Here is a 144179-nt window from a genome sequence, read left to right on the forward strand (position 1 = left end):
ACTACTAGCCCCGCCCAACTGCAGTGATTGGCAGTTTTCTAAGCTACTGTACTGCATACTAAGAAAACTGCCAATCAGGGTGCATGGGTGGAGCCAGAGGCATCTCATGAATAAACTGGACTCATCTCTTGCTGGGATCTGTAGAAACAAGCTGCAAGTTCTTAAAAACCCCATAACTAACATGACAGGTTCACTTTAAAGTAATCGTCAATTAGTGAATACAGTGATGTGATGCAAGCCTCGGACTGGGATGTAACTCCGCAACAAAACTGAATCAGTTTGTAAAATGTTAGCACTAAAAATGTGGCCCCCCAAGTTGAAGGTTAAGACAAAGCAGACTGTAAGGACAAGCTGTGTATCTGCGGTTTACACACAATACTTCCGTATAAAGACATTCACATAAGCAATATTCTCGTGTGAGTTTTGTGCAATGCCCACAAAACTTGCATGAATATAAAATCATTCATACTAGCGCTTTTTATCCTCACAGCAGCCCTGCGAAGAACAAAAATCACAGCGAGTTCTATCTTTGGGCACTCCCTTGGAACACCTTTCTCAATGGAACCTTAAAAGTCATGTGATGTGCGTGAGTTCAATGGGAAACACTTGCGATCCTTTCACGCGTGCAAGGATCGCAATTTCACAGAAGTGAGGCAATGCTTTTTTGAAGCTAACCCGCTTGGCATTGCCGTGTAAAACACACGTTGGCAAGCGAGAGATCAGGCTAAGTTTTTCGGCCTAATATCATGCTCACCCTCGTGAATGTAGCTTAAGGACTTCACACAGCGGAGGGCGATATCAGGCTGTGATTTACGGCCCGATATTGCACTTGCCAACATTTGAAAGCCCCGTGGATGTGAGTTGGTTTCATGTAAAATCACTATCACATCACTGATGAAGGAAATCCCTGCTACAGCATAGGGTCGCAGAGTTCTTCCATTGCTTTCAATGGGTGATCTCATAGAAAGATAAGATGTGTTGCATTGTTTCCCGCATTGCTAATGGTGCCACACCGGAAGAAATCACTAATGTGAATGGGTTTCATATTTGTGCATTTCGCCAGTGTGAAGGCAGCCTAATGGGGACAGAGCATGAAGTTACAGTCTCAGATGTCACTTAGTACTTGTATTTTACAAAATTGACAACACTTTTCTGAGTTACATGAAAAAGTGGGCAGACCTTGGAAAAAAAGCTTCATATGGTCAGTGTAATCCAAAGGAAGCAAATTCTGAGTGGCGCTGTGTCTGCGGAGGGCAGTACTACATCTGCAGGGATATTGTTACAGACTGTTGGCACTTTTAGGCCTCATGTCCACGGGCAAAAGAAGAATTAAAATCCGCAGCGGATTTTAACTCTTCTCCTGCCCGTGGATCCGCATCCCATAGGGATGCATTGACCACCCGCGGGTAGATAAATACCCGCGGATGGTCAATAAAAGTGATTTTTATTTATTTATTTTTAAATGGAGCATGAAAAAATCTGGACCATGCTCCATTTTCGTGCGGGTCTCCCGCGGGGAGGGCTCCCACAGGCTTCTATTGAAGCCTATGGAAGCCGTCCGGATCCGCGGGAGACAAAAATTGGAATCTACTCACCCGCTCCGGTTCTTCCCTTCGCCGCGGCTCCATCTTCTCTCCGTCGCTGCCGGATCTTTTTTTCTTCGGGCCGGCGCATGCCACCTTAGGCCTCATGTCCACGGGGAAAATCAGGCCCGCTCCGGATTCTCCATGGAGAATCCGTAGCGGGTCCCTCCTGCCCCGCGGACATGAGGCATAAAAATCAGAATAAACTCACCTCTCGCCCGCTCCGGATCTTGCCTTCGCCGCGGCGTCATCGTCTCTGCATCGCGGCCGAAGAAAAAAGATCCGGCCGCAACGGAGAGAAGATGGAGCCGCGGCGAAGGGAAGAACTGGAGTGGGTGAGTAAATTCCGATTTTTGTCTTCCATAGGCTTCAATAAAAGACTGCGGGAGCCGTCCCCGCGGGAGCCCCACACAAAAATGGAGCATGGTCCAGATTTTTTCATGCTCCATTTAAAAAAAAATCACTTATTGACCATCCGCGGGTATTTATCTACCCGCGGGTGGTCAATGCATCCCTATAGGGTGCGGATCCGCGGGCAGGAGAAGAGTTAAAATCCGATTTTAATTCTTCTTTTGCCCGTGGACATGAGGCCTTACTCTGTGGATCTGGAGCAGCGATATATTTAAATACATTTCGGCAGTGATTAGATGCCACACTATAGTAAATGAGATTTTAGGATATCGCACTTCTACAATGTGGCTAACAAACAGCTTGGATTTCAGAAAACAGCAGCATTAGAGTCACATCTAATCCGTGAGCCCAGAATTCTTGAAGTGTGATATAGCAATCAAAGTTTTAAGGAACATTTCCTAGAACTGCTGTGCCGCACTCTTAGGCCGGTTACAATCAGATTTTAACATATCCGTAGAACAGATGCGTACAGAGGACATTACAACTGATGGCAGCAGTATTTGATCTCTATTTGCCTCCATATTTACTGTCATTGGTTTTATTTTCTACTTGACAAATACTGATCCGTATCTGCTTGGTAGAAAATACCACCAATACGGAAGCAAAGACGGGGGAAAAAAGGCATGCTGCGTTTTGCGAAAACATATGAAATATAGTCATGTGACTAGGTACGTAGAGTTACATTCACTCGGTATTACGGTCTGCAAAACAGGGACCAAATAAGGAAGTAAAAAGCGCCAAATTCTGCAGCAAATCCGCAAGCAAGACATGACAGTTTGTGGTGGATTTTTATGCCACACGTGAATCCACTCAAGTATACAAAATCTGCAATTGGGTTCTAGAACAACAGAAAACCTGAGTCTAACACAATTCAGCGTTATAGTACTCTGGGTGGAGGAAAATTGCTCCAAGATGCTGGCTAATACTGAAGAGACTTTTCAAGCATCGATCAGAGTCCTTGGTCCAGCTTTTTAGCCATTTGGTGACTATTTACTATCAGTTAGCAGGGATGACAAGTAATACTTCCTAGCACTGAACACATATTGTAGGCAGCGAAGTTCTCAAACATGTAAGAGGGCACTTAGAAGAATACTGGAAAGAATAGCAGTCTTGCACCAGCGCTGCCATCATGTACTGCAGGCTACATCTACAGACAAATTGCGAAAGCTCTGCACCACCGGCATTGTCCTGTGCTACATAAGCCAGATGAATAGGTTATTGAAGTAAATCACAGTACAGAGCTGAGACTGGAGAACACCACTTTGCTTCGTCCATCTAAAATACACAATTTACTATATTTTATGGACTATAAGACACATCAGAGTTTAGACAACTCAAAATAAGTGGAAAAAAATATGCTAATAACTTCCCAGTTGGTATAAGGAAGTGGAAGGATTAACATCTCTAGCTCTGGTGGTCTGGGTTCAGGGTTAATAATTCATTCCCTGGCGATCCAATGTAAAATTCGGGATTCATACAGTACCTGGTTGTCTGGGTGATATTAAGGGGGGGTTAAAATATTATTCTTTGGTCTACTGTGAAATTGAGAGTTTATATCTACTGGTCTAGGTTATACTGGGGGGATTAATATATGGTTTCTTGCTGGTCTGGTGTAAATAGAGGGTTTATATCTGGCAGTTTACTTATCTTTGCAGCAATGTGATCTGTGGTGTCCTGTCAGAGTTGAATGCAAAGTAAACCATGTCGGTCAGGGAGAGAGAACTGTACGGTTCTGGACAGTAGACTGTAGCTCTGGCCGAGTCACTAACTTTTCTGCAAGGTTTTTCACTTCCTAAAAATGTGTTTTATAGTCCAAAAAATAGAGTGTGGGGCCAATATATAAAAACCTTGCTTGCACAGTCATAGAGGGAGTATGCCATGAAAAACATTTATCACCCTTACAAGCTCCCAGGGCCCCACTGCTGGGACCATCACTACAATGGCCATCCTGAGCCCACCCTTGTTTGAGAAGAGTGTTGGTCACACTGACGCCCTGCTGCTCCATTCAATGGGGGAGATTTACTAAAATAAATGAGACAGCATACTGGCTGAATTTTGTGTAAAAAAAAAAAAATGTACATGCAGAAAAGCAACACAAATACACAATTACCAGATCTCCCCCAATGGATATGGGACTGACAGATAGAGATAGCTGAGTACAATGCCTAGCTGTCAGTCCCATAGACCTTGAATGAAGTGCGCAGGCTTGTCCATTGCTCCACCAAACTCCTCTGGAGTATGTAGATAGGCGATAGAGGTTTTTAACGGAATAACCCCTGTAAAGGTAGTCATACATGTAACAATAATAGTCTTCAAGCAGAAAAGTTAATTATCATTGCAAGTATGCTTTTCAAGAGTTTTTTTTTTGTGAAAACAGGTCCCTCACGGCATGAAATAAAAAAAACTTAATGAGTACTCTGTCTTCATGACGGGGAGCACTCCCCCAACCCATCTCACCAGTGCCCATTACTTGACAGGGGTGAGAGGAAGTGGAGGATTGCTTTCCTCATCAACAGACCAGACTCATAATTATGAGCTCCCTGTAACCTTTGATAACTCTTAGTACCCTAATGGCACAATATTTCTTTTAACCCTTTACAATCCAGTGTCGGATCCCAGCCAACATTGAGATTTCCCTGCATAGCTCCAATGTCGGGTGAGGTCTGACACAGGTTTCTAACACATTGCAGGACAGAGCTACAACATGGGAGGCGGTCCTGCATTTGTATATATTACAATATGCAGAACAGCGCTCCAATGGACAGAACAGACTCCCACATTGGAGCTCTGTTCTGCATAGTGTTAGAAACATATGCTATACACATGGTATACAGCCATAGGACGCCTCTGTAATAGATAGAGAAGCAGAAATGAAGAGAGTCTTCTTATATAAATGAATGTTATAGCAATATACATATATTTACAGGATTATTACAAATGATCTCCCCGATGTGAAGCACTCATAACTCACGTTTAATTAAAAAAAAAAAATTAAAAATAACCGCTAATAAAATCATCACGGCGGGTAATTTTTATGCGTTTATGTTGAGTAATTCCAAGGAATCCAGAACACGCCTTCCCATAGGGAGTGCGAGTGGCAGGGAAATTGGATTGGGAAGGGATGAAAACAAGATAGCATAGCATAGTGACAGATCCAGTTTAAAAGGCTCTGTTCACTATCAAGAAAAGAAAAAAATGGACAGTGCAAAGATACCATATTGCCAATTATACAAATTATTTTCTATAGGGATTTTTGTTAATATTGTAGGAAAAAAATGTGTTTGTGTGTACGCTCATTTATGAATGAGTGTCACCACTGCAAGTAGAAGACTAGGACTATTATCCTGGGCATGGCCAGCTTTTCAGTGTATAATACAGTCTAAAGAAAAAAATAAGATGCACTTCACTCCTAACCTGCAATAAAACGCGTACAATTCTAAGAGTGCGGGCAAATGATCTATGAATTATATTACACTCATCAAGCAGAAATCTGTGGAATTAAGCAGCATTTCTAATAAGACAACCCTCCAATTGTTAGCCAATATAGTGTCATTGATGCAATGTTAATGGTTACACAGGGAGGGGCCTGAAGACTTTCCAAGTTATCCAGTTTTTGCTTTAGTTTACAGTGATAATCCTTTACTTCACATCCCGCAATTCCGTCACTCGTGACTTCACATGAAAGTATTGTTTGAACCTTAACATAGCATACCTGGTGAGAAAGAAAAAGAAAGGACTCAACAACGATAACAAGTAGCCTAGTAAAAGGACGAAAAAGCAGACAAACTGCAAAATGTTGCCGACAGGCCACATTAATTATACAGTTTACCCAGTTTCCCCGAAATAAGCCCTAGCAGTATCTACAATATACAGTCCTCTTTAAATGCAGCATAGTCTGAAGACAGTCTTGGAGAGGCATGTGCCACCAGCAGCTCCATTCCTCCCTACACTACAGAAATGGTACAATGTATCTTACTGTGAAATGGGGTACACTGGTCTCACATTCTCAGGATAGGTGGGGGTCCCAGTGGTTGGACCCCCACAATCTATCAGCTTTCACCATCCAGTGGAAGCATGAAAACTGCTAAAAGCATCCCATCGCCAGAATACCCCTCTAAGCCCCGATACAAGCAATGCTAGATATGGAAGAATCCATAGTAGCCCTGCGGAGCTTCACTAGGCCCAAGGCTACCAAATAGCACTTCACAATCCCGTCATGGGAAGCGGGATATGTAGGGGAGACAGAGGGAGCCCCTTCCCTTTGTCAGACCATTGAAATGCCATGGTCAGCGTTGACAGTGGCATCTGAAGGCTTAGCAGCCAGGGTTGCGGATAAAGGTACCTTTACACAGAACACCTATTGTTTAGGTAGTAGTTTGTACACTTCAGTGACTTTACTGAGGAGTCATTCATTTGCATTTACACCGAGCAACGACTGTTCATTATCGGTTTGCCAAGGTATCGTTCATAGAGGGCTGCTCCATACAAATTCACTTGCAAGTCATTAAAATACAAAACAACTGACTTTACACCAGACGATTTTTGATCAACCACGGACTATTTTCTGGTAAGCTAAAACTATACTAGTGACTTGTTAGCATGTTGGTGGCCATTTTTGCACTCAACTATTACTATTTTAATTTGTTCTTTCGAGCAATTATTTGGCCAGTGGTACCATTTATAAAAGGTACAACTTTTACTCGGATAGTGGCCGCTACAGCTGGATATCAAAAGACAGCCGACACCTGTTAATGTCTTGGCACCTGAGCCCCTCCATGCAAACCCTTAGCACATGTGATGTACATGTATGTTAAATGTTACCAAGGGGTTTAAAAAAAAAACAAAAAACTGACCTCTAAAGAGGTATTTCCATCTCAGCCAAAACATGACTGAAATGGTAATACAGTCCATATTCATAGCTGATGGTGGCCAGGAGTACGGAAATAGCTGAGCTGGCTGTTCTATGCAGTTTCCATACTACTAGTGGCCATGGTGGGATCAGGTGACCTCTGTTCTAAGACTCGTATCTATCAGATGTATCTTGTCTGATATAAAAGGTCATAAAACGTCCAACATGCAAATACCCCTGCAAAGGTACCGATTGTTCATTGGCATTCATTTTCCTGTCCTTATTCATGTAATAACTCATTTGGACACCAAAGAGAATTCTAACTTTATTTTATATTATAAAAAAGCTTGAAGAAATTTTGTAGAACTGCAAGATACTTACTGTGCAAAGTTAAAATCAATGTCTGAAAATCTGTACTGAATGAGAGCCCACAGACCCCAGAAGTAGTGCGATGCCTAAAGGAAAAACAGCGATTACAAAATGCTGATATTATATTCACAAACCTTAGAACAGCAAAGAAGCACTGGTAGAATGAAAAGTGTTAAAGTTTACCGAGATCACCATTCACTTCCGTCTCAGTACAAATAATGCATAAGATGACGAAATCATCCAGATAGGGGACTACATTCATGTCCTTCTTCCTAAGGTGAGCAATCACCTCTACTACCACTTTTGTAAATACTCTGATAGATATGCCAGAAGATAAACAAAGTGAAAGCGTAAAACTTAAATCTTTCAAAATTATCAGAAGTATTTGAGAATTGCCATTAGGAGTCGATAGGAATATAACAGGTCTCTTTAAGCATAATGGTGCACATACCCGTAACAGAATTGGTATAAAATAGGACAAGCTGATTATTCTATGTCAACTCCTCAAAGGGGACTGGAACAATCGCACCCATTGATAATAAGCTATTTATACCGTCCTCCAATTTCAGTTGAAGGAAGGAGGATTGTTATGGAGTAATATAGACCTATTGACGGGGTGGAAGTAAAAGGCCAACAATTGCCATCCTGTAACCTCAGGAAAACTGTATGTAAAGGGTTATTGGTTACCTGCCTCCAAGATTCCTGGAATGGGGATGGTCTTCCCCTAACTGGGTCTACATTACTGAACAAGAACTGGCTGCCTCAAATTAAGAAGAAGGTTCCTACCCCTTCCTCTTGGGATAGGACCATCTACTAGTTTTACCTTAGTTCTTAGGATCCCTAAACTAGAATCTAGGCTTCTGAAAAAAGACAGAATTTTTCTAGGTTGTTTCCTCAGGAAACACCTTCTTCCTATCAGCTGCCTTCTCTAATATTTTGTGGAGTTCCAGGCCGAACAGATACTCCCCTCGAAAGAGAATAGAACAATGTTTACTTTTAGAAGTGGTACCCCAAGTCAAGGATTTCAGCAAATATGCTCAATCTTGCTGAATTACCCTACATCGCATTCAAAGCCCCAAATTTCAGTCTTGCAGATGGATCTGCTAGAAACCCAATAACCATCCTGGCTAAGAGACCCACTTAGGTTTGCTGGTAGTCCATGTCCGCTTCTCTGTGGTCCATAGCAGTCACAGGTGCGCTGTATCAGCAGTCACCACCGCTGAGCTGGGTGCACTAAGGGCTGCAAAGTTGGCACCTGTCCTTAAATGAAGTTTGAAAATGGCCACAGTTGCTGGGCATTTCCTTTATTGTCCCTTCATTTTATAATATTTTTTGAGGTTGTCCTGGTCTATTTTTGGATATTACCCATCTTTGACAATTAGAATGCTTATATAACCCGGAAGATTCCTAGGGCAACCTTACAATATAAGGTTATTATAATGATTTTGTGCTTTATTTGCTTTTCCAAACTCGCAGTAGTCTTCAAAAACAGCAGTAAGCGTTAGCAGTGGTTTCCTAGCTGTGCTACATGATTTAGAGCTATATTTCTCCCCAAGTCGCCCATTTCTTCTGAACCAGAGGAAATATTCCCTTTTATTACTAGACTAGATATCCCACCCTAAAACTCACCAGTACGAATTGATTGACTTGGATAAGCAGATGGTCCACCTCCTTGTCTTGTGGCTCTCCCTCTTCTCCTTTCAGCCTTCTACAGGCACACAAGTAATGCCACAACCACTCCAGCTGAGTCTCTCTGTCAGGTAACAATCGATAGTCTGGCTCGCTCACTCCTAGAAATGCAGGCAGAAGTTCAAACTATTATCAGTTTTAAATTTATAAGTGTTACTGACTTAACATTATAACCAAATATTACACAGTTTCAAAAAGATTGGCATTTTTTGGACAAGATGACCAATTTTTAAGCTTACAGTCAGGAATACTGGCACCATGTGGTTGGTAAATGTTACCGTTGAAATGTTTGAGCTTTGATTGGGAAATGGACAATAAAATTAAGACCAAATGCTTATAGGGGTTCTCTCGGAATCACTATGCGCAGGGGTGGCGGGCGAGCATGTGTGGCACTGCTCCATTCATCTTCAAGGGGGCTTCATCACTATATTCAGTCATTCCTGGTAGTCCCATTGAAAATAAATGGATCAGCACCACACAGACTTTGCTGCGCCTTAATTGAAGCTCCTCCGCACTGGAGGGGGCAGTGAGGAGGATTGGGGCAAAGGACCCCCCATTCTGGGGATGTCAGTAGTGAAACCCCTTCCCTGATCAGGCTCATGATAGAACTAATGGTTAGGCTTGTTCAGCAGCGGTGTCACCCGCAGCGCAGTGAAGGACCACTCTTTGGACAGGTGAAGTTTTAAGAAAAAAGAGGAAGTCAAGGATTCTGGCTAATTTTTCAGTGTTTATCTGGAAATTCTTAGGGTATGTTCACAGGCAATAGAACTATCTGCATAAAATCCACACCAAAAAAGGTAACCTTTCACGGAGTGAAATCTGTTGCAAATATGCATCAAAAAGGATGTCAAAATCCATGTCATGTGGTACAGATTTGCAGCTGCTGAAGCAAATCCATTATATGTGACTATACCCCAATAGGATATCTGGGGTCCTACAGTAAATGTCTATCACGATCAGACAACAGTCTTAATGACGCACATGACAGCGGTGACCTACTCATCGAAAGGCTGGTGTTACAGAATCTGACAATCTTGGCAATGCCAAGAGATTTTTAAGATTCATACCTGCTCATTATTGTTTTTCCAAGGATTCTGGGAAATATGTTGGTGTTAACTTATGAGATCTCACCAGGAATGCATAGAAGGATCCAATAAAAAGTTTTGTACAAATATCAGTGGGAGGCCGGGCTTACATGAATGTCTTGTTACAGCATATACCGCGCACTGAATACGCAGTATCAATCTGCCATTGGTAGCCATGTTGCCATTCTTGTGAATTGAGCAAAAGATGTGCGCGCGCAAAAAAAAAAAAAAAAAGCATGTTCTATCTTGGCGTGTATTACCAACTTATACATGCCAAGATAGTGCAAGGCGATTGGCAGAGTGCAGCAAGTATGCAATGTCTCCCGCGAGCAGCGAATTACGGCCGTCTGAGCCTGGCCTTAGTGTAGTAATAAGTGGCACAATGAAGCATAACTTATATGAAAAAAAATAGATATTTCTATCACCTGCAAATTCGTTAAAATGATTAGCGATGTCATAGGCCTGGTAATTGTATCCAGCGTACTCATAGTCAATAAATCGGACATGACCTGTCAGAAGATAAAGGGAGAGCGTTACGAATATTGGTAAACTTGTTTTTTTGAAACCAATGTTTATGCCTTCAGTGCCTTACCTTCTTCCTCATTGTAGATGACATTCTTACATAGCAAGTCATTATGGCAAAGAACGATTGGCGATTCAAGGGAGGGCAAGTACTTTTGCAGCCAGATAAGTTCCCCTTCCAACACCTTCAGGCTGGGAATTCCTGCTAGCAATCTATGGATGATGAAATAAACACAAATAGATTTTGCATGTGTGTAGGGATCTTGGAATCCTAGGATGGTGAAAGGGAGCATCAAGATATATAAATAAAGACACCGCTAAAACATAACTTAATAAATAATAAAATAAAAAACAGGCCAAGATAACATAGGCCGCCTGCAGACGGGCGGGATTTCCGCCGCTGGAAGCTGCCATAGGATTTCGTTAACAAACGCAATCCTATGCAGATGGCTGCGATTTGGCCGCGCAAAATCTCGCACGGCAAACAAATCGTGGCATGTCCTACTTCTGTGCGGGGCTCGCAGAGCCCCGCAAAGAAACGTCACTCACCGGCCGCCGGCTCCGCTCTGCGCATGCGCCGCCACATGAAAGAGTCGGGGCCGCGGGAGAGGTGAGTGCCCGCGCTGCTCTCTGCAGATGCTCAGGTCGGGTCCCGCAGCGAGAATTCTCGCAGCCGGATCCGACCTGGCCGTCTGCAGGCGGCCATACAAGAAAAACAGATACACTAAACAAACACTAAAAAATGTTCCAGGCTACTAATAAAAACTATCGCAGACCATTTCTTGCTAAACCAAGGACCCACCGAAGGCCGCACTGATCAGACAAAAAAAGGGTCCAACAAATCATATAGGTTAATAGACTGTAATGAAGTGCAATGGAAAGGAAAAATTAGCAAATCCCCTACAGATGATAATACTATGGTCCATAAACCTCGTCAATTGAAGAACGTGAATATTGATGAAGGCGCTACCAATACCAAATTACCATCCTTGCTCTCAATACGACCACTAAAGACGGTAAATTCTTCACTCGTTCAGCTAAGAAGGATTGACTCTAAATAAAAACAAGTGTCTAGATAAACTCCAGTTATCTCAAGGAAGATGAACCATCTCTGATAATAAGTATCTAAATGACCTCCACCTTTTTGATATATTCCGATACTATCATTAAAGGGGTTGTCCCGCGGCAGCAAGTGGGTCTATACACTTCTGTATGGCCATATTAATGCACTTTGTAATGTACATTGTGCATTAATTATGAGCCATACAGAAGTTATAAAAAGTTTTTTACTTACCTGCTCCGTTGCTGGCGTCCTCGTTCCCATGGAGCCGACTAATTTTCGCCCTCCGATGGCCAAATTAGCCGCGCTTGCGCAGTCCGGGTCTTCTGCTCTCTTCAATGGAGCCGCTCGTGCAGAATGCCGGCTCCGTGTAGCTCCGCCCCGTCACGTGCCGATTCCAGCCAATCAGGAGGCTGGAATCGGCAATGGACCGCACAGAAGAGCTGCGGTCCACGGAGGGAGCAGACCCCGGCGGCCATCTTCAGCAGGTAAGTATGAAGACGCCGGACCGCCGGGATTCAGGTAAGCGCTGAGCGGTTTGTTTTTTTAACCCCTGCATCGGGGTTGTCTCGCGCCGAACGGGGGGGGTTAAAAAAAAAAAAAAACCCGTTTCGGCGCGGGACAACCCCTTTAAGATGATAACCTATCACAAATGACGAGTGTCAAAATAAACTCAAGTTCAACGTGTTTCACCAGTACTGGATCATCAGGAGCTAGGTAATGTAACACAGCCAATCGCTCCCTAAATTCTGACGGCCTAATAAACGGAGCAGCACCTTGATCACTAGACTAACTCCTAATCAAAAGAGAAGATGGAGCATACAGCCACAAAAATAAACTGTAACGGACAGCCCTGATGGTGGGCTGGTGGTGTGGGTAGGAACAGATTTGAATAAAAATACTCACGCAGAAAGATACCAACTGGATCTTCAGGCTTGACAGCTGCCACCCACATGATTTAGCCCTATAATGTCTGGATGATAATCATCCCGTGTAAAAGAGCCATAAAAAAAAGCTGCGCTACGAGTCTATGCCTGCGTAACGATATGCTGTGTAGAGGAGGTGGTCGTACTCATTCACTGGATTTATAAAAAAAAGAAAAACTATAGCCCGGACCATACAATCCGGGAAGTCGTAGTCCTCATGCACTCGGCACATCAGGATCAGGCTGCGGAATCCAGCCCTGACTGTGGTTGGTGACTCTGCATATCTGTCATTCTCCGGCTTCTTTGTACCGCGGATGGTCTGTGTGGCTCACCGTCATACAGATTTTTTCTTTAAAACTCTGGCTTTTCCCACGTCATTGCCTAGCGATGACACAGAATCCGTGACCTTGGATGCAGATCGAACAGCTTCCATTGACTTCAATGAAAATCATCTGCGCAAAAATGGAGCATGTTGCGATTTTTCATCTGCAAGCGGAAACCATAATCCACTCATGTGCATGAAGAATCACTTTTCCATAGCATGTTCATTCATATTAGCCCATGTGCATGAGGCCTTAGACTGGTATTCCTTACACCAGTCTTAAACTAAAATACCATATATACTCGAGTATAAGCCTAGTTTTTCAGCACATTTTTTAATGCTGAAAAAGCCCCCCTCGGCCTATACTCGAGTGAGGTTAAAAAAAACCAAAAAAATGCAATACTTACCTCACAGCCGGCGTCTGTGTCCCCAGCGTGATGGTCTCCCCAGGGGAAGAATTCTGCCCGCTGTCAGGACCCTGCCTAGCTTTCAAATCCACCGCCATCAGCGCTGTGTTAGGTAAAGCGCTGTGATTGGATCGAGCACCAGCCAATCACAGCCAGCGCTCGATGATTCACAGCTATTCAGTGGATAACATCACTGAATGGCTGTGATTGGTTTATAGACGCTGGCTGTGATTGACTGGCGCTCGATCCAATCACAGGGCTTACTTACACAGCGCTGACGGCAGGGGAATTCAAAGCCGAGCACGAAGATGACAGCTGGAAGAAGTCTAAAGCAGCTTACTGCACCGCCGGGGAGATCATCGTGCCGGGGACACAGAAGCCGGCTGGGAGATGAGTATTGCATTTTTTCTTTACCTAGTAATATACTCGAGTATAGCTAGGCTTATACTCTAGTCTGTTTTGTACCAGTTTTTTGTGGTAAAACTTATTGACTCGGCTTATACTCAGGTCGGCTAATAATCGAGTATATACGGTACATTTGATTAAGATTTGCCAAACGTATTAAGCCACTAGCATGTCTTAAATTGGCGCATCTTTGATTGCCAGTGCTTGAGAAATTAAAATCTGTGCCGACCAAGAGTAGTCCTACATATATGCTATAGTTTACGCTAGTTTCTGGCATAGAATATGGTAAATCTGTCGGCCTGTGGTAAGCTTCGCCCTTTAAGTAAACAGCCCACTCTTCTCACCACTATTGAAAATTGATGACCGGAGAGTAAAACAGAAAAAAGTTACAAATTATTGACCATAATTAGCGATTTTTCAACTCCAGAATTTTGCTGCAAATGCAATAATAAATTTCCCCCTATTTTCCACCTTTTAGGTTTCTTCACAATACGATTACCGCTGATTTGCAGCATACAGCTCATAGCGTGGCTTAGCACACTTGTATTATCTAACATGTCCCTAGCAATCTCTAACACTCATTAGAATAATCTGGATAAAGACAATACAGTTTCTCAGGTAACCAATAAACCTGGCGAATAATCTGCCTGAATATTCTGTAACCATTGCTTTCAGGGCTAGAATTAAGAAATGTATTCAGCGCTCGCTCTATAGTCCTTACAAAATGCCACAGGACATTGGGCAAACATAATGCATCATTATCACCAGTATATACTAATACAGTATATACAAACTCATGCGGGATTAAATAAGGTTTTCCCACAACAGCCAGTTAATCCTCTATCTATAGGCTAATGGATGACTATGAAGGTGTAATTGCTGGGACCAGCACCGAATCCAGGGCCCAGAGCGTTCAGTAGTAAATGCAGTTACAGATGCGTTCTGCTGCTCCCTTCATTTTAATCGATGTGCCAAAGACAGACGAACACCTAAACTTTGAATTAATGACGTGATGAGCATGCAGGTTGACCATTTTAGGACCAAAAATTCATCAATTATTTTTGTTTTTTCTACCTGCTTTTCAAGAGCCATAACATTTTAATTTTTCCATTGAAATAACCAAATGAGGGCTTGTCTTTTGCAGCATTTTTTTTTATAAAATGGTGCCATTTAATGTATGTAAAAACTTTTAGAAATGTTTAAGTCAGGAAAAAAAAATGCAACTTTGGTGAGTTTAGTGTTCACTGTACAGTAAAAGTGACATATTAACTTTGTTCTATGTGTCAGTACGATTACAAGGATACCAAATTTATATATATATATTTTTTTAATGTTTTTCTATTTTAAAAAAGTTTAATTTGTTAAGCAAAAATTGTTTCCCAGTGCCATATTCTGAGATCCATACCTTGGAATTGAAGGGAAACTGATCAGATTTGCTGATGACACAAAGCTAGGAGGGATAGATAATAACTGGAGAAGAGAGAGAAGATTCAAAAAGATCTAGAAAAACTTCAACAGTGGAAGGTGACTAGCAGAATGGTATTTAACAAGGAGAAATGCAAGGCTCTACATCAGCAAGAAAAATGAAAAAAGCACATACAGAATGGGAGGAATTGAGCTAAGCAGCAGCACATGTGAAACAGACTTGGGTATACTAACAGATCACAGACGAACATGAGTCAACAGTGTGATGCAGCAGCAAAAAAGGCAAACACAATCAATTCTGGGAAGTATTAAGAGAAGCATAGAGTCTAGATCACGTGAGGACATTATCCCCCTCTACTCTTCCTTGGTCAGGCCTCATCTGTATTACTGTGTCCAGTTCTGGGCAACCCAATTTAAAAAAAAAACAAAAAAAACACATGGATGAACTGGAGCAAGTTCAGAGAAGAGTTAGCAGGACGGTGAGAGGTCTGCAAATGTCCTATGAGGAATGTTTAAAGGATCTGGGAACGTTTAACTTGCAAAAAAGAAGGCTGAAAAGAGACTTAATAGCTGTCTACAAATATCTGTAGGGCTGTCACAGTGCAGAGGGATCAGCTCTATTCTCATTTGCACAAGGAAAGACTAGAAGCAATGGGATGAAACTGAAAGGGAGGAGGCACAGATTAGATCTTAGAAAAAAAAAAAAAAACTTTGTTGAGGGTGATCAATGAGTGGAACAGGTCGACACAGGAGGTGGCGAGTTCTCCATCAATGGGAGTCTTCAAACAAAGGCTGGACAGACATCCGTCTGGGATGATTCAGTAAATCGTGCACTAAGCAGGGGGTTGGACCAGATGACCCTGGAGGTCCCTTCCAACGCTATCATTCTATGATTCTTTAAACTTTATTTTTCTGTTGACTGGGCTGTGTTAGGGCTTTTTGTGGCACAAGCTGTAGTTACTATTATTCACATTTTGGGGTGCATATATCTTTTTTGATCATTTTGATCACATTTTATGAGAAAGGGGAGAAAGAAGTGCTTCAGCACTTTTTTCTCCCCTGTCTCCCTGCCACATACAGGACCTCTGGCACATCCAAGAAAACCTTTGGAATTGTGTCACCCCCAGGCATCCTGTTGTGTTCAATCCAGCCGAACTGACGAAGGGGCTCGTCCCCGAAACGAGTTTGCAATTGCTGATTTTTATTTTGTGAAATAATAAAAAAAGAAGTGCGTTCACTATCGCATATTGGACCTTAAAGGGGTTGTCTCGCGAAATCAAGTGGGGTTATACACTTCTGTATGGCCATATTAATGCACTTTGTAATATACATTGTGCATTAAATATGAGCCATACAGAAGTTATTCACTTACCTGCTCCGTTGCTAGCGTCCCCGTCGCCATGGTTCCGTCTAATTTCGGTGTCTTCTTGCTTTTTTAGACGCGCTTGCGCTGTGCGGTCTTCTCCCTTCGGCTCTGCTCGGCAGCATCAGCGTTTTGGCTCCACCCCCTTGTACGCGTCGTCGCGTAGCTCCGCCCCATGACGTGTGCCGGTTCCAGCCTCCTGATTGGACCTTGGACTTTGATATGAACTTGGACTTTACAGTTACAAGCCAGCAAGGAAGAAAAAGACAAATGGACTAAAAAGGGACGGCATATGGTGAACAGTCAACAGCACTTGCCCACCACGGTCCCTGTGCCCCATGATGGCCCAGCTGACGCACGGAAAGACGCACCTCTCAAAGCAGTAATGATGTTGACGCTTGAACGAGCACGGGTGTCTCCTTGGTTTTCTGTAGCTGCTGCATCATTTGTCCAATTTTGCATGATCTTTGCCGTAAGCAACAGGGCAGAAGTAAATTTGCCACATCACACTTGCCTAGACCACTCTACCCATTTCAGGGATTGCAAATTTGGCTACACTCAGCTCCTACTTGTTGGGAAGCATGAATATGTGCTTGTTGTTGTTGATGTTTTTCAGGTTGGAGACCTACTCTGTTACCAAAGTAAATAAGCAGGTAACCGCACAGAAGCTCATGAATGAGGTAATCCGCAGATATGGGGTACCGGAAGTGATTGAGTCAAACAAAGGTACACACTTCACAGGTGAAATAATGCAACACATCATGTCTATTTGGGTATATTTCAGGCTTTTCACACACCCTACCGTCCGCAGAGTAGGGGGAAAGTAGATACAAAAGGCAATGAAGAAAATGGGCAAATTTTGAATTGAGTGTCTTCCATTAGTTCTTTTTCTCCGGAGGGTACATGCCACAGTGGCCGAGTTTGGGGAATGATTTTCTTGTTAATTTTGTCATAGGCCTCTCCAAGGAATTGTTAATAATGCATTCTGTAGTCTCTGCTTTTCTCCCAGGTCCTACAGATGAGTGTCACAATCTGAAACCAGGTGACAGGGTCTATGTGAAAAAGTTTGAGCAAGAAACCCAGTTTAAAAGTCCTTACCAGATGTTGCTCACCACCCACCCCAACTGCAGTCAAGCTCGAAGGAAAGCCCACTTGGATCCACACTTCGCACTGAAAGAACTCATGATCCTGCATATCCTTTACATGCTATAATGTGGTACAATTCCTCTAGCACACACCTTTGACTACTGTACACTAGCCCCCTGTTTCAGAACAAATTAATACAATCAAATGTGCAATATGAAGACTACACTGAGGGTGAGAATCCAACACCGCATCGTGCTAAGAGAGAAGTTGAGACTCCAGGTGGTAACTTTGACCCACATGTATACATAGATGCAATAGGAGTGCCAAGGGGGGTGCCAGATTAATTTAATTCTAGAAATCAGGTTAAAGCAGGTTTTGAGTCCTTATTTGCTATTGTCACTGTTAATAATAATGTAGATTGTATGAATTATATCTATTACAATCAGCAGAGGTTTGTAAACTACACCAAGGATGCTTTGCAAGGGTTAGCTGACCAGTTAGGGCCCACTGCATCCATGGCCCTAGAGTGGCCCTGGATATGATTTTAGCAGAAAGAGGTGGGGTATGTAATTTCCTGTATGTGTATTATCCCTTTGATCAAAAAGAGTATGAGTAAGGGACTGGATAATGTGACCAACGTTTCCCTTGTTTGAAAAAAAAAAAAAAAAAAAAGATGGAGACAGTTCCGATAGTGCCAACCACGTACGTTACCAGAAGAATGGAGAAATGGACTAGTACTGCGCCGCCCCGGTCTCATAAGATGGACTGTCAGTGGACTTCCCATTTGCCTAGGGAAAGTGCAGAAGACCTTAGGTTCCGGCGAGGGCACACCCTGCGGGGTGTTAACTCGTACAGATAGAGGGTATGGATGCCCGGAAATAAGCCCAGGGAATCCATGGCCTCCTTCTGAGGTGAGGTAGGGATCCCCCTTTAGGAGTAGGGACTTACGGGCAGTGGAGAAACCCTGACGCAAGGGAGAGACGACCGAGGAAGAGTGCAAGGTCTGATGCTTGATCTCCATATTAAGTTTTTTTGGGGGGTTTGTGAAGGTATATATATATATTGCCATATGTTTTTTATGCTTTATACCTATATGCAAGTTCTATTCAATTCCAAATGAGAAAAAACTTAATCTGTCGCCTTACATCAGATATTCCAAAGGCCTTGCAAGGCGAAGACAAAATGTATTTTAAACACAGCAAAGAAGAATCGGACGAAGGACGCGTACTTGGCTGTTTTCCCGGAGGCGCCGTAGCAAGATAACGACTGTTTTCACTGTCTCAGGCCGGAAATCCGGACTTCCCATATATGGTTATGAGCCCATCACCCATTCCTGGTGATGAGACAAAGGGTATAAGATCTCATGTAATCTGTAATAAAGGGCGAAGCGCAGTCATGTCCCGTGTGAGAAACTATACCAGACCTCTGTGTGGTGTCTCTTCTTACCGCCGGCAGCGGGGCGGGCCTGATTGGTGCTGTACTTAGAATTTTACCCTGACATCCCTATATTTCAAAACTGTCAAAGAGACCCTCACTCTACATCTAGTTCATTATTTTACCTCCATTACTGCTGGAAACCCTTTCCAAAAAGAAGCACTAACAACACATATAACATTAATCCCCAAAGAGAGAAAAGATGCTACTCTATGCAGTAGTTATAAAAACCCATATCTTTAATTAACCCTTTGCAATCCAATTTTGGATTTAGGGTTTCCTAGGGGGCTCTCTTTGTGCCATTATACAATGGCGCCATCTGCTGGCTAGAGGCAGTACTGCTGTATGGGACATGCTGGAGAGGCCCTCGACAACAGAGCGGCCAGTAATATACAGTAAGAATACCCTGCCGGACATCTTCCGACATCAGAGCTGTACAGCCTTCAATCAGAATGTCTTCAGACGTCAGGCAGTGGATTGGAAAGGGTTAATAATGATGTTAAAATATACGCAAAAATCTTAGCTAACAGAATAAAAGTGATCCTGCCTGGTCTGGTCAACTGAGCAGGCGGGCTTTATCCCGAATAGAGAAGCCAAGAATTATACCTCAACACCACTTAACTTGATACATTTAGCCCATCATGATAAGTCTCCATTAACCCTTCTTAATACGGATGCAGAAAAAGCCTTTGATAGAGTTGATTGGTTCAAAAATTTGGTTTCCCAGAATCCTTCATAGACAAGATTATGGCCTTGTATTCACTTCCTTGGCTAGAATCAAAATTAATTCGGATCTCTCCCCAACAGTCCACATTAACAATGGAACTAGACAGGACTGCCCCCCTGTGCCCCTTATTGTTTGTTCTAACTATGGAGACCTTTTTGGAAAAAGTCTGACAAAATAACAAAATCACGGGTATGAAGTGTGGCTCCAGGGAAAACAAATCGGCCTCCTACGCAGACAATATGGTGTTTTTCGTTACAGACCCCAAATCGCAATCCCTCACATTCTACAGGAGTTTAAGAACTTTGGCCAGATCTCCAACTTCAAATTAAATCTCTAAAAATCAGAATTATTAAATATCAACATGAAGCAAGACCCATGGACAGAAATCTTAAAAATCTCGCCATTCAAAAACTCGAGTAAACAAATGACCTATCTAGGGGCAAGAATAACGGATCTTTACAATTTAAACTTTGTGCTCTCTTGGAGCTCTCTGCCGATTTCCTGGTTTGACAGGAAGAACCTAATTAACCCCTTCCCGCTCCTGGACGTACCTGGTACGTCATGGTAGCGGGATACTTCCCACAACATGACGTACCTGGTACGTCAGGTCATTAAAGTGTCGCCGCGGTGACAATCGCGGCGACAAAGCAGTGATGTCTGCTGACATAGTCAGCAGACAAGTGCTGCGTCCGGGCTGGGGACCAATCAGAGCGGTCCCTCCCCCACGATCGCTGTGATTGGTCAGGGAAAAACTCCCTGACCAATCACAGCGCAGCAGCGGACTTCGCGCTGTTTACAGTAGGGGCTCCATGTGCAAGCACCGCAGTGTGTTTCCGGTGCCTGTAGATAGAGCACCTACTGTCATATCTCTGTGAAAAAACGAGCGATTAGTGTGTAGATTAGGCGTGGAGTGGAGTGGAGTGGAGTGGAGTGGAGTGGAGTGGAGAGGAGAGGAGAGGAGAGGAGAGGAGAGGAGAGGAGAGGAGAGGAGAGGAGAGGAGAGGAGAGGAGAGGAGAGGAGAGGAGAGGAGAGGAGAGGAGAGGAGAGGAGAGGAGAGGAGTGGAGAGGAGTGGAGAGGAGTGGAGAGGAGTGGAGAGGAGTGGAGAGGAGTGGAGAGGAGTGGAGAGGAGTGGAGAGGAGTGGAGAGGAGTGGAGAGGAGTGGAGAGGAGTGGAGAGGAGTGGAGAGGAGTGGAGAGGAGTGGAGAGGAGTGGAGAGGAGTGGAGAGGAGTGGAGAGGAGTGGAGAGGAGTGGAGAGGAGTGGAGAGGAGTGGAGAGGAGTGGAGAGGAGTGGAGAGGAGTGGAGAGGAGTGGAGAGGAGTGGAGAGGAGTGGAGAGGAGTGGAGAGGAGTGGAGAGGAGTGGAGAGGAGTGGAGAGGAGTGGAGAGGAGTGGAGAGGAGTGGAGAGGAGTGGAGAGGAGTGGAGAGGAGTGGAGAGGAGTGGAGAGGAGTGGAGAGGAGTGGAGAGGAGTGGAGAGGAGTGGAGAGGAGTGGAGAGGAGTGGAGAGGAGTTAGTGATCAGTGGAGTGGAGAGGAGTTAGTGATCAGTGGAGTGGAGAGGAGTTAGTGATCAGTGGAGTGGAGAGGAGTTAGTGATCAGTGGAGTGGAGAGGAGTTAGTGATCAGTGGAGTGGAGAGGAGTTAGTGATCAGTGGAGTGGAGAGGAGTTAGTGATCAGTGGAGTGGAGAGGAGTTAGTGATCAGTGGAGTGGAGAGGAGTTAGTGATCAGTGGAGAGGAGTTAGTGATCAGTGGAGTGGAGAGGAGTTAGTGATCAGTGGAGTGGAGAGGAGTTAGTGATCAGTGGAGTGGAGAGGAGTTAGTGATCAGTGGAGTGGAGAGGAGTTAGTGATCAGTGGAGTGGAGAGGAGTTAGTGATCAGTGGAGTGGAGAGGAGTTAGTGATCAGTGGAGTGGAGAGGAGTTAGTGATCAGTGGAGTGGAGAGGAGTTAGTGATCAGTGGAGTGGAGAGGAGTTAGTGATCAGTGGAGTGGAGAGGAGTTAGTGATCAGTGGAGTGGAGAGGAGTTAGTGATCAGTGGAGTGGAGAGGAGTTAGTGATCAGTGGAGTGGAGAGGAGTTAGTGATCAGTGTGGTGTAGTGGAGTGAGTGTTAGTGATCAGTGTGGTGTAGTGTAGTGAGTGTAGTGAGTGATTGATCAGGCAGTGTAGTGAGTGTAGTGAGTGATTGATCAGGCAGTGTAGTGAGTGTAGTGAGTGATTGATCAGGCAGTGTAGTGTAGCAGAGTGGAGTGAGTGATCAGAAGTGCAGTGTAGTGTAGTGAGTGAGGGATCTGTAGTGTGTGATCAGAAGTGTAGTGAGTGAGCTGTAGCGTGCGATCAGCAGTGTAGTGTAGCGCAGCGTGTAGTCAGTGTATCCCTTGGTGTAAAAAAAAGAAAAAAAAAGTTCCTGTTGTTCCCATTTCGTTACCTGTCCCGTCACCCGTTATTAGTTAGTGTAGCGTTTAGTTAGTCCGTCTAGTGTGTAGCGTGTCGTTAGTCCGTGTACTGTCAGTGTATTCGTCTGTGTAAAAAAAAAAAAAAAAAAAAGTTCCTGTTGTTCCCATTTCGTTACCTGTCCCGTCACCCGTCATTAGTTAGTGTAGCGTGTCGTTAGTCCGTCTAGTGTGTAGTGTGTCGTTAGTCCGTGTTGTGTCAGTGTATTCGTCTGTGTAAAAAAAAAAACAAAAAGAAAAAAAAAAAACCCACTTACGTGAATACACCACATAAGTTTCCGCGTTCTTTCCGACCCTCGTCCCGTGGTCACCCCATCCCGCAGTGTCCCATCTAATAAAACTTTTTCCCCGTGTGCCCCATTTTATATAAATATGGCCCGCAGGAGGTACACTTCAGAGGAACTGTATGCAATCATTGCATCAGACTCGGACTCAGGTAGTGGTGATGACGACCCCACTTTTTTGGCATTCTCCGACTCCTCATCCTCATCCTCATCCTGCGAGTCTGAGCTCCCTGCACCCCCGAGAAGGCGTCCAAGGACCGCCACTGACCCCAATGCATCAGATGCTCACTGGAGTACCCCGGAAGATTACAGACCCCAGATCCCTGATTTTATTGGGAACCCAGGGATTCAATTTGATCCGGAAGGGCTCAGAGGGAAGGACTTCTTCAAGTTTTTTTTTTCTGAAGAGTTCATTGCCCATATTGTTACCCAGACGAATTTGTACGCCCAGAATTTTATAGAAGAAAATCCCACCTCCAGCTATGCCAGACCCGATAAGTGGACCCCTGTGGATGCACCAGAGATAAAAAAATTTTGGGGGCTTATACTAACCATGGGGCTAATAAAGAAGCCAACAATCAGGGCGTACTGGTCTACCGATATTTTGTACCACACCCCAATGTTCCGCATGGCGATGTCGAGGACGCGCTTTGAGTGTATTTTAAAATTTCTGCACTACAATGACAACCAGCTGTGCCCCCCCAGCGATCACCCCAATTACGATCGGTTGTATAAGATCAGGCCCGTAATAGACCATTTTAACGCCAAGTTTGCCCAGGCGTATGCCCCACAGATAAACATTGCAGTAGACGAGTCCCTGGTACACTTCAAGGGGAGGCTAAAATTCCGCCAGTACCTGCCCAGTAAGCGGGCACGGTATGGTGTGAAGTTGTACAAGCTGTGCGAAAGTACATCAGGGTACACCCACAAGTTCCGTATTTACGAGGGGAAGGACACTAAAATTGAGCCCCCAGAATGCCCCCCCGTGCTGGGAGTAACAGGGAAAATAGTGTGGGAACTGGTGCACCCACTATTAGACCAGGGTTACCATCTGTACCTGGATAACTTTTATACCAGTGTCCCCCTGTTTCAGTGCCTCGCTTCCAGAGGAACAGTGGCATGTGGCACTGTTCGGAAAAATCAAAAAAGCCTCCCTAAGACGCTGCTTGGGCAACTGCTCAGAAGGGGTGAGAGCCGGGCCCAATGCAGCGACAATGTATTGTGCGTTAAATATAAGGACAAGAGGGATGTCCTTATGTTGACGACAATACACGGCCACAGCAGTACCCCCTGCCCAGTACGAGGTACCAGTGCAGAGACCCCCAAACCAGACTGCGTCCTCGACTATAATAAGTACATGGGAGGAGTCGATCTATCAGACCAGGTACTGGAGCCCTATAGAGCCATGCGGAAAACACGGGTGTGGTACAAAAAACTGGCCGTGCACCTCGTACAGATGGCACTGTATAATGCCTACGTGCTGTTCCGAGGTGCAGGCCACAGGGGGACATTCCTTGAATTTCAAGAGGAAGTTATCAAGGACCTAATATTTGGGGACCAGGAGGTGGGGGAGAGGCCCAGTACTTCTGGAAGCGAGGCCACAAGAATTGTACCAGGGCAGCATTTTCTCAGTGAAATTCCCTCCACTGCGACGAAGGGAAGGACCCAAAAGAGGTGCAGAGTGTGCTACAAACAGGGGATAAGAAAAGACACCATATACCAGTGTGAAACGTGCCCCACACAACCCGGCCTCTGTATAAATGAGTGTTTTAAGATCTACCACACGTCCCTGAAATTTTAATTTTTTTATTGCCCTGACGTTTTACCCTGATGTACTTCGCACAGCTTGTACATAAAGCCACATGCCAAGTCCTTCCCTTCTGAGCCCTGCGCCCTAAAAACAGTTTAGATTCACATATGGGGCATTTCCCTGTTGGGTAACATCATGGGTTACGTTTTCTCCTTCTGCCCCTGGTAAAAAATAAAAATCTGGGCCTAAACTGAGCATTATTGGAAAAATGTGAATTTTTCGTTCTCAACTCAAATTGTTAAAAAAAATTCCTCAAATACCTGTGGGTTCAAACCGCTCACTACACCCCTTAAAAAATTCCCTGAGGGGTGTAGTTTCCAAAATGGGGTCAGTTGTTGGGGGTTTCAAATGCACTGGTACCTCAGGGGCACTGCAAACACTACACGGTGTCTGAAAATTATTCCAGCAAAATCTGCATTCAAAAAGCCAAGAAGCGCTCCTATCCTTCCGAGTCCTGCCATGTGCCCATACAACAGGCTACGTCCACATATGGGGCATTTCCGTGTTCGAGAGCAACTGGGTAACGCATCATGGGGTACGTTTTTCCTTCTGCCACTGGTGAAAAATGAAAATCTGGGCCTAAAGCTAAACATTATGTGAAAAATTGGATTTTTTCGTATTGAACTCAAATTGTTAAAAAAAATTCCTCAAACATCTGTGGGTTCAAACCGCTCACTACACCCCTTAATAAATTCCCTGAGGGGTGTAGTTTCCAAAATGGGGTCAGTTGTTGGGGGTTTCAAATGTACTGCTACCTCAGGGGCACTGCAAACACTACATGGGGTCTGAAAATTATTCCTGCCAAATCTGCATTCAAAAAGACAAGAAGCGCTCCTTTCCTTCTGAGACCTACCATGTGCCCATACAACAGGCTACGTCCACATATGGGGCATTTCTAAAAACTGCGGAATCTGGGTAATACATTCCAAGTTTTGTTTCTTTGCTAACTCCTACTGTTTTATATATAAAAAAAAAGGTTTTATATTGAAAATCAGTAGAAAAAAGGAACTGTTCTAATTTTTGATGCACTTTCCTTTAATTCCTGTAAAACATCTAAAGGGTTAATAAACTTTCTAAATGCCATTTTGAATACTTTGAAGGGTGCTGATTTTAAAATGGGGCAATTCATGGGGGATTCTGATATACAGGCTCGGCAAAACTATGTCTGAACTGCATTGGTCCTTAAAAAAATTTAGATTTTGAAATTTGCTAGTAAATGTGAAAAATTACTGCTAAATTTATATACTTTGTGGAGTCTGCAAAAAGTAAAATAACACTTAAAAAATGATTGCTGTGTAAAGTAGGCCTATGGGAAATGTTAATTAATAACTGTGTTGTGGTGTTTGACTTTCTATCTTACAAAGAAAACAATTCAAAGTTTGAAAATTGTGAATTTTTCCAAATTTTCAGTAAATTTGGATTTTTTTTCCTAATAAAGACAAAATTTATTGATGAAATTTTTACACTAACAAAGTACAATATGTCACGAAAAAACAATCTCAGAATCACCTTGATAAGTAAAAGCATTCAAAAGTTATTAGCACAGAAAGTGACAGATGTCAGATTTGAAAAATAAGGCTTGGTCCTTAAAGGAGATGTCCCGCGCCGAAACGGGTTTTTTTTTGTTTAAACCCCCCCCCCGTTCGGCGCGAGACAACCCCGATGCAGGGGTTAAAAAAACCACCCGCACAGCGCTTACCTGAATCCCGGCGGTCCGGCGTCTTCATACTCACCTGCTGAAGATGGCCGCCGGGATCCTCTGTCTTCATGGACCGCAGGGCTTCTGTGCGGTCCATTGCCGATTCCAGCCTCCTGATTGGCTGGAATCGGCACGTGACGGGGCGGAGCTACACGGAGCCCCATTCAGAAAGGAAGAAGACCCGGACTGCGCAAGCGCGGCTAATTTGGCCATCGGAGGGCGAAAATTAGTCGGCACCATGGAGACGAGGACGCCAGCAACGGAGCAGGTAAGTATAAAACTTTTTATAACTTCTGTATGGCTCATAATTAATGCACGATGTACATTACAAAGTGCATTATTATGGCCATACAGAAGTGTATAGACCCACTTGCTGCCTCGGGACATCTCCTTTAAGCTCAAAATAGGCCATGTCATTAAGGGGTTAATAATAGTCTGCCTGCCAAAAATACTATATGTACTGCAAACCCTTGGAATAGAGGTCGCGCGGATCTTCTTTGCGAAACTAAAACACCTTGTAGTAAAGTTTATCAGGCAGGGAAAAGGACATAGGAATAAATATGCAACGCTTATTAAAAAAAAAAAAAGGTGTGGTGGCATAAGGCTCCCAGATTTTGAACTGTATTGGATTGCGTCACACCTGAGCCGTATGGCAGACCTTACCTGCCAAACAAGTCCTAAGCTTTGGGTGGAGAACCCAATCTCTAAAATGTATAGGGCTCTGACAGAACGAACAACCCCCCTCCTTTTTCTCCCGATGGGAATCTGAAATAAACACCCCCTTTACCACAGATGAGATAAAGGATTTCCTATGTAGGTCACATTAGTCCTTCTCCACTAGGTTCCAAGAATTAAAATTACAAAATCGTCTCCAGGTGGTATAAAACCCCAGCTCTACTCAACAAAATAGACCCAGACTATTCTCCTCTATGCTGGAGATGCTCAGGTAGCATTGGTTCGTACACCCATATTTGGTTTTCATGCCCGTTCTAAGGCTGGGTTCCCACAGGTCGGAATCCCGCCTTCGAGCCCAAAAAACGCGAGATTTCTGCCGGGAAAGCGCCGTTTCAAAACCCACGACACTTAGCCATGGGTTCTAGAGCAGCTCGGACACATGCTTTTCCCTTGCAGCCAACGCTCCCATAGAGAAAAGCGCGGCCACAACGGAAAAAACAAAATTGACATGCTGCAGCTGGGGAATCCGCTCCGCAGCGCCGGCTTTGCTGCGACGGATTGGCCGTCCTCAATATCGTATAGAGAAAGTCTTTTCGACTAATCTCGTCCACATGGCTGGCTAATCCGGAGATTACCGGCCACAGGCGGATTTGCCACTGTGAAATTCTGGAAGAGATGCAAAGGATACTTAGTCTTATTTTCAAAACTAACATCACTCTTAGGCTGGATTCACATGAATGTATATCGGCTCGGTTTTCACGCCGAGCTGATATACGTCGTCCTCATCTGCATGCGCAGACGACCTGTGCGGCGCGAGCACGCCGGAGCGGCCCCATTCAACGGGACAGAAGAGCAGACTGTGCAAGCGCGTCTAATCGAGGCAGAAGAAGGCTTCGGTCGGCGCGATGGAGACGGGGACGCCAACACCGGGGGAGTAAGTATATAACTTCTGTATGGCCAATATTTAATGCATGATGTATATTACAAAGTGCATTTATATGGCCATACAGAAGTGTTTAACTTCACTTGCTTTTGCGGGACAACCCCTTTAAGGCTACCTTCACACAAGCGAGCGCAATGTCAGGCCGAGAAATCTGGCTTGTTTCACACGTAGCTGAGAATGGACAAGTGTTTCCCATTGATTTCAATGGGAAACATCCCATAGCACTCGCTTACACATCACATAATGTGCAATGTGTTTGACTGACCCATTGAAAACAATAGGCGATGTGTTCTGAGGGGCGTGAAAAAAAAAATTGGACAGCATCGCTGTGAGGGAAAACATCGCTCATGTGTATGACTCCATTCATAAGAATGGAGTTCATATTCGCGAGAGTTTTGTGAATCTCGCAACAAACAAAACTTGCATGAGATTCAAGCTCAGGTGAATGTAACCTAACAGTTTGAGAGGGGCGCATTATTGGGATGTGAGAAGCTGGATAGTCGCAGCGACGAATTGTCCCCCCATCTGGGCCTTTCTGACCAGACTGTTAGGAGGTGTTGGGACCAGTGACTGTATGAGGGCACACAAGGTGACCGGGCTCAGGACGCCCCGACAGACCACCAGGAGAGAGGAGCGTCTGACTGTCCGACAAGCAGCTCCAACTGTTTCATTGGTGCTTATCTAAAAGAAATTTGGTGCCCATTAAGTGTTTTGCCTTTGACATCCACCGTTTACCTTAGTTTGCAGTGGTGTCCTAATCAACAAAATTGAACTGCTACGGAGTGGAACTGCGTTGTTCTAGGGGCTAGAGACTCAACCCTGCCTTTGCTGTGGAGCGGCACACTGCTGGTGTGATGGTCTGGGGGTTCATCACATGACAGTCGGCCACCCTAGCAGTGGTACGAGGGAAAATGACAGCTCAGCGATATGTTGACATCCTACCGCCACACGGATTCCAAGAGGCATTTACCAACAGGATAATGCTCGACTGCAGACACAAGGGGGTCACAGGAATTTCCCCACAACATAGTCACACTTCTGTGGCCTGTCCAGTCACCAGATATATCACCAATAGAAGAGAAATGGGGCTATCAGGGATGCCAGTTTCGACAGCCTAGAAATTTGCACGATCTAGAGACCGAGTTACGGTAAATAGGGACCGACACGCGGTAGAGTGCCATACAGAACGGATATGTCTTTATGCCCACCCATATGACATCTTGCATCCAAGCTAAAGACGGCACAACAGGGTACTAGAGCCTCCATGTCCGCCCGTATAAGATATTGTATCCAAGCTAGAGGCGGTACAACAGGATACTAGAGCCTCCATGCCTGCCCGTATCACATCTTGTATCTAAGCTAGGAGAGGTACAACAGGGTACTGGAGCCTCCATGCCCGCTCATATCACATATTGTATCCAACCTAGAGGCGGTACAACAGGGTCCTAGAGCCTCCCAGTTCTCCACAATAAATGGTCCTTTTGCTCTGATACTGTAATCACTTACTTATATCAACATTACAAATCAGAAAAAGTTTCATTCTATTCGAACAACTCCTAGGTGCTGGATATTTTTTTTACTATGAGTGTACATAATGAAGTTCATCTCCGCTCAATAGTACACACTGCTGCGACAGAATTTTTTGTACTCTACTCGAGGATCATTCTACTATAAACTATTACTTTCATCTGTGCGGTACGCAGTCATACCTGTCCTGGATTTCCTCTTCGGTATGCAGGATAGATAGGTACTTGTTCAGCTTCTGCCACAGAACGGCCTTTGGAAGGCAGCCATTATGAGCTGGGATACAGTGATATTTGGCCATCTCATGTGCAATCAAGCTGTCAAAGCAAGAGAATCCAACCTTAGATGATAGGTAGTTTGACATCATTACTGCATACTTTGCTTGGATTGCTATAATAATGGTAATACATATACATTTATGATATACCGGTATGTATGGATATTCCTACATGTAAGGGCAGTTCACACCATTTAAAAATCTGTTAGATCCACACTGGGTCTTTCTTACCTGGATCTGATACTTAACCCGTGGCAGAAATCAGAGGCTGCACCTTGGAGTTCTACCATGGTTTTGCACGCACATGGAAACCACACCAAGGATCAGCATGTCAATGCTTTTCTTCTGTGACACAGGATTTCAAAATCAACGAGATTTTGCCTAATTCAGACGTGGGATTTCTGCACGGAATATTGTGCAAAAAACTTAAAATTAAATTATTAGAGTTCAAATACTCTAGTGTACTATACAGTATGAAAGTCCCCATTATACTTTAAAGGGGTTGTCTCACGCCGAAACGGGTTTTTTTTTTATTCAATAGGCCCCCCGTTCGGCGCGAGACAAACCCGATGCATGTGTTAAAAAAAAAAAACGGGTAGTACTTACCCGAATCCCCACGCTGCGGCGACTTCTTCCTTCTTCTTACTTACCTTAGTAAGATGGCCGCCGGGATCTTCACTGTAAGGTCCATTGCCGATTCCAGCCTCCTGATTGGCTGGAATCGGCACACGTGACGGGGCAGAGCTACAAGGAGCAGCTCTCCGGCATGAGCGGCCCCATTCAGAAGGCAGAAGACCGCACAGCGCAAGCGCGTCTAAAATCGCCAGAAGAGGCGATTTTAGACAGATCCATGGAGACGAGGATGCCAGCAACGGAACAGGTAAGTGAATAACCTCTGTATGGCCCATAATTAATGCACAATGTATATTACAAAGTGCATTAATATGGCCATACAGAAGTGCATAACCCCACATGCTTTCATGAGACAACCCCTTTAATTAGTAATCGTCAACCAATACAATCTGCAGCCTGTTGTGCTATTAGTCCATGCATAAAACATAAGTCTGCCCTGGGGCGAGCATAGAGAACTTGTTTTCCCGTCACACCCTCACTGTGGAAGTATCGCAGGACAGACAGCTTCCATTGACTGCAACGGAAGCCGTTCGTGCATTTTCCCTCACAGAATAAGAACATGCTGCGATTCTTCCCCGCGAGCGATTTCTGCTCGATTTCTGATTCTCCCCCTCGAGCGATTTCTGCTGTCGATTTCCGCTCATGGGCAGGGGAGAATCATTTAAAACAGAATGTCTATGGACGGACATTGCTGTGGAATTCAAGGCAGGTGTCTGGCCATGATTTCCGCATCGATAATTCATCGATGGGCATTAGTCCTAATGCCGTTAAATGTGGCTCTGTAAAGATGGCCGCCCCCATAGTCATGTACAGACAACAGAATAAGTGAATAATTCAAATCCTAAAATTAAAACCAGACTGAGAACCATTTTCCACTTTTCTCACGTGTTTTTATTACTAGGAATCTTTGGGGGGTGATCTAGTTTCTTTAAGACAGTACTCAGTAGTACACAGAAACCTCTGTACAGTTATAAAGGTTTTTAATCTTTTTCTACATGCACTAAGTATTATATGTGAAAGGTTTGTTATACTTTTCTTATCTAATTTTGATGATGCCTTTATGAACGCTTTTTTTGGCGCTCTCGCAGTCCTACCCTTAGGATAGCTCATCAATATCAGATTCCGAGGGACCTACTCTTGACATTCTCACAGAACACCTGTTTAAGAGGGCCACAATGCTCGAGAGCCATGGCTTTTACATTACATACCAGGCACAGCGCTGTACATTATACAGTGGCTGTCTTTGGTATAGCAGCTCAGTCCTATTCACTTGAATGAGACTGGGCTACAGAATGGCCAAGTCACCAATGGGCGTGACGTCACAGGCCAATGAAGAGGCTGCAGCAATCGCCTGAGCGTTGCAGCTATTCAAACAGTTATCGGCCAGCTAACCCCTACATCTCCAGGTCAGTCTGTGTACTTTGCTGCAGTGATAACATGCTGTACATCAACCAGACCACTGCAGCCAGTCACTGGCCTCAGCAATAATTGCATTTACAGCATGGGTCGTTGAGTCCAGTGACTTGCTGCAGCGGTCATGTGAGTATACAGCATGTCCTCACCGTGCCAAAGTACACAAAGACGAGCTGTGACCATCAGAGTGTTGGCACTGAAGAGGTGAGAGATTTAACAGATGAGTAATCATCACATTAGTAATTTTTATTTTTTTAATTCAGACAACCTTTATTACCAATCTACCAAACATGCTGATAAACTACGATGGAGCCTTTAATCAGCTATCCCATCCCTTTCTCAACTCTGAGCTCATAGCTTTTGATTTTATAGATCATGAACTGTTGCTTGCTGACAGTGAATGGAACAAAGAAAATGGGCTCTGAACATGCTCAACTTACTAAACTTGACTATAATGCACTTGTGTATCAGAAAAACTAACCGCCATAACCAAATTCAATGGGAGCTGTGCCTGCGGTACCAAACTTGGCCACTGCAAGTGCTTCCACCACTGTCAACAATGACAACGGGCGCAGTGCAGAGTGGCGAACCTCCATCGATGAACTATTGCCGACCTATCCTGAGGTGACGTGATCAATAGTAAAAGTCCTGGACAACCCCTTTGAAATACAGCTGTCTGTGTATGGATTCTGGCCTGGTTTTCAATTCCCAATCACTGTTCTAAACACCTGTATAAAGGATCGGACATTGATTTGCAGGAATGCTGCCATCCAATAGGTGGCACTGCAGAGGTATTGTTCCATCTTCCTTATTTGAATATATTATCCAGGAGGAGCATACATGGCCTTATAAGTCTCCTAACTCACCTTCTAGGTGCTCTCCTTAGGCCTCATGTCCACGGGATAATTAATATTTAAAATCCGCAGCGTTTTTCCCGCACGCGGATCCGTGCCCCATAGGGATGCATTGGACACCCGCAGGTAAATACCTGCGGATGTCATTTTTCCCTTCAGGCGTGGATTTGCGTGCGGGAAAAAAAAACGCGATATGCTCTATTTTCGTGCGGGTCTCCCGCGGGGACAGCTCCTGCAGGCTTCTATTGAAGCCTATGGAAGCCGTCCAGATCCGTGGAACACCCGTACCTGAATTAAAACTTGCCTGTCTGGGCGCTGTTGATCTTCCCTCCGTCGCGGCCGGATCTTCTTTATTCGGTCCGGTGCATGCACATCTGCCGGGCCGAAGAAAGAAGATCCGTCCGCGACGGAGGGAAGATCCTCAGCTTCTGAACAGGTGAGTTTAATCTTATTTTCGGCCTCATGTCCCCGGGAAAGGAGGGACCCGCATGGAGAATCCGCGGCGGGCCCAATTTTCCCCGTGGACATGAGGCCTTAAGGAGTGACGATACCCCTTCTGATATTCCTATGTGAAACACTGAATGATCAGTGATTAAACTCCCCGCTAAGTGCACGAGCCGGCTATGAATTTTTATGCTGGCTGAAGCTGGAAGAACAAGAACTTCGTGATTCTGGTTGAACTGAATGATAATCTGGCAAATATACTTCACCTTTCTGCAACATATTTACAACAGTCCATAGCTTAAGTTTTGCTTTTAGTCCATCTCTGTGCACAAGGTGGTTTATGTAAGGGAATCAGTTTTCAAAAATAAAGTTATTAAAGAAGCAATCTCATTACAAAACACTTATCTCTACAAAGTCTTGCTGTAATAGCTAGGCATAGCTTGGTTAAACATGAACGGTTACCGTAATATATGAGGTTGGCGCACATGCTCCGGTCCCAGTGCCAAGCCACGTATGAACTCGTAGCAAAGTCCATTTTGAAAAGTACAATACAGCTCTGGGGCACAGCCGTGCGTTCGCAGCAACTGGAAACTGGTCACCTCATCTTCACGATCCACAAACAGCTCAGTCCTTTTGCCATAGATGCGCACCAGTACGGCATCCTTCATACATGAATCCACATAGCAGGCGAGCAGCTTGTTTGTGATGCCATCAGTGAACAACTGCGAACATATAAGAAATGGAAAACACCAGTCATAAAGCAGCGTTAAAAAAAAATTTTATATAAAATTAATTAATTAATTAAAACTTCTGCATCTATAACTGCGCTCCGTATCCTACATCAATTACTTCATGCGGTGTAAGAAAAAGAAAAAAAAAAGCTCTTGCGCCATGGAAAAGGTCAGTACTGAGGCGGTTTGTTGAGCGGTCTAATTATGTGGGACTGTGATTGCCTCATTAATACTCCATTAGCAGCTGTAACCAATGCAGGTACTGCAATACGTATTCATACTTCTAATCTCACTATTTGTATAGCGGATGTGGAGCAGATTTTTTTCAGCATAATCCACACAGAGGGCCAGAACAAAACTATAAGCCATGTACATGGAGCGATGATCGCTCTAACAACAGTTCGAGTGACAGCTTTGAGCTATTAATTTTGCTATTAAGTAGCTACCTAATAGCATGCAATTGAAGCCTTTAGCCGAATGCAGTTAATCGCCAGAGATCCCTTATCTGCTTTCAGCTCCTTTGTTCTCCGTCGGGAAACAATGTTATCAGCACTACCCGCAGAGAACTCAGCGTGCGGTTCTGAGAAGACCTTTATCAGAGCTTGCCGGCTCTGATTGGCTGAGATAGTCAGTGAAGGGCTGTGATTGGGCATCAAGCCAGCGCCGAGAACCAATCACAGCAATCTATTGCTGGAGGGGGGGGGGGGGGGGTTCTCAAACCTGGCCTACGGCAATAGATTTGTCAGTGCTGGGGAAGCCCGCGGCAGAGGTCAGCGGCCGCGACCTGGATGAGTATTGCTTTTTTTTTTCTTCTTCTATCTAGTGTAGCTAGGACTGATTTTTGGCTTCTATTGCAAGCCCTCCCCCCGAAAATCGGTGTACGGTTAACGCTGCCAAAAACGCAGCACCAACTTTTTCCGCGTTTTCAGCAGTGCTGAAACCCCTGCCCATTCATTTCAATGGGTGACGCAGGGCTGAAAACGCCCCAAAATAGAACATGCAATGCTGTCACAGCACAGTGTTGAAGACGCTGCGTTTTCAGCCCTGTGTGAGCAGCCCCATTGAAATGAATGGGAGTGTTGTACAGCGTTCAGTGCAGTGCTGAAAACGAAGCGCTAAACGCTGTACAAAAACGCCTGTGTGAGGGAGGCCTTAGGGTCCATTTAGAAAAGCCGATTTCTCATTTGGGCAAGTGGAGGTCAGTATTTGCTCGTGCAGCCTGTTTATACCAGCAGACACATCGTTGGCTCGTTCAAATCAGAAATCGCTCATTCATTCACATTTGCTGTATAAGTGACTAAGAGGGACTGAATGAGCGCTGTTTATACGGAACGATACGTGAACGAGCCGACAATGGTTTTTATGCCTGCATAAAATGAATCGCGAACGAAAAACGAACGATTTATTGTTCGATCATTGGCTGTGCTTAGACTAAACGATTATCGTTCAATTTCGCTCGTTTGCGCGATAATCATTTTCAAGGGCCTTCAAAACATTTGTTCTAATCCACCTAACTCTCCCTGGTTAAAGTGGCTGATACCAGAGACACCTGCTGACACGCAAAGACGGATGAATCTACCAGCGCTTGTTAGTTTCGTATCATTCTATGATATGTGAATACTAGCACTCCCCACCATATCATCATCTGATTGGCTGTGTTAGTTCCACCCCTCCACTTATATTCAGTTGGGGACAGGATGCTCCAAACAGGTCAGCCAAGGCACAGCTGCCTTTGAACCACGTGTGTTCTTATGATTGGGGACACGGTGTACAGGAATTCTGGAGAAACACCAAAATAGAAAAAAATAAAAAAGATTAAATAAACCTTTGTACTCGCTTTATTGTAGTACAGCCACTACGGTGTCAGCAGAGGGTTGAAAGGTCTAATATTATATGACATAATAAACCTACAAGCTGTGTAGTTGCTACACAGGTTACTTGTTTAGTAGACAGCCAGCAGACGAGTACGGCAAGTAGTCCAATCAAAGGACTATAGAAGGTTATCCCGCCCCCTTTATGCTGCCCTCTCTGGGTTTTATGGCTGTCACTGGGCACCAGAAACAACATGTAACTATTTTGCAGATTAGTTTATTTGGTGATACGACGTTTAGTTGGTGTTTTATGCTTTATTAGTTATGTACAATAGAATCACTTCCAAATCATTTATTTTGTGTCACCCCATGTATAACTTTTTTTCAGTTTTTCCCAGAGGATTTCATTGGTGACATTTTGAATAACTTTTTATCCCATTTTTCAAGGGATGAACAAAAAGCAACATGATAGTTTTAAAGTCCGGGTTACAACAGATGTTGCAATACTGATTCCATAGACTTCTGCAGAGGGTAACCAGATACAGTGGCTTTTTTTGGGATAACCACCAGGCGCATTAGCAAGTGGTTTAGTAAATAGAGGCGGAGCATGCCAGAGATCTCTTCCGGCTGCCCGCCTCCATTCGCTGTGAACAGGCAGCTGTTTAAGGGCGGCTTCACACGAGCGTATACGCAGAAATGCTCGCAGTGCAATGTATTTGCGTATGAATGAGGTTGGGTGAGGCGCATATTCAGGCGTGTCTGCGCATAGTACTGTGCTTTACAAGCGCAGAGGGCCAGTTCACATGCGCGTACAACACCTTTTCCATTGATTAAAAGGCTATTAGCCTAATGAGGACCAGATGTGTTCTTTTGTTTGCAGATTTGCGCAGTGTTTTAGGCATTCCTTTGCATAGACTTCTGTGTTTTGCGCAGCAAAGGCCCCCGTAGAGATAAAGCAGTTCCTACTTTTTTCAGCGCAATAGTTGTTCTGTGAAAAGCCATTCTTTGTAGACAGTCACTATAAGGCCGGATACCATGGGACGAAATCCCGTGGGATGTCCGCAGCGGAAAGGCAGCTTCAAAACCAGCGCGAACCTGGCTTGTCCACCTGTATTTTGCTGCAGGAATCTCTCCCCATGGAGAGGAGAGAGCCCACAGCGGAAATGGCGATACAATTGACATGCCGCGGATTTGAATTCCATGCCGCATGTCAGTTTCCATGTGGCTTGCCGGCAGCGGATTGTCCACAGCGTGTGGACGGAATTTTTGCAAATCTTATCCACTCTGCTGCTTAGGCTTTAGAAAGTCCGCACGGAAATTCTGCCCCATGTGAACCCAGCAGAACAGCAGGGACACCCAAATGACCGGATGCATTCCCATATACATACATATGCTGCTCTAAGTGGACTGTGCAGCCAGTTATGAGCGACAAGCTGGAGTAGGCATTATATAGTATAATATATGCCAGTTTGCTGTATACAATGCTATATATGGTGGCCCTAACAACTTTTTTAAATTTTTTAAGAGAGTTGTGAGCCACATGCCAAAAAAAAAAAAACGCAACTTTTCTACACTGGAAAACTAATGTACAGGCATAGCAGATATGCCCCACAGTTATTTTCTTCATACCAGATGTGACAGTCATGCAGACAGGGGTTCTCAAATGGGATAGAGGGACCCAAGGACGAGTTTTGTGACATCACATGGGGCCTCCATCCTTATTTAAAGTCAAAGGGTTTTTTTTAATAATCAAGTCAATTTCCCAGTCCCTTTGCGCATGTTGTAACGCCTACGGAGAGGGTAGTCAGTCCTACATGGGTACTAACCACCCATCGGAGAACAGGTGGGCCTAATCCTTATGCTGCCTTTACGATATGTAGACTCGAATACAAATGTGAACAAGATCTTATATGAAGAAGTGACTGAAGGTTATTGCAGAAGGTCTGCAGACCCTTTCCCAGCTTTTCCAGTTCAGTAAACAGCTGGCATTGAAAAATGTGATACTAATATACTGAAATTGTATACTGCAGTTTATATTTAACTTCTAAGTAGGTAATAACAAACTTACCTTTTTGTGTCAACTAACTAACATGCATCAAGAATCAAAAGTTCTGGCATAGGTTACACATCCCTAAGGGGGGAGGGAGGGTCTCACACAAATGGATTCTGCTGACTTTCTACGGTAGGGCCTCTTGTCCGTGGGCAGATTTGCATTGTGAAATCCAAAACGGGATTCGCCTCTGGATTTCGCAGCAAATCCAGCCCTTTACATGCTATGGAAAAATGTGATTACCTGTCCATGAGCGGAAAACGATTGCAATTTTTTCCGCTTACGGGAAAGAAATCACAGCATGCTGCGATTTGTCGCAGGCTATGCACGGCCGACTTCCATTGAAGATGTGCCGTCATCATTGCGGAATGGCCACAGGAGCCGCGTCATCGCTATAGCGACAGCACGGCATCCTCTCAACTGCGCATGTGGTGGCCGACACATTTGCAGCAGAGGAGGCCACATCATCGCCATAGCGCCGACACGGTGTCCCCTGTACTGCGCGTGTGCGGACCAGCATATTGGCAGCACAGAAGGAGACGTAGAAGACACCACAGACAGGTAAGCAGGCCTGCACCGGGTGGAACTCCGCTGCGGGAATCCTCCATGTGGGGTCCGACCCGCCTGTGTGCAGGCAGCCACGCAGGGGTCACCGGTTGAGCACCGGGCCGAACTCTGTTGCGGGAATCCCGCATGCGGGGTCCAACCTGCCCATGCACATGAGCCCTAAAATGCGGGCATTGAAAGCCAAGTAATTTAGATTTTTCCTTCACACTCACAGATACGAACTGCATATTCTGCGAGCGGAAGAAAAATCGCAGCACGCTCTATTCTGCCGCGGACGGCCTTCATTGAAGTCAATGAAGGCGTCTGAACCATAGCCCATACGCAATTAGCATTCTGTTTTTAATTACCTTTCCTTGCTCAGTTGCAGGCAGCGTTTACACGGAGCGATTATCGTTCAGCTTCGCACTAGACTGTATGAAGAAACTGAAGAGAATCGCTTCACGTAAAACGGCCCCGACATGGCACTTCCCGTTCACCGCTGAACAAGTGATGTAACATATACAGTAAATTCTAAAACAAATGTGTGATAAATAACGTGTGCGCTATATTCAGCGAATCGCGCTACACTATCAAAAGCTGTAAATGAGAGAAAAATGGTTCACGAACATGTAGCAGTCCAACAATACTGTTCTGCTACCTGTCAGAATCTGCAGAGAGGGCGCATTTATACATGTGGCCTGCGGCCAATGACAGGAAAACCGTGGAATTGGCGAAAAATTGGCGGATTTGAACATTTCTAAATTTAAAAAACACCCCAGTGCTGCAGAGGGTCACCAGCAACTCTACACTACAAGCCTGTATGCAGATAATGTATTGTAAAACGCAGTATTTTTTGGAGGTTGGGGAGAGAAAACTTCAAATCTGCCAACAGGTTTTTTCTACCACCATTAATCCTGCAGCACAGCCGTTGGGTAATTTTTTCCAGTATGTTTACCACCATACCAAAATTATCATTATTTTAAAGTTATTCCTTAATAAAAAAAAACGCACCTTATTTGTGGGGCTTGTTTTTTTGTGTGATGAGCGAGCTATAGTTTTTATTGCTACCATTTTGGGGTACATGTGGCTTTTTGATCACACTATTTAGATTTTGTATTTAAGTTTTTGCTGTACGGAAGAAATAGGGCATTCCAGTTAATGTACAGGTCGTTAGGGACACGATGATACCAAATATGTGGGATTTGTTTTTTTTAAATTATAAAAAGAGGGAAAGTGCAGAAAAGAGTTTTCTTTTAAACACTTTATTTTAGTTTACATTTTTTTGTGTCCCTGTAGGGGATTTGAACCGTAAAAGCTCTGATAATGCACTGCAGTAGTTCATTATCACTTAGGCCCCCTGTCCACGGGCGTTGCGGGACTCCCCAGCTGCAAGTGACTGTAGTGACAGCTCGGGGCTCTCCCTGCGACTCGCCGGCTGCCGGTGACAGCTCGGGGCTCTCCCTGCGACTCGCCGGCTGCCGGTGACAGCTCGGGGCTCTCCCTGCGACTCGCCGGCTGCCGGCGACAGCTCGGGGCTCTCCCTGCGACTCGCCGGCGACAGCTCGGGGCTCTCCCTGCAACTCGCCGGCTGCCGGTGACAGCAGTGACCGCTCAGTGCTCTCCCTGCGACTCGCCGGCTGCCGGTGACAGCAGTGAAAGCTCGGGGCTCTCCCTGCGACTCGCCGGCTGCCGGTGACAGCAGTGACAGCTCGGGGCTCTCCCTGCGACTCGCCGGCTGCCGGTGACAGCAGTGACCGCTCAGTGCTCTCCCTGCGACTCGCCGGCTGCCGGTGACAGCAGTGACAGCTCAGTGCTCTCCCTGCGACTCGCCGGCTGCCGGTGACAGCAGTGACAGCTCAGTGCTCTCCCTGCGACTCGCCGGCTGCCGGTGACAGCAGTGACAGCTCAGTGCTCTCCCTGCGACTCGCCGGCTGCCGGTGACAGCAGTGACAGCTCAGTGCTCTCCCTGCGACTCGCCGGCTGCCGGTGACAGCAGTGACAGCTCAGTGCTCTCCCTGCGACTCGCCGGCTGCCGGTGACAGCAGTGACAGCTCAGTGCTCTCCCTGCGACTCGCCGGCTGCCGGTGACAGCAGTGACAGCTCAGTGCTCTCCCTGCCACTCGCCGGCTGCCGGTGACAGCAGTGACAGCTCAGTGCTCTCCCTGCCACTCGCCGGCTGCCGGTGACAGCAGTGACAGCTCAGTGCTCTCCCTGCCACTCGCCGGCTGCCGGTGACAGCAGTGACAGCTCAGTGCTCTCCCTGCAACTCGCCGGCTGCCGGTGACAGCAGTGACAGCTCAGTGCTCTCCCTGCAACTCGCCGGCTGCCGGTGACAGCAGTGACAGTTCTGCTCTCTCTGGTTGCCAAGTGACAGTAGTGACAGCTCAGTGCTTCCCAGCTGCCGGTGACAGTAGTGGCAGCTCAGTGCTTTCCGGCTGCCGGTGACAGTAGTGGCAGCTCGGGGCTCTCCCTGCGACTCGCCGGCTGCCGGTGACAGCAGTGACAGCTCGGGGCTCTCCCTGCGACTCGCCAGCTGCCGGTGACAGCAGTGACAGCTCGGGGCTCTCCCTGCGACTCGCCGGCTGCCGGTGACAGCAGTGACAGCTCGGGGCTCTCCCTGCGACTCGCCGGCTGCCGGTGACAGCAGTGACAGCTCAGTGCTCTCCCTGCGACTCGCCGGCTGCCGGTGACAGCAGTGACAGCTCAGTGCTCTCCCTGCGACTCGCCGGCTGCCGGTGACAGCAGTGACAGCTCAGTGCTCTCCCTGCGACTCGCCGGCTGCCGGTGACAGCAGTGACAGCTCAGTGCTCTCCCTGCGACTCGCCGGCTGCCGGTGACAGCAGTGACAGCTCAGTGCTCTCCCTGCGACTCGCCGGCTGCCGGTGACAGCAGTGACAGCTCAGTGCTCTCCCTGCCACTCGCCGGCTGCCGGTGACAGCAGTGACAGCTCAGTGCTCTCCCTGCCACTCGCCGGCTGCCGGTGACAGCAGTGACAGCTCAGTGCTCTCCCTGCCACTCGCCGGCTGCCGGTGACAGCAGTGACAGCTCAGTGCTCTCCCTGCCACTCGCCGGCTGCCGGTGACAGCAGTGACAGCTCAGTGCTCTCCCTGCCACTCGCCGGCTGCCGGTGACAGCAGTGACAGCTCAGTGCTCTCCCTGCAACTCGTCGGCTGCCGGTGACAGCAGTGACAGCTCAGTGCTCTCCCTGCAACTCGCCGGCTGCCGGTGACAGCAGTGACAGCTCTGCTCTCTCTGGTTGCCAAGTGACAGTAGTGACAGCTCAGTGCTTCCCAGCTGCCGGTGACAGTAGTGGCAGCTCGGGGCTCTCCCTGCGACTCCCCGGCTGCCGGTGACAGTAGTGACAGCTCAGTGCACCCCCTGCACTCCCCAGCTGCCGGTGACAGCAGTGACAGCAGTGACAGCTCGGTGCTCTCTGGCTGCCAGTGACAGTAGTGACAGCTCAATGCACCCACTGAGACTCCCCGGCTGCCAGGGACAGTAGTGACAGCTCAGTGAACCCCCTGTGACTCCCCGGCTGCCGGTGACAGCAGTGACAGCTCGGTGCTCTCCCTGTGACTCCCCGGCTGCCGGTGACAGCAGTGACAGCTCGGTGCTCTCCCTGTGACTCCCTGGCTTGGACCCCCCCGTCCAGGACGGCTCTCCCCGGGTTACCTTGGTGTGCACGCCGCGAAGGTCCCAGGCAGGTCGGAGCTCTCGGATGAGGCGGAGGGCGCCGGGAATGACGTTCTGCTCATCCACAGTAATGCTGAGGGCGCGCACTGCGGGGCCGGCACTGTGCGGAGAGTGCGGGCGGGGGCGCCGCTGCTCCCCCATTCCCTGCCGGCTGCCGCGCTCCCTCCTCGTGTGGGATATACCCACTGGAGGGGGGCCGGCACTTGTCACCCAGTAGGGGGCGGCGGTGGGAGAGGAGGAGAGCAGGTGCCACCGCAAATAACAGAGAGCTCCCCCTGCCGGCAGCTATGTGCTCTGCAGCGTGCGGGACGAGAAGCGCGTCCAGCGTACACACCGGCTGATCAGCAGATACTGGAGAGCTGTTGCTGCTGGTGACGTCACCGACCACGTGCCCAGAGGTGGGCGGGGCTATAAAGTTGTCCTGGGATGGTCTGCGCTGCGGGGAGGTTGTTATGGAGCTCCGGGGCTTCTGGCAGCGGCTGCGGTACCGGCACCGGCACGTCAGGGGCTGCGTTTTTGGAGGAGAGAAACTGAAGTAAAACCGAAAAAAAAGATTCCCCCCATTGATTTTAAGTTCAAACGGATTTTATTTAGTCATTTTTTCAACTTGTGTAAACAGTTACATAAAAACCTTGTTCATATATCTTACTTTGCATAGAAAAGAAATGACTAGTTTTTCTTAACCAAATAATTGTATGAAGAGAAAGAACTTCAGAAATTAGAGCTTGAAAGTAAGAGATATAGATTAAGAAGGATAGGTAAAAAAGATCTCCCACGCGCCCGGTGGGTGCGCCCCCCCCCCGTCAACTTATACTTTATATTTTCCTGGAGCCGTAGTGTTTTATCTAGATATTTCCCCTCTCAGGAGCCATTCCTTAATTCGGTCGGAAGATCGGAATGCCACCCATGTCGCCCACGTCGCATAGAACCTCTGGCGCCTGTTGTTATCCTTGGCGATGGTTTCCTCTAGTTGTTTTATACTATCTAAGTTTTCCAGCCAGGTAATTCTATTTGGGATTGTTGTCGACTTCCATAGCCTAGGGATCACCTGCCTCAAGGCCATGATAAAAAATCTGAGTAGGCCCTTCTTTGCTCCTGATATGGAACCTGGGAATATTGATAGCAGGGCCATTTCCGGAGTGAAGGTGATCCCGGCATGGGTCAGGGCATTGTATAGCCTGTTAACATCTTCCCACAGTTTCTTGATCCCAGGGCACGACCACCATATGTGTAGGAAGTTCCCTTCGTCTACTGCGCATCTCCAGCATCTACTTGATAGCTGAGGATATATTCTGGCTAATTTGGATGGTGTTTTGTACCACTGGGAAAGCAACTTGTAGTTCATTTCCTGCATTTTACCCGAGATTGACATCTTATGTGTCAGAGTCATAGCTTTTGACCAATCTCCGTCTGGAACTGGTCTCCCCAGTTCCCTTTCCCACTGTGCCTTGAACCCTACTGCTTCGTCTTTTGTTTCCTCCGCTAGCAGTATGCGATATGAGAGGGAGATCTCTTTCATTGGTGGTACCTTCGCCACACACAACTCCTCAAACCTCGTCAATGGTTTGTTTAGTGTTGCCACTGTACCCAGAGATCGAACGTAACATTGAATCTGCAAGTACTGGAACCACGCTCCGGCTACCGGACCCCCGGATTCCAGAATGTCTTTTAATGTTTTGAGATGCCCATTTTCCATCACATCTCTGATGCATGGTGTGGTGACCCCTAGCCTAGCTACTAGCGATCCGTCATCTGTCGGAATTGGCAGCCCAGGGTTTCCTACAAGTGGGGTGAGTTGTCCCCCCCCCCCCCCCCCCCCATTGATTTTAATGGGGTTTCAAAACAAAAACGGAAAGGCTTCATGTGTGTTCATACTGGGGCGAGCACGATGTTTCTCAGACCGGTAGCGTGCCTGTAAAATAGTGATTTTGGAGGTGAGCACGATCCGCTTTTCCTTAAAGGGGTTGTCCCGCGGCAGCAAGTGGGTCTATACACTTCTGTATGGCCATAATAATGCACTTTGTAATGTACATTGTGCATTAATTATGAGCCATACAGAAGTTATCAGAAGTTTTATACTTACCTGCTCCATTGCTAGCGTCCTCGTCTCCATGGTGCCGACTAATTTTCAGCCTCTAATGGCCAAATTAGCCGCGCTTGCGCAGTTCGGGTCTTCTGCTGTCTTCAATGGGGCCGCTCGTGCAGAATGCCGCCTCCGTGTAGCTCCGCCCCGTCATGTGCCGATTCCAGCCAATCAGGAGGCTGGAATCGGCAATGGACCGCACAGAAGCCCTGCGGTCCACAGAGAGAGAGGATCCCGGCGGCCATCTTCAGCAGGTGAGTATGAAGACGCCGGGATTCGGGTAAGTACTACCCGGTTTGTTTTTTTAACCCCTGCATCGGGGTTGTCTCGCGCCGAACGGGGGGGGGGGGGGGGATTAAAAAAAAACAAAAAACCGTTTCGGCGCGGGACAACCCCTTTAAAGTGAAGTGATAAAGAAAATGATTCCAATAGTTTTCAAAGGTAAAAATGACATTGAATCACATGACATGCGAGCGCAATTTCCCCCCCCCCCCCCCCCCCTTTTTAAAGGTCCCATAGGAAATAATGAGCGGCTCCTTGCTAGGAATCGCCCAAAAATAGAGCATAAAAATGCATAAAAAGAGAAAAGATAGAAAATATATAGGTAGCCTGGCAACGCGTTTCCCAACGTGCCACGGTGCGTCACTCGGAGGTGCCAAATCACGAGACACGTCAAAAAGACTCAACTCATCAATCCGCTATAAAAGTAAGTCTCCTCTCTTATTATGCTATGCTTGAAAAATAGGTCCCCGAAATGCATTGCCAGGCTAACCATATATTTTCTATCTTTTGTTTATTTTTAAGTTTTTTTTTCTCTTTTTATGTATTTTTAGGCCCAATGTCCACGGGTGAATCCGATTTGATCTGCGCAAAAGATCCGAATTAAGCCGCCCATAGGGATACGTAGATGTCTGCAAATGAAATAATGTGTAATTGTTCTCAGTGAGAGAAACCAAGTAATCTGGTATATATTATACCTTTTAATGGCTAACAAAATTAATGATTAGAGATGAGCGAACGTACTCGTTTCGAGTACTTACGCACCCGAGTACCGCCATTTTCGAGTACTTCAGTACTCGGGTGAAAAGATCCGGGGGGCGGGGAGAGGCGTGGCGGTGCGGGGGGTAGCAGCGGGGAACAGGGGGGAGCCCTCTCTCTCTCCCTCTCCCCCCCACTCCCCACTGCTACCCCCCGTGCCGCCACGGCGCCCCCCGAATTTTTTCGCCCGAGTACGGAAGTACTCGGAAATCGCGGTATTCGGGCGAAAAAGGGGCGTGGCCGAGCACGTTCGCTCATCTCTATTAATGATGTTATAGCAAGCTTCTGGGGATATCGCTCCCTTCATCAGGCTATTGAATGAAACTAGTTAGGATGGCACATAATTATAACATACTGATGAAGAGGGGAGGGGGGACACCCCTCTTGATCTAAATAAATGTTCACACACATAAATTTGAGACTGTTTTGTGCTCAAAACCTAAAACAACAAACAAACAGAGCGGAGACATACATCGTAAATCAGTCCACTGAGCTCAGGACAGTGTTTATGATGTGTCTTATCTCTCCTTCAACCTGCACATGGAAGCAGATGCAGCACCACCTAGTGGATGGCAACATTATTATAAGTCAAGTTCTGAATTTTTATGAAGTTTTAAAGAAAATAATTCCCCCCCCCCCCCCCAAAGCCTTAAAAAAACAAAAAACATTGATTGGGAAGCGGACATCCCTCTTGACTTCCTTCAGACCTTTCATACTTTCCACTTATGCAAGAATCCCAGGCTGAGGTTCATTCCTGAGGGTATCCAACATGGCCATAAATTTGTACTCCCAAATTCTTCTATGATGCTGTGACTTGAAATTGCCCTTCAGTATAATAACTCCCATCTGCTCTATGCCGTGTCCCCGACCACAATGTGATGACCAAATCACCAAAGCCACCAAGACACCCAGAAATCAACTGCATAGGGGAGGAGCATCAACCCAAGGCGAACCACAGCTGCAATGTTTTAGGTGGTCTGTCCTAGTAATGCCATAGTGTGCAGTAATAGGGTCTCTGTGCACTAGAATGCAATGCTCTGCATAGACTGAGGGCTGTGAGATGCAGTGCCCTGCATGGACAGGGGCTCTGGGCGCACTGTGATGTAATGCTCTGCCTCAGCTGGGAGCTCTGGCTGTACTAGGATGCAATGGTCTGTATGGACTGGGATCCACTTTGCTGCTGAATGTTTCTCACTGCTGCTGTACAGATATGTTCTGATGGTGGAGTCTGACATGGATTTATCTGCGTGGCTTCTGCCTCTAAAAACTGGCAGAAATCTGCCGCTGAGCTGCAAACATCTTTCACAGCTACACAAATGTAGGGCTGTGGATCTGCATGCGGTCATCTGGAATGGGCGAATCCATGTGCATATTCAAAATTTTGAAAAAAATCTGCTCCTTGTAGACCACAGTGGATCCCCATGGAATGTAATGGGATGCGTTTTTGGACATGAAATAAGTACCTTATTTTGATAGATCAAATTTTACAGATGCGGCAATACAAAATATGCTTTTATTTATTTATTTTTTATTATTAATAAGGGAAAAGTGGTTGTTTTTTGAAAGCTTTCTTTTTCCAGTAATTGAAAAAACCTTTTTTTACTTATCTTTATAAACTTTCTTTTTGGTCCCCATAGGGGACTTGAACTTGCGATCATTTGATTGCTCATACAGTATAATGTAATATTACTGTATTACATTATACTTCATTTTGACAGACCGTCTGTGAAGACATGCCTTCATACGCATTTATTTATGGCAGCAATGGCAACCGAACAGCACCCTGTGATTGCTTCAATGATTGGCACACTTAAATCTTGCTGTCAGAATTGACAGCGCCATTTAGAGGGTGTGAACACTTGGGATCATTCGCTCACATCACAGGTACACTTCACTCAGCTTTCCAGGGCAACTTCACCCAGCTTTCCTGAAACACACAAGGTGTCTTTCAGTGTCTGGGTGCCTCTATCTGGCTTTCAGCCCATTTTCTACTCTGAATGTGACAGGAACCAACACCTTTATCCTACTTCCTGCTATACCTATGGGTGTTTTCCCCCATCTCAGGCACCAGAATGCCTGTCTACAGCCTCCTACAGGCCACATTGTGCACTGCATCTCCACAAGGGTTAACAGCTGCGTAGGTGTTAACTGTATTTTCCGTGGTATGTAGATAATTTTACATTTATCAGTGTGGAACCTCATTTGCCACTTTTCTGCCCAAACCCCCAACTTAGGGCTCATTCACACAAGCTTATTGTCACCAGGTATACCGCATACGTATTTCTCAATGCGTAATACATGGATGGGGGCAATAAAAGTCTATGGATTTTCCATTTACATCTGCGTTGGAGCTGCAAGGAGACACTCGTAGAAAATGTAGGAGAAATAAATGGCAGCATGGTCTATTTCTCCCAGTTTTATACGGAGCCCTCTTCAATACTGCTCCCTGTGGTACCTCACTAGTAACAGTGACCTCTCCAATACTGCTCCCTGTGGTACCTCACTAGTAACAGTGACCTCTCCAATACTGCTCCCTGTGGCACCCCACTAGTAACAGTGACTCAATCAGAGTATGTACCATTAATAACCACCCTCTGCTTTCTATCATTGAGCCAATTATTCACCCGCTTACACACATTCTTGCCCAGACCAAGTATTCTCATTTTATATACCAACCTTTTATGAGGCACAGTATCAAACACTTTGGAAAAGTCTAGACATACAAGATCCAGTGACTCTCCCCAGTCCACCTACCTCATCATAGAAGCTGATCAGGTTGGTTTGAAAGGTGTAATCTCTCATAAACCCATGCTGATGCAGAGTTATACAGCTATTTTCTTTGAGGACCTTCAGGATAGCATCTTTTAGAAACCCTTCAAACATTTCACCCACAATAGAAGTAAGACTTATTGGCCTGTAGTTTCAAGGTTCATTTTCGACCCTTTTTTGAATATTGGCACCACATTGGCTATGTGCCAATCCAGTGGAATAGACCTTAATATTATAGAGTCCCTAAATACAACAAATAAGGATCTGTGTATTACATTACTTATTTCCCTTAGAACCTGGGGGTGTATGCCTTCAAAACCCTGTGATTTATCTATTTTAATCTTTTTAAACCAGCTCTGCACTTCCTCCTGGGCTAGACTGGTGAGATTTAGTGGAGAGTTTACTTTATCACTCGATACTGTTGTATCTTGTCCCCACCAGAAGAATGGGTGGAGAAAAGGGTTGAGAGTCCTGAGCAGCAGGGTACGCCTAGGTGAAGGGTAGAGCAGAGGATTGACTGGCGCTCACACACCTCCCCACATGCGCCGGCCATTCCCCTTGGCCAGGTCACACATGTGTCAGCCGGAGTCTCCTGCTTTCAGCGTTTATGTACCCCCTAGAGACAAAGCAGCAGCCAGACACACACAGGGGAGCACACTCAACCTTCAGCTGCCGCAGCCCCCTGTGCCATGGCCTTGGCAGCAGACAGCTGTTGCCTCTCTCTTTTCAAGCCGGCGGGGACAAGCGCCAACACCGAGAGACCAGCAGACAGCTGTTGCCTTTGTCTCCTAGCTGACGGGGACAAGCGCCGCAACGGAGACACTGTGGGAAGCGGCGCTACAGCGGTGATAAAAGTGTCTGCGCCTGGGGGAACCATGGAGGGACAGACTGCGCTGACACATCTTTCCTCTCTCTCTGCCAGCCGCCAGGGACAGGGCAGGCAGGGAGGACTAACGTTTAGCCGAAAATTGTGTCGGGGGAGTGGCAAGGAGGAACACACTGTGGTCGGCTTGAAATTCACAGAGGTAACCAACAGTCAGCGCAACACGGGAGCAGGGAGGACAGTGACAGGCTGGCCGACTGAAACGGCCGCAGGAAGAAGGAGAGCCGACAAAACGTTGCAAAGTTAGTGGGGCACCACAGCGGGGGCCACGGACCGGGGAGGAGACTGCCAGCCTGGCCTTGGGGAGGGGGTGGGGGTGCTGATAGCATTGTTTTCCTGTGGAGAACAAAGGATCTGAGCGCTGATAATAGCCTCAGGCTATTAGCTGTGTTCAGTGAAGGCTTCATTTGCATACCTAATTGGTATTTAAGTAGCTGAGTAGCTATTTAAATACCAATTAATTTTTATTCAAAATGATCGCTGAAAGCTGTCACTCAAACTGTCTTTTGAGTGATCATCGGCCCATGTAAACCAGCCTTAACGTATCACTCTACATCTCATCTGACATTTCATTTACCTGAGTGAATACACTGGAGAAAAAACTATTTTAATAGATTTCCTTTCCAGGGGGCCAACACTTTGTGTATGAATCTTTTTACTGTTTATATAATTGAAGAACGGTTTAGGGTTAGTTTTACTCTCTTCTGCAATAAGTCTCTCTGTCTCTACATTTGCTGCTTTTTATCTGATTTTTACATAATTTATTTTCGTCCTTGTAGGTTTTTCACTTCCTTCTTGTTTTAGTAGTTTAAACGCTTTCTTTTTGCTGTTTGTTGCCCCCTTTACATCTTTATTGAGCCTAACCCTTTTATTCCTGTAAGGTACGAACCGCTCACAGTAAGTAATTAGGATGTTTTTAAACGTTTCCCATTTATTGTTTGTACTCCTATTTTTGAGGACATTATCCAAGTCAATAAGGTTAAGGGCATCACTAAGCTGATTGAACTCTGCCCAACTAAAGTTTAGTATTTTCGTAGCTCCCCTATAAAAATCTCTTTTGAAAGACAAATGGAAATGTATTATATTATGGTCACTATTTCCCAGATGCCCCCCAACCTGCAACCCCGTTATTCTGTCAGGTCTGTTGGTTATTATTAAGTCCAAAATGGCTACCCCCCCCCCCCCCCCATACCCTCCGGTCTACCACCAAGGCCGGAGGCTCTATCTCTTATTTCACGTATCTTTTTTATTTTTATCTTTGTGCGCTTTTTGTGTAGAGCTGACGACTAGAGTATCTCGGTTCTCTATGTTAAGCTGATAGCTCAAACAACTCTGCTCCAATAGACCTTGCATCAGTGAAGGGACAATCTCTTACTGAGAGCTCCCCATGTGTATTGCAAGGTTCAAGTATGTATGGAGGCTATTGTCAGCTCCTATTTCTGACAGGCTCCCATTGAGTACTTATACTCCTTGTGATTGGGATTTTTCCCTAAATACTGAGTATTTGCAAGATAGGCAGAGTTGCAGCTAGTCCAAATTGAACTACAGCTGATATGGACTCACTATGTAGTTCAGATGTTATCACACATTAGAGCGCCTTTATATTAGTGTATTATACAGTTGATGTGACCGCACATTGGTTCCTGATGAAGTGTCCTCATACACACAGAAACGCGTCGAACCAGAATTATTTGATATTTAAAACAGAACCACTTGATATTGGAACCATCTAAAAATTTACAAATCATCATAATTATAATCTTGATGATAACACCTTGAACCATCAACATTAATAAGTATAATTATTACACACTATATAAGCAAGAACAGGGAGATTCTTGCCAATCTTCTCTGCTACTTTGCACTTAATAGGCTATCATATTAGGAATTGATGACTTATTCTTTATATGTCGTTTGACATGATGGACTAATGTGTTAATTTAACACCCCTCAGTTGGTAGGGAAATGGATACTTCCCCTTTATAGATCCATCACTGTTAACTCCGAACCAACTATGCTGGTTCTTATGTAACCACAAATAACCATTTTGGAGCAAGCATTTTCATCATTCCTAATACAGAGTAAAGTGGCGAGAACTTTATTGTTATTTGTAGTGTGTTTCTGTCAGTCCATTATTTTAATGAGAATTAATAAATATTGGTTTTAGGTTGCCTGTAACTGTGAAGGGAAACCCGTAGTCGGGTCCGGTACAAGTTGGGTAAGGTAACTATGTTTAGTAATTGACAGAAAGTTGTTATCTTTATGAGATCCACAGGGTTCGGCATCCCATTTTATATCTGGATAGTTAAAGGGGTTGTCTCGCGAAATCAAGTGGGGTTATACACTTCTGTATGGCCATATTAATGCACTTTGTAATATACATCGTGCATTAAATATGAGCCATACAGAAGTTATTTACTTACCTGCTCCGTTGCTGGCGTCACCGTTGCCATGGTGCCATCTAACTTCGGTGTCTTCTTGCTTTTTTAGACGCGCTTGCGCAGATGGATCTTCTTCCTTCGGCTGGTCTCGGAAGCATCGGCGGTTTGGCTCCGCCCCCTTGTACGCGTCATCGCGTAGCTCCGCCCCATGACGTGTGCCGGTTCCAGCCTCCTGATTGGCTGGAATCGGCACGTGACGGGGGCGGAGCTACGCGATGACGTGTACAAGGGGGCGGAGCCAAACCGCCGATGCTTCCGAGACCAGCCGAAGGGAGAAGATCCATCTGCGCAAGCGCGTCTAAAAAAGCAAGAAGACACCGAAGTTAGACGGCACCATGGCAACGGGGACGCCAGCAACGGAGCAGGTAAGTAAATAACTTCTGTATGGCTCATATTTAATGCACAATGTATATTACAAAGTGCATTAATATGGCCATACAGAAGTGTATAACCCCACTTGATTTCGCGAGACAACCCCTTTAAAGTCTCCCATAATATTTACCTTATTGTGATTTGCTGCTTCATCTATTTGTTTCAACAATAGATTTTCAGTGGCTTCTGTTATATTTGGTGGTATGTAGAAAACCCCTCTGAGGATTTTATTATTGTTTTTCCTTCCGTGTATTTCCACCCATAGAGACTCCACATGTTCATCTCCCTCCCATATATCTTCCCATAATGTGTGTTTTAAACAGGATTTTACATAAAGACAAACCCCCTCTCCCTTTCTGGTTTTTACAATCTCTTCTGAACAGACTGTAACCCTGTAATTTCACCACCCAGTCACAGCTTTCATCCAACCAGGTCTCTGTTATTCCCACTAGGGTTTTGCCTACAGTTCTAAAGCCTGGTTTAGACACGACGATTATCGCTCAAAAGTTGTATTTTGAGCGATAATCGTTGTGTGCCTTTACAACGCAAGGTGGTCGCTCAAACGTTGAGCGATCACCTTGTGCTTTGAGCAGGGTATACAGAAGACAAGCAAGGCCGCTTGTCTTCTGTATCCAGCTGTTCTCTGCTCGGAGCGCCTGGCTGCTATACAGCCGAGCGCTCCAAGCGGGGTATACAGAACACAGCTGGACCACTGTGTTCTTCATACTCCGGCTGTTCATGGAGTGCTCAGCTGGTATACAGCTGTGCGCTCCGTGCCGGGTATGCGGAATACGGTTGAGCACTCCGAGCGGGGTATACAGAACACAGCTGGACCGCTGTGTTCTTCATACCCCAGCTGTTCATGGAGTGCTCAGCTGGTATACAGCTGTGCGCTCTGTGCCGGGTATGCGGAATACAGCTGAACACTCCGAGCGGGGTATACAGAACACAGCTGAACCACTGTGTTCTTCATACCCCGGCTGTTTCATAACTTAGTCCCAGGTCACTGTCTACACTGTCCTCTTCCTCCCCATCTCTCCGGTTGACTTTCCCCCAGTCCCTAGTTTAAACATTCCTCCAACCTTCTAGCCATCTTCTCCCCAAGCACAGCTGCACTGGTACTGGTGCATTTTGTCTCTACCGGAAGCTAGGGGTTGACCGGGCTTAGCTGGAGGAAATGCCCCGGTACTTCCCGCAACAGGGCGTAAACTTACGTCCTGGGAATAGCGCGAGATCATAAGCAATCTTGCGCTATCCGGCAGCGGGAGTCGGCTGTCAGTGATAGCTGGCCTCACGCTGCAATAGCGGGGGTGCATCGAAGATCGCGGCATGGCATGGTTTCACAGAGGGAGCGTGCTCCCTCTGTAACGTCATCGGGCTCCCGCGATGTAATCGCAGAGAGCCCGGCTGGTTGCCATGGTAACAGGACACCATCTACAGGCGTCCTGTATTACCATTGCCTATAATCAATGTAATAAGCAATAAGGCATTACAAGAGAGAAGTGCTGCAATGCCTTATCATAGCGATCATTAGTGGTATTGTGTAAGTCCCTTAGAGGGACACAAATGGTGTAAAAAACAAATAAAAATAATGTACAAAAAAGAAAAATGTAAAAAAAACCCCCCTTTTTAGGTGTTTTTTCTCATACTAGCATAAAAAAAGTAAAAGGAACATTAAAATCCCACATATTTGGTATCGTCGCGTCCGTAACGACATGTAAAAAAAGTTGCACATGCTTTTTATCCTGCACGGCAAAAAGCGTAAAAAAATCACACTAAAAAACTAAGGCAAAATGCTAACTTTTAGCATTTTTCCCTCCCAAAAAACACAATAAAAGTGATCAAGAAAGCCATATGTATCCCAAAATGGTACCAATAAAAACTAAAGCTTGTCTAGCAAAAAAATTAGCCCTCACAGAGCTTCGTACATAAAAAAATAAAAAGTTACAGGATTGAATGCAGCGATTTAGAAAAAAAAAGATTTCCAAAAAAAGGGTTTTTATTGCAAAAAAGTTGAAAAACCTAAAAAAAATACAAGGATTTTGGTATTGTTGTAATCTTACCGATCCACAGAAAAAATGTATTGTGTCATTTATGCTGCATAAGTAACGCTGTAAAAAAAAAAACACAAAAATCTATGGCAGAATTGATGCGTCTCCCCTCCCTGTTAGCATAAAAAAAAAAAAAAAGTTTTACAATATATTCTGTGTACCCAAAAATGGCACCATGAAAAACTACAGTTTGCCACGCAAAAAACAAGCCCTTATACTGCCGCGTCGACAAAAAGGAAAAAAGTTATGGCTTTTGAAAAATGGAGATGAAAATCCGCCAAAAATCGTTGCGGCCTTAAGCCCAAAATAGGCCATGTCCTTAAGGGGTTAATCTATGCAATACAATTTTGACAGTGCCACTAAAAAACATTTTTTTCCTTTTTTAACTCTACCTTTTCTTTTTATTTATTTGGTTGTGACAGGAGCCATGTAGATAGTTTGGATCTGAGAGTGGTTTAGTGCAACATCCCATGGTCCCCGCAGTAGTAGCAGTGAATCATGAACTGTACCATTAAAGGGGTTGTCCCGCGGCAGCAAGTGGGTCTATACACTTCTGTATGGCCATAATAATGCACTTTGTAATGTACATTGTGCATTAATTATGAGCCATACAGAAGTTATAAAAAGTTTTATACTTACCTGCTCCGTTGCTAGCGTCCTCGTTCCCATGGAGCCGACTAATTTTCGCCCTCCGATGGCCAAATTAGCCGCGCTTGCGCAGTCCGGGTCTTCTCCTGTTCTCTATGGGGCTCCGTGTAGCTCCGCCCCGTCACGTGCCGATTCCAGCCAATCAGGAGGCTGGAATCGGCAATGGACCGCACAGAAGAGCTGCGGTCCACGGAGGAAGAGGATCCCGGCGGCCATCTTCACCGGTAAGTATAGAAGTCACCGGAGCGCGGGGATTAAGGTAAGCGCTCCGGTAAGCTTTCTTTAGGTCCCTGCATCGGGGTTGTCTCGCGCCGAACGGGGGGGGGGGGGGTTGAAAAAAAAAAAACCCGTTTCGGCGCGGGACAACCCCTTTAAGGCCTCCTTCCCACGAACGGATTTCCGCCGCGTAATTTGCGGCGAAAATCCGCTGCGTTGCCCGCAGCTATTAGATTCTATTGAACCTAATAGCTCAGGGCACACGGTGCGGAATTCCGCACCGTGAAATCTCCCGTTCTCACCCGCGGCATGCTCTATTTGCCGCGGGTGTACGCGCAGACGGCTTCCATTGCAGTCAATGGAAGCCGTCCGTTAACGCTATCTCCCACTGTAACACAGCGGAAGATAGCGTGAAAACGCTTTCCCGCCTACCGCCGCCGCGTCATATGACGCGGCCGGCGCGTCACATGACATGGCCGGTTGCGTCATGTGACGCGGTAGGCGTGTCATGTGACGCGGCGGTGGTGGGCGGGGAAGCGTCATGCGGGAGCGAGGACACCGGATCCGCTGGTAAGTATGGGGTCTCTGGGGGGCGCCGTGACGGGCTTCGCCACGGAATATTCCGCGGCGGAGCCCGTCACGCTCGCGTGCAGCCGGCCTTAAACCCATATAGTGGGAGACATCAAGCAAGCGCTTAAGGGAAAATCCACACTTTAGCCGAAACATTGTTGCTGATTAATTTCAGTTCGTCTCTAGATAGAGAAAAAATGTTAACACTGTGTCCCCCTGCTCCTGTGTGCCATCGGGACATTTTGCTGTAAGTAGCGCCTACCTTCACTTGTGTGAACCTGCAATACTCTAAATAGTTTGTTGCTAGCACCTTGTGATATTGACTTATTTGGGAAGACCCCAGATAGCCATCCCATCGCGGTATTCCACCAACTGAACCTTGAGTTAAGGTTCCTTTACATGGGTCTACTATTGGGCGCAGAAGCACCCTACAGCCGTTCCAGCGACTATCGCTCCTGTGTTATTACAGAAGAGCGACAGTCATTCTGTGAACATAGGCAGAGCGGGCGGGGATTGTCCCTTCCATCCTGTCTCTCCACTTCAGGCCATTTTCCTGTACGTGCATTTCTACCCACGACCTGGGTTGCCAACCATCTGTAAATTCCAGGACAGTCCACAAAAATAGGGCACTTTCTTCCAGTGTCCGTGAAAAAAATTTTAGTTTGATTTTTTTTTAACTCGAAGGAGCTTGTACAGATTATAATGACAGTAATTGCTGCTAATGTGATGACATCAGTATTTGAAGAAATAGACTCCTATTGCTTTATAATTAAATTTGTAATTAAAATAAGGCTTTATATGAGGATTTTTTAAAGAAATACTGCTCTGAAAACATCTCTACATTTCCCCTATTATTGCATTTATGTCCCGATGCTCTGAACTTCAACAAGTTGCAATACAAGAACTGCTGCAAGGATATGTGAAAAAGAATGGCGGGATATGCAAAGTGTAGCTATTATGGTGTTGAATATATAATCAATACAATTCCATGTAGTAATGTGGGGAAATAAATAAATGTAAGCAAGAAACCACAAAGAATCATGATGGAACTCTGATTTGTGTTGCTTTTATTTTAGGCATTTAATGCACAAAAAGAAACTTTGTCAAACAGTTGTTGAAATTTGGTACAAAACATTTGATTGCTGCAAGTGAGAATAAGGACTTGTGGTCCGAAGACATTCGCAGGGGTCAATGGCATTACGATTTAACTGTGGGTAAGGTTTTGGCTGCACACTACCAGCCGCACCGTGTGGCCATTTATAACCTGCACACAGAATCCTGTACGCTAATTTTATCATTTTCAGACATCCAGTAATAAAATGCAGATGCACTGTGTCCAAGATGGATATTAAAGGGGTTCTGTCATTAGAAAACAAAAATTCTATACTTACCTTATCCTCCCCCGTCAGTCTTCTTACTACATCTACTCTTTGCCGATCTTCTCCTGGCTCTTGCAGTCCCCCCTGGGTCACCTCACCTCCAGCCGGCCGATTCTTCATCTTCAGGTGATGAAGGGTCCATTGCAGGCATTCTGTTTCCTGCAGGGCAGTGTATGCTACGCCATTAGTGACATATTGTTCATAGCCTAACAAGGAGTGCCAAGCTGTTGCAGAGACTGCGCATGCGCGCTGTCTCTTTGCAGTAGTATATGAACTCTCGCGCAGTCTTGGCAATTGATTGGCATTCCTTCCTAGGCAGTGAACGTTGCATCACTAGTGACGTAACCTATACAGACCTGCAGGAAGAAGAATGGATGCATCATAACAAGAAGAAGAGGATCTGGCCGGCTTGCGGTGAGGCGACCCAGGGGCCTGGAGAAGATCAGCGAGAAGAAGATGTGGTAAGAAGACGGCCTAGGGAGGAATTGTTAAGTATTGATTTTTATTTTTTTAAATGATAAAACCCCTTTAATTCTAAGGCCCTCTTACAATCATGAATACACATTTCATTGTTAAAACTTAGTTGTTATTGTAACGTTTTTCATTTTCTTCATGCAGTTGGGTTGTTAAAAAGTTGAGCTGTGAATGTAAGTAGTTTCTGTCAATTTATTTATTTTTTTCTTTGATATCACTAGCTGTGGATATCTGTATGTGCCTGCCCCACATATACAGTACGATGGGTACATTTAGGGCCCTTCTACATGGGACGACTTTCTGGGCGCAGATACCCAACAGGTCGTTCCAGCGATAATCATTTACACAAGAACGAGCATTGCTGTGTGATTGGAGGTGGAGCGGCCAGGGATCATTTTGCCGCTGCCTACATACACTGTAAACAGGCAGTCGTTTCTTAGATGAAGAACTGCCTGTTGACACAGGACGATCCATCATCTAGTTTTCTACATGCAGAAAATGAACGACGAACAAGAAGTGAATTAATTCTCGTTCGCTGTTTAGTTGGGGCAGCATTTGCACTGAACGATAAATCAGATTATCACTGGATGCAGGGATATGAACGATTTATCGGCCTGTGTAAAAGGGCCCTAATAGTGAACAGACTTTGTAGAAGCATTGTGTGTCCTGCTAGCTTCTTCTCTAGAACCCACCTGATCAGTGCAGACAAGGAAATAACAGAAGCTGGAATATCTTTTCACTGCTTTGTTCGTATGTTTGTGGATGGGAGAATGGTCTCTTAAGACTGAGAAACAATTGTATATGTTAAAAGCGGAATTTTTTGCAATGTGCAGAAAAAAGACCTTTCTTAATAGACATGTAAAGGTTTTGGAGTTATAATTAATGTTGTTTTGTCATATTCTTTTTACTATCTTTTACATTTTACTATCCCCTTTAGCTGTTCAGATAACGGTGAATGATTTTAAGGACTTGTGTACACAGCTGTGTTATGGCTGTTTTGTATGAGACCACATTAGAGGTATATGGGGCCTCTAATTCCATAAGGATCTGACAGAAAAGTAAAATGCAGCATGTTTGTATGACGGTATTCTAGCGAACAGTATCTTGGGATGTACAATGTCTAATGAAGCCTGTATGGTAGTGCATGGAGGCTGCTAGTCTCGGTACTAGAGATCTGTATAGACTCAGTGTACTCCGCTACAGGCTAAAAAGCTTTATGCTGCTAATGTTACAATGTAGAGGTTTGGCTGCTTTCACATCTTCGTTGGGGGTTCTTTTTTCTTGGTCTGCCAAAGAGCAGGAACTGGGAATCCCCTGGCAAAATAGATCTGTCTTATGACTGAACTCAGCAGCACCGAATGGACTCCATTGACCATAATGGTTTCATTTGGTTTCCGCTCAGCTGCCCAGTGTTTTACCGGATGAAAAAGTCCTGCATGCAGGACTTTGTCTTCCGGTATCTTGTGCCGGATCTGCGACGGAACCTCCGTATTGAGGTTCCAGCAAAAATATAAAGGCTGCCTTTGTCTTCTTGCTGTTTCCTTTGCTATAGATTGCCTAACTTGTAGCACTAAAAGGTGTTATTTCCATTAAACATGAGTTTCTGGGCACGTAGTTGTGTCATTCACTATTTACCTCTCCCTACACCTGGTCTCAGTGCCAAAATCTTTGAAGATGCCTTAGTATTCCTGATGTCCTTTTCTGCAAGAGGGAAGGTAGGGTCATTATTATAAAATGAGGGAGCAGTCATTATTCCTTCCACTCAGCTGCCAGACTGTAGGGGAAGTGTTAAAGAGCCACTTCGGTGAAAATGTTTTTTCATTCATTATGAAACTAGTCCCTCAGTATATAGTTAGTCCGCTAGTATTACCTTCTTTAGTTATTCCTTTCTATCTGAAAACTTCTTGGGTGCATCTCTTCAGTTGGATTATATGATCTCATTGTGACCGCCTTCCTGACTGTACACTTATGGTCTTTAGCTTATTGAGTAAAGTATAGAGGGTAATGATAATCACACTGTCTTCCTAGCAGGCATAGATGGTATTGGCTCTAGCTGGTCATTTAATGCCGTGCTGATGCATTGTATGATTGCTAATGCAATATAAATGAAGAAAAAGCTGAAAAAAATCAGACCAGTTTCATTGCCCTATATCGCGCTCTGCCATCTGTAGGAAGCCTGAGGATGGAAACTCCTATATGTATAGGCACCCTAATAAATATTTAAAAGTATCCATTTTGATAAAATATCACCAATTAAATTGGTGGGATTAGTAAGGTGAGTAAATTGGTGGGATTAGTAAGTAATTCGTGAGTTGCCATCAACACCATACAAGGACAACTCTTTGAAAGAATTTTGAGTGATAATTGTCCCGTGTAAATGGACTTTCAATGCTCTACAGACCTGTATAAAGGGTCAAGCATTGATTTGCAAGAATGTGGTCATCCAATAGGTGGCGCTGCTAAGGTATTGTTCCATCTTCCTTATTTGCAATGGCCCTTTACTCTCAGAGTCAATCCCTTCTCTAAAAACAAGCAATCTTTGGGAGTCCGGATGTTATTGTCAGGGAACTGCTTTCTGACTATAAATGTGCCCTGCAGTCTGAGACTCATGTAAAGCAAATCTGTATACATTCTACTAATATATTCAAGTATTGTAGTACAATGTGGTAATGTAGCCCTTAGAACATGTACATCCCTATAGGGAATAGTCTGTAGTCTAGTGTATGGGTCTTGTTGTTGAATAGTTTGAGCTTCCTGTGGCTGCACTATTATGTACATCCTGATAATACCCTTTTCACATTTGCACCAGAGGCCTCATTTGGAGCTTCCCGTGTAGATCTGACACAAAATCCCAGAAGAAATAGTGCAACATGCTGCTCTATTTCCAATGACATTCTGGGAGCCACGCAGATTCCATAATAGAAAGTAACGTCCATCTAGCGCCACTTGGGTCCGGCATATGCTGGATCTGGCGGCTCTGATATTTTCACTGTTTGACTCCAAACATTTAATTTTTAATATTTATCCACAAGCTTTAAGCATGCTTAAACATAATTTTTGTGTATGTACAAGAGGAATAATACTATTGCTGGCCACTATATGACTTGTATCCTACATTTCCCCTTCTCCAGGGTGTACATCTGATTCTCAGTTTTCTTCGAACTGGTGGCAGGAGTATTGGTGCTTTGCTGTGTTCTACAGACTGGTGCACAGAGAACTGCAAATTATGTTCTCTGTCTGTAACACACACACAGATATAACGTCATCATATAGGATACTGTACAGCATTACTGAGCAGTGAAAATGTGAATAAATAGCAGCAAACACCTCACTATTAGCACTAAAATCTGGTATTTCTGTTTCTCTCCCTCCTCCTCCCCATCCCCTCTGTTTTCATAGACTTCAATGAGCACAATGATTAATTCCCATCCACCACTTCCTGTTCTGCTATCGTACGGTTTCCAGTAACATACTTGACAGTGGACAGCAAGTTAGGATGAAGGGAGTCTCCTACTGAACAGCACTTTACAATTTTACAGCATAAAAACATCATTTTAGGTAAATAAAGTAAATAGCAGTTTTGCTAGTTATCACACTGGCTATCATATAAGTGTAAGTTATTTGAATGTTAGTGACTATTTAAATAATCTGTATGGCTATGATAGTGAAATAAAAAACAGTTAAGTACTATCAGAGAGCCGTAGCAAATCCAATACGATTATTGTGACGATCAAATTCAGTATAATACTGTCCAATGAATGTAGCTCCCAGAATCCAAAGAGGTCCTGTTGGAGGAGGGATATCCAGACCCGAGAATGCAACATTACAGACCTCCTCTCCAAACTGTAGCTGCTGCAATAGAAAAAAAGGACACAGTACATTGATTTTTGTATTTTCGTTGTATTTAGCTATTAATTTGGCCCCATATTGCTCTACAGGAGATGCTGCGGAATGCACTTGGTTTTCAGTCAGTATATGGAGTGGGAGGTCAGCTCAGGTTTTTCCAAATGGTTGGGAGGAACTTGAACAGGACCGTCCCTCTTCACAGACTCTGGAGAAGGAAACCAGACTGGTGTAGGCTTTCATCAAACCTCTCATTTAGGCTGGGCTAACATGAACATGTGTGCTGGCGTGCAGTGTGTGACTACGCAACAAGTACGCAATAACATGCGTATTTGCTGCATGCCACCAATCCCCATACACTATCTTGGCATGTATGCATGCGTACCATGCACCAAAATAGTGCATGCAGCTTTTTTTTTATTTGTGCCTGGGAAAGTTGTGCAATGACAATGTGCTTGTGTGTGACCAGCCTTATGAGGAATGAAACAGGTGGAATTGCTACAGTACGCACAAGGTATTTGTTCGTATTTTGGCCAATATACTTAAGCTCACGAGCCCATGACAAGGGTCCTCGTTGTCTCATGGGTCCCTACTCTAACAAGACAACTACCCCATTAGTCCGGCCTGCAAGCAGCAACATGCATAAATGCAAGCATGAGGGAAATGAGGAAACCAGCACCCTCAAGCCAGAGGAGCTAGTATGTATAGGCAGCAGACTGATGGTGATTGGCTGGCTGGAGAAATCCACACCCAGCCAGCTCAATCATCCTACACCTGTGACAGTCTGCTCCTGGAAACCCATAGAACACATGTGTGAAAACACAAGGCCCGCTGCCTCGTGTTATGTGGCCCGCGGCGTGCCGATGACGCTCACCACTGCAGCGATTACCAGCTCGGGTGCCGGTGCAGTGGTGCAGCTGACATCAGTGTGCAGCCAGGATCCTCCTCCCCGAGTCCCCTGCTCTTCAGTTCTGCAGGAGAGGACTCGGGGAGGAACCGTGCCGGGCGCACACACTGATGTCAGTGTGCATCCGGGCTCAGGGCAAGCAGAGAGGGAGCGACGCTCACAGGAAGGAGGAGGTAAGTATAAGGGTTGGGGGGGGGCTTCTTATTAGGGGCGGGGGCTCATCACTACTGAGGGGGGGATCATTACTACTGAGGGGGGGCTCATTACTACTGAGGGGGGGGCTCATTACTACTGGGGGGGCTCATTACTACTGAGGGGGGGCATTACTACTGAGGGGGGGCTCATTACTACTGAGGGGGCTCATTACTACTAAGGGGGGCCCATCACTACGGGGGGGCTCATCACTACTGAGGGGGGGCTCATTACTACTGAGGGGGGCTCATTACTACTGAGGGGGGGCTCATCACTACTGAGGGGGGCTCATTACTACTGAGGAGGGGCTCATCGCTACTGAGCGGGGGCTTATTATTACTGTGGCGGGGCTTATTATTACTGAGGGGGGGTTAACGTTGCTATGGGTTTATTACTACTGAGGGGGTTAATATTACTAATTGGACCACTGTGGGCGTAGTAATTTTTACTGGGGCCACTATCAGGGTCACTTTTAGGGTTCGTTCACACGGGTCTAATTGTATTTCGGTCGCGCAAATACGCTGCGAATTTGCGCAATGAAAAATCGCTTATGCCTGTATATTTGCGTACGCAAAAAGGAACGCAGGTGGGCACATTGAAATGGTGTGCAAATATGCAGTGAATACACAGGTTTCCTGCACATTCACTACATATTTACGCGGCCCAATCACTCCAATGGCCTACACAACAAAATAGGTCCCGCTGTGTGAAAATATACATCATGTGAATAAACTCATTGCAATCAATGGCTTCTATTCACTGCATATTATGTACGCAAATACGCTTGTGTGAACGAGCCCTTACTGTACTGTCTTAGGCCCCCTGCACACGGGCGGAAATTCCGCGGCAGGATTTCCCACAGAATTTCCGCCCATGGAAGCTGCCATAGGATTGCGTTAGAAAACGCAATCCTATGCAGACGGCCGCAATTTGTCCACACAAAATCTCACGCGGAAAACAAATTGCGGCATGTTCTATGTCTGTGTGGGGCTCGCAGAGCCCCGCACAGAAATGTCTCCCCCTGGCCGCTGGCTCCACTCTGCGCATGTCCCGGCTGCCTGGCAGCCAGCACATCACAGAGCCAGAGCTGCGGGAGCAGGTGAGTGCTGCGCTGGTTCCTGCAGGGGGGGCGGGGCGGGTCCCGCTGCGAGAATTCTCGCAGCAGGATCCGACCCGGCTGTCTGCAGGCAGCCTTACAATCGGCCCTTTGAAGGTCACCATAAGCCTAATGTGGCCCTCGGTGAAAATGAGTTTGACACCCCTGTCATAGAATTATAGGTCCCAGCAGCGCAACAAAACAGTTATTTCTCTCTATCTGAAACTCCTGCTCTCTTCAATCCTGGTCATGTGATCTCTATTTTGACTAACTCAGATCAGCTTGGGGGTTATGGACTAATTTTCTAGTCAATTACACAGGCTGTGTGATGCTGTTACGCGCATCTACCACTGAAACTGATGAGAGGGAGACAGGAACTCCTATCACAGTTACTGATGATGATCACATAGTTATAATAGAGGAGATCACAGCTCATCTTCCTGATTGTATGCTTATGGACTGTAGCTTATTTAAGTGAATATAAAAGGTAATTATAATTAAACGAACCCCATTCACTGCAGGTAGAATTATATGACCCTAGCTATTACTTAGCTAATGCATCATGGGAGAAATGTGAAAGTGAACCCAAAAGATCTCAGCCTTAAGATAGTGCCTGACAGGGATTACACTACGTGGAAGTGCCTGGAATACACAGAGGAGTCCTCCAGAGTGTGACAGGCAGTCAGGTGAGGAGTGTGGGCATGGAAAAATATGTTTTAGATGGAATGGCCCTTTAATATTTTTTCCATATGGCGCTAACTTGTACCTCAATTTTTGATATCTGCATGGCAATAGAGAGGGAATAGATACCGTATATTGTATTGAAAAACTTGTTTAAGTGTGGTGAAATAGAAAAAACTACAATTGCACCATTGTTTTTTGGGTTTTCTTTTTTACAGTGTTCATGGTGAAATTAGCGTTATTCTGCGGGTCAGTACAAATACAAATTTGTTTTTATAAATTGAAGAAAATAAAAAACCCTATTAAAAAAATTGTAGCCCTGTTGTGTTCCCCCTACATAACTGTTTCATCTTTCTGTCAGTGGAGCTGTGTAAGAGCTAGTTCTTTGCGGGGCAACCTGTAGCTTATTGGTGTACATATTTGGGGTACATAGGACGTTTTGATCACTTTTTATTCAATTCCCTTTGCAAACTCAGTGCCCCAAACAATGCAATTTTGGCATTAAATGTTTTTTTCTTATGGTGTTCACTGTGCAGGATAAATAATGCAAGATTTCGTGCTTCAGACTTTTACAGACATGGCAGTACCTATTATGTTTTTTTAAAATATGAAAAATGGGAAAAAGGTTTTTTTTTTAACATAATTGTTTCATTTTTTAAATATTTTTAAAGATAATTATTTTTTTAATGCTCCTGTTGGGAACCTGAATTTGCAATCACTACTTTGTAAAATATACTGCAATACCTCTGTATTGCAGTATATTGTACATTTTAATATAAGTCTATTAAGCCATGTCACAGGCAGAGCTCATTAGACTGCAGGCCTGGGAGCCTCATCAACATCCAGTGATTGTGTCAACATTAACCGCGGCATCCAAGCAGTTAAACAGCCATAATCAGAGTTAGCTTTGATCACAGCCGTTGCAGGCAGGTATCAGCTGCCTTAAACAGCCAGCACCCGCCAGATATGGAGTAAGCTTGGCTTACCAGCCCGTTTAATGCATCACCCTCTGTATATTTACAGTGGGTGGTCATCAACAAGTTAAGTTGGTGCTCATTAAAGTCAACCAACTAGTTTATTACAAAGAGGACCTGCAAATCACAACAAAAGTGATTAAAATCTTACTTTTTCAGACTACTAGTTATGGAGCTGGACCTCACGGTCATTTGCTTATTGTGCAGCCAATACAGTGTACAAGATGTAAAAGAATCATGAGTAGGACCTACCCGCAGGACGTACGCTTCCCCTTTTATTGTGTACTCATTTCCCCCCATATGAAAGGAGATATCAGGTAGCTGGGAAATCTGATCACAGTCCATGGTGTACTGGAGGTAAAACAAACATGCACGTTACACAACTAGCAAACATTGAAAACTACAACTTCGTATCAAATGAGAACTGAGACACAAGGGACTTGCAAAAGTACCGACCTTGTTATTTACCTGACCGGAATGATTTTTTGGTTTCACAGGTTTTTTTTAGACTGAGAGGAAAATTGCTTTTTGCTTTTGTACTGCTGAACATTGGCGCATGTTGCAAACAGTTTTATTTTGCCACTGAACAGGTTTTATATTTATCCCCTCAAAAAGATTGTGCTGTGATTAAGGCCTCATTCACACGGGTGACACAGCATCACCATGAGAAATACCGCGACTTTGTAGCGCTACAAAGTCACACGACTTTGCAGCCTCACATGCAAGAATTTTTGGAAAATAAGCTATAGCTGAAGAAGAAAGGGGGAAAAAAGTATACTTCACCTAGAAGCGCTGTCTAGGGCTCCGTTGCAGCTTCTCTCTGGGTCCCTGACACTGGTTGTCTTCTTCTCTTCTGGCCGGCGATTGAAAAATCCCCGCCTCGTGGAAGCACTGGCTGTGATTGGCTGACACTTAGCCAATCAAAGCCAGCACTCGATGAATGGCTGTGATTGGTTCATCGAGCACTGGCTGTGATTGGCTAAGAGTCAGACACTCACAGCCAGCGCTTCCAGAAGGCCAGAAGAGATGATGAGAAGCAGTGACGGGGACCCGGGGAAAAGCTGCTGCGGCGTCAGAGAGCGCTTCTAAGGTGATGTATACTGGGTTTTTTATTTTTTCCTGCATTTAGGACTTTGGTTATGGCTTTGACAGTAGGATTTCCTACTGTCAAAGTTGCATCACACTACACGAAAATCACGCAATGCGATGCAACAGAGAGGAAGGCTCCATAAGGAAACATGGGCTTCAAAACCTCACAAGTCGCGGGCATATCGCCAGACCCGTGAGTTTTTTGTGTCGGGTTTTTGCATGCTACAAAACATTGCACATGTGAATTAACCCATAGGAAAGCATGGGCTTCACATACATAGGATTTGTAGCATTGTAGAAATGCTGCAAAATCGCGCTCCTTTAGACAACAGTCGTCCCATGTAAATGAGGTTTAAATCAGTATGTTACATTTAGAGATCAAGCAATTGAGAAAGTTGAACAACTGTTACATTATTGCCTTCTGAACCATGCATGGATTCTTTGTGGGACAGTAAGACAATACTGTAAGTATCTTTGTAGCATGCTGAAATAAAAAATTACATTATGTACAGTTTACTATCTAAATATACCTAGAAATAGAGAAGGTTTTTATAAAACCTGTGGCTATATTTGTTCTTTCAGGGTACTTTTACACAGGACGGAATTAGCCTGCTTTCACATTGGTGTTGTAACCTCCGGTCGGAGGTTCAGTCGCAGAAGCGGCATAAAATGCAGTGCTTCAATCACAGCCATTCATTGAAGGCAGCGCTTCCTGGAGGCGGGGATTTACGTGACCCCCTGAAGACAACTGCTGGGGACTGGGGAGAAGACAGAGCTGACAGCGCTTCTTAGGTGATGTATGTGTTTTTTTTATGCAGATAGGGCTTATTTTAGGACTTCCTACTGTAATAGTTGCATCATACCGCACAAAAAAAACATGTTTTCATGCAATGCGATGCACACATAGGAAGGCTCCATTGGGAAACATGGGTTACAAAATAATCACAAATCGTGGCTGTGTAGAGCATGCCGTGATTTTGTAGTCTCACAATGCCGCAGCTACAAAACATTGCGCGTGTGGAAGAACACACAAGAAAGCATGGGCTCTACATACATGTGATTTGTAGCGCTGTCACATTGAAACAAAATTGCATGAGAAAAACGGCCGTGTGGAAGCGGCCTAATACAGATGAGTGTCCCAACCCGATCACAGGTATGCTAAGTTCTGGTGAGTACACCTGCAGTTGTGCCGGGTCACACATCTATACTATAAGACACATGAATGTTCTCGTAATATGCTCACAGTAACTGGCCTTAATGTGATCATAAAAATTACAAATACAGCTTGTTGTACACATTGATTTAGGCCGGATTCACGTGACCGGTTTTGCGCCGTGCGATGTGCAGTAACTAGAACCCAATGGGTTTGCTCTCAAGCTTGTATATGCAACACCCATGGTGCAAATATGTGGCGCTTGTTCCCATGTGACACCGGCCTAATATCCCTTTGTGTCTTCTCTTCATCTTATATCCTTATAAATGTAGAGAAGAACAATAAAAAATGTTCTATTCTTTCCATTACCTCTCCTTCCGGTTGCTGGATGGCTCCTATTGCTTTCATCAGGACAGATACTGAAGCAGCGGGGCCAGTGATGTACGCTGCTCCTGTGTCTATTGCCACTGTGCATCCTTGTTTGCAGAACAGGACCTCCGCACCAACCGACACCCTGTGGCCATTACATCAAGTTAGTTAAAGTGGTGTTCCAGTCGTGGACAATTCTGACACATCCACCAAATATACCATGAATGTCTGACTGGTGTGGGTCCAAGGCATAGGACTGGCATCAATCTCCAAATCAGGGGTTGGTGTGGAACCCCGTCCTGCCAGGAGAAGTGGCCTCTGGTCATGAGACCAATGTACAGATAAAGTAGCTACAGGATTCCGAGATGGGTCCTGCATCAGTCAGACGTTTATGGCATATACTGTGGATTTGCCATTAACATCTACATTTGGAAGAACCCCTCAGCCGCGTACACACATAGCTGATCTACTGTGGATTTTCCCCAGCTAAAAAACTGCATTCAAATCTAAGTCAAAATCTACACCTTCTGGTGCGGCTCCGCAGCAGATTTCACCTCTGCAATGTAAATTCATCTGAAGTAGTGAAATCTGCACCAAACTCCCCGACAAAATATGTGGCAAGTGGAGCGGTTTTGGTGCAGATTTACTGCATACTTTTTCAGCAGCGGAAAATCCACAGGAAATCGGTTATGTGTGAACGCACCATTAAGACAGAATTTGTGAACTTCCATAAGATAAGGTGTAAAAACAGGAGTCTTTTACATCACAACGAAAACACATACCTCTACATACACAAATCGTATGCAAGCACATGTTTTAGCGCCATGTAGTTGGCCCGCTGACCTCTCTTTGAGGTCACGAGGGGCAGCAAAAGTCCATTCTCCTGTCTGTCCTAAAAACTACATTCCAACCAAAAAAGCTTGGTGTAAATGACCATAATGGTAACATTGTCATCAGTAGGGGTCCGACTTATGACCACCCACTCTTCAAGGCAATGAATGGAGCTGTGCTGTAGCTTCCGGTACAGCGGCTGACTAGGTGCATCAAAGTGCAATGAAAATCAATGAAGGAGAGACAGCATTAACTAGCACTGTGTCCCCTCCATTCTGAGGATCATTGGGGTCCAGTTGGACACCACTAATTAAGAATTCGTGGGGAATCATATTAAGAGTGTAACATTACATGCACACTTGGCATGAATTATATGCTCTTCATTCCTGGTTTAATGATGTATAATCTGATCTTTCCTTACCCTTTCATGTTGACATGCCAGTATCCATTCTTCTTTAGGTTGAGATATTGGAAGCTACCCGTGTAATAAGAAGGATCGGAGCCACCAAAGATAATTTCACCTCCAGGGTTTAGATGGGAATCTCTGTAGCAGGATACAAGTAATACCGCATAAGTGCTTATAAAGGCTCATCAGGCTGCTTTCAGACAACTTTATTTCAAATATGTATTTAATTTGTGTTTTGTGGACCAGAATACAGAGCTAATGAAAATCAATGGGGCTATTCACGTATGTTTTCAAGTCTGTTTTAAATACGCAGCGTATACTACTTTTGTCAATTTTTGATGATAGATATACCCATTATACGAGAAACTCGTATGGAAATTGATTAAAATGCAGATGCATCAGCATGTCATTGGTATGTTATCAGTATGTCATCAGCATCTCATCACCATATCATCTGCATCTCATCACTATGTCATCAGCATGTCATCTGCATGTCATCAGTATGTCTTCACCATGTCATCAGCATCTCATCACCATGTCAACACCATGTCAACTGTATGTCATCAGCTTGTGATCACCATGTCATCTGTATGTCATCAGTATGTCATCACCACGTTATCAGTATGTCATCTGCATATCATCCGTATTTGCATTTGTTGGTATTATTTTCCATTGGAAAACACTCATCCTTTTTTGCCCACTAGAAAATAAGGCCATTAAAACAAATATGGATGCAAATATAGCTGGCATAATAAAAAATATGGATGTAATTTCATTTGTAATACATCTACATTATGGATCCATTTACATAGATACTCTTGTCTGAAAGTGACCTTAAAATGATTTATGGTAGAATATGAGGAAAAATACAAAAAAGCACTAAATACAATATTAGGTTTAGCATGTTTACATTAATCCACTTGCACATCCAATAGGAGTTGGAATGGGGATTCTGTTATTAGAGCAGGCTGCACTAGCAAGGACAAATGCCCTCAGTAAGGGTGCTTTCACACAGGCAGAATTATTCTGAAATGTCTTTTAAGGTTCCATTGAAAACAATGTGCGAGGCGTTCCGAGGGAACACCCAAAGATAGGACATGTGATGTTTCCCATTGAAATCAATGGGAAACGTTTGTAATCCTTTGACGCGCATGAAACACACCCCGAGGATCGCGATTTCATCAAAGTGATGCACGGCGTTTTGTAATAAAAAACACCCTGCATCGGCTTGAAAAATGCACATTGCTAAGGGCAATATAGCGCTCGCCTGTGTGAATGTAACCTGATCCTGACGTATTTATGAACTGAAAAGCACATGGAAGCTTCTTCTTAAAGAGTTTCTCAATTATATATATTCATGAGCTACGAATGACATCACAAGGGGCTGCGGCTCCTATCAGGCGCTCTACAAAGAAACAAGTGCAATACAATCATCAACAATATTGGCAAATGATATACAGTCACATGATCCATTTTCAATACCTTAGTAGTTTGAATTTGTTTCTGATTGTCTTTGCATTTTACTTGTCTTTTTTGTGTTTAAGGAGGAAAGACAAAAAACTGTAATTGGAGCAAATAAAGAAAAAACTTCTTAACACCAAGAGAAGGTTCTGTTCACTATTTGTTATAGTGTCTTCCAGCAAAATAATTCTTTTCACCAGTTTTGCAGGAGAACAGCTACATCTAGTGGATAGTGATTTATACTCATTATACCATGTTTTGGTAAACATACACTCATTGTCAGAAGCATCCCTCCCCTAGAAGTTGTCAGAATCACATTAAACTTGCTCTGTGTGATTGTAACGTTGATTACAATATCAGAGCAAAAGCATCATTTATTGTGGGGAATTGACCTCTTGTAGGGGGAGGCTCTAGTACCCTGTTGTACCGCCTCTACCTTGGATACAAGATGTGATATGGGAGGGTATGGAGGCTCTAGTACCCTGTTGTACCGCCGCTAGCTTGGATACAAGATATGATATGGGGGGCATGGAGGATCTAGTACCCTGTTGTACCGCCTCTAGCTTGGATACAAGATGTCATACAGGGGGCATGGAAACTCTTGTACCCTGTTGTACTGCCTCTAGCTTGGATACAAGATATGATACGGAGGGGCATGGAGGCTCTAGTACCCTGTTGTACCACCTCTAGCTTGGATACAAGATGTGATACGTGCATGTATAGAGGCTGTAGCACCCTGTTATACCGCTTCGCTAGCTTGAATACAAGATGTAATACGGGTGAGCATGAAGGCTTTAATACCCTGTTGTACCGCCTCTAGCTTGGATACAAGATGTGATACAGGTGAGCATGGAGGCTCTAGTACCCTGTTGTACCATCTGTAGCTTGCATACAAGATGTGATACGGGCAGGCATGCAGGCTCTAGTACCCTGTTTTACTGCCTCTAGTTTGGATACAAGATGTGATACAGGAGGAAATAGAGACTCTAGTACCCTGTTGTACCACCTCTAGCTTGGATACAAGATGTGATACGGGCGGGCATGGAGGTTCTAGTACCCTGTTGTACTGCCTCTAGCTTGAATACAGGATGTGATACGGGCGGGCATGGAGGTTCTAGTACCCTGTTGTACCGCCTCTAACGTGGATACAAGATGTTATACGAGTGGGCATGAATTGAGTCCCTCACCCCGAGACAGACACAGAACATAGATGTCGTCAGTGCCCAAACTAGATCTGGATTCATAAATGAAGAAAACTCTGTTCCACTCTGTACGTCAAATTTTGTTGTTCATGGCACCATTGCAAATGGAGGAGATGGTGGGTGGATGTCAAAGGCAGAAAATGTAATGGATGCCGTGAAAGTAAATGTCCTTCAATGAAGTGCCTGGAAATGGTTCTGACAGAAACAGGGGTGTAACGACGTTGCCACCTGTCTCTGGATGGGGGACAACGAAACAGTTGGAGCTGTTCATGCTTGTCAGATGAACCTCTCTACTGGTGGTCTGTCGGGGGCGTCCTGAACCCGGTTGCCTTGTGTGCCCTCACACATCCACTTGTCCCTTCTAACAGTCTGGTCAGAACGGCCCTGGTGGGGGACAAATTATCGATACGACCATCTAGCTTCTCACATCCCAATAATACGCCCCTTTCAAACTCTGATAACGGGGTGAAATCTCTTCTGTGTGTCGTAGAGGCATCTAGCGGTCAACAAGCTCTACACAAGCGGAAGAAGAGGTCACTACACACAAGGAGCCACTGAGAGCCTTTTATAGACTAAGGGGAAAACCACTTTTAGGGTCTCAGGTGACAAGGCTGTTCATCTAATCACACCACAATTCTCATCATTCACATATCTGTCTGAGATGGAACTGCACGCCGGGTATTGCAGTAAAATGACAACTTCTTCTAAGTGCTTGGTTGTTTTTGACAAAGAGCATATTTAAAGGATGAAGATCTCTGCAACTTCTCTTAATAAAAAACATGTATTTGTAAATTACTTGCAAATATTTAGACATCCTGTAAAAGGCAAATCGGCAATCCGGAGTCTCATGTGTAATTCTTAGTGAACATGATTTCATACTAAACTGTTAGCACAGTGTAAGTAAACTATTTTTTGACTGCGTCTTTAATTTATTCTACTTCAGCTATAGATACATTTTGCTGAGGATATAATCTGCCTGTTGGACATAAACTCCTTATAAATAGTGTACAGTTAGGAAGAATGCAAAGTGTTAAACAAAAGGAGACTTTAGTAGCTCTTGGGCATCTGGTAAGAATTTGTTACCACTTGGGGAACCCTGTTAGTGTGAGTGATGTCGATAGGAAGGGGATGGGAACTTATCTTCTTACTTGTATTGTCTGCAAAGAAAGGAGATTCTGGTTACCTGAGCAGCTGTGGTAGTTATCCAAAGGGTTAATAGCGGGTGAGTGGGGAAAAAGTGGCTTAACGAAACAGGAAGAATAACATTTTGATACTGCAATTGTTATTATACATTTACACACCTGTGTTGGGGACAGTTCAGGGTTTCCGTCTCTCTGCTCCGTTTTTGGAAAAGAGAAACTGAAATAAGAAAGAAAAAAAGGAACCATTTTTTTGTCCATTGATTTCAGTAGGGTTTCAAAAAAATGGAAAGCAAATGAAAACTTTTCCGTTTGTTTTCATTCTGTCAGGTTTTCCGTTGTGCTATGGATGTTAAAATAACGCTACAGGCTGCATTATTTTCCCGTCCAAAAAAAAAGAAATCTAACGGAACACAAACAGACTGAAGCCTTTCCGTTTGTTTTCTGTTTTTTTGAAACCCCATTAAAATCATTGGAAGAATAAAACATCCTTTTTAGTCCTTGTTATTTCAGTTTCCCTCTTCCAAAAAAGGTGAACTGACTCTAGCGCAGGTATGGAAGCAGCCTTATTACTATAGCATGCAGACATGTGAACATGACAGGACGGTGCATATTTAAATATTGCAGTGGATACCGGATGCAACTGACACATCAGTAATTTATAATACAGATTCCTGGACTTCATTCTTTTAGGGTCCTTTCACACAGGCAGAGTATTTCCACATTCCGCAACTAAAAATGTAGCTAAGGGCTTATTTAGACGACCGTATATCGGCTCGGTTTTCACGCCGAGCCGATATACAGTGTCCTTGTCTGCAGGGGGGGAGGGATGAGCAGGAACCGAGCTCCCGCCCCTCGCCACTATTTGCAATGGGAGGGGTTGGACGGGGCGGAGCTAAGCACCAGGACTTAGCTACGCCCCCATCTTGCCCCCTCCTATTGTAAATAGGGGCGGGAGCTCAGTTCCAGCTCCTGGCTCTTCCATCCCCCCATCCTGCAGACAAGGACACCGTATATCGGCTCGGCGTGAAAACCGAGCCGATATAGGGTCATCTAAATAAGCCCTTAGGGCTAATTTAGATGGCCCTATATATGCAGTGTATTACAAGTGTAACAGCAAAAACACATGGGCACATGTGCTAATACGCTTGCCGCTACGGAGCATATTAGCGTAATAACTACATGCAAGAAAGAGAGGGCAAGTCCTATCTTTTCTCATGCATATGATTAACATGCAAGACTCCCAATTCTGAAAACGAAACCATTTACATAAATGGTATAATTTCGTCCTGTTATTTGGCCGTGATTTTCATGGCCGTATAATGGTACTAAAACACGCCCATCTGGTTAAGCCCTAATACGCAGTAAATAGAACCCATTGTTTTCAAATGGTTCATTCACAGCTGCGTATTTTTAATGAGACTTTTGGTCATGTGAAAAAAATCAGAGCATGTCCCATTTTGGTGCGTATTATGCAATGCGCAAGCCCATTGAAGTTAATGGGCTTGCCTAAATACGCAATGAATACATAGGAAACCTACATATTCACAGCACTTCTACACTGCCGGGGCGGCTTCACGCAAAGCTGTGTACGAAAACTCTCACCATAATGCAGCGTATTTGCACATCAACATGGTTTGAAAAGATTGATTTGTGCACGTGTCAGTACATATTACTGTTGAGCGTGCAGGGCCAGTTCACACCTGAGTGTGAAACACTCTTTCCGTGAATTGAATATCTATTTAAGCCTAATGAGCTCCAGATGTTTTTTTTCCCTGCATTTTGCGCAGTGTCGCACCCCTCCCCTGGCGTATTTGTGCATCTTCCATAGACTTCTATGAGACTTTTCTACACAAAATGAAAGATAGAGCAGGACCTATTTTCCTGCTTTTAAAAAAAAACTCACTTGCAATAGTGCATGCGCCTATATATTTTTGTCCTTAGTTGAAGAATGCGGAAATATTCTGCCTGTTTGAAAGGGTCCTTATGCAGCTTGACCCTATTCTTTCTCACCTGCTGTAATACACTGAGAAGACGTCTTCCTGTAAAACTTTCTGAGTTAGAATCCGGTCAAAAACAGGTGTGATGTCATCAATTGCTTGAGCCGGGAATCCCATTCCCAATACTCCATCGAAACGGGCGAAGATGAAGGGAAATGCAGGTAGTGCAGTAGCTTCTGCAAACACCTGGACAACAGGAATATCTGCAACCTGTAATGCAAAAAAGAAAGAGACAACAGTGCAAACTTCTATGAAATGTAGCAATATCCAGCACGGGAAGTATAGTTTTTGTAGCGGAAGGCATTATGGAACCAATGCAAACACAACATCCTGCTACAGCGGTGCAAGAACAGTGACGGTGAGGTAGCAATCACACCTGGTCGAAGTTTTCCAAAAATCCTCAAAGATCCTCCTGTCACCCCAAGGGCGGCTTCTCATGGGTGTATTGCAAAACACGCTCGCTCCTGCTAAACGTTTTTCTGCAAATGTCCTGTTAGGGGGGGCTTTATGTTGGAGAAACAGGACAAAACTGAAAGTGAGGATGAGATCTCACTGCCACACAAGTAAAGAAAGACCTAATTACCTGTGGCTGAGCATTGTTCTAGCCATGGACACAACATAGAACATATGAAAGTTACTATATTAAAAGGCAACTTCAAAACTTATTGTCATAGAATAATTTGGGAGTACAAGTTCATAACCATCTTTGACACTCTCAAGACCGGAAACAACATCTCGAGACTTCATGCAAGAACTTTAAAGAGAGAGGTTCAATTGCTGTGAAGAAGGCTTCAGAGTGCCCAAGAAAATCCAGTAATTGCCAGGACGGTCTCCTAAAGAGGATTCAGTTACAGGATCAGTTCAACACCAATGCAGAGCTCACACATGAGTGGCAGCAGGCTGATGTCAGTACATCTGCACGCACAGAGAGGCGAAGGCTTTTGGAGGCTGCATTGGTGTTAAGAGGGCAGCAAAGCACCCACTTCTCTCCAACAAAAACAAGACCCCCTGCAAGGCCTAGTACCCTGTTGTGCCACCTCTAGTTTGGATACAACATGTGATACAGGTGGGCATGGAGGCTCTAGTACCCTGTTGGGCTACCTCTGGCTTGGATTAAAGATGTGATACGGTGTCAGGAATTGAACTGGGGACCTCCTGAACTCCAGCTGTAGCTGTAACTGAGGCTCTCCCTACTGAGCTATCCAGCCTGTGGATAGTTCCCTTGTATGACTCTGAGCCTTAATCCCTGATCCTAGTATCTAGTTTCTGTCTACTGATCCTGACCCTGCCTCTGTCCTTGATTGCACATCCTATGAAAGCCTGGCCCTGCTGCCACTTCCTCAGTAGGTGATTATTCTGCTCCACAGCATTGATTGATCACTTCTGCCTGCCCCTCTTCTATTGTGACAAGACCTCCTGATACTGACTTCTGGCTTTCCATCTGACTACGTTACTCACTTCATCCCTCTGTACTGCAAACCGAGACCTCCCGTTGCTGACCCCTGGCTTTTCATCTGACTACATTACCCACCTCATCCATCTGTATTGCAAACCGAGACCTCTTTTTGCTGACTTCTGGCTCATCCCTGACTACTCTCCAGACCTGCGGCTATTACACCTGAAGCTCCAACCCAGTGCCTGCATATGGTTGGACATGGAGGCATACAGGTTCTGTATGTTATCTTGTGGCATATTAGTCCACATTTTCTGTAACTAAGCCTCTAGATCATGCTGAAGCTGGCATCCCAGATGGTCCCCTACAAGTTCTATTGGCAATAAATCTGGCGACCGGACAGCCACGGAAGTGTAACAATGTTGTGGGAACATTTCTGTGACACCCTTGAGTGTGCAGCCGAGGATTATCCTGCTGGAAAATACCTCTTGGAAGCCATGCGAGGAACACATGTGGCTGCAGGATGTCGTGAACATATGAACTAGGGGTGACCGACTGCCGTATGCAATGGTCCCCAGACCTTCACACCAGTATTGGGTGTGCCACTCCACAGCAAAGGCATGATGGAGGCGCTCACCCCAAGGTCTCCAGACACAAACACAGCTGTTGTCAATGCGCAAACTAAACCTGGATTTGCACTGACAAACCGGTTCCACTGAGAGCCTTTTATAGGCCAAGGGGGAACCACTTTTAGGGCCTCTGGTGACAAGACTGTCCATCTAATCACTCCACAAGTCTCAACATTTATATATCTGCCTGAGCTGAATGTCGAGTTCTGCAGCAAAATGATACGTTCTTCTAGGGGCAAGATTGTTTTTTTTTTTACAAAGAATGTATTTACTGTGTAACATCTGCATTCTCAGTTTTATTGTTGTATGGTTTTAGGGGGAGAGAAGAAATGCTCTTTAAGGTTTTTGTACTGGAACTTCACGATTTCTGTGACCCAAATTACATTTGTAACCAAATGTTAATTTATAGGAAAGTATACAATATTTTTTCTGTTACCAGTTTTGATATCTTGTAGTGAATAAGATACACAAATATAAAGATGTTCAGTAAAGCAGACAATGGTGGTGAAACTTACAGTAACGATGTCTTGGCTTAGGAAGCCTCTGATTCCTCCAGACTCATATTGTATAGAGAAGCCTGTTCCATTTTTAACGTAGGTGTGAGATTTAGATGAGTCATATTGATTGTGAGATGCTGTGATACAAAGATTACATGTTAGCTGTTAAATCGTGTAAATATGAAACGACATATTGTTGATTTATAAAGGTCTTGGTTACTGAGAAAGTAGGCATGTTAGGCCGGGTTCACATCTGCAAGGTTCGGTTGCAATATACCAGAAGAAATAGCACTGCATGCAGCACTTTTTCTTCCTGTAATATACTGGACAGCTGATTGGAAACCGAATGGACCCTATTATAGCCAATGGGGTCCGTCTGACGCTGTTTGGTTCCATTATAAAATTGATTAGTTCGGCCATGGGATGCCCCTTTCCAGCTCCCATAACAGAACAGGAAACTGAACCCCCGAATGCAGATGTAAAAGCACCTTAAAGAGTTTTTGAAATTCAACTTGAAACTCTAGAGCAGGGGTTCTCAAACTTTTTCAGACATGGAGCCCTTTTTGAAGGGAAAGTTTCTCGTGGAGCGTCAAAGTGGGACAGAGGGTGTGGTCAAGAGGGGTGTGACCTATCACAGCTTATTATTTTTACCTCCGTCGTCATAAAAAGGACAGGGCCTCAGTAGTGATAATGACCCCCACAGTGGCCTCAGTAGTAATAGTTACCCCTACAGTGGCCTCAATAGTAATAGTGTTCCCTGCAGTAGCCTAGGTAATATTAACCCCACAGTAATATTAACCCTCTCAGTAATATTAACCCCGACAATAATATTAAGCCCACAGTAATATTAACCCTCTCAGTAATATTAACCCCCACAGTAATAATATTAACCCCATGGTAATACTATCAACCCCCAGTAATAATATTAACCCCACAGTAATATTAACCTCCTCAGTAATAATATTAACCCCCTACAGTAGCCTCAGTAATATTAACCCTACAGTAGCTCCAGTAATATTAACCCCACAGTCCTGCACTCGGTCGGAGCCCCTGTCACTCGCGGAGCCCTAGGGGCTCCGTGGAGCACAGTTTGGTAACTGCTGCTCTAGGGGGAATTTATCAATAGCTCCATGTCAGTTTTTCATGTTAAAACGTTATGAATTTTGGTGCACGCTATATTTGTGTTAAAATTTAGTATCAAGCTTGATAAGGGCTACAGTTGTTAGACGAAGCGCGTTGCACTTTGTACTGAGGTCTCACGCCAGAGACCAATCCTTTATCGCATCTTTGTAGCAATAAATTGGAACCTTCGTTAGGCCTCAGTCACACGGACGCATCGGTATCCGTACACCGGCGCCGATGCGCCCGTGTGACTGACAGTTAGAAGACGGCCGTACCTGAAGACGGACGTCTCTCTCCAGCACTGAAGAAAGAACACATGACCGGCAATGAAGCCGGTCACATGTTCTTTCCTCCGGCGCTGCAGAGAGAAGGCCGTCTTCAGGTACGTCCGTCTCCTTCCTGCAGTAACACAGGCGCCGATGCGCCCGTGTGACTGAGGCCTTATCCATACCCTGGAAGTGGACACAGCGTATTTTGTATATACAGGGCTATCCTGGACATCTAGAAGGGAGAGTGTTTTTCAGCCACCTGCTGATTTCCCTCCCCCCTACTGAGTGAGTAAACTCTGATCCTCCTGACTCAGCGGCCAAGCGCATTTTTTGGTTTTATTTTGATTGCCTTTACCCGTACCATCCTGATAGAGGGTCTACTTTTCTTTCCATATGCGGCTCTCCACTAAGGTGGATCGCGTGAGCATCTGGAAGGACCTCCCTGGGAATATTGTGTGTCTTCATTGGTTCCAAGGCGCTGTCCTTATCTATTGCTGTATCTTTTATTTTTGTTATTATTGTTATTTTACTGCTAGTGTGGCTTCAGACGAGCGTGTATTGTTTTTAATGCATTCATTCTCACCATTCTTTTTTACACGTGCATTTTGACTCACATGCAAAAAATGCGACACGCTCTATTTTTGTGTGCATTTGCGCACCAACGATTCCCAAAGGAGTCAATTGGGGTGAACAAATGCACACACATGTACGCTCGGGTATTCGCAAAACACTGCGCATAACTGTGAACACTGGCACCTAATTCAGCTTACTAGCTATTTAAATCAGTGGACTGTATTTGCATAGGCACGCGCACAAAAAACCCCCTCCTTCACAGTGCAAATTTGTTGCGCAGGAGCGAGCATTTTTGACCTTATGCTCATCTGAAGCTGCCCTTAAGAATAAAGAACTTGGGCCCACAGAATTCAACCCATCAGGGACCTTTCATTTGGGATGGAATTAGTATGTGCGGATATTTCTACATCAAAATGCTCTCCCTATGTGGCTTGAATTCCGCTTCTGTAAAAATCAGTGCGTCTTTACTTCAAAACCGCAAGTTCTAGGTGCATGTGTGCTGCAATTCTGCCCCATGTCTAAGGTCCCTAATACTTTGACTCTTTGGGATAGCAAAATAACCAGTTCAGGGTCTCTAAATTTTTATTAAATAAGGGGAAATGGGTGTCAGCATGCAGCGAGGTCTCTTCTTCAGGTTTTCAGCAGCACACTATACAACATTTTGATTTCAACTAAAGCCTTGTACTTATGATGGGTGAGGACTAGAGATGAGTGAACGTACTCGTCTGAGCTTGATACTCGTTCGAGTATTAGGGTGTTCGAGATGCTCGTTACTCGAGACGAGTACCACGCGATGTTCGAGTCACTTTCATTTTCTTCCCTGAGAAATTTGCGCACTTTTCTGGCCAATAGAAAGACAGGGGAGGCATTACAACTTCCCCCTGCGACGTTCAAGCCCTATACCACCCCCCTGCAGTGAGTGGCTGGCGAGATTAGGTGTCACCCGAGTATTAAAATCTGCCCGCCTGCGGCTCGCCACAGATGCATTCTGACATAGTTCAGGGAAAGTGCTGCTGGTGCCGGAGCTGCTATAGGGAGAGCGTTAGGAGTTATTTTAGGCTTCAAGAACCCCAACGGTCCTTCTTAGGCCATAGAAATCGCAGATCGCACCTATGTGCGATCTGCGATTCCTGTTCTCTTCTCTATATGCGCTCAATGGGGCCGGCGGCAGCAGCGCCGACCCCATTGAGAACATATAGAAGACAAATCATTCTTCTCTGCCACAGCTGTAACAGCTGTGGCAGAGAAGAACGATGTTTGCCCATTGAATTCAATGGAGCCGGCAATACAGCAGGTTCCACTGAAAGCAATGGGATGCCGGCGATCGCGGGATGAATTGTCGGGAAGGGCTTAAATATATAAGCCCTTCCCTGCAATTCATCCAGAAATGTGTTACAATAAAAATATATACCGTATATACCGGCGTATAAGGCGACGGGGCATATAAGACGACCCCCCAACTGTCACCTTATACGCCGGGAATACAGCGGAGCAAAGAATAAAAATCATTACTCACCTCCCCCGGCATTCTGCGGCGCTGCTGCAGGATGTCGCTCCCTCCTGGTCCCTGGCAGAGCATTGCTTTCTGGACGCAGGGCTTGAAATCCCCGCCTCCAGAAAGCTACTGTGATTAGCTAACACACGCTGTCAGCCAATCACAGCCATTCAATGACATCATTGTCATTGGCTGTAATTGGCTGAAGGCACGTGTGTTTTCTGGAGGCGGGGATTTCAAGCCCTGCGTCCAGAAAGCAATGCTCTGCCGGGGACCAGGAGGGAGCGACAGCCTGCAGCAGCGCCGCAGAACGCCGGGGGAAGTGAGTAATGATTTTTATTCTTTGCTCCGCTGTATTCCCGGCCTATGAGGTGACAGTTGGGGGGTCGTCTTATACGCCCCGTCGCCTTATACGCCGGTATATACGGTATATATTTTTATTTTTACACATTTCTGAATGAATTGCAGTGAAGGGCTTATATATTTAAGCCCTTCCCGACAATTCATCCCGCACACGCCGGCATCCCATTGCTTTCAGTGGAACCTGCTGTATTGCCGGCTCCATTGAATTCAATGGGCTAACATCGTTCTTCTCTGCCACAGCTGTTACAGCTGTGGCAGAGGAGAACGATCTTTATGCTGACAGTGCGGGGGGGGGGGGGGCACTCTTGCCGCTATTGTGGCTTAATACTGGGACCTGTGAACTTGAGATGCAGCCCAACATGTAGCCCCTCGCCTGCCCTATCCGTTGCTGTGTCGTTCCCATCACTTTCTTGAATTGCCCAGATTTTCACAAATGAAAACCTTAGCGAGCATCGGCGATATACAAAAATGCTCGGGTCGCCCATTGACTTCAATGGGGTTCGTTACTCGAAACGAACCCTCGAGCATCGCGAAAATTTCGTCCCGAGTAACGAGCACCCGAGCATTTTGGTGCTCGCTCATCTCTAGTGAGGACTGACCCAACTGGACACTTTTTTTTGTATCCATGATATTTATTGAAATGACTGTGCTGCTCTCAACCCCCTATTTTGCCATTTCTACATTTTTACTGACCTTGTGTTACCCAGAAGAAAAATACAGCTTCTTGGGGAATCCAGGCTGTTTACAAATGAGAACCTATGAAGCCGATTCCAGCAATGTCTCTACCTCCAGGTAGCTAGCCTTTCATAATCAGGCAATAATGGGGTATGACTGATGCCATCAACAATATTCTAGCTCACAATGGCTTACCACAGGCACTGTACAGTGGGGAACATCGACTGGAAGGCACCCAAAGATTGGCAGATCCAGTGTCAAAAACAACCTTGAATGTTTGAGAAGGAGAACCAATGCTGATCTCACCATAATATTGCGTCTGAAAAGATAAACCACAACACAAGTAACATCGATACAACTCGGATTGTATAAAGCTTGCTGATCACTGGTCTACATCAATTATGTTTACTAATAAACTGTTACAGTAAAAACGTAATGTGAACGAAATTATAATTTATTGTTGTATGGTATGCATGGGGTTTTTGGAATGTGTATGGGATGCCCTTCAAGAGCACATGTTACACAGTGACTAAAATGTGTTGGCTAAAAAGAGGTTCCTGCCTACAAAAGTTCAGTAACCAATCAAATTATACTATGTAAGATGTTCCAACCCCTTTTGTTTAACATACTATAAACTGGCTAAATTGATATAAACGCTCTTTTTAACACTGTCAGTAAAATTATATATATATACCGTATTTTCCGGCGTATAAGACGACTTTTTAACTCAGGAGAATCGTCTCTGAAGTCGGGGGTCGTCTTATACGCCGGGTATAAGCTGTAGAAAAAAAAAATCAATACTCACCTCCCCTGGTGCTGCTGCAGGCTCTCCCTTCCTCCTCCACGCCGACATAGCATTGCTTTCTGAATGCAGGGCTTGAATGCCCCATCTTCAGAAAGCTAATGCTCTGATTGGCTAACTCAGCACGGCGTCAGCCAATGAAAGCCCGTGCTGCGTTAGCCAATCATAGCCATTCAATAATGTCATGGGGTTAAACTAGGTGACCAGGAAAAACCTTGGGTACCACATAAAGTGTACAGGACATGCATTGAAAATATGAGACAGTGGACTAAGGGTCAGAGAAAAAGTCCAAGCTTTGGAGTTCCAATGGTGTGATGAGAACCTCAAAACCATGTTGACTGCTACTTCTGCATGGTAAATATTATAGGCATGAACACAAGGACAAAATCTTCCATCCAGTACCCAAATCTCTCCTTAGCTTCAAGACTGGTTGCTCACTGCAACGAGGTACCTGTTCCTATCTACAAGACTTTGGAAATTTCTGATGACGATGAACTTTTTCAGATGAAAAAGGTTTCGTGGTCTCAGAAGTTGATGGCAAAATTTGATAGCCATTCACTAAAGCTGAGGTGATTGATCTGCCAAAGTCATCAGCATAGTTACTTGGTTCGAGGCTAAAGGAGAAGAACCTGTTGGCTCCCGGTACCATATTTATGTATTGTAACAGAGAGAAAGACCTTCTAAAATATTTCCATATGGACAAAAAGCTTGTATACTTCATTGACGTCAAAGGACTTATTGAGTGAATGGCATGTGATAGTTATCTACCTGCAGAATGGAGGCTTTTTATTGACAGTTCAAAGAAAAGTCTAAAGTGTGTGTTGCTTCACAATGGCAATATATTAATTAGCTTCCATTCCTATTGCTCACTCGGTAAGTATGAAAGAAACTTATGAATCAATGAGAACCATTCTCCAAAAAGTCAAATATAATAATCATCACTGGAATTTATGTGGCGACCTGATGAGCTTTGGATCAAGATGGTAAGTGCTTTAAAGGGGTTGTCCCGAGGCAGCAAGTGGGTCTATACACTTCTGTATGGCCATAATAATGCACTTTGTAATATACATTGTGCATTAATTATGAGCCATACAGAAGTTATAAAAAGTTTTTTACTTACCTGCTCCGTTGCTAGCGTCCTCGTCTCCATGGTGCCGACTAATTTTTGGCCTCCGATGGCCAAATTAGCCGCGCTTGCGCAGTCCGGGTCTTCAGCAGTCTTCTATGGAGCCGCTCGTGCCAGAGAGCGGCTCCGTGTAGCTCCGCCCCCGTCACGTGCCGATTCCAGCCAATCAGGAGGCTGGAATCGGCAGTGGACCGCACAGAAGAGCTGCGGTCCACGAAGACAGAGGATCCCAGCGGCCATCTTCAGCAGGTGAGTATGAAGACGCCGGACCGCCGGGATTCAGGTAAGCGCTGTGCGGGTGGTTTTTTTAACCCCTGCATCGGGGTTGTCTCGCGCCGAACGGGGGGGGGGGGTTTAAAAAAAAAAAAAACCCGTTTCGGCGCGGGACATCTCCTTTAAGTACATCTGTACTAAATTTCCTGCTCTTTCACACGAGAAGTTAACGCTTTGCAATCTAGTTTTGGATTCAAGGTTTCCTAGGGGGCTTTCTCTTTCTGCCATTTTACAATGGCGCCATCTGCTGGCTAGAGCCAGTAATTAAGTATGTGACATGCCGGAGAGGCCCCCGACAACAGAGTGGCCAGTAATATACAGTAAGAATACCCTGCTGAACGTCTTCCGACATCAGAGCTGCACAGGCTTCAATCAGAATGTTGGAAGAAGTCAGACAGTGGATTGGAAAGGGTTAAAAGCTGGCATATTTGATGGCCCGCAAATAAGGCTTCTAATCAAAGTCAGTGAACTCCGTAATACCATGAAAACCATAGAAAAGAATGCTTGGTCTGCTTTATCTCACAAGGTTAAAGATTTCCTTGGCAACTTTAGGGCTGAAAATTATAACCGTAAAGTTCAACATTTGTTGCTTGCTTTTCAGAGACTGGGAGCAAACATAAGTGTCTAATTGCATTTCCTTCATAGCCACCGGAACTACTTCCACTCAAATCTTGGGTCTGTGAGTGAGGAACAAGGAGAATGCTTTCATCAAGACCTCAAGACCCTAGAACATAGATATCAATGCAGATGGAACACAACCATGATGGCAGACTACTGCTGGTGATTACAACGGGACAATTGTGGGCAAAACTATTCCAGAGCATCCAAAAAAAAGAACATTTTTCCCTAACAATTAAAATTTACTCAACTATGGTTCTCTTGGTTAGACGATAGACTCGTTTTTTGCTTGAAACTTATATATTACATGCTATCGCTTCTGCAGAACTTCTTATTATCCCTGATATTTGGCTTTATAACCTCTAATCAAACAGTTGTTAATTGTGAAAAAATTTGATGTATTGCATATTTTTAGACTTCACATGTGGAATCAGCTCCTTACATTTGTGTAAAATCTGTAAAAATACTTAGGTCAGCAGAATTCAGGTTTTATATGTATGAACATAGCCATGGTGGTGGAAAGGTAGCAATCTCAGCCAAAGAGGGAGATCCTCTGCAGCACTAATTCTATAAATGGCACATAGTTCTGATTGGGAAGCCCTACTACAGTTTATGTATTGAAGCCCACAAGCTCAAGTTATGCCTCTGGATTTAGTCAAGTATGTCTGATGTCTTTGATTATTGAGAGAAATGTGTGTAAAATTTCCCTTAGGCCTCCGTTACACTGGCGTATTGTGCTGCCCGTGTTAAGGAAGGGGATAAGGCGATGCATGCTCCTCTAGGGATAGCAAGAACATCTAGACATGTGATGAGACTTATAAAGCCATCCTTGCTCCTCTGGAATAGGTGAGAGAACCACAAAGGTGTGAAAAGATTTATAAGGCCATTTATGCTCTTCTAGGAATAAGGAAAGAACCTAAAAGGTGTCAGGAGACTTGTAAGGCATCTGTCTGTTTTAATTCATTGACAGCACAGGACCCCATTATAGCCTGTGGGGTTACGCAGATTGAAGTTTTTTCATGCAGACTGAAGGTCTGCTCGAAAAAACTCATTGCATGTCCTATTCCTGACCATATCACAGATGAGAAATAGGACATGCTAATAATATATGTGTTTTCGCTCTGTCAGTGGAAATCAGACAGTACATGGACTGCTGGTGGAATCTCTTGGATGCAACTTGCACACATGGTATGTGTGCACTCGGCCTTTTACTGTCCAGTTCCTCTCTGCTAATCATACCATGCACCTAAACACACCAGCAGCTTCCATATCACAATGATTAGGCATGCACTAGTTCAGCAATGTGTAGGGTTCTCATAGCACCAATATTTCTAAAAATGTTGTGTTGTCTCCATGTATTGTCGCTATTATCACAGACTATATATGCTTTATACTATCACTGGCTTTGTTCTCTTTGATGGGTCCATGTGATTTTTTTTCCTTTTTAAAGTGCAATCCTTGTATTTTACACCTTTTTAAAAATGATATTTAACATGTTGCTAGCATGGGCTGTTCCATGGTGCCTGCTATTCTAGACTAGGTATAGTGTCCCCTACATACAGTTTATACAAGTGTATGTGTGTAGTATTGTGTTGCTCACATCCAAGTAGTTGGTAAGAAGTGTTGGGGCTGTTCCGTTATTAGGATGTCCAGATCCTGTCATCTTTAGTTGTGGGAATACATCGGCGACTTTTACCCCCATGGCTCTCAGGGTCTCGCGAATTGATGGCATTTTTCGGAGTGGGATCCTACAATAGAAATGACAGAGTGATTAATAAAGTATAAAATCATTTGCAATATATTTTTAATCTAAAATATTTGTTGATTTATGACATTGTAATATGAATATGGGGATTTAATAAAGGCTTTTCAAGTGCACTTGTTAGTTTTAATATTTTAGTTCTTTTGTTGTCTTTTTTAGAATCTACTTGTAGGTTTACACGTTAAAAACTTCACCAAACTGACTTTCAGAGATGCTTCAGAGGCATTGGAAGTTAATGGGGTGTTCCAGTATTAAGAAAAAAAGTCAACTGCGCCTGGTATTCAAGGAAATTGGGTTGAGCTGCAATACTAGATAAAGGCCATGGACAAAAGTGGCAATGTTTCTTTAAAAAACACACTTTTATCTACAGCTGCGCAATCATTTTAATAATTAAAATTTAGAAAAGCAGAGGATAAAGAAATGCACAACACTAAAAGAAGTGAGGAAAATAGAAAATAATAAATACAACAATCGTAATTATTTCTATATTCGTAACTGACATTAGATTCTTAGTGGATCCTGTCAAAGACAGCAGGATCCACTAATATTTATCGCATTAGTATGGCCTGCTTAAGGCCTCATTTACACAAAAGTATTTGTTCAGTGCTTTACACATGAAAAATTTGCATACGCAATATGCAGTCAGTAGAACTCATTGATTTCAATAGACTTGTTCACATGCATTTTGTTAGTGCTAACAAATACACATAATGCTCTATTTTCCTGCACATTTCAGTGAAAGAGCACATATTGAAGTAATTACACTAATTGCCCATTTCAATGAATAAGAGCATGGTTGTGTATTTTTTTCCACAAAAAGTGCAGTAAAACATGCACAGAAATATGCAACACCCATTGCACAAATGCATGGTGTAAATGTGTTTACGCCCAGGTGATACCTGCCTAAGACCAGCTTCATATGGCAGTATTTGAGCACAGAATACACAGAGAATAGAACCCATTCATTAGAATGGGTCATTCACATTTCTATATTTTGTGTGCCGATTTTGGTTTAGCAAAAGAAAAATAGAACTAACATTCTATCTTTCTGCATATTTACACACCAAGGCCTCAGTCAGACGGGCGTTTTTTCGCACGATTTGCGCATGCAATCTCCACATATATAGAACCATTGCATCGGTCACATGGCCGCTTTTTATGCAGATGTCCGATAAATTATAGGACACGAGGAATCCCAGATCGCGCCTATCTGCGTTCTGCGATTCCTTGTGTTCTATATATGCACTCAATGGGCCCGGCGGCAGGAGCGCCGACCCCATGGAGAACATATACTACAAAGATCATTCTCCTCTGCCACAGCTGTAACAGCTGTGGCAGAGAAGAACGATGTTCGCCCATTGAATTCAATGGAGCCGGCAATACAGCCGGCTCCATTGAAAGCAATGGGCTGCTGGCGAGCGCGGGATTAATTTTCGGGAAGGGCTTAAAAATATAAGCCCTTCCCTGAAAATCATCCTAAAATGTGTAAAAAAAAAATATATACTCACCTTGTCCCTGCAGCCGGAGTTCAGCCGCGGCTGGCAGTTCTCCTGAACTGCTCTATGTAGTATTCAGCAGGCGGAGATTTAAAATCCCCGCCTGCTGAATGGGCTGCCTCTGATTGGTCACAGCCCTCACCAATCAGAGGCAGCTCTCACTCACCCATTCATGAATTCATGAATGGGTGAGTGAGTGCTGCCTCTGATTGGCTCAGCGCAAGGACCAATCAGGGGCAGCTCTCAGCTATTGAATGACAGCTGAGAGCTGCCCCTTATTTTAACCCCTTAGTGACCACCCTATAGTGTTTTTACGTCCTGCAGCTGCAGGACGTGTATGGAGGGAGGTAGCGCCGCTATCTCCCTCCATACAGCGCGGGCGTCAGCTGTTTATTACAGCTGACACCCGCGGGCAATAGCTGCGCTCAGCCGTTTGGCCGATCGCGGCTATTAACCCTTTAAATGCTGCTGTCAATTCTGACAGCGGCATTTAAATCCCCCGAACGCTGTTTGGGGGTCCCGCACGGCCCCCCCCCCGCGGTGAGATCGGGGGATCCGTGCAGGTGTCATGGCAGCCGGGGGCCTAATGAATGGCCCCAGGGCTGCCTTAGCAGACTGCCTATCAAGCCATCCACAAAGGGTGGCTTCATAGACTGCCTGTAAAAAAGCAGTATGACATAATGCTATAGCATTACGTCATACTGCAGGAGCGATCAAAGCATCGCATGTTAAAGTCCCCCAGGGGGACTTCAAAGTAAAGTAAAAAAAAAGATCAATAAAGTTTTTTTAAATTGTAAAAAAAAAAAAAGTTATAAAAGTTTAAATCACCCCCTTTTGCCATATCTATTATTAAAAAATCTAAATCATAAAATAAAAATATGTATTTGATATCGCCGCGTCCGTAAAAGTCCGATCTATCAAAGTAGTGCATTATTTTTTCTGCACGGTGAACGTCGTCCAAAAAAAAAAATAAAGAACGCCAGAAATGCATTTTTTTAGTTACCCTGTCTCCCAGAAAAAACGCAATAAAAAGCGATCAAAAAGTCATATGTATTCCAAATTGATACTATCGGAAACTGCAGGTCATCCCGCAAAAAATGAGCCCTTGCTCAACTACGTCAACGGAAAAATAAAAAAGTTATCGCGCGCACAAAATGACCACAGAAAATAATTGAAAAAAATTAAATATCTTAAAAAAAAATACAAGTACTACAGCAAAAACAATACTATATAAGTTTGGTATTGTAGTAATCGTACTGACCCATAGAATAAAAATATCAGGTCGTTTTTGTTGCAGTTTGTGCGCCGTAGAAACAGGACGCACCGAAAAATGGTGGAATGTTGTTTTTTTTTCCATTTCTCTCCGCTAAGAATTTTTAAAAAGTTTTTCAGTACATTATATGGTACAATAAATAGTGCAATTGAAAAATACAACTCGTCCCGCAAAAAACAAGCCCTCATACAGCGACGTCGATGGATAAATAAAGGAGCTACGATTTTTTAAAAGGGAGTAGGAAAAAACAAAAATGGAAAAAAGCAAAAAAGCCCGGTCACTAAGGGGTTCAATCCCCGCCTGCTGAATACTACACAGAGCAGTTCAGGAGAACTGCCGGCTGGCAGCAGCTGAACTCCGGCTGCAGGGTCAAGGTGAGTATATATATATTTTTTTATTTTTACACAGTTTAGGATGATTTTCAGGGAAGGGCTTATATTTTTAAGCCCTTCCCGAAAATTCATCCCGCGCTCACCGGCAGCCCATTGCTTTCAATGGAGCTGGCTGTATTGCCGGCTCCATTGAATTTCAATGGGTTGGACAGCGCTCCTTTGATCGGGCCCGTTTTGCCGAAAACGCTGCTAGCTGCAGATTGGTCGTCTGTCCAAGGCCTAAAAGGGTATGCCCACAAGCGTATATCAGCCGGCATTTTCCTGGCTGGCCGATATATGCTTCCATCTGAGCAGTTCCCCCCCGTTTCCTCCATCTCACCGGCTCTCTCCCTCTCTCCTCCCCTCCGAGCGGTTTGCAATGGAAGTGGGCAGGATGGCGGTGGAGCTAAGTTCCCGCCCCCTCCCTTCCCCTTGTCCATAGCCAGCAATGGGAGTGGGCGCAACAGAGCGGAGCTTAGCCCCGCCCCATCCAGCCCCCTCTCAATGTAAACGCCAGAGTGGAAGAGAGACACAGAGAGCCGGTGAAGGATAGGGAAGGACGGGGAGGGGGGGGGGGGCTGCTCAGATTGAAGCGTATATCGGCCGGCTGTGAAAACGCCGTCCGATATACGCTTGTGGTAATAAGCTCTCAGGCCGCTTTCACACAACAGTTTTTATGTTCAGTTTTTTGTGAGCCAAAACCAGGAGTGGAGAGAAAGTATAATAGAAAGATTTGCAAGTCTTCCGTATTTTGCACCCACTCCTGGTTTTGGCTCACAAAAAACTGAACATAAAAACTGTCGTGTGAAAGTGCCTTAAGAGCTTATTCAGACGACCGTATGCATATATGTGTTCGCCCGTATGGAACGTCTATTTGCATGAATGAATTTTTGACACAATGAAATCCCGATAATAATGTACTTTTTTTTAAAGCCATTCACATCGGGCGCTGCTGCGTGAATGTAAAAAAAGGACACAGAAGCGATTGCAAGCAAAGATTGGAAGAAATTAGGGCGAGCTGTCTTCTTTTCCCAGCTTTGCACGCAGTGTAACTCCCTCCCTGTTTTTTTGCTTCCATAACTGTCTAACTGGAGCTTGCTGCGTATCATGGCAAAAGAAAGGGTAAGATCTATCTTTTTACGCTCCGTATAAAATATACAGCCAAGAAAGTTAGAGCGGGTCCTATTTTTTCTCACATTAATATTTTGCGTGGAAAAAACACGTTCGTCTGAATGAAGCTCTTGAAATCAAATGCATTGCTTGGTTGCGTTATACGTGTGAATTTTTAACGCACAGAAATGCCTGTGCAAATACGTTCATTCAACCCCTCCGGGATGAAGTCTGTTTGCACCAATGTCTTTCAGAACAGACCTTTTGCTTGAAGGTGTTTTAGGGCCCATTGCACACTTGTAAAGCCCTTGAGCCGCCAAAACAATAGAGAACCCCCACAAATGACCCCATTTTGAAAACTAGACCCCTTAACAAATTTATCTAGGGGTGTACTGCATATTTTGACCCCACAGTATTTGAATGAATCTAAGCAAAGCAAAAGGAAAAAATTATGATTTTTATTTTTTTGGCAATTGTGTTATTTTAAAAACAGGTTTTATAATTGAACCCCCACTGAACAAGAAAGACTGTAAATGCTCAATGACGACTCTCCACTGCTTTATTTAAGGCATTCTTCAGTACGTTCTTGCTGGAATGAGATTGTGTTCAATTATTTCAAACTGATATTCTTTTATTCCACAGACACACATAAAACCTAAGAATCCATTGTCTTTAATTGACAGGTCCAGTACGTCACACTACGCCACTCTTTGTCCACATCGTTGGTTAAACAATGTACTTTGGTTAATAAAGGCCTATTTACACCAGCAGATGACCGCTTAAAAGAAAAATCTCTAATCGGCGATCGTTTTAGATTTCATCGCCGCGTTTAAATGCACGCCCATCATGCACTTTTCGGGCACTGCTAGCTGATCGTTAAATTCAGTCCAACCTAAAAATCGTCCTTCAGTCTTATCAGCAGTTCTGCACAGGGAGTGCTGATAGCATTGTTTTCCCTTGGAGAACAAAGGATCTGAGCGCAGATAATAGCCCTCAGGCTAGTAACTGCTTTTAGCTAAGGCTTCATTTGCACACTTAATTGCTATTAAGTAGCTACTTAATAGTTTATGCAAAATGATCACTCAAAGCTGTCACTCAAACTGTCATTTGAGCGATCTTTTAGCAATCAGCGGCTTTTAGAAAGGAAAAACTGAAAGCCAACTAAGAAAAAGGACAAGCATTGAAGAAAACATGTTACTAGAGCAGACTTCTATAAACCACGGAATCTGATACAGCAGATGGCACCCAAGACTGCATAAGTGGCACTACAGACCCTCATGCACATTAGAGTTTAGTCATCTGAACCCAACAGAGTTGGACGACTCTGATGTGTATGTGGCGGCTCAACTTTCCACCGACAGATGATTTCAGGGAAAAGGAAGGTTGAGGATGTTGAATTTCAGCACCCAATACTTTTATTCCTCAGGCACTAATCCAGTTCCAGAGCTGCTTGGCTAAGGCTTTACTCTCTAACATGTGAACATATGGCTGAATTGAATGTTCATTTGTTTGAGGAAGCCAGTTGACATTTTGAGCAACAGTTGGTGAAGGGATACAGGTACGTATTGTATGATATTCATTGGGCTGTTAGAGTGTAGGAGCTGCTGGAGGTATCAGAACTTAATCTACATACACTCATTAGAATATATGGTGCCCATTATAATGTTTTCTGACGGTCTGGGGGCAATTAGGAGGCATACCTTAAAGCTTCTGTGCCCAAGGAAAAATCTGTACCAGGACCCCCGATGTCTTGTGTCATTTCTAATGTGGCAAAGAGGCCTTTAGACACCTTCATGCATATGGAGCTGGGTGTGGCTGCTACCTGATTACCATTTATAGCAGCAACACCCAGTAGTCCAACCCTTGTGCCAGGTCCTCCTTAACTCCCTGAAATTGAGAAACATAATTTATTTTTCTTATAGATATGAGTCTGAGTGGAAGCTGAATAAAGATTTCAGGGATGCGAGGTCTATAATTTTGGTATTCTGTACTTGAAAATAAAACATGTATTAATATATAAAAATAATTAAAAATGTATACGGTGATTTAACTATGTAATTTATATACCTTTTTCTCTTCCAGGTTCCTAAAACTCAACTTTTCGAAAACTGAACTCATCATCTTTCTTCCACCTCACTCAACACCACCATCAGCATTACCAATCACAATCTATGGCTTCATACTTACAACAGTTCCAAGAGTCTGCTATCTCAGTGTAACTGACTCTGCCCTTTCCTTTTAAAAGCCCTATCTGCTTCCTGCTGCTTCCAGCTCTAAAACAGCTCTTGGATAGACCTTTCCTCAACACGAGTGATCTAAAATGTTAAAGCATTCCCTCATCATTTCCCATCTAGACTACCACAACATCCTTCTCGGTGACCTCCCATCCAGTGCACTTTTGCCCTTCCAATCCATCCTTAACTTTGCTGCCCAGCTAATCCACCTTTCCTCGTGTTACTCTCCTGCATCTCCTGTTTGCCAATTTCTTTACTGGCTATTCATTGTCCAGAGAATCAAATTCAAGATATTATCAAGACCATCTACAACCTGTCCCTTCCATACATCTCTGCCTATTATCCCAATAACTTCTCACACATAATCTCTCTTTTTCAGAAGTCCTTCTTCTCTGCTCTCTTCTAGTCTGCTCCTCACATAATTGCCTCCAGGATTTCTCCTATGTGTCACCTATACTCTGGGTTAGGAAGGGTATTGTTCCTCCTTAAGGAGAGCACTTAGAAGGTTTGAGGAGACATATTAGGCCATCCATGCTCCTATGGCAAATATGCAACTGGGAAGATGGAACAATACCTCTGCAACCACCTATTGGAAGGCAGAATTCCTGCAGGTCAGTCTTAGACTTTTTAAACAAGTCGTGAAACAATGATGGGAATTGTAAGCCAAAGCTAGAAACCATACAAGGACAGCTGTTTCGGGCTGATTGCCTCACTTCAATGTGCAGTAGGTTTCTGGCTTGGCTAGTGAGAGGCCGATATTCTGGAACTTGCTACCCCAACATATCTGATTCTCCACCACCTTTGAAAGCTTAAAAAAACCTGAAAACCTACCTCTTCCAAAAGCCTGGAATTTACAATGGTCCTGCTGCCAGCACAACATGAGCAACTCCTACCCTCGCCTACTGTCTCCTTTCCCCTCCCTAGTAGATTCTAAGGCAGTGGTGGTAAACTTATGGCATGCGTGCCAGAGGGAGCACTCAGAGCCCCCTCTGTGGACATGTGCACCGTTTGTTACTAGTACTACTAGAATAAGGTGACCAGACATCACCAATTTAGGCTGGACTGTTCCGCTTTGGGACCCTGTGTCCTACTGTTCCAAGGGTCCCTAAGCAGGAAAGACTTTTGTCCTGCTTTCGGGACATTGGGTCACTATGAAAGTGATTACCAATCAGGAAGTTCCCCCGGCTCCCTGGGTGGTAATCACTCACTGGCGCTTCTGCGGGATGCACATAATGACCGTAGTGTGTGCACCTGGGTTCCTCCTACCCTGACCTCTCCTGCTTGGTTCCATGGGAGAAGAGGAAAAGGAAGGAGGAATCTGGGTGCACACACATTTTCTATCCGCAGCAGTACCAAGCAGAGGTGCAGCTGCCTTGAAGACAAGCAGGAGATAAATATATCAGTCTCAGGGGCTTTTTTACTACTGGGGCAACTGTGGGAGTCACTATTACTACTGGGGCTGATATAGGGAACTCTATTAGTAATAGTGTCCCCTATATCGGTCCCAGTTTTAATAGTATTACTACTAAGGCCAATATAGGGCACACTATTACTACGGAGGGCACTGTGGTGGGCACTATTATTCTGTGACCAATATAGAGTACACTATTACTACTGAGGCCACTCTGCGTGTGGCAGCATACCTCAGGCTGATTTAAGCCGTTTTCACATGGCCGCGAAAAATCGCACACAAGATTTGTGGTTGCAAGATGCAAATTTCGGGTACGAATATGAATCCCGTTCTTTCCAACGCGAGGTTTCCCATTGAAAACGATGGGAAACACTTCTAAAGTGATGGGAGTTTTTTTTTAAATAGAAAAACACCTCACATCCGCTGATACTTTGCATGTGCATGAGGGTTTGCCATCACTGCTCTAAGCCATCTCAGGCAGCGTCCTCTCTCTGTCTGTATCAGTTTGCTAGTTCTTTAGTTGATGTTTATTGTTCCTGTCATTTTACACTGACATGACAAAAGTCATGGGACAGGAGTTAATATCTTGTAGGAACCCCTCTAGCCCGGAAAGTGCAGCAACTTGATGTGGCATCGATTACACAGGTGGATGGAAGATGCTTGGAGGGAGGTTGAGCCGCCTGGATAGCTACCCACAGCTCTGCGGTAAATCCCCCCATTTTAAAAACTGCAACCAAGTTCTCAAAATTGGATTAGTGAAATCTGTGATCTCTAGGTGTTTCACAGGAATTTAAGTGGAGGAGGAAAGTGTAAATTTTAAATTTCATTTCCAGATTTTCAATTATAATACATTTTTTCTGTAACACAGCAAGAGTAATGGCCCATTTACATGCAAAGACAATCTTTCAAACGATTGAAAGATTGACAGTTTTAGCGATTGTTTTGCATAAAGTGTTAATGCACACTAATGTCAATTAACACTTTATCATCTTCATTTGCATGTAAAAGGGCCTCCTAGAGCTGTTTGCAGAGCACAGCATGTGGGCTGGGCTCTGCACACAGTTCCATTATTCTCGCACAGTCTGTCAGCAGCATACAATGTAATCTCTGACTCCTGTACAGAATACAGCATGCGATCCCTGTTTTTCTTAAAGGAGTTTTTTTCCCCTTTAACCGGGTCCTATGGAAGCTCCAGTTACAGTGAAAAGGTGTGAAATAAAAAAAAACTAGAGTGTGAATGTCTCCCAGGAGGTCTTATATGACATCATTGAGGACATAAGTGTTAAAAAAGTTACAAAAATAAATTTTAAAAAATAACATAATAAAATAAAAATATATGTGAAAAATGGAAAAAGACCGATGCCAACTAAACTGTCACCATAGCTGCTCTGTAAATCAAGATTATACAAATCATATCATAACATCCAAAACAAAATGACAAACCTGTTCCTGTGTTTTATTTTACCATAAATAGAATAATTTTATAAATAAGGAACTGTAAATTTAAAATAATCTTTTTTTGGCATTTTGTACAGATTACCCTTAATAAAATAATTTAAAAAAACCCAGAAAACATTTTCATTGGAAAAAAGGTACTAAAGTATAACACTGTATGTGACAGAAAAACAAATGCAGTAAGAATACTTTTGGCAGGCTAGGAAAAAAAATTAGAGCCATTAAATCTCTACATGGGTAATACCGCTAAAGAGTGACTGGTCCTCTAGGACAGAAATAGCCTTGTCTTTAAAGGGTTAAAATAATTTCCACTAAAATTTTGGCACAGCAAAAATTGTAAATGTGTTTCATTTTATCATTTGTAGAAAAGTGCTGTGTAGATTGACATGAAACCGAAAAGAAAATAAATTCTGAGCGTTATACGGGCTTACCTCCTGAGTCCACCACAGGATGCCACGAAGAAAGCAAGTAGAAGCACTCTCATGGTCATTGATGGCTCGGTCACAGGTCTTACGGGAATTCTTCTCCTTCTCCTTGACAATGGTTGGTCTCTAGCGTATGTTCACCTCCTTGCGTTTCTCTCTTCTGACTCGGCTATTAATGGTCTTTGCTTTTCTTAGTATCTTGCTTGGGTTTTTCTTACTATCTATCAGTCTGCATTGGTTGGCACATTTATTGCTGTCTACATTAGTGTCTTTCCATCTAACCTGCTACTTGAATTTTCTCTCCACTTTGCTCTCTTATATATAAGTGAATGGCTTTAACCAACTGCGTGGGATTTGGCTTTGCTGATTTCTATCCAATCTAGGGTCTTTAAATCTGGCTTTAACCTTTAGTCACTAGTAAAACATACGTCAGAATAAGACACCCATGGGAATACACAGGAATAAAGTTCAACAGTAGTAGAGATGTAATTTGCAACCAAACAGTCATAGGTTGAGGGAAACCCCTGTAGTGCAATTTATCACTAAGATTATCCATGCAATACATAGGCAAACATGGCAGAAATGACCAATGTCATCAGTTTGATGTAATAGAATTTTCTGTTCTGGAATACTGATTATGTTTAGTGCAAACTTCTGTGCAAACAACAGTAAGATCTATAATGACTGCAGGAGGACACTAAAGAAGTAGTTGCGTCAATGGTTTCTTTACAGGCAGCAACAAGTACGGCAGTGCATCGGGTTCATGCTGCCCGAACTACGAGCAGCATGATCCCACGACAGGTATGTCCATTGCTTCCGTGCATGTGTTATAGAATTTGTCGTGGAAAGGAGCTCTGAGTCAAGATGTTGGCTATACCTGCCTCTCTGCCCACATCATGTTGGCTACCAGTTCTCTCCTTATGTGCATGGAGAGAGCTGGTAGTCTACAAGCTTTGGCTGAGGAGAGGCAGGTGCAGCCCACTTCTTTGACTCAGATCTCCGTTCCAAGTCAAACTTTAAACTGTGTTTCCTCTGAAATGCGCAATGCTAAAACTATTTTACTGAACTTTTTCCGCCCGCAGGGCATGTTCATTTGCAAATGGCAAACAAGACTCTCCACTTGAAATGACAAATTAGTTCCAGATGCGTTCTTCTTCCAGCGAAATTACGTAGTGTTTCACGCATGTCCTTGCATATTGCGCACGCATTTTCTCAACCACCATTGACTTCTATGGGGACCTTTGGTGCACAAAAGTGGAGCATGCTGCGGTTTTTTTGCACTAACGAAATGCGCGCACAAAATACGGAGATGTATATGAACTCATTGACATCAATGGGTTCTATTCTCTTTGTATTGTGTGCATAAATGTTACATGCGCAAATACATGTGAAAATATGTCCTTGTGAAGGAGCCATTACCACTGTCCTCTTATCTGTTTTACCAGTCTAGTAAGTGCTCAGCTTCTCTTTCTAGACATAACTCCAGTACTGCTCCCAGAATATTGCACTTCAACCGATCGTTAATGGTCAGATTACTGCACCACACACAGTAAACTCTTGCTCTCCCTGCAATTGCACCTCCCCTCTGACAATACAACTCTTGGGAAATAGGTACACCTGGTTTAATTGTTGAAGCAGCATCCCTAAGCATTACAGATCCATCACTTATATTGAGGAGGACTACAGTATCAATTGCCTATTCTTGGCCATCAATATTCAATTGGTTGGGGTTTAACCCTTTCCAATCCACTGTCTGACGTCTGAAGACATTATGATTTAAGGCTGTATAGCTCCGATGTTGGAAGACGTCCGTCGGGGTTCTCATACTGTATATTGCCAGCCTCTCTGCTGTCTGAGCCTATCCAACGTGTCACCTCATGCAGTACTGGCTTTAGCCAGCATATAGCGCTGTTGTATAACAGCAGAAAAAGAGTAAGACCCCTAGGAAAACCAGGATACAAATTGAATTGGAAAGGGTTAATTCCTTGCTCCCTGCTGATCATCTTCATTGTTAACCAGGCACACCTGTGTAATTCTGGGATTGCCTCATAATACAACTTGGTTCCATTCTTGGCTGATTGACAAGTGTGGCAAAAATCGACCCCTTCCGATCTTCTTTTGACGGCTTATCCTAAGGATGTAAGTAAAAAGAAAATCAGAAATCCTAAGAAAATGTAACAATTACTTTATTTAACCTAATAAAGCCAAGATTTCAACCAAAAGTTACAGTTTGAATAAATTTTAGTAGGAAATTTCAGTGTGTCCCCTATAAGAATCCATAATGACCCGGCTCAACAGTTAGGATCTATTCACACGGGCGCATGCGAGTTGTGCTTGAGATTCTCGGGGCCAAGTGCATGTTCCATGGACCATAATAGGACATGCTGCTATTTTTTTACATGGACCATTGGTCTGTGGGAAAGAATAGCTTATGTGAATAGCCTAATTGCCCATAATGGGTCAATATGCTGTCCTTGAAATACACGGACTAGGAAACGGATGGAAAATATGTCCACGTGAATGAATGCTTATGGAGATATCTCTGTTCTAGTACTGGGAGCAACTGCCTCTCTGGTACTCGAATAGAAGTCCTTGCAATCAGAGGTGCTCCTACCCGGTACTGGTGTACCTTGACGCCACCAGAAGCTAGGGGTTTGACAGGGCTTGCATGTAGCCCTGTAGCTTGCAGGGGAAAATAGTGACACGCAGTGCATGCTGCAACTAATTTTGCTTTAGATTTGAGTTGAAAGTATTATTGGCTGTTATCCTTTGGGTAAATCCAACAAATGAGGCCTTTTAAAAAATTTTATTCCCAGATTTCACCAGTTTGCAAAGAATGTCTGATGGTGGCCAGTTTCAAAATTATCAGGAGGAGGTGCTTTCAGGAGTGCTACTCAAATTTTTAACACGTTCCCTACCTGGGTGATTAAATTATGCGTATGAAATAGCCACAATGTAGGACAACGCAAAAAGTTATCCCTAAACTAATAATCCAATAAAACAATTACAATAATACAAATATATATGTTATTGTAGTCATTAATACTAGAACACATCATTATATAAATACAGCCCAGAATCAAGCTCAGTACATAAATATAGCACCAGAACCAAGCTTAGTACATAAACACAGCACCTGGACTAAGCTAAATACATAAATGCAGCACCAGAACCAAACTTAGTAAATAAATACAGCATCAGGACCAAGCTCAGAGCATAAATACATCACCAGAACCAAGCCCAGTACATAAATATAGCACCAGAATTAAAATCAATAGCCCCTGCTATTTAATTTTGTACTTCCTAATGAGACCTAAACAATAGTAAGGTATGATGGGAGTTGTCAGTTCACAAACAGGAATGCTACTACCCATCACCGCTGTACAGAACACACAGTGACTATAGGACTAATCAAAGGAGCCAGTGGCAGAATTAGCAATGCAATTCTGAATCACACTGATGTAATCTCTAATAAGCATTGTTGTTTTCTTCTGCATCCAGTCCATGGTTCTTTACTTTTTCATATCCATAATCCCTATATTAAGATACATTTTTATAGTGCCACACATGGTTTCCCCTAAATACTGTTTTACAGTGCAACTCACAGTGCCCCCTGAGAAACAAGTAACAAGTCACACTGTCCTCCTGTAGTAAATAAGGAGCCATACTGTTCCCCTGTAGTAATATATAGCCATACAGTCTCCCTGTAGTAATAAATAGCCATACTGTGCTCTTGGAGTAAATAAGGAGCCATACTGTCCCTATATAGTAATATGTAGCCATACTGCCCCCCTGTAGTATCAAATAGCCATACTGCCTCCTGTAGTAGTATATATTGATACAATCCCCTGTAGGAATAAATAGCCAAACTGTCCCCTTGTAGTAAATAAGGAGCCATGCTGCCCCTCTATAGTAATATACAGACATACTGTCCCCTGTAGGAATAAATAGCCATACTACCCCCTGTAGTAATAAATAACAGTACTGTAGCCTGTAGTTATAAATAGCCATACTGCCCCCTGTAGTAATATATGGCTATACTGATCCTCGTAGTAATATATAGAATTACTGCCCCCTGTAGTAATAAATAGTCATACTGCCCACTGTAGTAATAAATAGCCATATTGTCCTCCTGTAGTAATAAAAAGCCATAATGTCCTCTATAATAGCCATAATGTCCCCTGCAGTAATATATAGCCATGCTGTTCCCCTGTAGTAATATAGAGCCGTAATGTTGCCCTGTAATAATAAATAGCCATACCGCCCTTTGCCTTAATGACCATAATGCTCCCCTGTAGTAATAAAAAGTAACAATGTCCCCCTCTAATAGCCATAATGGCCCTTGTAACATTATCCATAATGTCCCCTATAATAACATCCATAACATCCCCTGTAGTATCCATAATATCCCATGTAATAGTATCCATAATGATCTCTGTGGTAGCCATAATGTCCAATGTAGTATAGTCATAATGTTCCCTGCAAGAGTAGCTATAATATCCCCTTTAATAGTAGCCAAAATGTTCCCTGTAGTAGGCATAATGTCCCCTGTTATAGTAGCCATATTGTTCCCCATAGTAAAATAATGAAGACACTCACTTCTCCCAAAGTTCTACAGTGCCTTCCATCCAGCACCAGGCCTCTTCTAGCCAACATTCTGCAAAACAACTCAGGTGAAGTGATGACATCATTGCGCCGCCTGCGTCACATAGAAGGCAGGAAGCCTAGTGTTGCTCCCAGTACTAGTGTTGCTTCTGTTAATTGCATCTGTGTCTTAAAGATATGGATACAACTACAAACTCAGCCAGAAGATCAGCTGGCTGCCCCAGCAGCCCACCCATCCCAGGCAGCAGCACAGTCCTCTGTGAATCTGTCCGGCCGGGTTGATTTCCAGTATGGGTCTGAATGCAGGTAGCGGAATTATCACCACCTTTATTTGAGAAGGGGTGCCACCTGAGGCAGAGTGCTTAACTCACTTCATAGACTCATAGGGCGCCCCTGCTAACAATATTTATTAAAGGTTTGGTTCAAGTTATATTTCTTCAATAAAAGTCTGTTCCCCGTGCAGTAAAATAGCATGCCACCGCTCCGGGTCTCCCCTATGATGTTGTGTTTACAGGCTGCCCCAGCCTGTTTACAAGATGTCACAAGCACTGCCGCCAATAACAGAGTTCAGTGCTCAATCGCTGAGCTCTGTCATTGACTGCAGTGCCTATGACGTCCGTAAACCAGGAGGGACCACAGCCTGTAAATAAACAGAGCAATGGAGCACCGGAACGGGACACAATGGGAGTGAACAGATATGAGTATATGCTTATTTGCTATTTTATTGCAAGGGGAACATACTTTTACTGATACAACTTGGACCACCCCTTTAATAAGTGTCACCAACTTATCTGGTCAACAGGACTTCGTCAGACTGTAGTCAATAAAACAGGTCAAGGCAGTGCTTCTGTGAATGGTCTTTTATTTACCCTTACAACGCTTCGATTCACACTGAAACCTTTTTTCCAGCGCAAGCCTTTCTAAAGCCACACAAGAAAGGCTAAAATGTGAGTTCATGATGAATAAGGACTATTCATAGGACTGTGGCCTTGATATCTTATTTACTTGACATGGAATCACTGCACATCCGTCCCTTTAAGGCATGTAGGCCCCGTGTTGCTTTTTCTTGTATTCTGGGGTGCTGATTTTTATGTACCCAGAAGTGTAAAGCTCTGTATGTGACATCAATGCAGTATCATTAGAACAGCCATATTATAGTCAGTCCCTTACTAAGCTCATTGTTTCCCAACTCCAGTCCTCAGGGACCCCAACAGGTCATGTTGTCAGGATTTCCTCAGTGTTGCACAGGGGATGTAATTATTGTCGGTGCCTCAGACATTGTCACAGATGTTCTTACTATAGGATATCCTGAAAATATGACATGTTGGGGGACCTTGAGGACTGGAGTTGGGAAACACTGGCTTAGGGGATACTTTGGTACACTGTACTTTGGACAAACGATTCAAAACTGGGACCATTTGACAATACAGAATCCATAATGTCTGGTGAAGGCATACAACATTATATTGTAATGATATCATGCCAGCAATCAAATATTTAATGGCAGTATGATGTAATATGGGAAAATGTCTGCTCACTGCTGAAGGATGGCTGGCTATCGATCCATGACACAAGAGCTATGTGTTAAAGAAGCAATGTTATGGATTGGGCTTGGCAGGTCCCAAACTTTGAGAAATACGCAATATGCAATGTACAAAGGAACCGATGACAGAAGAGTGACAGCGTAGGAGTCAATCAAGTGCTGTGTGCTTTCTTATTATCCACATAAACAGTTTTAGGGCTTAAACAGGTGACTGTTTTTGTGGAGCTCTTTGCACATGTGTGACATCACCAAGAACGGGACCTCCCTTAAAAATTGATGAAAAGACAAAAGAAGAAAATTGCTCCAGTAGGCTTCCAAGAAACCTACAGCAATAATTAAGGAGCTGCAGGAGTTTTTGGCTAGTGCAGGTTGTGTAGTGTGTGTGACAATCTCCCGTATTCTTCATATGTCTGGGCTGTGGGGGACGAGGGGCAAAAAGGAAGCCTTCTCTAAAAAAGAAAAACTTCCAAGCCCGGCTATGTTTTGCCAAAACTGACATCATGTCTGCCAGAAGTCTGTGGTAGAACATGTTATGTCTGATGAGAGCAAGTGGGTAACTTGGCCAGAATTCCAGAAGGTATGTTTGGTGTAAAGCCAACACTGCCATCACCAGAAGAACACCAGACCCGCAGTGAAGATGGTGAGGCAGCATTATGTGGGGGCTGTTCTGCTGCTGGAACTGGGGCTTTAAGCAAAGTGGAGGGAATTATATTAAAAAATAGCTGTTTCATTCCAATTTGAGCGGCAATCATTCAGTGTAAACACGGCCAACAATTGAATGATTATTCGTTTTCTTATCGTTCATTTTTAGCAAGCATAAAAAATTAATCGTCGGCTCGTTCGCTAATCGTTTCAGTTTAAACACCGATCATTCAGTCATTCTCATTCACCGTTACAGCAGGTGAACAATCCGATTTTTCCAAAAAAAAGAAATTAACGATTTGTCTTTGTGTTTAAACTGAACGCTCGAGCGAACTGTGTCATCGTGTAAAAGTACCCTTAGCTATTGGATAATGAGAAATGATACTGTTTTCCAGTCTACGTTCTCTATATACAATAATTGGCTTTACTTTTTAGCTGGCACAGAAGAGTTTGCATTGCTCTCGCAGTCTCGGGCTTCTTCTTGTGTGAAAGCATTTAGCCCTGAAGACCTGTCTGTAGTCTTATGCTCTCTCCCTCCCATCACTGCTTGATCACTGCAGATTTAGGAGTTTAAGCCTCATGTCAAGAGCTGAGCTGCTTCTCAGTGGCTGCAGGATACTTTCCCACACTGTGCCCCCGTAGGGGTCTCAGTATGAACCTAACGAAAATTGTTCCCAAACTTTGGTCAGGACAGGAGCTGTGATGCTAAGCATAAGGGGTTAAAGGTCCTAGTGGTCTGACATGGCAGAATATAATGTTAGAGTCAGAATATTATGGAAACAACCATACAGTTTATTAGGAAATACAGAAACATTTTACATTATTTTTGTTTGCTTTTAGTTAACGGTAACTAAAAAGCTACATGAAAAATATGAGACATAATGGGGCAGATTTATAAAACTATCTAAAAGAACAACTGCCTAAGGGCTCCTTTACATGGGCGTATTTGTACGCCTAAAATTAACGTTCGCAACGCACAGAGAATAGAACTCATTAATATCAATGGATTCATACACATTTCCTGATGTAACGCATGTGTGCAAAAAAATAGGAGATGTTCTGTTTTCCTGAGCATTTGCGCACCACAGGTTTCCATAGAAGTCTCTTGGGGTACACAAATGCGTGTGCAAAAGGCAAGGGGATGCGTAAAATACTGTGTAATTCCTTTGGAAAAAGGAACACATTTGGAACTAATTATGCTATATAGCCATTTAAATCATTTCTACACCACAAACTGTCATAAGGCTGAATGCACACGGCCAGTTTGAATTCCACATTCTGGATCCCGCAGCGGAATCCGACCCTGTGCCTAGCTGGTGACCCCTGCATACCTCTACGGATTCTTCATAAACTGTATTGCGGATGTGCAGCTATTAAAGTACCACTTAGCAAACTATTCAAACTTTTGTCATAGTCAAACCCAAGTTCTCTGAGCCTACATAATCATGTCAATAGTAAGACATATACAGTATATTAAAGGTAGCAAAAGCATATATACAATAGTGGCCATCATAAGAGATACATATATCATCCATAATGCATATAGAATAATGGCAGCCACAATATATACACAGTTTGTGAACTTGCTATATGGAAAGCAGGAAAGATGAGCAAGCATAAGAACCTGAGCAATTCTGGAAAGAGCCAAGTTGTGATGGGTAGATGACCGGAACAGAGCATCTTGGCATATTTTTGGGTGTTCCCAGTATGCAGTTAGTAGTACTGACCAAAAATAGTCCAAGCAAGGACAATTTGTAAATAACCAGATACAGGGTCAGAAGTGGTATAAGTGATGTATGTAGATAGTGAATGCTAGACCATGTGGTCCAATCTCACAGAAGAGCTACTGTACGCAAATTGTGCAATGAGCTGAAGTTAGCAGAAGTAATCGAGTGGGCATTCTAATTCAGGCTTAGTCACAGTGGTGGCTACTCCGCATAGAGCGTTGAAGTAAACGGGCTTTCGCAGGGGGGATTGGTGACAGCATAGGGTACAAGTATAATGTGACGCCAGTGCCTCTGAATATGGTGTAACGGTGAAATAAAGAGTCCAGACCAAAGAGCTTTAGTAAAACCGGAAGCACAAAGTTTTTATTCACTCTTGCAGAATGACAGGTTAGAATTCACTTGACAGACTTGGCAGGCAGTAGAAACATTAACAGTTCCTCTCTCAAACATGAATCAACAGATTAGGCTTCCTGAACTCTCTCTCTCTTGGAAGATGAGCCTGCTAGACTAAGGCTTCCCTCACACAGGCGTTTGCAGAAACGCAGCATTTTTCAATGCTGCGTTAACTGCAGACTCCGCCCAGTTTCAGCAGTCTTGGCATTCTTTACGCCAGCGTTTTGGCTGCGTTTGCTGAAAACGCAGCCAAGGATGCTGAAAAAAAAAAAAAGCAATACTCACCTAGGTGCTGCCATTCGGCCTTCCCCTACACGTTTAAATAAACAACAAGTTTATTGCCGTAGGCCAGGTTTGAGAACCCCGCCTCCAGCAATAGATTGTCTCAGCCAATCAGAGTCTGTGTGAGCAGCCCAATTGAAATGAATGGGTACGTTGTACAGTGTTTAGTGCAACGCTGAAAATGCAGCGCTAAACGCTGTACAAAAACGCCTGTGTGAGTGAGGCCTAAGTTAGAGAGTTGCTGCACTGAGCAGTTCCTGGTTGAGGAATAGAGGGACTAGTGTGGCTTCCCTGAAATACCACTGTTTTCTGGCTACTGAGGTATGAATTACACTCACGGTTGTGCTGACCGCTCTCCGAACAGCCTCTGCGGGGTCTGTCCTGGCTCCGTCCTCTTCCAGCAGGGATGAAAAAGACTCCACTCCGACTCTGGGCAGTCAGATCAAGGTCCTGCACTACTCCAACGCTCTCCAGCTCCTCTCTCATCTTCCTCTTCTCGTCCTCTCCCACTTCAATTCCACTAGTTTCTGCACTTTTTCCTCTCTTTCTGACTCACTTCTGCCCTGCCTAGCTCAATTTCTCGAGCTTCACTCAATTCCTCCCCCTCTACCAATCAGTGGGGAGCCAATCACATAATTAGCAGTTACCCAGCAGATTAGGTTTACCCCATGGTCCAGAGAGACAGTGTCTTTCTCCCACATTGTACCTTTCATGTTCCTCTAAGGCAGTGGTGGCGAACCTATGGCAAACACCGCCATCGGCCGCCCACCACTTGTGAATGCCGTCAGGGGCCGTGGCTCCCCTGCCAGCATTCACTCAGCTGCGCTGCTAGCAGCACCGATCCCGGGGCAAACTGTGACGTCAGTGTGCAGCCGGGATCCTCTCCCCGCATTTCTCCTCACTGGGGTATTATGTCGCCACCGCAAGTAAGGGGTGGCGACATAATACACTTATCACTTAACTGATTCACGCCCCGAGCTTCTGATTGCCTGGGGGCAGAGGACTGTGGCGAGGCTGAGAGCAGATGGCCCGAGGCTGGGAGCGCCAGCCCAGGAGGCTGAGAGCGGCGGCACAGATAGCACAGAGCCTGCCCAGCGGCCCAGGCATGCAGGACAGCGGCGAGGCTGGGAGCACCAGGACATCGTGGCCGCTGTGGGCTGTCACTATCACTGCTGGGGGCCGCTGTGGGCTGTCGCTATCACTGCTGGGGGCTGTCGCTATCACTTCTGGGGACCGCTGTGGGCTGTCACTATCACTGCTGGGGGCTGTTGCTATCACTACTGGGGGCCGCTGTGGGATGGCAGGACTGCTTCAAAATAGACCGGGTGCAGATTCTGACTGTTTTTTGGATGCGGAAATGCTGCAGAATTTTCCACAGAAATTTCCGCTGAGGACATTCTGCAGTATTTCCGCATCCAGAAAGCAGTCAAAATTTGCACACTGTCTTTTTTGAAGCGGCCCTGTCCTTTTTAGAACGATGAGGGGTCAAATTGTACGTCGTGATAATCCCCGCCCCCTGACGTGTTGGCACCTTGCAGTAAATAAGTGAGTTTTGGATTGCAGTTTGGGCGCTTGCTCTCTAAAAGGTTCACCATCACTGCCCTAAGGGCTCATAGTGAGGCCTTATTAACCTTTTGACTACCCTCTAGGTCCCAGCTGGCTATAGGGCCCTTACATTATTCTTCTTCCCACATTCTGAAGATTGCATATATCACAGTTATGCATACAATAACATTTTTAAATGAACTGTAAGGCAAGTAACCTGGAAGGGAAAAATTCAAAGGCAACAGTAGACAAGGGTTATAACTTATAAGTCCTGAAAAGTCCACATTAATGAAAACAACTTGAAAGGGGAAAGAATCAAAAGTACACTATTAACGGGGTTGTCCCGCGGCAGCAAGTGGGTCTATACACTTCTGTATGGCCATATTAATGCACTTTGTAATGTACATTGTGCATTAATTATGAGCCATACAGAAGTTATCAAAAGTTTTTTACTTACCTGCTCCGTTGCTAGCGTCCTCGTTCCCATGGAGCCGACTAATTTTCGCCCTCCGATGGCCAAATTAGCCGCGCTTGCGCAGTCCGGGTCTTCTTATCTTCTCAATGGGGCTCCGTGTAGCTCCGTGTAGCTCCGCCCCGTCACGTGCCGATTCCAGCCAATCAGGAGGCTGGAATCGGCAATGGACCGCACAGAAGAGCTGCGGTCCACGGAGGAAGAGGATCCCGGCGGCCATCTTCACCGGTAAGTATAGAAGTCACCGGAGCGCGGGGATTAAGGTAAGCGCTCCGGTAAGCTTTCTCTAGGTCCCTGCATCGGGGTTGTCTCGCGCCGAACGGGGGGGGGGGGGGTTGAAAAAAAAAAAAACCCGTTTCGGCGCGGGACAACCCCTTTAAGTCTGGGTTTTAGGAATCTTTGGGGTAATTGATTTTCTGAAATGAAGTTAGAGATTGTCCCCTGTTGTAGAGGGGCACACAGACCATGAGTTAAGGATGCACCTTGCGGTCCCCCAACCCAGTGGTCTTCAACAATAAACAAAGACAAACAACACCAAGTAGCCCATTGGGGCCAATTATTGAAAGTTGTAATCAAGCTGAATAGTCTCTCAGAGTACAAACTTTGTAGAAGAGTCGTTGAGTAGTCCCTCAGGTCAAAAACATGTTTCACCATAAAACAACCACGGAAAAAACCCCAATAAAAACGTTTTCGCAAAGAAATGAGGAAGTTACTTGTTACTCTTGATAGTGAGTTAGTAGCTGTCTTCTAGTACTTCTTGTAGAGCACCTGTAGGCCAACACTGGAGTCGCTGGAAGTCTTCTCCTAGGTGGAGATGTGGGATGGGCAGGAACCAATGGGGAACTGGAGTCTGTGGTGCTGGAGACTGTAGCATCATCAACAGGTTCTTGTACCAAGTCATTAAATTAGCTGGAACAAAGAGATATGGACACAGAGTGTCTCGCTATACCTCTGGTTCGGATTCCAAGTCAGTGGCTGTCTTCTTGGTTTTAGAATCAGTCTGTTCTGGCAATGATGTTGTTGCTGAACATAGTTTTAGTCGGTTACAATGCACAATTTAAGGTCTTTTGTTAGGCTGGGTGATGCAGTACAGTCCTTTTTCTGTAGAGGGTATTGATGATACGACATATGGCTGCAGTTCCCAGTGAGAACCGTGTTTACCGATGCGATGTTCCTTGCAGAACTCAATCTCCAATTTGTAAGGCTGCAGCACGAGCATGCCTATTAAAGTCCACTTGTTGCTTTTGCTGTACTTCTTCCATGTGGGTTTCAACAATGAGCTGAGCCTCTCCAAGTCGATGTTAATGGTCTTGCACCCATTCTGCCATTGGCAGGGTTTTGAGGTTGCCAGGAACTTGGATTCCCAATGCAATATCGGAGGGGAGTCTTCCCTGCCTGCCAAAGATTAAGTAGTAGGGGATATACCCAGTAGAGTAATAGGGGGTATTGTTGTAAGTGTAAATGAGTTCTGGGAAGATGTCAGGAGGTCGAGTTTTCTATGTCGGCTCTCATCCCGCCCCAATAGAACCTATTCAGGATGGTGGCTTTGGTCTTGTGGACACCGAAATGCCCAGACTGATCATGATATGCTGCAAGGACTTGACTAGCATCCCACCAGGGAATCAGTGTTTGATGCACCCTGTTGCCTGATACGGGATCCGTGGAGTTCCTCAGGATAAGGCCTTTTTTAAGGATTAGCCTTTTCCTTCGTCTCCAGAGGCACTGGAGTTCCAGATCGGATTCTTTTTGAATAATCCCTTTAGGGATTACACCAGACAGCAAGTATTCTTGGAGGTCCCCGAAAGTTCTGCTATCCTGCTGAAGCAGAAGCCAGCTTTGGTTTGCATCCTGGAAGTCTTGGTGTTACCATGCAGCGCAGCGCGGGATCCCGTGGTCAGCGCGCGCCGCTCCGTTGTCGGCTCCGGCGTCCTGGAGCCATGACATCAGGGCTCTCCCGGAGACGTGGGGCGGCTGGTGTGCGTCGGCGTGGGCGGGTCCGCCCGTAGGGTGCCGCCCGCATCCCTTCCTCTCTCTTGTGCTTGAGTGGGGGAGTTGGCTCCTCCCACTCTCCGCCCCTGGGCGGAGTCTTTCATTTATAAGGCTGGCAGTGACCTGAGCTCACTGCCAGTTATTGGTTCTGTTAGCCACTAGTCAGTTCTGTCTGCAGCCTGCTCAGTCAGTACTAGTTGCTACTCAGTCTCCTTCTAGTTTGCCTTTAGCTCAGTCTGTTCCTGTTTGGCCATTCCATCTGCCTTTTCTGTCGGCACTCTGTCCCCCGTCAGTTAGTTCCATCTAGGTAGTCGCCAGGTCCCTAGCTAGAGTAGGGTCCGCCGCCCAGTTGTCCGCCTGGGGTTAGCCAGGTCGAGGCAAGTAGGCTGGGACAGTGGGGTGCGGTAAGTTCAGGGCACCCCATCTGGCGCTCGGGGGTCAGAGTGCCGTAACACTTGGGGCTTGATGGATGATTTCTTGATGGTGGAACTCTGTGCTGGACACTGAAATCCGGCATTTCCACGTCTTCCCATTGGTCCTCCTCTGGAGAGTAGTCAACAGCTGCAGGTAGTCTGTATAGAGCATCAGCATTGGTGTTAAATTTCCTGGCTTGATACTTCACAGTGAAGTCAAAGTTGGCTAACCTGGAGAGCCATTGCTGTTCTAATGCTGCAGGCTTGGCAGAGTTCAAGTGAGCCACTGGATTATTGTTGGTGTAGGCCACGAATTTTGCTGCTGCTAGATAGTCTTTGAATTTTTTAGTGACAGCCCACATGAACGCTAGAAGAGTTATAATTCTGGTGGTTTCGTTCTGCACCTTTGAGGGAATGGCTGGTGTAGGCAATTACTCTCTCTCTTTGCCTTCCTGCATCTGACACAAGACTGCACCTAACCCTTTGAGGCTGGTATCAGTATAGAGGTTGAAGGTTTGAGTGTAATCAGGGTATGCCAGAATTGGGGGTGTGATTAGTTTTTCTTTAAGGACCAGGAACGCTAGCTCCTGCTCTTCTTCCCAATTGATAGGAATGGGCTTTCGATATGGCTCTTTAGAATCTCCTCTCAGCTATGCGTGCAAAATTTTGAATGAAGCGCCTGTAGTAGCCTACAAATCCGAAGAAGCTATGGAAATCCTTCAGAGTCTTGGGAGTCGGCCAGGTTTTAACGGCCTCAGTCTTCTCAGGATCTGGACATACTCCCTCAGCACTGACCATGTGACCAAGGTACTGGACTTGAGTCTGTAAGAGATGTAAATGATCCTTGTAAGTCGTTGAATACATGATGACATCATCCAGGTAGAGGAGTACCATTTCAAAGCTCTTATGCAACGTACCTGGGATGTTACACAGTCTGCAGTGCATACAGTTGAACTCCAACAGGCCCATGGTAGTGGTAAAAGCCATTTTTTCCCGGTCAGGCTCATACACAGGGACTTGCCAATAGCTACTCATGAGATCTAGGGTAGAGAAATATTCTGCAGAACCCAGGGCCGTCAAGGATTCCTCTATTCGAGGCAGCAGATACGCATCTCTTATGATGCGGTTGTGGATTCACTGTGTCGTCCTACCGAGGGAAACCACCTGGCAGGATAGACAGCTGACTCCGGGAAGGAAATTGTGCAAAAGCTGAAACTCGGTACAATGGCTGAGGATGGACCTGACACTGAACTAGGAGGGGCTAAATAACCCTCACCTGGTGATACCCCTGAAGGTGGGGAGGTCCAGGCCACCTTGTCTATCCCTAACTCCAAGTCATCCCTACCTACCTGGTGAAGACAGAAACCCAGGGTCAGTTGCACCAAACTGAGCAGTTATAGAGGAGTGAACAGTGAACATGTAGTAAAAGCAGGACACAATCCTATACAGTGGTAACAGACACAGGAGATAAGCAATGGACAAGCTGCAGTGACCAGTAGCAACACAGACAGAAAGCTCGATTTAAACAGAAACACAATATCATCCAGCAAAAGCACACACAAAGAAGTAGATGCATTGAGGATAGTTGCAGCAGCAGCTTACATGCAGTCATGTCAGGGACTATACAACAACACCAAGCATTCTGGGAAAGGTCTGGGGAGGTTAAATAGGAGGATAATTGCAAATCGCCTCCTGCTGAGTAGAGGACCCAGACACAGTAACCCTCTGGATGCTGGAAGAAACAGAAGCAGACTCAGGAGGCAGGATGACGCCTCCGTCTGCTAGACCTAACAGCATCTTTGTGGGTAATATTGTTTATCTTGCTGTAGTCGACACAGAAGCAAATACCTCCATCTTTCTTCTTCACCAGGACGATGGATGCAGCCCTGGGACTATAACTCACCCTTATAATATTGGTGTCCTTCATCTCCTGGATCATGGACTTAACTTGTTGATAGGAGTAAGGGGGTATCGGCCGGTATCTTTCCTTAATAGGAGCATGGCCATCCATGGGGATGGTATGCGATATGCCTTTAATATTGCCAAAGTCCATGGCATGTTTGCTGAAGGCAGCTTGCTTTTCGAGAGCCACGTTCTGTACTCCTTGGATTTGCTCCTTAGAGGTCCGGGAGTCTACAATGTGCAGACTAGCTAACCAAGACTCCTGAACTGAAAGGGTAACTGAAAGATTGTTCTGTTGAGTACTCTGCTGTACTTCAATTTTGTGGGAGTCTAGAACATCTTCGGGCTGAAGTAGAGAAACTTGTGCTAATGCGGCATACTTTTTTAGTTGCACAGGGGTATTCCCAATGTTGAATTGGAACTCTTCTGGAGGCTACTGTAACAAGATTTTTTGCAGCCATCAGGAAGGGGTGTCTTTCAATGGGAATAGGCTCAACTAGTGCGTCATAGGTTTCCCCCTGTAGTCCCAGTTGAGTTTGACACCACAGAATAAATTCTGATTCTGGGGTTACTGTAACCGATCTCACATCCCAGACTCGGCCCACCCTACATGACCTTTAGGATTAGCAAACCTCTGTTGTGTGGACAGGGCTTTGAGGGTCTTTTTCATCACAACTTGTTGGGCCTCTGAGGCTACTGGGATGGACTTCTGTTAGACCTCCAACATCTCCGCGTAGGAATTGTGTAGGATATTCATTCCCAGTGTAATGACCTATCAGGTACATCTACTACTAAGACGCCCTGTTTTGGTAACTCAGCCCTTCCAGCGAGAACAGTAGGTTTCCAATAACTTGGTTGGTTGCTAACCATAACGCTAATAACTGTTTTGGTGGGCAAATGACAGCATCTCGAGTCCAGAATTTCTCACAGTCAACTTCTTTAATTGTGGTCACTTGTGACCCAGTATTTAGCAGGGTGGGAAGAAGTATGCCGTCCACATATATTGTGATTTCAGGACATGGTCCGACATACTTGGATATCCACTTGGATGGATCTGGACCTCCTAGTTGTCCATCCGGGGGCCGGACCTCCTGCCTGGAGGCTGCCCTTTTAACACCTAGCATGTACTATCTTTCTCTAGATTGTCTCTACCCATGTTCTCTTTATGAACTTCTTTTGGAGAGCTTGATCTGCCCTGACAGCTTCTTTGGGGTCAGCACAGACCACGGCTTTCATATCTTCTTGCAAAAATAAGGCTTAATTCCTGAAAGACTCGCCTGGCTTCTGTCTCTTGTTAAAGAAGCGTTTTTTGATCTCTGACGTAGTTTGAACTTCAAAGATACCTAGTAGTTGTTCTAATATCTGTTCCACTGTTTTCCACTGTTTTCCTCTGCTCTCTGGGCCAGGTTTTAACTTCCCGGGCAACGGCTCCTTCTAGTTGTCCCACTATAATCTCAATATTTTGGGTCATGGCGATAGAGCTGGAACATTGCTTCCATTTTACTCTTAAATTCCCTCAACGTATGCCTCTCACCACTGTATCGTGGCAGCCAAGGGTTGCCTAAATAATAAGGCATTGTCAGTGATGCAAAGCCGGAAAAGCTAGGGGCAGGAGGAAGGCTAGCTTGCTCTAATTCACTGCTTTCGGACATGTTGATATGTTATTTAGAGTCCATTTTACGCTTAACACAACCTTTGAAAATGGGGAGCTGGCCCTTTAAATTCGAGACTTTTTACGCACAACTGCGGAATAGGTCACAGAAGTCCTAATTCTGTTTGTGACGCCAAAGAAAACTCCGTACTAAAATGAGCTGAAGTTAGCAGAAGTAAGTCGAGTGGGTATTCAAACTCAGGCCTAGTCATGGTGGTGGCTACTCCACAAAGAACATTGGCTCGCGCAGTAGACGGGCTTTCACAAGGGTGATTGGTGACAGCATATTGTACCAATATAATGTTACACCAGTGCATGTGAATGTGGTGTAACCGTGAAATAATGAGTCCAGACCAAAGAGCTTTAGTAAAACCAGAGGCGCACAGTTTTTATTCACTCTTGCAGAATGACAGGTTAGAATTCACTTGACAGACTTGGCAGGCAGTAGAAACGTTAACAGTTCCTCTCTCAAACATGAAACAACAGATTAGACTTCCTGAACTCTCTCTTTCTTGGAAGATGAGCCTGCTAGACTTAGGCCGCCTGCAGACGGCCGGGTCGGATCCAGCAGCGAGAATTCTCGCTGTGGGACCCGAGCGCCTGCAGAGAGCAGCGCGTACTCACCCGCGCCCCCGGCTCTTTCATGTGCCGGCTGCCAGGCAGCCGGCACATGCGTAGACCAGGCCCTGCGGCGGGTGAGTGACGTTTCTGTGCGGGGCGGTTTGTTTGCTGCGCAAGATTTCGCGCGCTCAAACCGCGGCCATCTGCATAGGATTGCGTTTGTTAATGCAATCCTATGCAGGCTTCCAGCGGCAGAATTTCCGCCCGTCTGCACGCGGCCTCAGTTACAGAGTTGCTGCGCTGAGCGGTTCCTGGTGGAGGAATGGAGGGACTAGTGTGGCTTCCCAGACATACCATTGTTTTCTGGCTTCTCAGGTATGAATTACACTCACGGTTGTGCTGATCACTCTATGAACAGCCTCTATGGGATCTGCCCTGACTTTGGTTCCTTCCAGCAGGGATGAAAAAGACTCTGCTCCTGCTCTGGGCCCTGTCAGATCAAGGTCCTGCTCTCCTGAACTACTCCAACGCTCTCCAGCTCCTCTCCCAGCTTCCTCTTCTCTTTCTCTTTGCCCTTTCCCTCTTCACTTCCACTAGTTTTCCGCACTTTTCCCTCTCTTGCTGACTCACTTTGCCCTGCCTAGCTCACTTTCCCAGGCTTCACTCAATTTCTCCCCCTCTACCAATCAGGAAATCAGCTGCCGGCAGCCAATCAGGTAATTAGCGGTTACTAGGCAGATTAGGTTTACCCCATAGTCCAGGGTGAGACAGTGTCTTTCTCCTGCAGGGTGCCTCCCATGTCCACCTAAATGCTCATAGCGAGGTCCTGAGGATTTATTAGCCTTTTGACTACCCTGTAGGACCATCCGGGTCACTACAATTGCCGAAAATATTACTGTTACCTATTAGAGAAAGGTGTCAAAACACACAGGGCACTAGGGTGTATCGAAATACATAGACATAGTATGGTCAGAGTGCTCATGCTGACCCCTGCCCACTGCCAGAAGCCTCTACAGTATAGTAAGCATCAAAACTGGACCATGTAAAAATGGAAGAAGGTGGTCTGATGTGATAAATCCTGTTTTGTTTTTCTTCAGTGGGTGGCCGGGGGGTATAAATTCCTTTCGTTGAGAAGACGTGTCCCCAACTACAGTATGAGAAAAAGGCAATCAAGTGGAGGCAGTGTGATACTTTGGGCAATGTTCTCCTGGGACTTACCTCTGCAGAGATGAGTCCGCTATACTGTCTGCATGCCAACTTCCAGGGGTGACAGCATGGGAACGGAGAGCCAGGTGAGTACTACATACCCTCAGGACCTGGCCTATTAGCACCATAACTTAGTTTATGCTGCTCATAGATGATGACAGGTTCACTTTAATGCTTTGGCTGTAAAACTCTGCGTGTATAAAATGCTCGTGTGAGCCCGGCCTCTAGCTGCTTGTGTAATGCTGTGCTGATGCATCAAGCGATTGATGTGAAAGTGAAAGCAAAAATCTAAGCATCAACATGGTACCTGGTAAGTATCAGACAGGAGGCTGCACTGCAGCGAAGTGACAGCAGTATACATAAGATATCTCCAGAGTATTAAAGGCAATCAGGTTAGGGGGCAGGGATTCAAAAATATGTTTTCGTTGTAGTGGCCCTTTAAGGTCGCGGTCAGACGAGCGTGTTTTTTGTGCACCTATGTGCGCAAAAAATATTACGTCCATTAGAATCATTAGTTTCCTATGCAGTGTTCACATGTCCATTTCCTAGAGGTGCAAAATACTCGCACCTGCAAAAGATAGGACATGCGTGCCTATAATGCGCGCCGGTAAGGTCCGTGCTGCGCATTAAGACATTGTGTGCTGTTCCGTTAATCCTCGCAGGGAGTCCCCTCATCAATGAACACTGTGACAACACAATCACAGTGTTCAATGATGATGGGACTCACCACGAGGATGAAAGAATCCCCACCACAATAAATGGCTGAGTGCTGCCTCTGATTGGCTGAGCGCTGTGACCATTCACAGGCAGTGCTCAGCTGTCATTCAATGAATGGTGGAGTGCTGCCTCTGATTGGTCACAACGCTCAGCCAATCAGAGGCAGCGCTTTCTGGAGGCCGGGATTTTTTAATACCCGGCTACCAGAATACAGATGAAGACTGCCGGGGATGGGAAGAAGAGCCAGACAGCGCTTCTAGGTGAGTTAAATTTTTATAAACTTTTTCTTTAACAGCTAGGGATGATTTTCAGGGTATTGCTTATATTTCAAGCCCCCACCCCAAAAATAATCACTGCAGGGGTTGCCTTCAAAGCATCGCGGTCCTCTGCCACAGCTGTGACAGCTGTGGCAGGGGAGTCCTTCATCCCTGCGGGGAGTCCCATCATCACTGAACACTGTGACAGTGATGATGGGACCCAGGGGCGTACCTAAGGGCTCAGGGTCCTGGGTGCAAAAGTTCAGCTCGGGCCCCCCCCCCCCCCCCGGGCCTCCACCCCACACTCCTCCATACCCATACCTAGATCGTGCTGCAAACATGATCTGCCCCTTGGCTTAATCTTTCCAAACATGATGCATTTCCTGAACATGAAAATTTGTTTGTAGCCCCGCAGGCCACTCTCACACAGACTGCTTTTTACTGCTATTAGCGCGGTGTCCTGAGTGCTGTACTAACCACGGTACAACACCTTCCATAGATTTTAATGAGGTTACTCAAATCTGCGCTCGAACACGATGTTTCTAACGCTGTAATTTTCGAGAGCTGTCTGTTCTATTTTTGTGTTTTCGTGGTTTTTAACACATCTCATCACCTATCACAATGATGGGGTGCATTAAAAAGCGCCGCCAGACGCTGTAACCTGTGTTCGAAAACGCTGCTTGAAATTCCGGTAAAAATGCCACGATTTCAAGCTGCGTTTTCTGAACACATGTGTGAGAGAGCAGCCTTAGGGGTGGGGTCATGTTTTTGTTGTACTTTAGAACCACAATAAAGAAAAACACATAGAAAACCTGCATGCAGTATTTAAAGATCATGTACATCATTAAGGGCACCTACCCACTGGCGATTTTTTTCCTGCGATGCTAAATTGCGTTTTGTGTTTTTTCTGAAGAGCAATTAGTATAGAATGTGTTCTTGTCCATTGGGGTTTTTTTCCCGGTCCATTGCAATTTTTAACATAGGAACTGTCAGTTGCATATGTCTCCTTATTTTTCTCTTAATGCACCCATGATTGTCAATGGAAATTAACGAAAAAAAACGCGAAAAACGCGCGGAAAACGCTGCGTTTTTCACGCACGAAAATCGGCAACGCCAGTGGGTAGACGCCCTAAGGAGGTGCAGACACTATTAATAACCGCATGCGGTTTTGATGCGTTTTTTAATTGTGTGTAAAGTGTGCAAATAAATACAGTAAATTCAGGGAGATGTGTAACTTATACCAGAGAGAGATAGATAGATAGATAGATAGATAGATAGATAGATAGATAGATAGATAGATAGATAGATAGATAGATAGATAGATAGATAGATAGATAGATAGATAGATAGATAGATAGATAGATAGATAGATAGATAGATAGATAGATAGATAGATAGATAGATAGATAGATAGATAGATAGATAAATAGATATGAAATAGTATATAGATAGATATGGGATAGATAGATAGTATATAGATAGATATGGGATAGATAGATAGATAAATAGATAGTAGATAGATAGATAAATAGATAGTATATAGATAGATATGCACATTTTGCACATCCATGGAGTGCATTTTTTTTTGCGCACATAGGTGTGCAAAAAAAAAAATACTTGTCTGACTGAGGCCTAACAGACTTGTTCTTATGTTGTATGTGAAGGCCAATGTTGTGCAGGAAGACCACTGCTGCCACTGTTGCTTATCGAGGCCAATTAGCAAACAGTACAAACACATTCATTAGAGGGTCTGAAGGACTTCCTAATGAATTAGGGCTCGTGTCCACTGGTGTTTTTTCACCACATATTATGCGTGTGTTGCACGGATGTAATTATGGTAAAAAGCACATGTATGAGAGTGTCCTTAGGCTGGACTCACATGCATGTATTGGCACAGCGTGTTTCACATGCAAAATTTGTGTGCACAATACACAGTAAATAGAACTCATTGATTTCAATGGCTTCATTTATGTCTGTATTTTGCGTGTGCGTTTCAGGTGTGCAAAAAAAATACATGGCATGCTGTATTTCCTACGCATTTGTGCAGTTCAAGAGCCCATTGAAATCAATGGGCTTGCGCAAATATTCAGGAGACCTGCGTATTCTCGGAGCATATAGTTACCAAAACAATGAGATTATTTGCCCATATATTTGTGTGCGCAAACGCACAGTGCATTTGCACATACAAATTAATCCCCAGCGGTGGGAACATGCGGGTGTCAGCGCATTTCAGCCAGGTGAACACGTGTTGTGCTTGTGCGACCAAATTGCACTTACGCCCATGTGAAACAGGCCTAATAGTTACAATAAGGACCTCCAGTTTCCCAATCGTCAGCTTAGTACATTTTTAGAGGAAGCACAGTCCCAGCATTGTAATAATGACGTGCTAGTCGTAGGAGCGCAGTTTATCTTGTTTTCGGCTACTATTATACGAGGGTGTCCAATGCTATTTCTGTAGTCACAGAAGTAAAGATGAAGAGAGATAACAGTTCAAGTACAACTTTGTTTAGTTACATTCTTATTGACGTTGATCTGTCAGCAGCCGTAAATATTTTCTGCTTTAGTACGCAGAGCGCGGTCCCAGGGTGCCTTGTTCTCCCGAGAAAAGCCATCTCCCAGGCCTCCGATATACTCCACCGTGATCTGTAACCTCCCAGGATGCAGCAGGCCATAAAGTGACTGCAAAACTTCCAGATCGCTCTGCAATAGGGGTCACTTTGTGCTGCATTTTGTTTACAATGGTGACATTTTCAAGGTTTACGTTATTTTATGTTCAGTTCATCATGTCCATCGATTCTATATTTTGTGCACAACGGAAAACTGATATTTATTAAGCTAAATGTTAATTCTGATCAACATATCCATCAGTACGATCATCTTACTTACAGTATGCTGACATTTTTAACCCCTTAACGCTCCATGGCGTACAGTTATGTCAGGAGGTTCGAGGTTTGCAGGGGGATCAGCATTAGCACTGATCGCAGCTGTAAACCCCTTCTATTTCCACTGTCAATTCTGACAATGGCATTTAAGTGCCCCAGCAGAGTTTGGAAGAACTAAATGACCCAACATAGTAGCCGCGGGCCTTCTGAAAGCCCTCAGGGCTGCCATTGTAGATTACCTATCCAGGCATTGTATTACATCATACTGTAGGAATGATCAAACTCTTGCTAAAAACATTGTAAAAACTAGTTTACAAAGTTTTATTAATTATTAAAAAAAATAAAAGGTAACAAAAGTTTAAAAAAAACCTCTTTTCTCATATTTATAATATCTAAATAAAAAAAAACCAAAACATATTTGGTATCGCTACATTCATAGCAGTCTGATCTATCAATGTAACGCACTATTTACCCCGCACGGTGAACGTTGTCACAAAAAAATTAACAACGCCCGAATTGCACTTTTTTGTTTACCTCGTCTCTAAGAAAAATGTAATAAAAACCAATAGACGTCTCTCAAAAAATGAGCCCTCGCATAACTATGCCAACAAAAATATAAAAGGTGTATGGCTGTCAGAAGATGGCAGCAGAAAATAATAACATTTGTTTTCCAAAGATATATATATATTTTTTTAAAGAAGCAGAGCAAAATAAACTATTACGTTTGGTATTGCAGTAATCGTACTGACCCATAGAATAAAGTTATCATATTATTCTTGCTGCAGTGTGTATACCATAGACATAAGACCCTACCCCCCAAAAATTGCGTAATTTTTCAGGACATTATATGGTTCATTAAATAGTACCATTGAAAAATGCAACTCATCCCGCAGAAATCAAGCCCTTGGACATCTATGTTGATGGATAAATAAAAGAATTATGATTTTTTTTTTTTTTTTAAATGGGGCGGAAATAAAGAAAATGAAAAACAAAGGGCCTCCTTCTCAAGGGGATAAAGGGGTTCTCCCATTTAATAAAGTGCATAAAACGAAGTTGCAATGTTAATGCAAATGGGTGATAACAGTACTTAACCCATACAAAGAATAAAACCCCATTTACACAGGACGACTGTCGGACAACGATGCCCAACACTCATCCCTGCATGTACTCGCTCTTGTGCTGCTGCACAGGAGCTGGTATCGTTGGCTCGCAGCAGGGCGGCCGTAGGAGATTTCTCTCCTCACGCTTCCCCGCTCTTCTCCATCGACATAACACAGCAGCCATTCAGTACTGAATGGCTGCTGTTTATACTGAACGATCAGTGGTCAGCTAATTTTCCATTGTTTATGCTGCATAAAATCCTAAACGCTGATCTTCAGTGTAAATAACAGCCGTTCAGTACTGAATGGCCGCTGTGTTAAGTGAATGAAGAGGGGCGGGGGAGAGCAAGGAGTGAAATCTCCTCCAGCCGCCCCTGCTGGCCGCTCTGTCAGAGAGACAGCGATACTCGCTCCTGTGCAGCAGCATGGCAGTGAGTGTATGCGGGGATAAGTATCGGGCATTGTTTGCCCGACATTCGTCCCGCGTAAATGGGCCTTAAGAAAAGTTTGGGATGACATGCGCCCCTGATGAATGTTTCGGACACAGGTGTATAATGATAGGACAACTTGCAGAAACTGGATATGCAGAATATGTTGAACTGGAATTCCTGGTCCAGCTCATGTGAGCGATGAGGTGATCAGCACATGTGTGACTACACATCACTCACTGCCCGATACACATAGAAGATGCCGAGGAGCAAGTCTATGAAACAGAGATACGGTGGTATGCACACACACCTTAGCTCAGACAGGTATAGCCACAGCGAGTAGAATCAGAATACAAAGACTACGAACGGGCATTAATATATCTGAATAGATGTACATAAGTACATATAAATGGGGGCGTGGCTAGGCATGGGAGAGTGAGGACGCACACCTCAGTGCTCCGCTACCGCTTACCTTTCAGCCGACCGGAAAAACTGCCGAGAAACAGCCACAGATGATGACCAGGGTGGGGAAACGCCGGTCGGAACAGCCACAGACCCTTGGCTCCCCGCTGAGCAGATTCCTGCAGGGGACGGGAGCTGGAGGCACACACAGGAGGCTCTCTAACATGGCGCCGAGCGCACACAAGACCCCGGCGGCGCGCTCCTCCACAGACTCCTCACCCCTACTTCCGGACAGAGAGGAGTTGTCATTAGCAGAAGGAGCCGCAAAACAGAAGGGGAAGCCGGCAGAATGCCGCGACGGAGAAGCGGGCACCCAACAGCACCGATCTATCAGCGCAGGGAAGAGCACCTTCAGCATGGCGCCGGGACCACGTGCAGAGACCGCGCCGGGACCAGGGGCAGAGACCGCACCGGGACCACGTGCAGAGCCCGCGCCGGGACCACGTTCAGAGCCAGAAGCTCACAAGCGGCACCCCAACGCACCAGAAGACACCCTGGCCAACAAGACGGCGACAAGGAACAAGGGGCTCACTTCCCCGCAGCCCTACAATGCCGGAGCTCAAGCTACAGGGAGACAACCTGCTGGTTCAGAGCTGGGGAACAGAAAGATGATGGGACAGCCGCTGACCAAGACCGCAGACAGTCCACCGTGGAGGGGACCTCACGCACAGGACACGGTCAGTAAAAGGACTGTAACAAATGACCGAGGGTCCCCCATGACACCCCCTGCCCACTTAACCCCTTCCCTAAAGGACAAAGAGCCACAAAAAAACCCCAGACAGAGCCATGCCCTGGACACAGCCAGTCAGGAGGCAGAACATGACACATACTGGGAGGACATGGCAAACACTAAAGAAGTAAGGCTGGAGGGTACAATAACCCCACTTACGCTTTCTGAAACCCCAAAAGGTGCACACCCAGAGACCAACCATGCGGTCCCAAACACCCGCGCCACGCAACCCCCCGACACGGCGGCAGCAGCGTATCTAACAACGCCACCAGCAGACGACTCCCAAACGCTACAGGCGCTATGGATGATGATTCGTGCTCTACCTACTAAAGCAGACCTAGAGACGCATCTACAGCGCATGGAAGAAAAACACGATAGGGCTATCACCACAGTTAGTCAGTCAGTACAGGCCCTCACAGAACGAGTTACAACCCTAGAAGAGAAACCTGAGACCCTATCTACGGACCTTCAACAGCTCTCAACTATCGTAGAAAAACAGCAAAAACAGATCAGAGACCTGACTTTCCATCTGGACGACATAGAAAACAGAGGCCGGCGCAACAATTTGAAGCTACGTGGCATCCCAGAGGACATTCCACCAGACGCACTGCACGACTGCGTCATGGCGATATTTAACAGACTCCTGCAGCGCCCAGAAGATAGAATAATAGAGCTAGACAGGGTCCACAGAGTGCTAGTGGCAGGGTAAAATTCTAAGTACAGCACCAATCAGGCCCACCTCACTTGCCCCGTTGCCGGCGGTAAAGAAGGAAACACCACACGGAGGTCTGGTATCGTTCCTCACACGGGGACATGGCTGCGCTTCGCGCTTTATTACAGATTACATGAGATCTTATACCCTTTGTCTCATCACCAGGAATGGGTGATGGGCTCATAACCATATATGGGAAGTCCGGATTTCCGGCCTGAGACAGTGAAAGTTATGTACATGGTTGAACATCTTGATATGGCGCTTCTGGGAAAACGGCCAAGTACACGCGGCCTTCTTGTCTGGTTATTCCTTGTGTTCAAGATACATTTTGTCTTCGCCTGGCAAGGCCCTTGGCATATCTGATGTAAGGCGACAGATTAAGTTTTTTCTCATTTGGAATTGAATAGAACTTGCATATAGGTATAAAGCATAAAAAACATATGGCAATATATATATACCCTCACAAACCCCCCTAAAAACTTAATATGGAGATCAAGTACCAGACCTTGCACTCTTCCTCGGTCGTCTCTCCCTTGCGTCAGGGTTTCTCCACTGCCCGTAAATCCCTACTCCTAGGAGGGGGATCCCTACCTCACCTCAGAAGGAGGCCATGGATTCCCTGGGCTTATTTCCGGGCATCCATACCCTCTATCTGTACGAGTTAACACCCCACAGGGTGTGCCCTCGCCGGAACCTAAGGTCTTCTGCACTATCCCTAGGCAAATGGGAAGTCCACTGACAGTCCATCTTATGAGACCGGGGCGGCGCAGTACTAGTACATTTCTCCATTCTTCTGGTAACGTACGTGGTTGGCATTATCGGAACTGGCTCTTCATCTTTTTCAAACAAGGGAAATTTTGGTCATATTATCCAGTCCCTTACTCATACTCTTTTTGATCAAAGGGATAATACACATACAGGAAATTACATACCCCACCTCTTTCTGCGAAAATCATATCCAGGGCCAGTCTAGGGCCATGGATGCAGTGGGCCCTAACTGTTCAGCTAACCCTTGCAAAGCATCCTTGGTGTAGTTTACAAACCTCTGCTGATTGTAATAGATATAATTCATTCAATCTACATTATTAATAACAGTGACAAAAGCAAATAAGGACTCAAAACCTGCTTTAACCTGATCTCTAGAATTAAATTAATCTCGCACCCCCCTTGGCACTCCTATTACATCTATGTATACATGTGGATCAAAGTTACCACCTGGAACGTCAACTTCTCTCTTAGTACGATGCGGTGTTGGATTCTTACCCTCAGTGTAGGCTCCATATTGCACATTTGATTGTATTAATTTGTTCTGAAACAGGGGGCTAGTGTACAGTAGTCAAGGGTGTGTGTTGGAGGAATTGTACCACATTATAGCATGTAAAGGATATGCAGGATCATGAGTTTTTGCAGTGCGAAGTGTGGATCCAAGTGGGCTTTCCTTCGAGCTTGACTGCAGTTGGGGTGGTGAACAACATCTGGTAAGGACTTTTAAACCGGGTTTCTCTCTCAAACTTTTTCATATAGACCCTGTCACCTGGTTTCAGATTGTGACACTCATCTGTAGGACCTGGGAGAAAAGCAGAGACTGCAGAATGCATTATTGACAATTCCTTGGAGAGACCTATGACAACATTAACAAGAAAATCATTCCCCAAACTCTGCTACTGTGGCATGTATCCTCCTAAGACTAATAGAAGACACTCAATTCAAAATTTGCCCATTTCTTCATTGGCTTTTGTATCTACTTTCCTCCTACTCCGCGGACGGTAAGGTGTGTGAAAAGCCTGGAATATACCCCAAACAGACATGATGTATTGCATTATTTCACCTGTGAACTGTGTACCTTTGTTTGACTCAATCACTTCTGGTACCCCATATCTGCAGATTACCTCATTCATGAGCTTCTGTGCGGTTACCTGCTTATTTACTTTGGTAACAGGGTAGGTCTCCAACCTGAAAAGAAATCAACAACAACAAGCACATATTCATGCTTCCCAACAAGTAGGAGCTGAGTGTAGCCAATTTGCAATCCCTGAAATGGGTAGAGTGGCCCCGGCAAGTGTGATGTGGCAAATTTACTTCTGCCCTGTTGCTTTACGGCAAAGATCATGCAAAACTGGACAAATGATGCAGCAGCTACAGAAAACCCAGGAGCCACCCGTCCTTGCTCAAGCGTTGACTTTATTGCTGCTTTAAGAGGTGCGTCTTTCCGTGCATCAGCTGGGCCATCATGGGGCACAGGGATCGTGGTAGGCAAGTGCTGTTGACTGTTCGCCATACACCGTCCCTTTTTAGTCCATTTTTCCTTTTCTTCCTTGCTGGCTTGTAACTGTAAAGTCTTTAGCATATCAAAGTCCAAATTTTTATCAAAGTCCAAGTTTTTATCAAAGTCCAAGTTTTTATCAAAGTCCAAGTTTTTATCAAAGTCCAAGTTCATATCAAAGTCCAAGGTTTAGTCAAAGTCCAAAGTTATTGTTAAATTCTTCTTTTCTTCTTTTCTTCCACGGCTTGAGGGCCGCTGCTTTTGCTGTGTGGTCTGTGATGGCGTTGCCTCTTGTTTCTCTGGTGTAGGAATTGGTGTGAGCTTTCCACCTTGTCAGGTAGAAGTAGGGTCTCCATGAGACTGCACCGCTGCATCATTCTTAATTGGCTGTCCTGCTGAGGTAAAAAACTGTCTGGCCTTCCATGTTGGGCCGTAATCATGAGCTATGCCAAATGCATACCGGGAGTCAGTGTAAATGTTTGCCGTCTTACCTTCCTCCACTCTACACGCCTCAGCGAGGGCTTTTAGTTCTGCTTCTTGTACTGCGACATGCGGAGACATTCTGCTTTTAGGACATCTTGTTGTGTAACCACTGTATATCCAGTGTGGAGTCGTCAATCACCCTGGGTACCATCTATAAAAAACAACTCAAAATATGCATTATTAACAAGGGCTTTCAGTAACTTTTTAAAACTTAAATTTTCTTGTTGCATCACTGCTAGACAATCAGGCTGGTATTATATTTCAAATAGATCAGAATCTTGTTGCAAAAAATTAAAAAATTAAAAAATGGCTTGCAAAATTTTTTAAAATGGCTGACTTGCAATACCTAGATCACCTATGCCTTCTTCTCCCCCCCTTTGAACCAGGGTACGCAATTGGAAGAAATAGTAGCCGGGTTCAAGTTAGTACAACATTGTAAAAAGATTTGATGGATGCAGATAAGGCCTGTAAAATGTTAGCACCAATAACAGAGACATGAGTTACATTGGGGCAGAATAATCTACAAACACCTATTAATATTTGAAATGTGATATTCCTTTAAGTGAACTCATTATTAGTCTGTTCCTGCCTGCAATGTCTTATCAAATTTGAGACAGGAGAAAAAACAAAACAAAAACTTTTACTAGCTGTTCAAGATCCTCACCCCCTCCCTTGGACAAGAGGGATGAAACATTACTACGTACTATTACATCATCTAGCTCCACCCCTTCGATATTGGCTCCTTGCGTCTTTTTTCACAGCTCATTTCAGCTTAACAGTCTACACGTCCACATCTCAACCAAGCAAAGTCCCATGCATGGGGGGGACTTTTATCCCCAGTCAATATCTGCATCACACACTCACCACAGCCCGAACACGGGTCACTAACTCTCATCCATCCATGCGCTCAAGTTTGCTCCGTCACCCCCCATGAAGGTGTACCAGTACATACAGATGCACAGACAAAAAAAGTTTGACAAACATACATACATCAGTTGAAAAACATTGAGGTGAGTGCTATAATGTTATAAAGTACATGATTCTATTGAGATGAGATTGTGAATGAGCGCTATCTTTGACAAATTACGTGAAAAAGTTTGTTGAGTGACTGAGACATTCTATCTTTCTTATCTACTTAAGCTATTATATGCTGTATTAAACGCTGAAGTATTTTAGAATGCGTGGGTATTTTTCAGCCCCCCTTGTCTTTCTTTCTCTGTATTTGACCCTGAGCTGAGAGTCAAGTCTGAAAGCCCCCACCTTTTCAAAACATCTCTTATCTCTCTACGAATATGAAACACAGACTGAATTGTTTTAGCTTAACTATTCCCTGCATTTGAACTCATAATTAACACATATGCTGGGACCTTGCAACATTCATTTTCAACCCCTGTATAAGTAAGAATATACCTTAGAAATTGCTATATTTCCTGCCTACTAAGACAGTATAATTAATTAAATTCATTTCAAGCCTTCATTCCTTTACAGCAAGCAAAGATATTATCCAGGGTTATTATTGCATTTTCTCTCGCTTTGTTATCTTCTTGACCTTGAAAACTAAACACAAGCTCTTGGTCCTAAAGACCTCCTCCCAGACACCATGCTGTAATCTACCGTGCGGGTCGGTGTCACACATTTTCATAAAAGTTTTCTTACAGTTTACAAATTCATCCGCACGGCGGCGGCCCTTGAGGGGCTCTGTCTTCTTTAATAAGGTCTTACGCATATTAGAACAACAACAACAATAATAATAATAACACGCTCCATAGAATGCATCCCTCTTAATTCCAAATTGTCAGCCCCTTATATACAGGCAAAACAACCGAGGGTCCCTTCTCCTATGGAACCAGCCTCACAGAATGCATCTCTCTGAAATCAAATCGTTAGCCCCATATATAAGGCAAAACAACCGAGAGTCCCTTCTCCTATGAAGCCTGTCTCACAAAATGCATCCCTCTTAATTTTCAAATTGTTAGCCCGGGATATATATATATGGCAAAACAACCGAGGGTCCCTTCTCTTATGAGACTAAATGAAAAGAAAGAGAAAAAAAATTCTGCAGATACAACAAACAACCTTCACTATTGCTAAAACACTACGGACTTCAAAGTACAAATAAACTACAGACTAGTTTCTGGGTGAGCGATTGGTGCGCATATCACGGTCAGTGGTCCATGACGGCAAACCCGAAGCCCACACGAGTTACCGTGTAGAACTCTTAACCCAACCCGTCCGGTCACAAACCACAGATAGTCAGTCCTGCTGCAAGACTCTCAGCGTAAAACACAATATAAATATATGCTGGTCTTACCTGGAGTTCTGTGAGTTGATCAGGCTCGGTTTGCAGCAGGACGGCTTCTCCGTGGCGTGGATCCGGGTGGAATGCGTTGTAAGCTCCGGTGTTTTACCGCCCCACGTTCGGGCGCCAAATTGGCAGGGTAAAATTCTAAGTACAGCACCAATCAGGCCCACCCCACTTGCCCCGTTGCCGGCGGTAAAGAAGGAAACACCACACGGAGGTCTGGTATCGTTCCTCACACGGGGACATGGCTGCGCTTCGCGCTTTATTACAGATTACATGAGATCTTATACCCTTTGTCTCATCACCAGGAATGGGTGATGGGCTCATAACCATATATGGGAAGTCCGGATTTCCGGCCTGAGACAGTGAAAGTTATGTACATGGTTGAACATCTTGATATGGCGCTTCTGGGAAAACGGCCAAGTACACGCGGCCTTCTTGTCTGGTTATTCCTTGTGTTCAAGATACATTTTGTCTTCGCCTGGCAAGGCCCTTGGCATATCTGATGTAAGGCGACAGATTAAGTTTTTTCTTATTTGGAATTGAATAGAACTTGCATATAGGTATAAAGCATAAAAAACATATGGCAATATATATATATACCCTCACACTAGGAGGGAGATCGCGGAACCCTAACCTACCCAGAGACGTTGTATGCTGCGTACATTTTTACAGACAGAAAGAAGACATCCAACAACTGGCCTGGGAAAACGGCCCAGTCAAATTCAACGGAACAGAAATCTCCATTCTACCCGACGTCTCAAGACTGACCCTCAGCTGCAGGAGGCAGATCCGCCCGCTATTAGAGGCTGCACGACAGGCAGAAGCGACTTACAAGTGGGGCCATCCATTCCACCTGATCCTCAGAAAGCGGGGTCGCCTATACACAGTCAGAACACCGGCGGACCTTGAGGGAGCATTTAAGTTTCTGGAAGTCCCGGCAGTCCCAGTTCCAGACTGGACAGAGCTCATGGACATCACCTCAACAAACCTTTAAGTCACAATTCCTCCCAGAACGAGACCCTCTAAATACAAGGAAAAAGAATACGGACTCCTAGCTCCTGACCAGGGCCTTACGAGAAGGATAAGAGGAAAAATGTTCCCCCCCACTAGACCCGCCTTACAAGAAGGTCGTACACGACCCGCCCCTCCCCCCCTCAGCTTGCTGGACAGATCCGATCCATTATACCCTCGGCAAGTTTCCCACAGTACGAACTGCAATACAAGCGGTACACCGGAGCGACACACTGAAGAGCCACAGAAAAACCGCGAAAGGACCGAAAAACAGACTCTCTCCGATTTTCACGATCTAGCAACCAGCGGAGACCGACCGCGGACCCTCTGACCCTGTGCGCTCCCACGTACCCCACTTTAGGGTATCAGGGCATTGAGTTCCTCCCCCCCAGCGTCGGGGAAACAGAGCCCTGATTAATAGTATATAGTATAGCACAGCAGCTAGCCTAACAAGTAGCCTTAAGCACTGACTGTTATTGTTTCTGCCCCCCCCAGTGTGTTATTTGTCTTTCTCTAAAACCTCCTCCCGCCCAATTCCTTTTTTTTTTTTTCTTCTTCCCTTTCCCCTCTCTTTTACTTTTCTCTCTTTTCTCTCTATATCCCCCCTCCCCCCAGCTCCCAGCCTCTCACGCCTCGCCCTTGCTCTCCTCCCCCATACCCACTTACATCTTCCAACTTTCCAACCCTCAGCTCCGTGACTCACGATGTCAACAGACCTAGCTAACCTCTCTGTAACCTCAATCAACGCACAGGGCCTTAACATCCCGGAGAAACTTTCCTCCATCCTCCATCTTCTATGGAAAAGGAAAGCACAAGTGGCCTTCATCCAGGAGACCCACTTCTGCACAAACGCCTGTCCCAGACTCTCGGATGCCAGATATCCAAACGCCTACCATAGCACGAATGCAGAGTCCAAATCCAAGGGGGTCTCGATCCTCATAGCCTGCTCCATCCCATGGGAAATGAAGGAAACCCGGTTCGACCCTGGAGGTAGATACCTGTTCCTCAAAGGTAAGCTCGCTTGCACACCGGTCACACTTGCAGCAGTATACGCCCCCAACTCCAATCAGGTGACTTTCATCGAGAGAATCCTGGAGGAGCTGGAGGAATTCAAGGAGGGCACCCTGATACTTGGAGGGGACCTCAACACCACCCTAGACCCAAGAATAGATACATCCAGAGGGAGCGATAGCCTCTCCACAGCAGCACACCGTAGGATTAGAAGAACACTTCACAAATACCAAATGGTAGACGCCTGGAGAATCCTGCACCCCACGACTAAGGACTACACATTCTACTCCCAACCACACAACACATACTCCAGAATCGACTACTTCCTCCTCCAGCACTCATCACTGCAGACGCTAGCCGAGGCATCCATAGACAATATCACACTCTCAGACCACGCCCTGATCACAATAAAACTAAAACTCCCCACCCTGCACAGAAGAGAGTGGCACTGGAGGCTTAATGATTCACTAGTTCAGGACCCGACAACATCAGAAGAATTACACAAAGCGCTAAAAGAATACTTTGAACAAAACGACACTCCTGAGGTAGACCCACTACCTGTCTGGGAGGCCCATAAATGCGTAATCCGAGGATGGTGCGTGGAGCTTGGCTCCCGCATAAAAAAAGAACGGGGTGCACACCTAAAAGGGCTGCTAGACCAAATTCAAGCGCTGGAAGCAACACACAAAACCACCCAAGACAATACGAGAGGAGCTGAACTGCTCCAGCTAAGAGAGAAAGTACGCGCACACTGCCTGGGACAAGCCAAGGGAAATATTATAAAGTGCAGGCGACACTTCTATGAATTTGGCGACAAACCTAGCCGCGCGCTGGCTCGGGCATTACGCACCACAAGGGCCAAAACCTATGTCCCACACATCAACGCCCCCAACGGCCAAACGCTACACCTTCCGCAACAAATAACAGAGGCATTCCGAGAATACTTTAAAACCCTCTACAACCTTACCTCACCACAGACAGAACAGGAAAAGACACGTAGGAGAACCCTAATTAGAGATTACTTACATCAAGCCAATTCCAGCAGATTTACCCAAGAAGCGATAGACTCAATGGAAGAGCCAATATCCCCGACGGAAGTAGCAAACGCGCTAACAGATTCTCAGACAGGGAAAGCGCCAGGCCCGGACGGCCTTACCTTAACCTATTACAAGAAATACGCAGAGACCCTCTCCCCCATATTCATAAAAGCCTTTAACTCCATAACATCAGGGAAAAAAATACCAAGGGACACACTAACAGCACACATAACAGTTATCCATAAAGAGGGAAAAGACCCAGCGCAGTGCCAGAGCTACCGCCCAATCTCCCTATTAAACACAGACCTGAAACTATTTGCCAAAATCCTCGCGAACAGGATCTCCCCCTACCTGCAAACAACAATTCACAAGGATCAAGTAGGATTTGTCCCACTAAGAGAAGCGAGAGACAATACAACAAAAGCCATCAACTTAATGCATCTAGCAAGGAAAATGGCCTTACCGACATGCCTCTTATCTACAGACGCGGACAAGGCATTTGATAGAGTAGAATGGGACTTCCTGTTCGCGACTATGGAACACATGGGTTTAGGAACGAACATGTCACAGTGGATCACAAGTCTGTACTCAGACCCAACGGCATCAGTCAGGGCAAACGGTCAGTTCTCAACACGATTTAGGATTTCAAACGGTACGAGACAAGGTTGCCCCCTATCCCCCTTGATATTCATTCTATGCCTAGAGCCCCTGCTAACACAGATTAGATCCAATCCAAACATCCATGGGATCAAATTGGGAGACACAGAGTACAAGATCGCGGCATACGCGGACGATCTTTTGTTCTTTGTCTCTAAGCCACGAATCTCGCTACCAAACCTAATGATGGAAATAAATAAATACTCTACACTATCCAACTTCAAGATAAACTACCACAAATCAGCGGCATTGAACATCTCCCTTCCACAACACATGGTAGAGGAACTAAAAGACCACTTTTCGTTTGCATGGGTAAGAGACCACATACAATACCTGGGGATCCATTTAACACCAAATGTGGAAGATCTATATGCAGCCAACTACCCAATATTACTAAGCAAAATCAGACAGGACCTTAATACATGGACGAAGGGTACTTTCTCCTGGTTTGGCAGAGGAGCAATCATTAAAATGAATGTCCTTCCCAGACTTATATACCTATTCCAGGCCCTCCCTATCCACATACCGAAACAATTTTTCACGACGCTACAATCACAGATAACAACCTTTATCTGGGCGGGTAGGGTCCCGCGGATAGCCAGGAGCACTCTGTCTAGACCAAAAAGCGAGGGGGGAATGGGACTACCGGATTTCGGGAAATACCACCAGGCAATATATTATTTTTAATTTTTCTTTCTCTTTCTTCTCTATCACTCTTCCTTCTCCCCCCCCCCCCCGCATACATACCCCAAGTGTCTAACCCATATGTGTCCTGTAAGTCTATTAGTTAACCCAGTTTAAATGGTTCAATGTGAAACAACACAACGGTTCCGCAGATGACCACCCAAGAAGACTATGAGCCTGGTCTCATGTGCTCCACATAAGTTTATTTCAGATCCGACATATTTCGTTCACAAATTCCCAGTTACCAAAATTGATAAGTAGCTTGACATAGTTGGAATGTTGAAAATGACAAAATGATTGTTGATGTATATGTCTGAGCAATAAATAAGGAATTTATAAAAAAAAATAAGTACATATAAATACATGACAAATACCACACTGAAAATGGCAACCTCATAAAAAAATATAACAATACATCCTGCAGAAAGGATTCTAATGTGATGATTGAAAGAGAAAACAAGTGAATATTACACACAAAGTTACCAAGGTACACCAAGGAAGGCAATGAGGAACCTCACGATTAAATGAGTATCACTCAGAAGGTCCTACTAAAATGTAACTTTTAATATTAAAAAAATAATAAAAACAAGGGCAGATACTAAATAGACATGTGTCTACCAGATATTCCCACCATACTTATCCTGTAAATCTAGATAACAAATAGTCAGGTAGCAGAATGGCCCCCAATGGTTTAAATCATAATGCCTACAAGGATATTAACCCATATGTCAATATTTGCATTTTGTCTTGCATTTGTTAAAATTTTCACAATTACAATAAAAATCTGTTGTTCAAAAATAAAAGAATGGCCCCACCAAAAGGGGAAAAAAAACTTTACATGTGTACTGGTTTTCCAGCTATGAATGCTAATGAAGAGGGATAGACAGAATCCAAGAGTAGATATTTCCTCCTAACCCCTCAAGGACCAGGCTGTTTTGCTGCTAAAGGACCAGACCCTTTTTAGGGTTTTTACCCATGTAGCGGTTTTACTATCCTATTTTTTTTCTTTCAGCTACCAAAATTATTTTTTCTGCATGATAACACAACCATGCGGCTGGAGAGGGTTAATTCATGAAGTGCCTGAGGGTCATCCCCGACTAAATAGATAAAGAAGTACTAAATGTATTACTTGGCAAGGCATTTTACTCCTCTTGCAGTCAGGCTCAGGTGCAGTTAAGGAAGGAATGTTTCAATGTTTCTCCTGTCATTTCATATAGAGTTCATCACCAGCTGTGATCTACTGGAAGACAAAGAAAGCAGATGGCATTAACTATCCTCAGTAGCTTTATGTGTGGCTCTTGTAAAGGGGCTAAAAAAATGTTAGCACCTGGCAAATCTGGACTGGTATTGGGGCCCACTAAATCTGGGCCAGGGCCACTTTATTTCCTGACTGGAAAGAGTCATCACTTACTGGACGCTGCATAAGCTTGTCAACACACCGCCTATTCCTGGTAGTAGCGCTGCAACTCATAACAGATTCTGGTTGGTAGGCTTGCAGTATGGGCGTGTGTGTGTGTCATTAATCAGTTACTGCAAGGATCATACTCTACAGTGCAGGTCCAGGCAGCATAGCGGCAATATAGGAAAACTGCTACACTGACCTCAGAGAGCAGCCAAGTGCAGAGAAGAGTGCTGGACCTGACTCTCCTGTCTCCTGCTCTGCTCGGCAGACAGGCTAGGCAGTACACAGCTTGACAGGGAAGAAAGCAGCAGTAGCCAGCATGAGTGATGTTGATGATGACTGATATGAATGGTTGGATGCTCTTTTACTGCCTGCTCACTAATTATATGATAGTCTGACAGAATTGAAAAAGTGGATTAAAAATGGGCACAGCATTCCAGAGAGGGTGCCAATATAAGAGAACAGCAGTATGTTTAGCAGCACGCTCTGTTTAGAGATGTGTGTATGCAGGGACTGAGTTGTGATTATTGGGTAATGATGACCTTGGTGGTAATGGCATCTACGATGTAGATGCATTAAGTGTGCAAAGAATGTGGCTCCTATGGAGCAGGAGAGGTTGGGACTACATATGAGGCAGCGCAATGTAGTGGATTGTTCAAGTGCTTCTGGTGCCGTTGATGTCACAATGTTGGACATCCAGTAAGTAAAGGACACAGTTCATGCAGAGCAGAACGGGTTGGTATAAATGTGTTACCGGTGTTGGTCGTGATGAAAAAACACCCAAGAGTCTGCCGCCAGACTGAGACAACATACTGAAGATGTAACTGTTGTAAGTGCATGTGTGTTTCTTAAATCTATAGTACATTCACACTATTTCACACTTCATGCTTCTTAATTAAATTAAAAAAACATTACATTTGAGTATTCAGATCTGTAAATCAGATTTTAATTTGCCAATTTTTCACTATTGCCATATTTTAGCATTGTTTTACATGAAATATACCCATAGGTCTTATTAATATTTTTCCCATTAAGTAACTTTTCTGATAATGCATAAAACTGCATATGTACATAAAGATATGGAACTCTACTACAGTTTACCAATTAAACAAAAAGTTTCTTATACCCGTTTTTCTTTTCTTTTTTTCTAAGCTAAACCTTAGCTCACTCCATAGCTGGAACAAGAATTGAGGAGCTGTACATTCCTGAAGGAGAAGTCACGCTTTCCTCTTGTGACACTCCCCATGGGTGTCTACCCGTATCTTTCTTACTTTTCAGATAACTGTGCACATTTTTTCAATGAATTGGAAGAAATTAAACCACCACATTGTTAAAAAAAAACATTTTATTCCACAGGAATTGATGTAAAAGCCATGAAAACATTGCATCTCTTGCTAGTAGCTCTTTCACTAGAACAACACAATTAGTATTTTGCACTTTCCTCCACATGGTATTTTATTCAGTACAATTTACTGTTACCAAAATTACAAAATCAAGTTGCACAAAACTCATAGATATATTATATATTGTCATGCTGCGTTTTAGAAACACCTCTTTTTGTGTGTAAACTGGCCAAATACATACACTGGGTTAGGGTAAGCATTATGAAAATGTTTAAAGCGTGAACCCCATTTTACAGCTTATGTATCCCATTAATCTACATCAACATGTGTGTAAATGTATTGTTTTACTTATCTTGTTCTGCTTCTGAGTTATAGCCTGTATTCTTATCCAGAGCTGCATTCATAATTCTGCTGAGTTTAATTCTACAGTTACTTGCTCAACATCTGCTCAGATCTTGCTATAGTGACTAGCATCATTGGAACAGTTGTCCTTAAACTAGACACAATACAGTCATTTGATTTTGATTATTCTCACCCCCCAAGAGCTTTTTATATTGAATACCATCAAAACTGTGAATGCAGCTATGGTTTATAAGGGCTTGTTCAGATCTTGGTTTCGATTTCGCCCAGGGGTTTCGTCGGAATTTACATTAGAAACTGAACCCCAGGACGGAACCATTCACTCCTACTGACGAAATCTGCTGCAATGGATACCAATAGGTCTCCATTTCCATAGCTTTCCATTAAATCAGAAACGAGTTGTGAATGGGGCCTAATACAATGTATAACAAGATCACTACACAATGAGTAAAGCAGTATATCAACAAACATATTGAATTTTTTGTATAGATTATATCTATATATAAATTGTAAAATGGTGATCATGCCCTCCATCTTCAGAGCCTCAAACAAAGGTCTTGCCAATCCCACCGCACTTTACAATGACTCTACAAAATTTTAACATTAGAATTTACTGCACTACTCTCCCTCTTTCCATATCTCAGACCAAAGGAGTTCCAGTTATAGGTGGACAGATCCTTTTCTCTTTCAACCAAGAAGGCTTCTTCGAGAGCAGGAATAACTCGACTCGGAATGGGCAAGTCAGAAGGCCAAAATTGTCCAGCTGGGAGCGTCTTCTTTCTTCTATACAAAAGAGCAAGTATGGGTGGTTGTTTCAGCATTTTACCTGGACATGGTGAAGAATTGAGCCCAGGCACCAAACTAATTTTTCCTCCTGTTAGACAAATCAGATAATTACAGTATATACTATGTTTTTTTATCAGTTAGGAAGTAAGTCTCAGACTTTAATATTACATTGCATTTACACATTAGAACTATCAATCGAATGTTTATTTGCTATTGGTCTCTGTGTTTCTTTACATTTTGTTTTGATTTGTTACATTTGATTTGTTAAATTGTTCATTTTGCTTTGATTTGTTTTGTTTAAATTGTTCATTTTTATACAGTATATCTTGCTTTCTGCTTGCAGCCTTCACTAGGGAGAGCTTAAAAGCTCACTGTATACCTATGATACATTCAACTCCCTATAGTGGTGACTGCAGACACAAAGAATTTTAACAATTATGAAGGTGACATTTAAATGCCCCAATCGGGTTTCGAGGCTCTCGAATATCCCTCAGCCCATGATGAGATTGAAACGTGCCATTTGGTTGTCATGGCAGCCAAAGGCCTTTTGAAGGTTGCCATGAATAAATGTCTATCAGGGCATGCCTGTGGCACACCTTCATAAACTGTCTGTCAAGTTACATTATAATGTAACACTTTAGTATTAAATGAAACTGTATAAGTGATCAAACTATCACAAGTTCAAGTCCCCTATAGGGACTAAAAGGAGATGTTAAAGTAAGTAAGGCAAAGTTTTATTAATTACTGGAAAAAGTAAAACAAAGTAAAAGTAAGAAAAAAACTTTTCCCCATATTAATAATAATAATAAAAATAGCATACTTAACATTGTCACATCCATAAAAGTCCAATCTATCAAAGTAACTCATTATTTATCCCATACGGTGAACGTTGTCAGAAAAAGAAAATACAGAATGCCAGAATTAAGCTTTTTTTGGTCACACTATTTTCAGGAAAAAAAATGTAATAAAAAGCAATCAAAATTTACATGAAATCTAAAATATTACAAATAGAAACTACATGACATCCCATAAAAAATGAGCTCTCACACAACTATGAAGACAGAAATATTAAAAAGTTATTGCGGTCAGAAGATGGCCGCAGAAAATAATTTAATTTTTTCCAAAGTTATTTTATTTTTTTAAAAGTACAGCAAAAAAAACGTTAAGTTTGGTATCGTACTAATAGTGTTGATCCACAGGATAAAGTTATCATGTCATTGTTGCTGTAATATGTATGCCATGAAAACAAGACGCCCCCCCTCCCCCCAAGATGGTGGAATTGCGTTTTTTCCGTTTCACTGAAATTTTAAAAACTTTTTCAGTACATTATATAGGGCCTTAAATAGTACCACTGAAAAGTACAACTTGTCCCACAAAAACAAGGCCTTAAACAGCTACATTAATAAAAAAAATAAAAGAGTTATGAATGTTTGAAAGTGAGGAGAAAAAAAAACACAAAAAAGGTTGTGTCATTAAGGTGTTAAGCACTGCTTTCCAAATAAATCTACCCTACCAACTATGAACAGTAATAATAATGAAAAGACAAATGATAATAATGAACAATAATAATGAAAACACGAAAAGTCTAAATATAGTGAGTTTTAGCTCATTCTATCCTGTTCTTTTGTCGTAGTAATTAACCTAAGAACTTTAAATCAGGAACTTAAAGGGGCTCTCCCACTGTTAGCTGTTTTCAGACAGCTCTGTACATTGTGAAGTGGCCTGAATTGGTACTGCAGGCTGAATGGGATTCAGTGAATGGGACTGCAGTACCAACCTGAACCACTGCGCAATGCACAGAGTTGTCTAAAAACAGCTAGAAGTGGGAGAACCCCTTTAAACTGATAGTAAATGAGGAATAACCCTAAGCCCCTAAACCGCCTTATGAACTACTGGCCTGTATAAAACAGGCTTATATCTGTAGGGGATGCAGAGGGAACAGTCATATCTGAGCTCTAGTGCCTGAGGGGTCCCAAAGTCCCCTCTACCACTTACTGTAAGAAGACACTAGAATTGTAAATGCCACACGTAAGGTGGGGAGTCCTTACAAATTTTGCATTGGTGGCCAGGAGCTTGAAGTTATGCCTCTATTAAATTGTTAGCAAAGGACATAAATATATGAACTATTGTAAATTACTATATTTTCTAGCTCTGCATATACACCACTGCATCATGTGAGTAAGTAAATCATGTAAGAATACCTGTGAGTTTGGAGTCATGTACACATCCTTCAGCAGGCTCTCCAGGCTTGACTCCCACCACCAGAACAAGGAGAGAGAAAGCCAAGAATATCATCTTGCTGTGTCTCTGTTCCTAGAGAAACCAAGATGTTAGGTCCCTCACATATTTATTCTTGTCTCCTACCTTAATCGTTGCTGACAAATGACCATACATTGTCCATAATTCCAGTTAATTGCAGGTTCAGGGTAATGACACAGTAGCAAGGGTATAGTTCATTTCAAAATACTATCTGATACATCATGTACATATTAGTTTAGACTACCAACACCCACCCTCATGCGGGTGTTGATAGTGTCTCACTAGATTACATATTTTCCTGCAAAAACTTTTTGTTTGTGACTTTTGGATGGTTCCTCCAGAATTGTATTTCAAAATGTCTGCCTAATATTTAGGAAACTGCATCTAGCGTGCTGATTTGTATGGACTGGCCTGCATAATAGCAGGAATCACATTGCTTTGCTGCTCAAGAGGATTACAAGAGGATGCAAGAGGATTTTTGAGGTGAGACTGAGCTACTGAGTTTGTGTGACCACAAGGACTGAAAACAGGTAAAAGTTCTGAGAGGGAATTATCCCCTTCCTGTTGTAGCCCTTTTTTGTTTTTGAAGTTTTCAGTTTTCCTTCCCAACTTTCAAAAAATCATAACTTTTCTTTTTTTCGGGAACATGGATAATGTACGTGAGGGCATTTTTATGGGGGAAAGAGCTGTAGTTTTCAATGGTACCATTTAAAATACCATATAGTGTATTGGAAAACATGTAAAGATTTCTAAGTTGGGTGAAGTTGAAAAAATGCAATATTGGCATTTTTGGGGGGGTATTTATGTTACAACATTCGTAATGTTGTAAACATGATACTTTATTTTTCTTCTGTGGGTCAGTACATTTACAGTGATGCAAAACATACGTAGCTTTTATGTTGTACTACTCAAAAGTAAAAAATAAAATGCCTTTAAAAAAATTGCTGTTTTTTGATCCAATATTTTTTTATTTTTGCTTTGAAGCAGCTATGTCATGGCTCATTTTCTGTGTGGTAACCTGTAGTATTTATTGGTATATATGACTCTTTGATTACTTTTTATTCAGTTTTATTCTATGAGACGGGGTGATAAAAAAAGCGTAGTTCTGGCATTCCATATTGTTCTTATCAAGCAGGACAAATAATGGGATTTTTGTGGTTGCAGTGAAACCAATTGTTTTACATTTTGTGTTTATTCATTTTTTTTAAAGTTGGTTTTGTTAAACATTTAAAGGAGATGTCTCGAGGAAGCAGTGAATTTTTTTTTTTGCCCAGTCCCCCCCATTAAGTACACATTACTAAGCCCCCCTGTAAATGACATTTCTAGCTGGTTCGTACTTACCGTTCCAGCGTTTCAGCAACTTATAAAAGTTTCCCCAAGATGGCCGCCGGCTCTTTTCCTGTCGCTCGCTGCAGCCCGACGTGCGCGCTCCCGAGACGCTGCCAGCTGTGTCTCCATGGCAACCAGACGCCCCGCAGCCGCCAACCGGACCCACCGCAGCCGCCGACCAGTCACCCACCGCCAGGCAGCAGGTAACCGGCGCAGCCCCCCCCGGCGCAGCGACAGCCCCCCCCGGCCCAGCGCTAGTTCCCCCGGCCCAGCGACAGCCCCCCCCGGCCCAGCGACAGCCCCCCCCGGCCTAGCGCTAGTTCCCCCGGCCCAGCGACAGCCCCCCCCGGCCCAGCGACAGCCCCCCCCGGCCTAGCGCTAGTTCCCCCGGCCCAGCGACAGCCCCCCCCGGCCTAGCGCTAGTTCCCCCGGCCCAGCGACAGCCCCCCCCGGCCTAGCGCTAGTTCCCCCGGCCCAGCGACAGCCCCCCCCGGCCTAGCGCTAGTTCCCCCGGCCCAGCGACAGCCCCCCCCGGCCTAGCGCTAGTTCCCCCGGCCCAGCGACAGCCCCCCCCGGCCTAGCGCTAGTTCCCCCGGCCTAGCGACAGCCCCCCCCATCGCAGCGACAGCCCCCCCCATCGCAGCGGCAGCCCCCCCATCGCAGCGGCAGCCCCCCCCCCGGCGCAGCGGCAGCCCCCCCGGCCCATCACTTACCAGGACAGCTGGACGGCGGGACAGCTGGGCGGCTTCTCCGGACAGCTCGGCAGCTCTGCACCTTCCTCTAACAGAGGAAGGTACAGAATGGCCGCTCCAGCGCGCTCCCGAGCAGTGACAGCTCGTCTGTGCATGCGCAGAAGAGCTGTAGCGGGGAGCACACTGAAGCGGCTCGTGCTGAATGGAGAAGACCGGACTGCGCAAGCGCGTCTAAAAAAGCAAGCTGCCAGCAAATTTAGACGGAACCATGGAGACGAGGACGCTAGCAACGGAGCAGGTAAGTGAATAACTTCTGTATGGCTCATATTTAATGCACGATGTATATTACAAAGTGCATTAATATGGCCATACGGAAGTGTATAACCCCACTTTGTTTCGTGAGACCACCCCTTTAATTCTTTTTAAAACTTATGAATAATTCTAAAAACTTTATTAATCTTATTTTTACTTTTTTTCAGTCTCACAAGCGTTTTGAGCTAGTGATTGTTCGATCATTCACTCATAGCTCCGTATCATTTGACAAACCCAGTAGAATTGTGCAAATAATGTTTATTTTTTGCATTAGGATAAGAGAACAATTGCTTTTTTAATGGCTTAAGATATGATAACTTGTTGCAAAAAGCTAGCAGACAAGTTAAATTTCACTACATCTGTGCTATTGTTACTGTGCCAAAATGTCGTAATTTGGTGCAAGTACCATTCTGCATCACAAATTACAACTTTTTCCTTTTTTTGCTGCGTACAACAGTTTTCCAAACAATGAGTGGGGCATAGCCAGAAGGGTATAACTGGTGTAAAGTAGCTGGCAGCCTGTGTTGCACCTAGATTATTAGGAAACATGTGCCTCTTTATAGGTGCATTTTGCTTTAGTGCTACTCATAACAAGACAGATTAAGCAACACCTATTAGATGCAGATAGGCAAATCCACCAGTGATCTCTTCAAAGGAGAAGTGATTTCTGAAGATGAAAACATACATGAATTATAAAAAATGTCCAGTTTTGCATTTAACAGCAGATCCCCATTTTCCAACTGTTTGTTAGTCTTATCAATTGACTATCTATCTACTAAACTAGGTCCTTGCTTCCTTTTTTTCTCTCTCCTCTTTCTTATTTCCCTTTCTGCCTAACTTCTTTCTTTCTGGTAAGTTTTCTGTCTCTCTCACTCGGCAGCTCTCTCCTCTTCTCCCCCACTTCCTCTCTCCATAGACGTCTATGAGCTGCAGCTGTAACCTACTCTTTCAGTGCACTTGACTGATATGTACAGATGTAGCACAGTTTAACTTGACACTTAATGTGTTAAGAAAATGTTCTGTGCCACAACTTATTTGCCATTTCAATAGCTTTTAATAGTGTTTGTTAAGAGAACAATAGCTTTTCAATAGCTTAAGATAAAATAACGTCACAGAAAGTTATCACCCTCAAGTTAAAGTTCTCTACATCTGTGTAGGTTTTTTTTCAGTGAGTTGAGAGTGAATGATCAATGCAGGAGATAGGGGGAGAATAGCGGAGCCTGATAAGTGGAGAAAGCAGCTTTTTTTCTGTAAGAAGTCATATTACAAAGTTTATAATTTTCACCTGTACTGTTTATTTATGGAAATCAAATTTCAATAATAGTTACAATTTAAACTAAAGTTTGTTAGCACCAGAAAACATAATCAATCTGTGAGTGATATTTTATAGCAAAGAATATCATATGGAGTAGCAAACCATATTTGTGACCTGTAAATATCTGTAGACATTACTAAAAGTGATTTATTCTACAGCACATATTTTAATGAGAATCTGAATACACATAGAATTTTCTAGATAAGAGTATTAACAAAAGTTCTGATGATTTAAATGCAATTAGATTAACAATGAAAATAGGAATATAGATGTTGAGAGCAGTAAAAATGTATTGGACCATCTAGTATGCTCATATTAACTACTCCACTTCCTCTAGTATACAGAAGACTACTGAATCTAATCTCCAGGACTGTTACGTTGTTGGGTAATGCAAGGACAACACTCAGTATTATTTATATATTCTTAGCATATTATATTCTGTAATTTTGCCTGAACATTTCTCATGAAAATATCTTTTTATTTAGTTTATTATGACTATATTGTATATTTAGGTGCTTGTGGACAAAATACCAAAACTGAAATGATGTGAACCACCTGCGTCCTGCAGAAAATCAGTTGTTTGTTCCCTTCTGCATTGCTAACTACTTTTTGTTTTTTATACCAAAGTCTTTACATTTTGATCAGAATGAGATAACATCAAACTGACTACAAGGAGCAGTGATACATCAATCAGGTCTTCAACTACAGAACACTCTTCAGTTCTCGGCTCCTCTAAAGTCATGGGAAGAAGAGACGCTCAGAGCAGAAGGAAGGAGGAGAATCTCAGTTTCTTTATCCATCCTTTATTACTTATTCTACAGTTATTTCTATGCTCTGCTACATTTCTCATATGTACATTGTCCTTCATTCGCAGTCATGCAGTTCTGTACTGATTTCATATGCAGCTAATCTCTGTATTCCCTTACACTATTTGCTGTAAAGGTATACATTCAGCTAAGATGCTTTCCAATGTATAGGAGTAAGACTGAAGACATCTCTTTCTATCAATATCAAATGTCCACAATCACCAATGTTTTCCCGTCACTCACCTCTGTTATAGGTAATGATCCTGCTGACAGCCCCCTTACTGCGACTTGGATTTTGACAAGCTCATTGAATGGCAGCTTCTTTCTTACCCCAGAGTTTTTCTCAACTCCAAATGTCTTTCTTATATACTCTAACCAAGTGACATCAGCACTTGCAGAGACATCCCCTTTACAGATAAGTACCTGCACAATGGAAGACAGCTTGAGCAAATACATTATACATCCTATATATACTAAATAGCATATATTCCACTTGTATAATATGTCTGTATATTACCACCACAAATTAGCAGTTTCTTGGGATTCTTATGATTTCTTTAATGTATATTAAGAGAATGGGGAAGATATATTAATATAAGTCCATCATACAAAGAGTGTACCCATCTCTATACAGGGCAGCATGCTCTAGATTCATAAACAGGGTGTAATAAAACAGTGTATTTTAGGCTGAAAAAAAGACATCTGTCCATCTATGTCTTGTTCCTGTGTGAATAGCCTAATTGGCCATAATAGGTCCATGTGCTGTCCTTGAAATACACGGACAGAGACACAGATGGGAAATATATCCATGTGAATGGATGCTTACAGAGATATCTCTGTTCTAGCAGGGAGTAGCTGCCTCTCCGGTACTGGAATAGAAGTCCTTGCAATCAGGGGTGTTTCTACCCTTTCTGCTGGCAAAAAGCAAAATGGCGCCCCTCCCCGCGCCCCCGTTTCCCTGCAAACAAAGCATTACTATTAGAGATAAGCGAGCACCAAAATGCTCAGGTGCTCGTTACTCGGGACGAAATTTTCGCGATGCTCGAGGGTTCGTTTCGAGTAACGAACCCCATTGAAGTCAATGGGCGACCCGAGCATTTTTGTATATCGTCGATGCTCGCTAAGGTTTCCATTTGTGAAAATCTGGGCAATTCAAGAAAGTGATGGGAACGACACAGCAACGGATAGGGCAGGCGACGGGCTACATGTTGGGCTGCATCTCAAGTTCCCAGGTCCCACTATTAAGCCACAATAGCGGCAAGAGTGGGCCCCCCCCCTCCCAACAACTTTTACTTCTGAAAAGCCCTCATTAGCAATGCATACCTTAGCTAAGCACCACACTACCTCCAACAAAGCACAATCACTGCCTGCATGACACTCCGCTGCCAGTTCTCCTGGGTTACATGCTGCCCAACCCCCCCCCCCCCCGCACGACGCAGTGTCCACAGCGCACACCAAAGTGTCCCTGCACAGCCTTCAGCTGCACTCATGCCACACCACCCTCATGTCTATTTATAAGTGCGTCTGCCATGAGGAGGAACCGCAGGCACACACTGCAGAGGGTTGGCACGGCTAGGCAGTGACCCTCTTTAAAAGGGGCGGGGCGATAGCCCACAATGCTGTACAGAAGCAATGAGAAATATAATCATGTGCCACCGCCATCAGGAGCTGCACACATGGGCATAGCAATGGGGAACCTATGTGCCACACACTATTCATTCTGTCAAGGTGTCTGCATGCCCCAGTCAGACCGCGGTTTTTTATAAATAGTCACAGGCAGGTACAACTCGGGTGGCTCCCTGGAACCCACCGGCTGTACATAAATGTATCCCATTGCAGTGCCCATCACAGCTGAGGTAACGTCCGATTAAATGCAGGTGGGCTTCGGCCCACACTGCATGCCCCAGTCAGACTGGGGTTCTTTAGAAGTGGACACATGCAGTTACAACTCCGTGTGGACCGACAGCATGGGTGGGTGCCAGGAAGCCACTGGCGGTACATAAATATATCCCATTGCATTGCCCATCACAGCTGAGGTAATGTCATGTTTAATGCTGGTGGGCTTCGGCCCACACTGCATGCTCCAGTCAGACTGGGGTTCTTTAGAAGTGGACACATGCAGTTACAACTCCCTGTGGACCCACAGCATGGGTGGCTCCCTGGAACCCACCACCTGTACATAAATGTATCCCATAGCAGTGCCCATCACAGCTGAGGTAACGTCCGATTAAATGCAGGTGGGCTTCGGCCCACACTGCATGCCCCAGTCAGACTGGGGCTCTTTAGAAGTGGACACATGCAGTTACAACTCCCTGTGGACCCACAGCATGGGTGGCTCCCTGGAACCCACCGGCGGTACATAAATATATCCCATTGCAGTGCCCAGCACAGCTGATGTAACGTCAGCTTTAATGCAGGTGGGCAAAAAATTAATTGGATTACACTGTAGGCGAGGGCCCAAAAAAATTGGTGCACCAACAGTACTAATGTACGTCAGAAAAATTGCCCATGCCCAACCAAGAGGGCAGGTGAAACCCATTAATCGCTTTGGTTAATGTGGCTTAATTTGTAACTAGGCCTGGAGGCAGCCCAGTTAAAATAAAAATTGGTTGAGGTGAAAGTTTCAACGCCTTAATGAGCATTGAAACGTATAAAAATTGTTTACAAAAATTATATGACTGAGCCTTGTGGGCCTAAGAAAAATTGCCCGTTCGGCGTGATTACGTCAGGTTTCAGGAGGAGGAGCAGGAGGAGGAGGATGAA

At 44.5% G+C, this 144179-nt stretch overlaps 2 protein-coding genes and 1 long non-coding RNA gene across 3 annotated transcripts; 1 reads left to right on the forward strand and 2 right to left on the reverse strand.

Moving 5' to 3' along the window:
• Nucleotides 1-4888: 4888 nt before the first annotated feature.
• On the reverse strand, nt 4889-41835 carry ETNK2 (ethanolamine kinase 2). Its single transcript, XM_066600124.1, has 8 exons — nt 41483-41835; nt 33135-33394; nt 29237-29368; nt 10579-10721; nt 10412-10495; nt 8842-9002; nt 7225-7298; nt 4889-5706 (listed from the first exon to the last, which is right to left on the reverse strand). Exons 1-8 carry the CDS (start codon nt 41642-41644, stop codon nt 5634-5636), a joined length of 1089 nt encoding a protein of 362 aa, XP_066456221.1. The 5' UTR covers nt 41645-41835; the 3' UTR covers nt 4889-5633.
• Nucleotides 41836-43316: 1481 nt separating this feature from the next.
• Nucleotides 43317-69554, forward strand: LOC136625705 (uncharacterized). Its single transcript, XR_010792568.1, has 3 exons — nt 43317-43437; nt 65792-66006; nt 68022-69554. It is a non-coding gene; the product is annotated as an uncharacterized lncRNA (long non-coding RNA).
• REN (renin) lies at nt 55619-95359 on the reverse strand. The gene is made up of 9 exons (XM_066600125.1): nt 95149-95359; nt 85206-85353; nt 80982-81105; nt 76308-76426; nt 73784-73980; nt 67984-68106; nt 66732-66876; nt 64373-64471; nt 55619-60279 (listed from the first exon to the last, which is right to left on the reverse strand). The coding sequence occupies exons 1-9, from the start codon at nt 95205-95207 to the stop codon at nt 60118-60120; spliced, it is 1176 nt and encodes a 391-aa protein (XP_066456222.1). The 5' UTR covers nt 95208-95359; the 3' UTR covers nt 55619-60117.
• Nucleotides 95360-144179: the final 48820 nt, after the last annotated feature.

The sequence above is a fragment of the Eleutherodactylus coqui genome, chromosome 4 (genome assembly GCF_035609145.1).
Source record: "Eleutherodactylus coqui strain aEleCoq1 chromosome 4, aEleCoq1.hap1, whole genome shotgun sequence".
In the NCBI taxonomy this organism is placed as follows: Eukaryota; Metazoa; Chordata; class Amphibia; order Anura; family Eleutherodactylidae; genus Eleutherodactylus; species Eleutherodactylus coqui.

Coding starts and splice junctions, on each gene's coding strand:
- ETNK2 (XM_066600124.1), bottom strand. CDS start 41,644: ATGGGGGAGCAGCGGCGCCCCCGCCCGCACTCTCCGCACAGTGCCGGC. Junction 10,496..10,578: donor CATCTACAATGAGGAAGAAG/GTAAGGCACTGA, acceptor ATCTTCTGACAG/GTCATGTCCGATTTATTGAC. Junction 7,299..8,841: donor AAGTCAATCAATTCGTACTG/GTGAGTTTTAGG, acceptor TTTTTCCTTTAG/GCATCGCACTACTTCTGGGG.
- REN (XM_066600125.1), bottom strand. CDS start 95,207: ATGACCATGAGAGTGCTTCTACTTGCTTTCTTCGTGGCATCCTGTGGT. Junction 85,354..95,148: donor TCCTGTGGTGGACTCAGGAG/GTAAGCCCGTAT, acceptor TTTCTATTGTAG/GATCCCACTCCGAAAAATGC. Junction 60,280..64,372: donor GGGAAGCGTACGTCCTGCGG/GTAGGTCCTACT, acceptor TTTCTATTGCAG/CAGCTACAGTTTGGAGAGGA.